Raw genomic sequence first — 121,896 nt, 5'->3', positions numbered from 1 at the left:
AAGAATGATCTTAAATTATCGAATTTTGAGCTTGAAGGACCATTCTTAGAATGTTCATATGTATGTTCTAAGAATTTGTTTATTGAAATCATAGGTACATTTTTGTAGTTGACGGTATCCTTAAATCTTGGACGGTTTGGTATCTAGAATCGGAGAAAAAAGTACAAAAATCGAATATTTTCAAAAGTTTTTCGCTATTTTCACCATAAACGAGCGCTCATAGATAGTTCGTGTGTTCCAAAAAGTTGTTCACTGATATTATTGCTACATTAATGTGATTAATTCTTTTCTTGAGTATCTATGGAGCAGAAACCGAGAAAAGAGGATAAAAATCGCAATTGTATTGCTATTTTTACCTTTAAGAACCGTTTCTACAGAGTTCGTATGTTCTAGAAAGTTGTTTACTGAGATCTAAGGTAAATTTTTGTAGATGGTTGTTTGCTTCAATTGATGATATGAGCCCCACAAAATGATCGCTTTTGACATCAATGACTCAGGTCTTTGAGGGCCCATAACCGCGAAAGTTGAAGTGATAGGAAAAATCGCAGGGACACGTATCTTTTTATTTTTGGTCTTCTATTTTCAGTTATATATCTGTTTATAGTGACTTGTCAAAAAAGCTAATATAGAAAAATGTTCAAATGACTTTGTGTGTAAGCTTTTTTATCGAATCACCTTATAATTAAGATTTTATCTAATATTAGGTAAAAACTCATCAAAATATGATACAGCGATACGAGGTTGTAAAACAGTTATAACCCTAATGTACATATTTACGTAATATGTGAGACACATGCACCATATCAAACAATATCAAATAAATTCTGATCGATAAATTAGGAAAAATCATTAAGTTTTTCTGTGTACATTTTATATGCTAGTTATATACATAGATAAATAGTTAATAATTTCGTAACAAAGAATTATGTACTTTCTCCCTATTATATTTAAATGTTAAATTAATGTGTTATTAGACTGATTTGTAAGTAGTTACGACTGTTAATCATGGGTTAGAAACCCATTTATTAGCCCTTTTTTGCAAAGTTTATTGCGTTCTCTGCAGATTACTTACAAGTAACATAATATCTAACATTAACATGCAATTAAATTGGATTTTCAATCCCAGAGGTCTCTTTGTATATTGCCTATTGTAATAGTTTTTTTTAACTACAGATATTATTTTATTAAATTTAATTTACGATCAACGCTAGAAAGCTACCCAAACCACAAGACATTCAATCCATAATGTCTAATTTAGTTTTGTCTTAGTCTTTTATTGAGTCAGGAAATTGAGTTGGGAAAACCGAAAAGTGAGTGTGATTCTCATTTATTTGAGAATACTAGGCACACAAAGAGTTCAGTTTTTCGTAAAAAAGGCGTCATTTCAAAAAGCTGAAAAGCCAATTGATAATTCCCTTCGCCGGTTTGAAATCATGATATTGGTAGCGATCAGTAAAATTTTGCAACACTGTCAGTTCGTTTTGAAAAACATTACTCTCTGTAACAGAAAGTAATGATGGAGTTTAAGCCATTGGGGTAATACTCCAGACTTAAAAACAATCAGATTCGTAATTAATTTGTATTTTATTTTGTTATAACTTTTAACTATAACTGAAATTCATAGTATTTAATGATAATAATATTCATACCAATGAAAATTATGGAGATAAACAGTACAAAATCTTAAATTCATTTTGTTCTGGCGTTCTTGTGAGCTTTTGCAATATAAGAAGAATTTCCGATCCCAAAATATCTTTTATTTAAAGTCATTTAATGACTTTATGATCAAGGCAATCAATACATGGGAAAATAAATGCAATTTTTATATTTATAAGTTTTATTAATTCGTTTCACAAATATACATTTTACATGGAAATAATATTTTACAAATATACAATTCCTTTTTTTCTAAAACTATTCTAAGTCTAATAAATACTTTATATAATAGTTAGCAACTTTTTAGACTTAATTAATGACGCCAGGGGTTTAACTAAATTTTATCAGATCTTTGATTAACCAACGTGTGTTTGTTCAGGGAAGGAAAGGTGACATACTCAATACAATTAAACAATTTACATATATTTTTCTTATTTCACAGCCTTCTCAACAACAAACAAATGTTTCAATTAAATGTTGGAAATTATATACTAATTTTGAACACAGTTGTGTAATTGTATGCTATTTTGTAAATTAGTTATTTAATTACTTCCGATCTCGTAATTATTACTTTCGATGTAACACCTTTGACGGTAGGTGGTATACATAACTAATATTGCCCGATTTAGGCTGAGGAAAATATAAAAATGTAGATTTTTAACAGTGATCATACGTGTGTTAATTGTGATTATTATCCTCAAATATAAAATGCAAACTGAAGTCCAGGCCGCAATCTCAATCAGTAAATTGATTTTTTTTTTCGATTGACCATAAAATTTTTTATTAATTCAATTTGTTCTATCTAATCTACATATACAGTGTATATTCAAAATTGAATGTATCTTAAGTAGCTGACTTTATCTTAATTACTGACACTTATATGTAAGTGGGATTGAAGTTAAAACATATGACAAATTAGCTTAAAGCATTTTGAAGCGGCATTTTTTTTTTTTTGTCATGACAAAATGATGTTATTATTTAATGCATTACATGGATATTATTATAGCTCTGTACATCCACAGTTTCAATTTTCTTGAAAAGTGTTCATAAATTTGTTGTCAATGTAATGTATATTATGAACGCTGTTCCCAAAGGGAAAAATATCGGTTTCTACTGAGACGGATAGAAAAAAAAAACAATTTCGTTTAGTTTTTTCTTTATTATAGGGGGATTTTGTCTCCGACACAAAAGCGTATTCTTTTTTTTATTTCTCTATTTAATTTTCAGTATATTGCCAAATATAACTTCCAGACTGAGTAATGAGGAACTTATATATAATACATAATTATAAGTACATACTCGTATTCTTAAACCATTAATGAAGGAATCTTTGAATATTTTCTTTCAATGCATATTACATCTATTCAGTAAATTGAAATTCACAAGAGCAGTATTAATAGGGCAATTATTAACGTAGTTATTTCAATGACAATTGATATGGTAATGATTAGCCGTCTGCAAATTACGAGTTGATACATTAAAAGATATATTACACAAAAGATAATGGCGATATTTATTATTTATTACATTATTTATAAACAACATAGCAATGTCCCGCCCGTGTTCGATTTCTAGACCAGACAACATGTTGGCGACATTTCCTCTGTATTTCGGCCATGTTAAATTTCTCTACAAGTGGCGTGTTCAGACTCGGCAATAAACAGTAGGACCCGTATCATTGAGCTGAAATAAATAAGGGTACACTCATTGATATGGGAGAAGTCTCCAATGTCCCGTCTAGGATGTTTGTGAAAAAATTATATATTATTAACACTTCAGCAAAAGATACAGTGGCGCAGAGCGCCAAATCTGGCAGACTATTTATTGTTATACCCTACACCATAATGTGGGAACGGTATTATAAGTTGCTGTTGGCCAAAAAGTTTGTAACACAAGGAAATAATGGTCGTAGACCAGCGATAGACACCATGCTTTTTCAATTAGTTGAATTGTGTGTGTGTGGAGAGAGGAGCGTTTATTAAGAGCACGTATGCGCTCTCTTGCCTAACGCAGTCGTAAACCAATACTTATATATATATCAAAACAAGTGAACAAGGGCTAGTCGGGACGGGGCCGACAATGTAATACCCTAAACCACCACCCTGTGCATAAGCTATTCACTGGTAACCATTTTTACGGCGATACTAAAGTTATCAGCCACCCCGAATTTTATACCAAATGACTTAGGGCTAACTAAACCAAAACAAATTAAAATGTATCAGTCGGCTTTGCCGACAGAGAATCTACTACCGGCTACGCAGATTTTGTGGCCCTGTTTGGAAGTATGAACTTGCCGACAAAAAATATATTTGATTTGAAGCTCAAAAGTGCTGGGAAGGATGTATTTAAAGAAATGGACCGATATAGTCCATTATGAAAGTGGATCTTATGTAGGGAGTCATTCCTTTCGATATATATTGTTCCCAGCAGTCATTTTAGCTGGTCGCCTATTTTGGACCACTATGTCAGGAAGGAAGCCACAAAAAGTTGCATTGGTATAATTTTCCAAAGGATCTTCGAACAGATCCTAAATTGCACTTAAACAAAAATGTTGAACTTTTTGTGGGGAAGGTACGTCAAGGAGTGGACCGATATGGCCCACCTTTGAATTTAAACTAAAATATTACGAATGCCAAATTTTGGACCCATACGGTTGCTTCGTTTGAGAGTTATCGTGCGCACCAGCCAGCCAGACGACGGACATGGCTAAATCGACTCCAAACTGAGTTGATTTAGCAATGTCCGTCTGTCTATCTGGCTGTGGCGCACGATATCTCTCGAACGGATCAACCGATTCCGCCCAAAATTTGGCCTTCGTAATATTTTGCCCAAACTTAGTTTAAGTTTGAAGATTGTCAATATCAGTCCACTCCTGCCGTTACTTCCCCCACAAAAGTTCAAACATTTTCGTTACAATGGTGCGCATGATAACTATCTAAGGGAATAACCGAATTGGTCATAATTTTGCATACAGTAATTTTACTTCCAGGCATACATCAGATTTGAATATGGACAGTATCGGTATACTCCTTCGTGTTCCTCCCACACAAAATTTGGGAAAAGTTATTTAAGGATTCGTCTCGGTACATTTTTTCGGGGGACAAGTCCATACTTTCAGAAAAATAGGCCCAAAAACTGTAAAAGAACCCTATAGACGTCAGAAGGGTTTACGTCTTTTCTTTACGTCCGAGACTGAGGGTATATATCTTTCGGCACAGTTGACTGATACATTCTTACTTGTTTACAGTGCTAAAGAATGGTGCTGGTGGATGGTTCATCGATGCACTCTCTGTCGAAAGTTGTGAAAAATTATCGCACGAAAATGTTCACGAATTAATTCCATTCTTTTGACGAAGTGTTTTTTTAAGTCACTGTAATCTCCACAACACATGGTCGTATGTCGAACCATACTGAGAGTACGTCACACAATGTCGCGAGTTCATATTAACTGTGGCCAAAAATAGAAGGAGTTGTCGTAGGTGCATCAATTTTGGTACACGTACCTATTATTGACTTACAATCTTCAGGACAAAAAATTGGGTTGGTCGGTACACGTTTTGATATAGCCCCCATAGAACCGTACCTCCCGATTTTCTGTATTTTGAATGTTTTAGACACTATGACTAACCGAAAGTATTCAAATTTTGTGGTTAGTCTTCGGCAGAGGTATCAAACATTTCAACAGAGAATTATGGGCTTAGGTCCACGTTTTGATATAGCCCCCATACAACGGTACCTCCCGATTATCGGTATTTTGAAGATTTTAGCCTCATTATTACACCGAAATTGATGAAATTTGGTATTTAGTCTTCGTAGGGGGCATTATACCTTCACCTTGAAATTTGTCTGCATAGGTCCACGCCTTCATATAGCCCCCTAAGGACGGTACCTCCCGAGGTTTTAGAGGAGGTTTTAGCCTGATTATCAGACCGAAATGGCTGAAAATTGGTATTAAGTCTCCGTTGGGGAACTTATAACCTTCCACCAGAAATATGTCGGTATAGGTCCTCGTCTTCCTATAGCCCCCATAGAACCGTGCCTCCTCATTTTCAGTATTTTGAGTGTTGTAGCTTCAATATCCACCCGATATGACTGAAATTTGGTGTTTAATCTTCATATTGTTTGTGAGCATATTGAATATATCAAACTCTTGTCTTCATATATGAGAAATTTCCTTTAAAAAAAATTTTTGACCGATTAGTGGTCAAAAAACGGTCAATTTTTTGTAAAAAATCGAATTTCGATTTTCGCTGTTCACAATTTTTTTAAAAATAGATATTTTTAAAATTCTCTCGTTTTAAAGCAAGATTATTAGGTACTTAATAAGCTCACACGAAAATATATGATGATCGGTTCATTCGTTTTCGAGCTATAGCCAACACCGCAAAACGATTTGTTAAAAAAGGGGGTATCCTCTCAGTGAGGTGATCGCTGAAAAAGAGAAATGACACATTCGTCTGCAAACCTCTGCAGCTGGGACCTTTATATATTTGAAGTACTCACTTTTTACTACTCATACAGCAAAAAATATCGATATACACTTTTATACCATTTTTCCCACTCCACTCAATTTAAAATTTGCTTCAGAAAATTAATAAACTTAGTAATACATGTTTGGGTAAATGTAAACACCATATGATTAATATTTACATGCAAACAAAAGTGTAGCCAAGTTTATTACATCCCAAGAGAACTTAGGAACCATTTTTGCAGCGACAGTTACTTTTAAATTTTAAATATTAAAGCATAATATAATTTATTAATTTTAGAAAAAAAAAAAAACACAGAAATACGTATTAACGGATTTAAATTACGTCGGATTTAAATCCTCATATACCAAAAACTACTTCACGTATCAGTACCAAAATTCAGATTCTTCTTAATTAATTTCTATAACTCCCCATCAATAAATTTGTTCAACGAAGTATTTAGTTTTTACCATTTTTGGCCACGGTCGTGACACTGTGCGTCATAATGTCAAACTATCCAATGGAATTTATTACTATTACCAACAGATATGGAACTTTTTTGAAAGATTTTTATTTATTTTTAGAACAGTGTTTTCAGTGTTCTCAACAATGAACGCAAACAAACAAAACGATTCTCGTACCAATCACACAAAGTCACAAACTTTTCACTTTCTCTGAATCGTTTCGTTCTCAAAACAAAACCACAAACTTTTCAATGTAAAAAGATGAAAACAGTACGATTGCTGAAGTGTATCTCGGCTATTGTTGCTGGAAGTCGTCTGTTTACACAAAAAGCCAGCTAAAGGGAGCGAATCGACAGAGAAATTTTGACAGTTCTTTTACTGAGAGTTTGCAAATTCTTGCTGGACAAATTTCTTCTAGCCAGCACTTGCAACTCTTCTTCTTCCTTAAAACAATTAGCTGTTTTTAATTATTCGGTGATTTATGTTTGTGAAAATTAAAAATAGTAAAGTTAAAAGTGGAAAAATTTCTTTTTTGGGTAATTTTCTTTGTTATTTTAAATAAAATACAACATTTTTGCTTACTTTGGTTCCTTTATTGGCGGACAAATTGTTCTGTTTTGGCAAGTCAGCTGATTGCTTGCTGGTTTTTGCTGGGATGGTGTCTGTTTACTTTTTTTAATTTTCTTGCAAAAGAGAATCAAAACCCCTTACTCTCTGTCTGAAAGTTCTTGCTTGACAATTCTTGCTGAGAAATAATCAGACAGACCTATTTTCTAACAGTTGTCATGGAATTGAGAACTTTTCGCTGTTCTTTTTGTTCGCACTCACGAATGTAAAGAAAACGAAACTAAACAGCGAGTTCGGTCAACGTATGTTATGTTTCGTTTTGCATTGTTCCTATGGAAAATACGAAACGAAACCATTGGAAATATTTCATAAAGTATTTTTACGTACGCTGGTTGCCAATGATTTACTTTGTTTCTTTTATTTATTTGAGAACAAAAACACTGAGATTAAGATCAATTACTTAACAAAAATAAAAATAGTCAACGATTTTTGGATTTTTGTTTTCATTTTGAAATTTTACAAATATGCAGCACTTTATTGTAGTAAAACTTGTAGAGAGATAAAAAGAGTATTGTAAATTACCAAAAGAAAATAAATATACAGTTAAAATATAATTTCCAAAAAATAAAGAAAGAATAATACAAAAGGGATAAAATGAATTTTTGTACATTTGCTATTAAATTATCGCTCAGCCGATCAATCAGACAGAGGTCTGTCTGTATTGCACATTTTAATATTTTTTTTCCATAACAAATATATCTAATACTAATTATAAAATGTTTTTAATTTTTTTTTTAGTTTATGTATAGATCCAATTATAATACAAAAACGTGTAAGGAGATAAACAATAAGGGATACAACACAGCAACGAATAGGAGAAACCGAAAAATGTAGGAATTCTTGTTGGTGTATAATCTCATGTAGAATTAAAGAAATATACGGGTTTCAATCAAATCTAGTTTACTGTATTGTATTCTCATTGCAAATTTCCTCTTTTTCGATTAGACTACTTAAGTAATTATCAGGAAAACCCATAAGCCACTAGATTCAAAATCAATGACTGGTGAATATTTATTTAAAAAAAAATCGTATGTATATACGCTTTAGCAACAATTCCTTTCAATATACAATTTTAATTTAATATTGTATTTTATATTTCGTTTCCATGACCCCCACCGAATCAACAGGATTTGTATGTTAGTTCAATGGCATGGAACCTCAGTTTTATATAATCATCCTCCTAGTGGCATAAGGGTTAACTTTTACTCCTCTTATTCATTCCTATGTCTATATGAGAGAGCTTTTGATGTTTGTGTGTGTGTTTAACTTTGGTGTAAATATGAAAATGTCTTTTTTTTCCTCATCTAAATCTATACAACGATGATAAAGGTAAAAAAATTACATCTTTCTATTTTTGATTGGAATCCTTTTGTTTTCAATACCAATTTCAGTTGGTGTTAGCTAAGAACACTGTTGCTGCTATTTTTATCATCTCCATGGCTGGAATGTGGAAGTGGATGAACTTCAAAATCACATGTGTATTGAGTTTGAGTGAACATTTGAAAATCTTCATCGTTTGAATCGCCACTGCGTCGGCTGCTGCTATCTTCCGTTTCGACACCACACAGTAATGGCTACGCATCCTCTTCATTGTTGATATCAACTTCTGTATCGGGATTTGTAGATATTCTGCAAAATGAAAAGAGGTTAATTTTTTTGTAACATGCAATATAATAAAAAAAAATTATGTTTGGATATTGGCTGAGCACTATGTGAGCTTTATTATAGGCTAAATAGGTTTTAAACTTGAATTAAAAAAAGTTGGTTCTTAATTCAAAAAAGCTTTTGTATTAGTCACTATATACAATTTTATCTAAGTATATCTAAAGCTTTAGTTAGTATGAGTGATTAAGTATAAGCCAAAGCTTTTCTTTATAACAGTAGAGTTGCCGTTTTATATTGATATCGAACATTTGTTGGAATCTCAAACAAAAACCATGTTGTCCATTATCCTAAAAGATAAGCAAAAAACAAAAACAATTAAAAAAGTGTCAGTCGGCTTTGCCAACAGAGAGTTACCCTCATCCTACATGAATTGAGACACCTATGGACAGATCGAATACCGGCTACACAACCGATATCCCTTTCCCCAAGAATTATGTATTTAAATGGGTTCTCAGAATTTTGTGGCCTTGTCTCGATGTGAAAATATTGATACTCTTTAGGCACTTATCTTAACATTTGTGGACGTTTCGAATAAATTACCTTTTGTAATTAATGGGCCGATTCCGTACAGCGAGGCGAGTCGTGTCGCGTTGCCTATTGCAATTTTTCCATTACGTATGGCAAAAGTCGCACGACGACTTCAAATTTTGTCGCCGTAATGTTCATTTTCCGGCGACAACAAATTAGCTGTCGCCGTTCATTTTTACTAACGAATAAAAATAAAATAAAAAAGAAATAAAAATAACTTGTTATCGACGATTATTTTCTATCGCTGTACGTAGTGCATTTTTTAAATTTTGTCGCAGAGACGATAGACGTCGCGACATGACTCGCCTCGCTGTACAGAATCGGCCCATAAATTTGAATTGGATTAAGTTCGTGAGGGAGATATCCGAAGATGTTGTCCGTTATAGACCCTCTGGGGGTTGACGTACATATGGAAAGTTTCTCTCTAAAGTGATACTCATTTCGTAAGTTATCATTTAAATTGGCGGTGACCGGGTTTTTTTACAGCTTTTGGTCCATCATCTCAAGAAGTATGGACTTATTGTGTGGAAGGTACTGATGGAGTGGGCCGATATAGTTCATATTCCATCCTCCAAGTATGTCTCCAACTTCGTCGTCGGAATACGAGACACTCCCGCAGTCTCCCCAACAAAAACAAACGCAGAATCTTGTTGTTGTTTTTCAACTCCCCGGAAATGCATCGTTCCTGCTAGGGATAGGTAATTCGACTTTCGATTAATCGATTAGTCGACTTTTTGCAGTTAAAAGTCTAAAAATCGTAGTCGACTTTTGGCTGGAGGGAAAAATAGCATAATCGATTATATTGTGATCGATTTTCGAGTTTGCCCATTGATTACTGACTTGGCGGTTTTACAGTTTTGGCGGTTTTATATTTTCAAAAGAAAATTCGAAAATCGACGAATAATCGATCATAATCGATTTTCTGCGGTTATGAAAAAGTCGAAAGTCCAGTTTTATGACAAGTGAAATAATCGCCAGACCGAAAAATCGCATTTTTAGTTTTAGATCAAAATCGAAAAGTCGAAAATCGATTATTGCTTTCCATTACCTATCCCTAGTTCCTGCAATTCAATTCCTTTATGAGTCGGAGGAACATCATAGTAAACGAAGTACACTATCGCCTGTAGCAGCCCTGCGTTGGTTACAACGTTTTGCGAAAGGAACATTTCAGAAAGGAGGGCATAAGTCTTCTCCTACAAGATAGTGTCAGGGATATTATGCGAACGACTAAAGCCCATGGTCAATGAAGTAATTGGAGCTTACCAATGCGGTTTTAGACCTGGCAAGTCCACAATCGACCAGATATTTACCCTGCGGCAAATCATGGAGAAGACCCAAGAGATGCAGATCGACACCTACCACCTTTTTGTCGATTATAAAGCAGCCTTCGACAGCCCGCTACGTTCAAAGGTATTCCAAGCAATGTCTGAATTTGGTATCCCCGCATAGCTCATTCGGCTTTGTAAAATGACTCTAACTGACACAAGATCTTCAGTTAAAATAGGAAAGAACCTCTCCGAAGAGTTTTGTACCAAAAGAGGTTTCAGGCAAGGAGACAGCCTTTCGTGTGATCTTTTCAGCATACTGCTAGAAAAAGTTATACGAGAGGCAAATAACAGAAGAAGTGGCACAATCTACACCAATAGTCACATGTTACTTGCTTATGCTGATGATATAGACATCATGGGACGATCAGTAAAAGAAGTAACCGACACCTTTATGAAGGTCGAAGGAGAATCTGCTAAAGTGGGTCTGGCGGTAAACGGCGAGAAGACCAAGCTGATGACGTCGACGCGCAATGCGTCCATTGAGATCGGGCCAACTGTTGAAATTGGTTTCTATAACTTTGAGGTAGTAAAAGACTTCATATACCTCGGCACCGCCGTAAACACAACAACACAAAAAAAAGAATTGTATTGACCAACAGATGCTACTTTGGCTTAAGTAAGCACTTCAAAAACAAAGCCACAACTCGTCAAACAAAAATAACGCTTAACAAAACACTGTACTACCCGTGCTGATGTAAGGTTCCGAAGCCTGTGTACTTGCGCAAGCAGATAAGACAGTGCTTGGCGTGTTTGAGAGAAAAATTCTGCAAAAGATCTACGGACCAATCTGCGTTGACGGTGAATATCGACGTCGTATGAACCACGAGCTGTATCTGCTATACAACGACATCAATATAGTTAAACGTATTGAGATGCAGGGATTGCGTTGGCTAGGTCATATAATAAGAATGAGCCACATGGCGGTGCACGCAGAATTGGCAGGCCAAAGAATAGATGGCGCAAACAAGTGGTTGAAGAGATGACAAGGTGTGGTATTCCAAAAAGCGAATCACTAAACAGAGAGAATTGGAGATCTTTTCTTAATTCTGTCTATGGAACAAATGTTCTGTAATGGCCCAGCTAAGTAAGTAAAATTTAAGAAGCGGAGGAAGAGGACTTGCCTTTCTTATACCCCAGTCTATCCAGTAGGTATATAATGGTAGTGGAGTAAAGTGTAGGATTGCCGTAGTAGAGTTTCTTAATGTGTACATTAAGGTTATGACTTATTGACTTTTTTTCTCAAAAATGATTTCCTGTAGCGAGAATGAATGAACTTTTGCCTATTAATGCAAAAAAGCCAAGCTCATTAAGTATTCTCTCTAGTGTTCTTATATGAATGGCACGCGCAGGGGAATTTTAAACAAAATTCCAACAACAATCATTCACTGTGTTGATGCTCTTTTCAACTCACAGAATTCGATGAATTCTTAGTTGATATATGCTAGCCTGTTGCAAAATATTTTGTTTTGGCGTTTTTTTTTTTTGGGAAAGCCGAATAGTGTGATTCTCATTCATATGAGAATACTAGACACTTAAAGAGTTCGGTTTTTCGCTAAAAACTGAAAAGCCAAAGTGGTCCCGCTACATGCCGATCTCCGCTTGTTACCAGTAGCAAAGATACTAGAGGCACTAATCCTCCCAACGATAAAACAGTTTTCCAGTTGCCCAACGTTAGCATGGATTCTGGAAAATGCACAATACAACAACAACAACAGTACACGCCATATTCGCACATAGTAGTCGAGGACTAAACAGGCCGTGCGACCGAAGTCATGGTGGCTAGTTATTGACGTATCGAAAGCTTTCGATACCGTCAACCATGTCAAGCTGTTTAAAATGTAAAATTTGTTGTTTGTTGTCGGTTTATAGAAGAACAAGTAAAAAAGTATCAGTCGGCTTTGCCGACAGAGATATACCCTCAGCGTATGTAAATTAATGGGCCGATTCCGTACAGCGAGGCGAGTCATGTCGCGTCGTCTATCGTCTCTGTGACAAAATTTAAAAAATGCACTACGTACAGCGATAGAAAATAATCGTCGATAACAAGTTATTTTTATTTTTTTTTATTCGTTAGTAAAAATGAACGGCGACAGCTAATTTGTTGTCGCCGGAAAATGAACATTACGGCGACAAAATTTGACGGCGTCAGGCGAATATTGCCGTACGGAATCTAAAAATTGCATTTGGCAACGCGACACGACTCGCCTCGCTGTACGGAATCGGCCCATAAAACTTTCATCTACGGACAGAAGTTAAACTAAATTTGGACAAAATATTAGGAGATCCAACGTTTGGATAAATTTGGTTGCCCCGTTCAAGGGATATCGGATATCGGATTAGTGAAATTTTTTAAATATTGGAGGGATGTACAGGAAGTTGTAGCCAATCTTCGAACATAAACTAATACTTCGATTCCGTATTGCGACGCGAGTCATGTCGCGTCGTCAATCGTCTCTGCGACAAAATTCAAAAATTGTTCTACGTAAAGCGATAGAAAATAATCGTCCATAACAAGTTATCGGTGATGTAGCGGAGCGTTTTTTTGTTTTGATTTGAATAAAATATCAGAGCAAGTTGTACACAAAAGTAATAGTTTTCTAAAATGATACTCGTAAGCTCAGTGGAACTATTTTTTGATGATAGTGAAGAAAATATGGTTAACGTAGCATCTATCAGCCGACACTTAAGAGATAAATCGAATCCTTAAGAATTGCCATCAGTATTGTGAGTATGTTTGGTTTCCAACATTCATCAAAATAATTGTTAATTTTTTAGGTTTAAAGAATTGCTCTGTTTACTACGATAACATTTGTTCCTTTATGTTATCGGTCGGCTTTGCCGACCGAGATATACCCTCAGCCTGTATATATTGAGACAATTTTTCCCAAAAAAACATATGTATTTAGGCGTTTTTAAAAATGTTGGGCATTTGAGCCGACAAAAATGTTCATTAGGATTAGAGATCAAAAGTTTTACGGAGGAGATACTAAAAGGAATGGATCTACATTGACCATTATGGAAGTGGATATCCAGCCACTACATATGGTGCCACAGGGGGTTTTTACTCCCTTCGGGATGTTTGCTCAAGAAGTATGAACTTGCCCCTGAAAAAACGTTTACCATCGTAATTGAGGCAGCGAATGCAAGTTGCTTCAACAAAAATCGAAGTGATTCGATAGCCGGTCTTAAAGTGAACTTATCCGAAATATTGTGTGGGAGGTACCGGATGGAGTGGACAAATATAGACCATATTTGAACCTGATCTATATCTAGCAGATATATTAGGATGTGTACAGTATGGACCAATTCGGCCACTCCCTTCAAGAGTTACCGTATGAACAACTTTTTCGAACATTTTTGAACTTTTGTGGGGGAGGTACCTGAAGAAGTGGACCGATATGGCTTATCTTCAAACTTAAACTATGTTTGGACAAAATATTACGAAGGCCAAATTTTGGACCGAATCGGCAGATCCGATCGAGAGTTATCTTGCGCTCCAACCACCTCACACGGTGTCATAGGGGGTTTTCAACTTTCAGGCTATTTTCTCAGGAAGTATGGACTTGCCCCTAATGAAACTTGTACCGTCGTATGGAGGGCAGTGAATACAAGTTGCTAAAATAAAAATCAGAGCGATTCGAGAGCAGGTCCTAAACTGAACTTATCCCAAATTTTGTGTGGGAGATATCCGAAGAAGTGAATCGATTAAGTCGATATTGAAACATTATCTAAGTATGGTACACATTTTACGATAGGCAAAGTATGGACCAAATCGGTTACTCTCTTCAAGAGTTATCGTGCACACAAATTTTCCGAACATTTTCGAACTTTTGTGGGGGAGGTACCGGAAGGAGTGGACCGATATAGACCATCTTCGAACTTAAACTAAGTTTGGGCAAAATATTACGAAAGCCAAAATTTGAACCGAATCGGTTCATCCGTTCGAGAGTTATCGTGCGCTCCAGCCAGCCAGACAGGCAGACAGACGGACATTCCTCATTCGACTCCAAATTGTCTGAAACACATTTCGTCCAAACATACTTGGGGTCTAAAACCATTATTTCGATGAGACACATTTTGCCCGTATGAAAGTGTATATACCCTCGTTAGCATAAATGCTGAGGGTATAATTAGTAGATTCTTGTATTTCTGTAACAGACCACTATTGTCGGCTTTCAAAATACGCTTTTATTTGTATAGTAGAGGCATTAAAAATGACTTTAAAAAAACCCACGATCAACAGCAATATAGCCAATACTTACCTTGATTTAGCCATGTCCGTCCGTCTGTCTGGCTGGAGCGCACGATAACTCTCGAATGGATCAACCGATTAGGTCCAAAATTTAGCTTTCGTAATATTTTGTCAAAGCTTAGTTTAAGTTCGAAGATGGGTTATATCGGTCCACTACTTCCGGTACCTCCCCCACAAAAGTTCGGAAATGTTCGGACAATTTGTGCGCACGATAACTCTTAAAGGAAGTAACCGATTTAGTCTATACTTTGCACATAGTGAAATTTCTACCAGACTTAGATGACTTTCCAATATGGACTCAATCGGTCCACTCCTTCGGGTACCTACCACACAAAATTTCGGGAAATTTCAGTTTAGGGCCTGCTCTCGAATCGCTTTGATTTTTGTTGTAGCAACTTGTATTCACTGCCCCCATACGGCGCTATAAGTTTCATCAGGGGTAAGTCCATACTTCCTGAGAAAATAGCCTAAAAGGTACAAAAAACCCCTATGACACCGTGTGTAGTGGTTGGAGCGCAAGATAACTCTCCAACGGATCTGCCGATTCGGTGCAAAATGTGGCCTTCGTAATCTTTTGTGCAAACTTAGTTTAATTTCGAAGATAAGCCATATCGGTCCACTCCTTCAGGTTCAAAAATGTTCTGAAAAATTGTGCGCACGATAACTCTTGAAGGGAGTGACCGATTTGGTCCATACTTTACACATCGTAATATATCTACCATATGTATGTATATCAGGTTTGAATATGGACTATATTTGTCCACCCCTTCGGGTACCTCCCACACAACATTTCTGATAAGTTCCCTTTAAGACCTGCTCTCGAATCACTTTGCCTTTAGGCTATGAAGGGTATATACACTTTCATACGGGCAAAATGTGCCTCATCGAAATAATGGTTTTAGACCCCAAGTATGTTTGGACGAAATGTGTTTCAGGCAATTTGGAGTCGATTGAGCAATGTCCGTCCGTCTGTCTGTCTGTCTGGCTGGCTGGAGCGCACGATAACTCTCGAAGGGATGAACCGATTCGGTTCAAATTTTGGCTTTCGTAATATTTTGTCCAAACTTAGTTTAAGTTCGAAGATGAGCTATATCGGTACACTCCTTCCGGTACCTCCCTCACAAAAGTTCGAAAATGTTCGGAAATAACTCTTGAAGGATGTAACCGATTTGGTCCATACTTTGCCCATCGTGGAGCGTGTACCAGACTTAGATCAGGTTTTAATATGGACTCAATCGGTCCACTCCGTCGGGTACCTCTTACACAAAATTTTGGAAAAGTTCAGTTTAGGAACATCTCTCGAATCGCTTTGATTTTTGCTTTAGCAACTTGTATTCACTGCCCTCCATACGACGGTATAAGTTTCATCAGGGGCAAGTCCATACTTCCTGAGAAAATAGCCTGAAAGTTGCAAAAAACCCCTATGACACCGTGTGAGGAGGTTGGAGGGCAAAATAACTCTCGAACAGGTCTGCCGATTCGGTCCAAAGTTTGGCCTTAGTAATATTTTGTCCAAACATAGTTTAAGTTCGAAGATAAGCCATATCGGTCCACTCCTTCAGGTACCTCCCCCACAAAAGTTCAAAAATGTTCGGAAAAATTGTGCGTACGATAACTCTTGAAGAGAGTGGCCGAATTGGTCCATACTTTACGCATCCTAATATATCTACCAGATATAGATCAGGTTCAAATATGGACTATATTTGTCCACTCCATCCGGTACCTCCCACTCAAAATTTCGGATACATGTTCATTTTAAGACCTGCTTTCGAATCACTTTGATTTTTGTTGCAGCAACTTGCATTGCTGCCTCAATTGCGATGGTAAAAGTTGTTTCAGGGGCAAGTTCATACTTCTTGAGCAAACATCCCTGAAGGTCTAAAAAACACCTATGGTACCATATGTAGTGGATGGAGATCCATTCTAGTATCTCCTCCGCAAAACTTTTGATATTAAATCCTAATCAACATTTTTTGTCAGTTCAAACGCCCAAAATTTTTAAAACTCCCTAAATACATGCGTTTTTTGGAAAAAAAACTGTTTCAATATACACAGGCTGAGGGTATATCTCTGTCGGCAAAGCCGACTCATACTTTTTTACTTGTTGTTGAAGCAACTTGCATTCGCTGCCTCAATTACGACGCTAAATGCTTTTTCAGGCGCAAGTCCATTCTTCTTGAGAAAACAGCCCAAAAGGTGTCCAAACATAGTTTCAGTTCAAAGATTGTACTTCCCCCAATATTTAATAAATTTCACTAAATTGCACTAAAATGGTATGGACGTAGGGTTTTGGGTAGGGAAATACCGCACCGGGAATTCTCGTTTTTTTTTGGCTACGGGATTTTCCCGGGAAACAAAATCATATTTCCCGGGAAAACGGGAAACACCCATTTGCATTTAGCACTACTGATATTGAATGAATAAACTATGTAATAAGTTAAGAACCTGTGATGAGGAATTATATGCTCGTCTCTTTTATACAATAGAATCAGAATTCGATTAGATTTTACAGAATCAGGAAATAACAAAAGATTTGGAAATAACTCTAATCCACAAAAAGTTCCATTTCCAATTCCATGTTTGTAGTAACCTTAAGCATATGATCATATTTTGCAAAACATAAGATTTTCGAGGTCCATAAAAAAAGAATTTCTGATCAATAAATTCATTGTATGAGCCAAATCTCTTTCCAACGAGCTATTTCCTTAGCTTTGAATAATGGAAATAGTCAGTGTGGGCAGAATCAGGACAACATAGCGGCTAACAGCAAATTCGTAATACAATCCAATCAATGAATTTTTCCATATTGTTTTCATTTTTACTCGATATAGCGAAATCTTGTTAGGTATTTTTCGGAACGGAACTTTCTGAAAAACTTGCTCTGGGTCTCTAACATGTGCATTTCATATATGTATTTATGGGAAGATGGAAAAATCACGGAAACATTGATCCACCCCTCGTAGTTTAAAATTTCCCGGGAATACGGATTTTGTGATTCCCGTTTCCCGGGTATGATAAATACCGGGAAAACCCAAAACCCTATATGCACGATATCCCTTGAACGGGGCAACCAAATTGGTCCAAACGTTGGATCTCCTAATATTTTGTTCAAATTTAGTTCAACTTCTAAAATGGCGGATATCGATCTTCTCCTTATGGTACCTCCCCAACAAAAGTTCAACAATTGTGCCGATCTATCCGTAGATGAAAGTTCCAATTCACATAGGCTGAGGGTATATATCTGTCGGCAAAGCCGACATATACTTTTTTACTTGTTCTTTTTGCTTTTCAATTTACTTTTACTTGAGGACTTATTTATGTGAAATTCTCAATTCTTGGTGGTGATTTACTCGGTGTTTTATACTTACTTTTAACAGATTTAAAATAAGGTTATAAAATATAAGCGGAATGTACGAAATAGTGAAGATGTTAAAGGATATCGAAATTATATAGTTTTTACTCAAGCCTAAGTAATAAAACAACACTACAATACAACAATACTAAAAAATATGTATTTATTTTTATTTCAAAAATTTGTTATGATATTTTACAAAAATTATTCGAACAATTCATAAGCAGGGCTAAAAAGGAACAAAAACAATTACATAAAAAATGTTGCAAAAAAATAATAGCTTAGTAAAATTAATGAATGTCAAATTTCTAAAAGCAAGAGAGCACAGATAAGAGGACAATGTGTAATCTGAATATGTAGAGAAATGGGTTTAGCAGAAAAATTGAGAAAAAAAAGCGTTTTTACTATTTATAACAAATATTAATGGTCTACATGAATTCAACAATAATTCTACATTTTATATTTTAATTGGTTATTTTATGAGAAGAAGAAAAAAAGAAAATCTTTTTAGCCAACATATTTTTACATTACGATTTAAAGCAGCACATACATTTATATTTAAGAAAAACATTTGCAATTGTTAAGCGAAATAGTCATGAACGGCAATTCCCCGTGAATTTGTTCACTTTCTCCCTTAAGTTGCAACGGCGGAAAAACAAAACTCACGGGGGAAATTCCATTCATGATAACCCCCAATGATGTTTATCACACCGGATGATATAATGAGAATCGAGCTTGTCTGTCTCCAAATAAGTACCTATGGTCGCAGACACCACCCCATTGTTTCCCAAAATGAATGCTCAAACCGATATGATAAGTTTTGCATACATAGCCTTTCAAAATAAAGGACGTGGGGTAGGTACCCCACCTCCCCGAAATTCAAAACAATATACATTACCACGGCAAACCTCGAACATCTTCTGCAATTGTCACGATGCAACCATGATTTTTTCGCAAATTAAGTTTCAATCCGATACGTCCATATATATTTTTTTTAATAAAACATTTTACAAAATAGGACACAGGGGAGTTGCCCATCACCTCCGAATTTCATCAAAATATATTTTTTATTTTCACCATGGGACAACTTTAAACATCATCCTCAAATTTCTTGAAAATCCCGTCAGAAATTATGTAGATATAACATACACGGTGCACCTTAACCAAATTTAATTGGAAGGAACTTACACCTGGGAAGTTTTAGCGAATTCTGAAACTGCAATGTTCATAGATGAGAAAAATCAAAAAACTAAAAAAATTGCCGGAGGGCTTCTTAAATAAATCGCGGTCAAAGTTCACACTTTCAGGGGATTTTTAAGTTTTAACGCTTTTGCTTGAAAACCGCAAGTTCTATGGAAATGTTGTAGCAGTGAAAATTCTGTACAAGATTGACCTTCATGATATTTTCGTAGGTTTTACCGTTTTTGAGATATAGAAGTTCAAACTGGGACAATGCACGCCTCCTTACAAAACAATGCCATGACTACAAATTCCGAACTTAAACTTATATCTTAAAATTGGTACAACCTAGGAAAAAATTGGGTGACGTAGGGGATGGAAGATACCTAGGAACGGTTCTGACCGGTTTTAACATGGCAAAGCCCAGGATTTATCTTGTTCCCTCTTTCATCTCAAGTGGACACTGACCTCCCCGTGGTGTCACCTGGGGAACTGCCTTTAACACCCGTTAAAGGTAGTGAGCTAACATGTGCCGCGCGTTCACCCATAAGAACGTTAAAAACTTGGGTTTGGGCGTCGGGTTAGTAACCATCCCCTAGAAAAAACAGCAAAACGAAAGAAAAGAAAAACAAACCCCTCTAAATTTGACGAACCCCGCAAACTTTTTAAGGACCATGATCTGCGAATCTGCACCTGAATGTTCGCACTCTTTATAGAGAAGGTGCCGTCTTCGCATTGGCAGACGTACTTGAAAAGTACAAGGCCGATATTACTGCCATACAGGAAATACGATGGATTGTGAAAGGCGTCACAACAACACCTAAAGGTGACGCACTGTTTTATAGCTGCCATGACGTATAGCATGAGTTTGGTTGCGGATTCGTAGTTAGTCGGAGGCTAAAACATCTGGTATCAAGCTTCACCCCAGTGAATGATAGACTTGCTGCAATTCGAATAAAAGCTAAATTCTTCAACATCAGCTTTATTTGCGCTCATGCTCCCACTGAAGAAAAGGACGAACAAACCAAAGATATATTTTACGAGCGCTTAGAAGAAACATATGACCGTTGCCCTGCCCATGACATTAAAATCATTCAAGGCGATTTTAATGCCAAAATCGGAAAGGAGAATATCTTTGGCCCAACAGTCGGGAAATTCAGTCTCCACAGTGAAACATCTGACAATGGTATGAGGCTGATAGACTTTGCAGCTGCCAGAAACATGGTAGTTAGCAGTACCAGATTTAAGCATCTCGATATTCATAAGGGCACCTGGCTGTCTCCAGATCGGAAAACAAGAAATCAAATTGATCACGTTGTGATAGATGGAAGACATGCATCAAGCGTGTTGGATGTACGATCGTTCCGAGGTGCAAACATAGACTCGGACCACTACCTTGTTGTGGCAAAGGTACGTACCAGATTAAACTTAGCAAACAAAGTGCGAACAGACACAACACGAAAGTTGGACATCGCTAAGCTGCAAACACAACAGATAGCCAAAGCATATTCCACTCAACTGACCCAATTGCTCAATGAAAGCGCTTCTCGTCCCGATAACATATCAGCACAATGGCAAAATATTGCCCACTCCATGCAAACAGCCGCAAAATCAGTACTTGGATACCAGGGACCTCCACCAAGGAATCCATGGTATGACGAGGAGTGTCGTGCTGCTACCGAAGAGAAAAATGCGGCATATAGGACTACTTTACAATCAGTAGCAACGCATAGCGCACGAGAGAGATACAGGGAGAAAAGGAGAGAGGAGAAACGTCTTTTTCGCAGAAAAAAGAGAGAGATGGAAAAGCTGGAGTGGGAAAAAATCGAGATGTACAGGAGCCAGAGTGAAGTCCGAAAATTCTACCAAAGAGTGAAACATCAAACAGATGGCTTTGGTACAGGCACATCCTCTTGTAGAGACCAGCAAGGTAATTTGGTAACTGATACAGATATTGTACTCAGGATATGGAAAGAACATTTTTCAAAACTGTTGGTATCCAATAGCAGCGCGAAGACGACGAAGATACCACAATCCCAATCCCAGAAGATGGTATTGAATGTATACCGCCCAGCCAAGATGAGGTAAGGGCAGCAATAAATCGGCTGAAGAATAATAAGGCAGCAGGAGCCGATGGCTTACCAGCCGAGCTGTTCAAAACCGGAGGCGACACGCTGATAAGGTGTATTCATCAGCTAGTTAGCACCATCTGGCAGGCAGAACGAGTACCCGACGATTGGAACCTGAGTATCCTGTGCCCCGTCCACAAGAAGGGAGATAAGACTGTATGCTCTAACTATAGGGGCATAAGTCTACTCCCTATTGCCTACAAGATCGTGTCAGGGATATTGTGCGAACGACTAAAGCCTATGGTCAACGAGATAATTGGACCATACCAATGCGGCTTTAGACCTGGCAAGTCCACCATTGACCAGATATTTACCCTGCGACAAATCCTGGAGAAGACCCAAGAGATGCAGATCGACACCTACCACCTTTTTGTCGATTATAAAGCAGCCTTCGACAACCCGCTACGTTCAAAGGTATTGCAAGCCATGTCTGAATTTGGTATCCCCGCAAAGCTCATCCGGCTTTGTAAAATGACTTTAACTGACACGAGGTCCTCAGTTAAAATAGGAAAGAACCTCTCCGCAGAGTTTGATACCAAAAGAGGTTTCAGACAAGGAGACAGCCTTTCGTGTGATCTCTTCAACATCCTGCTGGAAAAGGTTATACGAGAGGCAAACGTCAAAAGAAGTGGCACAATCTACACCAATAGTCACATGTTACTTGCTTATGCTGATGATATAGACATCATGGGACGATCAGTAAAAGAAGTAACCGATACCTTTATGATGGTCGAAGGAGAATCTGCTAAAATGGGTCGGCACCTCCGTAAACACAACAAACGACATCAGTTGTGAAATAACAAGTAAGAAAAGCGTTAAGTTCGGTCGGGCCGAACTTTTTATACCCTCCACCACAAATTTCAGCCATTTCGGTGGATTAATGTGGCCATAACCTTCAAAATACCGAAATTCGGAAGGTACCGTTCTATAGGGGGCTATATGATGGCGTGGACCTATACCTACAAATTTCTGGGGGAAAGTTTAATACGCCTAAAGAAGACTAAGTACCAAATTTCAGCCATCTCGGCGTGATAATGAGGCTAAAACGTTCAAAATATCGAAAATCGGGAGATATTGTATTTTATGGTAGAAACGTTTCTTAGCCTCTGGAAATACAAAATACAAAGTTACAGCCGATTGTTTGGTCAAATGGGTCTAATACATTCAAAATATATTAAAATGACGCGTACTTTATAAGGGGCCTTATGTGGGGGCTATACCAAAACGTGGACCTATATCACCCAACTTTGGTAGGAATGTTTTCTGGCCTCTGAAGACACAAAATACCAAATTACAACCAATTCTGTGGTCAAATGGGTCTAATACATTCAAAATATATTAAAATGACGCGTACTTTATATGGGACCTTATATGGGGGCTATACCAAAACGTGGACCTATATAACCCAACTTTGGAAGGAAAATTTTTGGCCTCTGGAGACACAAAGTACTAAAGTACAACCAATTCGGTGGTAAAATGGGCCAAATATCTTAAAAAATCTTTAAAACGACGACGCGTCACGCGTCATTTTGTATGGGGGCTATACGAAAGCGTGGACCTACATACACGCAGAGAAAAAAATATGTTTGATCCAACAATATTCCAAGAGCAAAATATGTATTGTTAACATATTGTTGGATTCCTCATGTAGTATTGTAAATCCAAAAATAGTTTGTGTCAACTGAACAATATTTCTCTCTTTTCTTCGAAAATTTGTTTCTCTTCTCTCGCTATTCGATGCCGTGTTGAAAAAACAATTTTGGTGAGTTGTGGTGTGTTTGTATGACATGCTGCCTTTACCTTTGTTTTTGTGTGTATGTACTTGTGAGACTCTTGTTTTTATTTGTTTCATTCTTCTTTCCTTTTCGTGTTTGTTATGGTGTTTAATTATTCCTTATGTTGTGGTGGGTTCTTGTGGCTTTTTGTTTGTCTTTGTTGTCAGCCAATGCAGCAAACCATGTATTGTGTTCATCAATGATTGCAATATTATACGCGACATTTATATCCAAGTTATGCGAAAAGTGTATATGAGAAGTATATGCACTCAAATCAAAAATTTCTGGGCTGGTTTTCTGTATTGACAATACTTTTTGTAAACAAAATTAGATTATGATAGTTCCTACAATCGGTATTGTTAACGATTTTAACAATATTGCGGAAATTCGAAAGTTGTTTTTGTTTTCTATGTTTGGAACAAAATATGGTATTTTTGGATTTGGATTACAATGTTTGAACAAAACAAATACATTTTTGGAACCAAAACAAATATTTTTGTTCCAACAAAAGCGAAAAATATTTTTTCTCTGCGTGTAGCCCGCTTTCAATACCAAATGTCCTACGTAAATAGAACATATTCTCCCAAAATTTCATCAACCTACGTCAATCCGTTCGGACGCTAGAGTGATTTCCACAGACGGACAGACGGACGGACATGGCTATATCGATGTAGAATTGCACGCTGATCAAGAATATATATACTTTGTGGGGTCTACAATGATTATTTCGAGTAGTTACAAACGTAGTGACATCCTATGGTGGAGGGTATAAAAAGAAGAATTGTATTGGCCAACAGATGCTACTTTGGTTTAAGTAAGCAATTTAAAAACAAAGCCACATCTCGTCAAACAAAAATAACGCTCTACAAAACACTGATACTACCCGTGCTGATGTATGGCTCCGAAGCCTGGGTACTTGCGCAAGCAGACATGGCAGTGCTTGGTGTGTTTGAGAGAAAAACTCTTCGAAAGATCTACGGACCAATCTGCGTTGACGGTGAATATCGACGTCGCATGAACCACGAGCTGTATCTCCTATACAACGACATCAATATTGTTAAACGCATCGAGATGCAGCGATTGCGTTGGCTAGGCCATATCATAAGAATGAGCGATGATGAACCCGCTAAATAGGCGTATAAATACGGACCGCTTGGCGGTGCACGCAGAATTGGCAGGCCAAGGAATAGATGGCGCAAACAAGTGGATGATGAGATCAAAAGGCGCGGTATTCCAGAAAGCGAAGCAACAAATAGAGGGAATTGGAGATCTTTTCTTAGTTCGGTCTATGGAACAAATGTTCTGTAATGGGCCAGCTAAGTAAGTAATTAAGTATTTCGTCAAATTGACTTTATTGAGCTTTCAGTAGATAGTAAACCTCCTTTCCACAATTTTGTTAACATAGACCCATCTTTCATCTACTGATGGAGGTCACACAAAAGGGATCGACATATTTTTTCGATTACAACAGAATCGCACCAATAAACCTAAATATGTTAGTCAAGTACAGCCTATTACCCCTACTGTGGATATGTATAGCTGAATGAGATGACCGAGGGGAAATTAAAACCACATAAAACAAAATATTAAACTATTTATTAACAAAACATTGATAATAATTAAAAAAAATATTTGTTTAAATAAACTTACAACTAAAATTAAGTACCCCAAAATGTTACAACTATGTAATAGGCATGAACTACTAAAAATAATGTAGGTATGTATGTATATTTATAATATGCAAAAAGACAAGGAACGAAGGCGAAAGTGCGAGTAATATAAGTTTGTATTTTACAAAAAGAAGAAAATTGCAATAAATTATTAAATAAATAATCACAAGAGAGAGAAACGAAAAAAGAAAATAAATTAATAATTTCGATATGATAACGAAAATACAGGTATACCACTGTCATGTAATGACAATTCACTGCTCAGCACATTAAGGCCATGATTATTCAGGACCGATGTCGAGATGAGTATAGTGGGGTTTTGGTGAAATTTGATGAGGAATATTTTGCCAGATGAATGATTAATTAATTGTATTGGTCGTTGTTATTAACAAACATTTTTTAATGCCAGCCATGATTCCAAATCCACATTGATGATTTAATAACCATTGAGAGTTTTTCCATTTAAAATGATTGTCCAATTATTGCATTTAAATTAGATGGGTTTTTCCAAAACGCCATCATCATCATCAGCAAGATCCGTTTGTTAATATGGCACATGGTATTTTGATTTTGCATTGGCCGCCGCATTAAATCCAAATGATTATTTTCAATGATGGTGGTGGTTTGGTTATATCGACGATATTGGAAATATAGAAAAATCAATTTAATTCCATATAAATTTCGTTTTTATACATTCAATATTGCTTGATATGATGATCCCAATAACAAACATAGATTAGAGACACTTGTGCTTTATTAGATACGTCTGGCTAATTACTCGTTTTTTTTTATAAAATATCTTTTGTTTGGTTAGATGGATTAGGTGGTGGTCGGGTATTGAGACGCCAGGATTAGCTTTTTTGAAAACTTTGCAAATTATAGGAAATACTTTTTGTGTTTTGTTTTATTGTTATTAATTTCCACCAAAATGCCACAGCACAAACACAAATAACAAGTATATTATTATTGTTATTATTGTATTGTTAATCAAAACAAACATTGGGGAGAAATTGTGGGAAAGCGTGTACGTCGTTGTTGTTGTTGTTTAATTTTGTAATATAAACAAAGTCCCCAGGAAATTTTTTACCATTTGGGTTTGTTGTTTTTGTGTATTTCCAAAAATGTTAAACGGTCATCGTCATTAGAAAAATTTTGAATTTCGATTTTTAGCAGTCATTTGGCCAAATTATAAATTCAATCAGGTTCGTTGTCATCATCGTTTGGGGGCAACACACCAAGTTACAGACACACACACACACAGGTTTACAAATTAGAACAGAACAGCAGTACACAAAAACAAAAATGTTTAAGAACAATTTAAGATGACATGAAACAGAAAACAAAGATACATATATTTTTAATTAATTTGGTTTGAAATTATTAAAAAAACAATATACACACAAATATAACTTAATATACAAAGGATACCGAAACCATAAATAATTTACTTAAATAGACTCTAGACATAACGCGTATACATGCAGATAATGACATTTAGAATGCATTATTCTTGTATTGCAGTCGTAAACACAAGTCTGTATAATCATATGGTCTGTTCCTTTACTTTTGTAAATGGTAAAACCGCTTTTCGAGTAAAAAGTGGTAAAACTTGAAGACTATTGCACGTAAAGGAACAGAGCTATAGCTGATTCTTCCATTATGACTACACATTTTCAATATTTTTTGTACATAATTTCTAGGTAGGGTCATCGTTTGCCCACCAGAATATTATAATCATGCATAGAAAAATAAAACCACTTGGAAGACCTATTTTACTGTTAAACTTCGAAAATGAAGTTCATCGCAATCTCCTCTCATTTTTTTAAGAACAACAACAAACTATGCAAACATCATGGTAGAACAAAGAAGCTAGAGTAAATACTACAACAAAAACAACTCAACAACAACCACATAGGAATATGTTTTTGTTTGTAAAGTTAATGTCACCGGTACATGTAAACATAACAAGGAAATGTCTATAAATAATTGGAATTTATAAAACTAATATGTTTTCACATTTGATTGAATATTTTGAAAAACATGAAACATGAAAATTCGTTACATTTTCAATTTGAATGTTTCCAAATCATTCCACTAAATGTATAATTTCTCGCAAAAGGTAGAATACCGGCCAACATTTTTGGGGATCGCTGGAAATTCATTAAAAAAGGTGAAGTTGTTTCAGTCTTTTATTTTTGTAACACTATGCAACACTGAAAATGCAAACAACTTCTAGAATGCATTTTTTGAAAGTACATATTTAGACTAGGGTTTTGTCCTGTCAGATCCAGTTCGGATTTTATGCCCTCATCTAAACCGGGCTAAATCTACACTTTTTTGCATTTATCAGGCCTTTATCCAAGAAACGATTAGCAATTTGGCCTTGCTGTCTTTAGCAATATTGTAGCCCTTAACTAGTAGAACTTATCCTTTGAAAAAAACCATATAAGAAAAACTCCATCTAGGGCATCAAAATCTATAAAATGTAGAAAATTGTACATAATTCCTGAAATTCTGGTCAGTATCGGCTAAACTATTGGGATTTGAACCAAGTAACCTTTTGCAAAAATCTTTCAAAAAAAGTTCTCAGCAATTCTTCAAAACATTCTGAAACTCTAGAAAGCTTATTTCTTGTTGTTTCAGCGGTATTTTGCATCATGTCTTTTACAACACGTATTTCAAACACAGTTCACACCAACAGTTTATTCTCGCATTTTGGATTTCACTACATTATTGATATTTTTATTAAATCGTTGTTGAAAAATGTACTGAAAACAACGGCATAGAGACATTTTACAACAATGACATGTTCTGAATAGTTGTGTATTACATTCCAGGGAATATTTTTCCAAAAGAAAATATTCAGAAAAAATTAACGGTTTTGGAGATATTTTGAAATTTGAGGCAATAAATGTAGTTTTTCGAGTTCATTAGTTTTCCAAATATTTTATTCTTGTCCTTAACTACAAATTTGCTTCAGAGGTCAGAAGAAGATTCGCATTGATTTCAGAGATATAGCCCCGAATTTCTTTAAAAACTCAATATTTAACAATGTTTAGATGTGGCCATAAAATCCGAGCTGGATCTGACACAACAAAACCCAACTAGGGTTTCTTGTCGTTTGGGTCAGTACTTTCAAAAAATCCTCAGTTCGAATTGTTTGCACAAGATCACCTTAAAAATGTTGCACAGTGTAATCAAAAGTCACATGTTTATTATGGCTTTAATTTTTTTACATTTAACAAAATACCACACATATTGACAAAATCTTGTACCGCTTCTATAAGTGGTGTTATGGTGTGCGGCACGTTGTTCGGACTTGGCAGAGGTTACATATCATTGATATGAAGAAGTCTCTACGGGAGATAGTTTTTTTTTTTTTTTTTTTGAATGATATATTTTATCCTCAACAAATATATATCCCTAATATACATCGGAAATAGGAATAAAAATATGGAATATGTCGTATGGAATTTGACACTAACATTACAGCCCAGTACAGTCTGCTAGGTATTGCTCTTACCTTATATTGTTCTACCATGATGGCAACATTATCCGGCACCTTTTTATACCCTCAGCATTTATGCTAACGAGGGTATATAAATAAAATAATGGTTTTAGACCCCAAGTATGTTTGGACAAAATGTATTTTAGACAATTTCGAGTCGATTGAGCAATGTCCGTCCGTCTGTCTGTCTGGCTGGAGCGCACGATAACTCTCGAACGGATCAATCGGTTCGATCCAAAATTTGGCTTTCGTAATATTTTGACCAAACTTAGTTTAAGTTCGCAGATGGGTTATATCGGTCCACTCCTTCCGGTACCTCCCCCACAAAAGTTCGAAAATGTTCGGAAAATTTGTACGTACGATAACTCTTGAAGGGTGTAACCGAGTTGGTCCATACTTTGCAAATCGTGAAATGTCTACCAGACTTAGATGAGTTTCCAATATGGACTCAATCGGTTCACTCCTTCGGGTACCTCCCACACCAAATTTAGGATAAGTTCAATTTAGGACCTTCTCTCGAATCGCTTTGATTTTTGTTTTATCAACTTGTATTTACTGCCCCCCATACGACGGTACAAGTTTCATCAGGGGCAAGTCCACACTTCCTGAGTAAATAGCCTGAAAGTTGCAAAAAACCATATGACACAGTGTGAGGTGGTTGGAGCGCAAGATAAAAAAAAATTTGGCCTTAGTAGTATTTTGTCCACACATAGTTTAAGTGCGAATATAAGCCATATCGGTCCACTCCTTCAGGTACCTCCCCCACAGAAGTTCAAAAATGTTCGGAAAAATTGTTCGTACGTTAACTCTTGAAGGGAGTGGCCGAATTGGTCCATACTTTGCACATCCTAATATATCTACCAGATATAGATCAGGTTCAATTATGGGCTATATTTGTGCACTCCATCCGGTACCTCCAACACAAAATTTCGGATAAGTTCACTTTAAGACCTACTCTCCAATCACTTTGATTTTTGTTGAAGCAACTTGCACTCGCTGCCTCACTTACGATGGCAAAATTTTTTTCAGGGGCAAGTCCATACTTCTTGAGCAAACAGCCCGAAGGGTGTAAAAACCACCTATGGTAACATATGTAATGGCTGGAGATCCACTTCCAATGGTCAATGTCGATCCATTCCTTTAAGTATCTCCCACGGAAAACTTTTGATCTTTAATCCTAATCAACATTTTTGTCGGTTCATACATCAAAAAATGTTAAAACCCCCTAAATACATACGTTTTTGGGAAAAATTTGTTTCAATATACACAGGCTGAGGGTATATCTCTGTCAGCAAAGCTGACTGATACTTTTTTACTTTTTTATTAAAACTTTTTATTGTGAAAGTTTCAACCGTCATGCGTTACATTAAATAAAAATATGCATTATATATTAACACTTTAGGGATGAGATAAGAGCCCAATGTGCTAAATATTGAACAAGAAAAAAGGAACAGCCGGCTTTGCCGACAGAGATATACCCTCAGCCTGTGTATCAGAGCTCCGAATACTCGCTCGAATTCGCTCGAATTCCACTCGCGAGTGTAACTCTTCTCGAATTCGAGCAAATTGAAGGGGAAACTTCCGCCCTCCCCAACACCAAACAAAAATTTACCCCACCCCCAAATAAACTTGCCCAACAACGACCAAAAATATTGCACCCAAAAAAATTACCACCTCCCCCCAAATTTTCACTCGCGAGTGATTCGGAGCTCTGCTGTGTATGTTGAAACAATTTTTCCCAAAAAACGAATGTATTTAGTGGGTTTTAAAAACGTTGGGCGTTTGAACCGACAAAAATATTGATTACGATTAAAGATCAAAAGTTTTGCGGAGGAGATACTAAAAACATGGATCTCCAGCCACTACATATGGTACCATAGCACAGTGGTCGCTGCCATTGGCCAAAATTAAAAAAATGAAAGTTTATTTTTGATACCAAATGTGTTCATATCTACTCCTAACATGTTAAATTTCTCTAAACTAAATTTGTTATGGATTACTTCTTACTGTACTCTTTGAGAATAGCATCAAAAAAGAGAAATTTTAAAAGGTTGGATTTCGAGCTGAATTCTGTGCAAAAGTTAGGTGAAAGTAAAATATTAATATCAAACTAAATTAACTCTATAGTGACCAAACTTAATTCGAATATTGAAAAACAGTGTATTAACTTATTTTTTATGCAGTTTTGTATTTGTTAATTTTTGGGATTAGTTATTGAATACATGTGTTGACTGAAGGACTTTTGTAATGCCATTTCTTCAGTATAATTAAATTTCATGCAAAGTTTTAGTTATTTTCCCCCTTCTTTTAGAAGATAAGTAGTAGTCTATAGATTCAATTTTCAAAATATCAGCTGCATCTTTCCGCAACTTTCCCACCATAGGATGGGGGTATATTAAGTTTGTCACTACGTTTGTAACTATTCGAAATAATCACTTTATACCCCACAAAGTATATATATTCTTGATCAGCATGCAATTCTACATCGATATAGCCATGTCCGTCCGTCTGTCCGTCTGTGGAAATCACTCTAGCGTCCGAACGGATTGACGTAGGTTGATGAAATTTTGAGAAAATATGTTATATTTACGTAGGACTTGAATTGAAAGCGGGCTATGTAGGTCCACGCTTTCGTATAGCCCCCATACAAAATGACGCGTCGTCGTTTTAAGGAATTTTAAAGATATTTGGCCCATTTTACCACCGAATTGGTTGTAATTTGGTACTTTGTGTCTCCAGAGGCCAAAAAATATTCCTACCAAAGCACTATAGGTAATTTGCCCTGTTTTTGAGGCAAAAAGTCGATTTTGCAACTTTTAATAATAATAATTTTTTAGTTGGCATTGTAAAAAGAACATGTCAGAATTTATTAATATTTCAATGTACTTAAAACCGCGGAAAAATAAACCAAATATAAATATATGTAAAATGGAATAGCTTGGCAATTGGGAGAGAAATTTATTTCATATATAATATAGCTTAAACATTTTGGGTAGCGACCAAAAAACACAAAAAGTTAGAAATAAATATTTTATTTTTCTTAAAATCACTTCATATAGACTTATACTAAATTGGCCGTGTTTGGCCGTGATTTTGCCACCTAGAACACATTACTGAAAGTCTTCTGCATTGGTATTACTAGGTTTCAAAACCCGATTTTGCCCGTTTTTTGATATTTATGAGATTTTATTAGGTTACTTCTCAATAAAAAGTCTTAAAATTGTGGAAGTTTGGTTTGAGGAAATAAACAATAAATGGAAAAAATAGGGTTGTTTACAATTTCATTGCAAGTAGAATAAGTAATGGCGACAAATTGTTCGGTATATCCGTGGTTTTCTATAAACGGTGCGGCAGTAGTAAGCTTTATTTTATCTCTCTATTACATATTAATCATTGATACGGTTTAAAGGAGTACTAAACTCGTCTTTATTAACGTATATTCAAAAAATATACAAAACTGTAGTAACAATTCGTTGGAAAATCTACTCGCGGGGACAAAATTTGTGTTACTTACTACCGTGATCGTTTTCATCAGTTTGTTGTGTATAAGAAAACTAATGAAAATGGCATTGGAAAAAATAACTTTGTTCGTTATATACGTAGTTGCTTATAACCGTTGTTCCTTATATCCGAATTTATCTGTAAAAATCTTTGTTTTATCTCACTTTTACACATAAATAATTTAAAAAGTTAAAAAATCCTTTAATTCCGCTGTTATTAATTTTTGTCTCAAAAACAGGGCAAATTACCTATAGTGCAAAGTTGGGTTATATAAGTCCACGTTTTGGTATAGCCCCCATATAAGGCCCTATATAAAGTACGCGTCATTTTAATATATTTTGAATGTATTAGACCCATTTGACCAAAGAATCGGTTGTAACTTTGTATTTTGTGTTTCCAGAGGCTAAGAAACATTTCTACCATAAAATGTTTATATAGGACCACGTGTTGATATAGCCTCCATAATACAATATCTCCCGATTTTCGATATTTTTGAACGTTTTAGCCTCATTATCACACCGAGATGGCTGAAATTTGGTATTTAGTCTTCTTTAGGCGTATAAAACTTTCCCCCAGAAATTTGTAGGTATAGGTCCACGCCATCATATAGCCCCCATAGAACGGTACCTTCCGAATTTCGGTATTTTGAAGGTTGTGGCCACATTAATCCACCGAAATGGCTAAAATTTGTGGTTGTTTTAAAATGTGCAGGTGATACATTTCAGCTTTTTAAATATATAGAAGAGACACTTTTCGGTTCATTTATACGAAGGGTACGTCAAAATGTGGTTCTCAATGTAAAATTTGGAAAATTCAGCCATTTTTATTGGGCGGTACCGATTTATGGCGACAACATAAAATCTTCGACCTACTTTAATCGGCAATATTCTGGGGGTAGACTACCTGCAGGAAAGATTTTGTGGCATTTAGGCCATTTCGAATCAATAATTTATATAAAACCCTCAAAGTTCCAAAAATCGGGCGGTACCATTATATGGAGACACCATCAAAGCGTGGACACAACCCAAAAAGTTTGCAAAAGGTCTTCTAACACTGGGAAATACCGTTAGCCAAATTTCAGCCAATTTCATTGAAAGATGTGGTCAAGACCCCCCAAAATGCCAGAAATCTGGGGGTACCGTTCTATGGGGGCTATACTTGAAGTTAGACCTATGCTGAATTTGGTTGTCTCCTTTTTATTTGTGTTGCTAAACTAGCCTTTACTGAAAATTTCGTATTGATATCTGCACAGGAAGTATTTTTGGCCGCTCATCCCATACAAGTTCGACCACAGTGCATAGGGGGATTTTACACCCTTCGGGCTGTTTGCTCAAGAAGTATGGACTTGCCCCTGAAAAAACTTTTACCATGACAATTGAGGCAGCGAATGTAAGTTGCTTCAACAAAAATCAAAGTGATTCCATATCAGGTACCGGATGGAGTGGACAAATATAGTCCATATTTGAACCTGATCTATATCTCGTAGATATATTAGGATGTGCAAAGTATGGACCAATTCGGCCGCTCCCTACAAGAGTTACCGTACGAACAATTTACCGAACATTTTTGAACTTTTGTGGTGAAGGCACCTGAAGAAGTGGGCCGATATGGCTTATCTTCGATCTTAAACTAAGTTTGCACAAAATATTACGAAGGCCAAATTTTGAACCGAATCGGCAGATCCGTTCGACAGTTATCTTGCGCTCCAACCACCTCACACGCTGTCATGGGGGTTTTTTGCAACTTTCAGACTATTTACTCAGGAAGTGTGGACTTGCCCCTGATGAAACTTGTACCGTCGTATGGGGGACAGTAAATACAAGTTGATTAAACAAAAATCAAAGCGATTCGAGAGCTGGTCCTAAACTGAACTTATCCCAAATTTTGTGTGGGAGGTACCCGAACGAGTGGACCGATTGAGTCCATATTGGAACCTCATCTAAGTCTGGCAGACATTTCACGATTTGCAAAGTATGGACCAAGTCGGTTACTTCCTTCAAGAGTTATCGTACGTACAAATTTTCCGAACATTTCGAACTTTTGTGGGGGAGGTACCGGAAGGAGTGGACCGATATAACCCATCTTCGAACTTAAACTAAGTTTGGAAAAAAATATTACGAAAGCCAAATTTTGGATCGAAACGTTCGAGATTTATCGTGCGCTCCAGCCACCCAGTCAGACGGGCGGACATTGCTCAGTCGACTCCAAGTTGTCGGAAACACATTTCGTCCAAACATACTTGGGGTCTAAAACCATTATTTCGATGAGGCACATTTTGTCCGTATGAAAGTGTATATACCCTCGTTAGCATAAATGCTGAGGGTATAAAACTAGCATATATCTGTAAACAGGACCAGAACGAGTACTCTCGGTAAATATTTCAAAACGATCCTCGAACAGATTTAAAACTTCACACAAGCGAAAATGTTGAACTTTTGCGAGGGAAATACCCGAAAATGTTGTCCGATATAGAACGTAATGAACGTTTGGACGTATCTTTACGATGTGCAAAGTTTCGGCCAAGTCGTATTCTCTATTCGTAAGTTATCGTGTTCATCCATTCCCTACATTTTAACCGCAATCGGATACGATCCAACGAATAACATCCTTTTCTCACATTTTAACAGCATCTGGATGCTGTTCAATCGGAGTCGTGAAAAAGACACTTCAATTCTTTACATTATAACCGCATTTGTATGCGATCCGGATGCAGTGCAAGGGAGTCGTGCAAAAGGCACTCCGTTCGACGATACATTTTACAAGCTGTTGCTTAGAGATGCCTACAAGCAAGCCAATTTGTAGATACCTCTACAAGCAGCGCATCATTTTTGCAAAGATAAGAAAGAGTGCATGAATTTCTAACATTTTGATATGAAATAAAGAAATACATTATGTCAGAAAATATGGAAAATTGTTGCTTTGTAATATGGTCTAAGCGATCCGAAAAATGTCCTTCAACTGCACTAGCGTGAATATTATAATTTTTAAAGTGCAGTTTTTGTTTATGTTGGATACCTGTGATTTTTGTTTTCTTATAGAAACCACATTTATTAAGGTCATTATTTAAAGCCCTATGGCGCAAAAAACGTTGAACTTACCGCATATAACTGATCAACCAAGGTAAAATGCGAATGGATGTACAAAGAGGAAAACCCTCTACAAACTGCTAATTGCGATCAAACCCCGCATTGGGGTAACCACTCACCCATTCAAGCAAAATAGGACAATGTCCACACTTACCAGCTCAGCGATACCTTATTTTTTTAGAAGTATCACGGATTCATGTGAGAGCAGTACAGGTGTCCTTGGGAGAATGACAATGCGGCATCAAAGAGCAAAAGGAATCATAACCCAACAGGCATTGCAAGACGCTTTGTTATAAACTCAAAGCTGTGGTTTCACAAAGCAACAACGGTGTGCCATCAGCTTTTCGCAGAGGACATTGAAATCACATCCCTATGACAGTCAACGAGCGTGAATACTAGGTAAATGGCAATCCCACGGCAGCGGGTTCTTTCGTACCGGATTGACCCGGAACCATAGTGTTTCGACCAGCGGCTGCCAACCCAGGGTCGACGGTAACAGAATTCCGACCACAAACTGCCCCAAAATTCTAGGGGTCACATTCGACACTACTTTCACGCCGTGCGCGCCCGCCACAGCTATCTGCGACAAACTGAAAGGCAGGAACAAGGTCCTCAAGTCCCTAGCCGGCAGCACTTGGAGTGCAGATAAAGAAACCTTGTTGACCACATATAACGCGATAGGTCGATCTGTGATAAGCTATGCGGCGCCAGTCTGGTCCCCGAGATTATGTGATACGAATTGGAAAATGATTCAAACCTGCCAGAATGCCGCCCTGAGAACAGCGACAGGGTGCCTCCTCAAATCTTCAGTGGACCATCTACATGAGGAGGCAAAGTTTCTTCCAGTAAAACAACACAATGAGATGCTTTCGTTGCAGTACCTGCTTGGATGTTACCGTGTGAGCCATCCCAATCACCATCTTGTGGGCAGGCCCGACACATTCAGGCAGATCAAGAAGGATATCCATGCTCTAGAGGGAGAGGTCCAACGATACAGGAGAGAACCCCTAGATCAACACGCATATCAAGCAGGCTTAAATAGTATTCACACGGATGCAGTTGCCAAGGTCTTAAGCAATTATAGTGTGAATAAAGTACTCGGAGTACATCCCCCATCTATCGTCAGCTGCCACGACAAGCCAGAGTAGTTTTGGCTCAACTACGCTCGGGATATTGCAGTCGACTAAATTCTTATTGGGCGGAAATCGACCGCGCCGTGCAAGACATCTGCCCAGTATGTGGCATTGGCCCGCATGGGCCCAAACCTACTCATCTAACTCCAGTGGATCTGTGGTTACATCTCATCGAAGCAGCCACTTTCCTGGAACTGGAGATAGACCCAGAGCCAGATTGAACAGAAGAACAAACATACAAACATAATAGCAAACACTGTTACAACGACAACAACTAGATAAATGGCGGGCGTTGTAGTTCCACTGCAGCAAATGTTCGAAGAGAAAGCTCATCCCAGAGCTAAGAGCTAAGCTAACGTTATCATGCAACTGATTCTTTGTACCGGATTGAACCAATAACGTTTCGGCCTGCATCTACCAACCCAACATCAAACCTATGCTGCTACAACAACAACAATGGATAAACTAAGATTAAGGAAACAGGCGGCTTCACTGATAACATAAAGTTTCTCCTCCATCAATCACTTCAATGAGAGAAGAGAGATCCATTATCGAAATCTATCAAAATACATACATAATACAAATATAAATTCAGAGGTACCATTGTATGGAAACTACAGTAAAACTTGGACTGATATGTCCGAAGGTCTAAAGGGTCCTATTTTAATGCGTTTGGATACAAGGATGATTACAACAGACGCATTCTTTAACGAACTTTGTTAGATAGACTCGGAACTTGATCCTGACCAAGAATATCCACACTTTATAGTTACAACGGGGTGAGGGTGAAACATTTTTCTGTTGATTTCACTGCCGATATTAATGCATTTAAAGTTTTTACATGCAATACACCGGAAATACAACTGGAAATGTAACATAATATATTATATCGCATGGAATTGATATACCTCACTCTAATAAATCATTACATAAAAAGGAGGTTTCCATTTTCATTAAAGATTGATATCACACATGTATTTTAAATAAAAAATTTCATACCGAAAAAAGTTGTTTAAATTAGATCCCCCCATAAAAAATATAGAATTCCACTACCCAAAGAACCAAAAATAAAAAAAAAACAACATAAAAAAATTAATAACATAATTGATTAAAAATGACGATATAATATTGTGTACACATAATAATTGATTAAAAATAAGGTTATAATATTTTGTACTTTAAATTCATATATTCACAAAGCACATTTATACAAAGCAGTAATATATACAATTATCACAATATAATATTTTGGATGGTATTTATTTACATTGCTATAAGCAGTACTTTTTTGTATATGATTTTTATTCTTAACAATAATGTATATTAGTAAAATTTTCGTAAATATTAACAAAAAAATAAACATAAAATATAATTGTTATTTACAACATTTACTTAATTATTTTTATTTATAAATATTTATTATTGTCCTTTACTTTTTTATATTTTTTTAGCTTAATAGGCGAGAGAGTATTTTTAAAATTATTAGTTAAATGAAGTTATTGAACTTTTTCCGATACGGTGGTAATGGGAGGAGGTGGTAGACTGTTTGGAATATTTGCATTAACAATTTCTATCGAAACACCACTGTTAGAAGAAATGAGCAAAAATTTTGTGGAAAATAAAAAATTTTCCAAGATTGTGTAAAATTAGTTAGGTGTTTAAAATTGTGTAAGGAAAAGGGGATAGGAGGAATAGCAAGAAAGAGGAAAGACATACCAAAAAGAATTATAGTTAGATGAAAAAAAGATCTTCGTTTCTTGAGTTAAATAGTTGAGATTCTTGAAATAAGTCTTTGAAATTGGTGCAAATAAAAGGAAGTGCAATTGTTAGAGTTTAAACAGGGTGCATCGTGCTCAGCCAGATTTTTGTGGTGCTTTTTTTGTGTTAAAATAGTTCTTTATAAACAAAACAATTGAACTTACCTTGCATATGTGGAGTTGGCATTCTTTATTGAGAAACTATTTTGACTTGGAAGTACCCATTTTTGGACCCACTGCAAAATGGAGAGAATGTTTGTTTTAATAAAATTTGAATGTTAAAATAATAAAATTAAAATAAATGTGAATAAATAAAATTAAATAGATAATTATTGAAAAATTAAAAAAGTATTGTCTCCCAAGATCGCATAAGGAATTAGGAAATAATTAAATTACAAGATTAATTTAAAATGTTATTTCAGAAATAAATCTCATCTCATTATTAGGAGGCATTTTTATACCCTACACCACACAGTGGTAAGGGGTATTATGTGTTAGTGCATTTGTATGTAACATGCATAAGGAAAAGAGATAGACCCATAGTTCCTTCTAGGGATATGCATAAAAACACTTTCGGAGTCGATTTATGCAACGTACAGGTCGCATTTGTTGTCCGTTTTGGCTGAAAATTGGGCAAGATCAATTTTTTAGCCGCCGGAAGAACGCTATTGCTTTTGGTGAAAATCGGTTCAGATTTGGATATAGCTCCCATATATATTTTCGTCCGATTTGAGGTATTTGATGCACCAAACACGCTGTATCTGTCCAATTTTGATGAAATTTAGAATTTATGATGAAATTAGGTTTATAAATAAATGTACCAAATTATATCGAAATCGGTTCAGATTTGGATATAGCTCCCATATATATTTTCGTCCGGTTTGAGGTATTTGATGCACCAACGCTATATACGACCGAATTTGATGAAATTTGGATTGTGGGACTGAATTCGGTCTAAAAATAAATGTGCTAAATTACAACGAAATCGGTTCAGATTTGGATATAGCTCCCATATATATTTTCGGCCGATTTGACGTATTTGCTGCACCAAACACGCTATATACGACCGAATTTGATGAAATTTGGTTTGTGTGACTGAATTCGGTCTAAAAATAAATGTGCCAAATTATATCGTAATCGGTTCAGATTTGGATATAGTTCCCATATATATATTCGCCCGATTTCACGTATTTGCTGCACCAAACACCCTATATCTGCCAATTTTGATGAACTTTGGAATGTGTGACAGCATTTTTCTAGTAATTGATATACATATGTATATCTCCTATATTTTACATATTCACAGTGGTGTAGGGTATCATGTAGTCGGCCCCGCCCGACTATGATCCTTTCCTTACTGGTTATTATTTGTCGTTTGAGTTTATATTTACGCACTAAGAAGTTTGCAGGGAAAACTTGTATCTAGGAATTGAATAAAATATTCCTTACATACCACACATGAAGGAATACATTTGTCTCATTGATAAGAAAATGTGGAACGTGGTCCACGTGAATAGGTTTAAAGTATACATATATCACATTCTGAGCCTTTCTCACTTATTATCAACACATTGTTTTTTAACTTATCACATTATCATTGTGATTTTCAAATATTATTTGCAACATGTGTTACTTCATGTCAATGCTAAGTCCAAATGTTACCTGTATTGAAGTAGACATTCCTCCTTACGAGAATTTAAGAATTTTGTCTATCAATTTATATGCTCCTGTCAATTCAAATGACAAATATCAAATCAGATAGATACATTGTAATGTTTTGATATACAACCCGGGGGGAGCAAGATAAAGGTAAGTTATGGGGATTTCTTATCGGTGTACGTGATTGCCGGCAAATGTGTAATTCATACAAACATTTTGAACGATATCTATTAGCACATTCTACTGGTTTCAAAAGTAGACATCTTCTGATTAACAAAAAGAGGAAAAGCCCCTCGTTCATATGAAAAGTTGCAGTTGATAAAAAAAGTGTTATAAAAAATAATGATGGCATAGAAACAGTCATCACTTTAAAGTTCATTAAACTGGTAAAGCAAAATTTTGAAGAAGTAATCCCCTTTGATTGGCATACATAAGAACATTGCCGTCTGAAGGCCGATAATGAGGGAAACCTCAATGTAGGAATGACCACGTTCTGCATAATAAAACGATATGAACATTAAATATCTTTCTGCCTCGAATCTAAAATACTAATGGATCTATTCATAGCAATAAGTATATTTTCGAAATACAACTTACCCGATTATTCATGAAGCATTTATTGCCCATACATGCTATCATATGTATCACAAGATATAGATTAAATAATAAATATAAAATGGCAAATATACCTGTAAGAAGGGAAAAATACATTAGTACTTTATACAGAGATTTTTAGGAGATAATCAATGTTGATGCCGAACAGAAATAATCACGAAAGACTGACTGTACACTAGAGTTGTGCCAAAGGAACTATATGGAACTATCTCGTTCACTTCGCAGTTCCAATGGCCCAGATTTTTTCTTTGAACAAACTGCGTATACTTAATATCATACGTTATATTTCATGATGTTACTCATACGTTTTGGAACTAGTACAAGGAACTAGGAACTAGATTACCCAACTCTACTGTACACTCCTACAGAACAGTTAGACTTTCAAAAGGAATTCTTGAAAATGGATCTAAGCCCGATATTTAGAGTTATAACAAAATGTTCGCCAAAAAGAAAATCACAATGTTGCTTTCACAAATATTGATTATTTTTGTTGGCATTATCTCACTGAATTTAAATATTAATACTTACAAATTACAGCTAAGACACCTCCTTCAATACTTAAAGCTTCAACTTGATTTATAACAAAATATAAATTAACAGTAATAACAACTACAGTTAGTAAAATCGAAACAACTTTATTGCCTCTGTAAAAAGAAGAGGAAGAAAAAAATAAAATTAATATTTAAATCACATGAGAAGAGACAAAAAAATAAATTTTCCAATTAAATAACGATGTTTAAAACCACTCTGGACAGTTATTACTTGTCTAGAAAATTAAACTTATCATTCATACTTTGTTTGGTGTACAATTTTTTTTAATATTTGTGTACAAACAACAAATACTTACACTCCATTAACAAATTCTCCCATAATCGCCGAACACGATGTAAATGCAATTGTTGGTATGGCAGCAAATGGCAATTGTAATGACATGACAGCATTCAAAATATCATTCATACTTGTTAGATCTTCCATGCGGCTAAAGAATGCCAAAAAGAAGGTGGGGATAATGGCAATTAGACGCGTGAATAGAACACGGCGCCATCTTGGCCATTGTAGATTGAGAAAACCTTCCATTGAAAATTGACCAGCATATGTACCAGTCATTGTTGAACTTTGACCGGCCGCCAGGATACCCACACCCCAGATATACATTGCCGCAGCTCCGAATGTACAACCCAAAAACAAACCGCCTTTATACAAATCAGCATCAATGATTTCAGTGTTATTGCCAAATGAATGGACAGCATCTTCGTACATGGGTTGATTTTCACAAACTTGTAACTGTGAGCGAAACAATAAAGAACAATGAATTTAAACTATTCATGAAATTCATCTTCGGATATACCTACCACATCAGCATTTGTTTTTCCAAACATGCCATGGGCAAAAACAGCAACCACAAACAAATTAATAATGAAGGAAACAAACAAAGCAACCGAGGCTTCAATGAAAAAATAAAAATTCGCTTCTCGCACTTTAGTTGGTTGGCGACGATCAACATCACGAGACTGTTAAAGAAAGGAAAATAAGGTTTTAATATTAATATTTGTCAATTCATCTTTCCTTCCTTCTTATTTTCTTACCTTAACTAAAGCGGAATGCAAATAAAGATTATGTGGCATAATGACAGCACCCACTACGCCTACTGCCTGCAGCAAAACTTGTGAGTCACAATCTTTACACCAGGGTAGAAACATACCCTCCAAGACTTCACCTTGATTAGGAGCGGAAACAACATACTGGAAAAGAAAATCGTAGGTAATAAGTGATAATAGATAAAACAGTAAGTAGTAATAAAAATAAATAAAACAAACCATATTCAAATAAGACGAAATGCTATTTCAAAAAATACTTATTTATGTGAGATATATCTACGAAATGCCTATTAGTTAGTTGTTGTTGTTGTTGTAGAATGTAACCTACGTAGAAGGATAGGTTTGATGCTGTGTTGGCAGCCGCTGGCCGAAACACTATGGTTTCGGGTCAATCCGGTACGTAAGAACCCGCTGCCGTGGGATTGCTATTATTTAGTAGGTTGCTTCGAAACCAACTCTCATCAAGTTGTTGATTCATATTAGCTCGATGATATATTATCTACTTTTTATAGCGGAGTCCAAAATTAGTATCTTAAGACATCAGAAGTTTTACATGACTGAATTACTTAGGAACTATCGCCAACATTAGGCTGATAAGGCATATGTGTCGATCATATCCCAAAACTTCTCAAAGACTACATTATATCCATGTTTATCTTTTTTTTCAAAATCAAATGTTTACTTTGATTTGAGGAAGTTCCATAAAACTATAGGTATTTTTTATTATTTAAAATTCTGTGAAAATATAATTTTTTTAATTGGTCATTAAACCAAAAGTAAACAATATTAATATATGTGTACAACTATAAATGCCAGTAAAATGTGAGACAAGAAGTGTCATAGATATCAAGAAAAACAGAAATCACACAAACCATACAAAACTACTACTGGAAAATTATATCAAGTGTTCTTCTTTGGCACGAGAAGAGGAAACGCTGCTGTACACATTCACACCCAATGTAAATATTTGAGCAGTAAATTAAGATGATTGTGGCATACACGGCTACATGATAGTGTAAATATTTACAAAAAATGCAGATAACTAATGTGATGAATTTTAATTTTTTTTTTGTATAGAAGACGAAATAACTGTAAATGAAGGTCAACCTGACGCCAAGATACATGTTAATATTATTCAGCGGTTGTTTATGTTTATTGCAATAATTTAAGTAAAATATATGTAAAACGGCTTTGCGTTCGAACTGTTTATACCCTCCACCATACATTATATTGAAACTAGATTATTTCAGCCATTTCGTTTGGACAATGTAGCTAAAGCTAGGGTCACATTAGGCAAATATTTGCTCTAGCGACCGGCAGTGTGCGCTTACTGAGAGCAAATGAGCGTAAATAATGCATTGAAGTTTATGCTCAATTGCTCTCAGTAAACACAGGGAGTGTCGCTGGAGCAAATATTTGCCTAGTGTGACCCTAGCTTAAAACTTAAACATGCCGAAAATTGGGCGCTACCGTTTTATATCAATACGTAGACTTAGGGCCATTATTACATGTGTTCTTTTTCTATCTGATGAATTTGAAAATTCAAAACTAATTTGGAGGCATTAAAAATATAATTTTCACATTGAAAGTTAATGATAAGAAGCTCCTCCTTGAAATTCAATCATCACTTTTAACTTTAAGTTAACCGGAACGCTATAAATCTGTTCGGTAAATCGAAACTATAACAAAAGAAAACTTATAATAATGGGGGTTGTACCGAATATTTTATATCTTCAACCAAAAACTAAATCCAAATGTTAGCCATTTCGGTTGAATAATGTGCCTAAAATCTTCAAAATATAAAAAATAGGTAGGTACAGTGGGCCTGAAAAAACCATTCTCTGCGGAAATATTTTAATCCCCCAAAGAAGACTAAGTACCGAATTTCACCTAATTCGTTTGGTTAATGTCGCTAAAGCCTTAAAAACTCAAAAAATCGGGATGCACCGTTGTAAGGGGGCTATAACAAAACGTCGACCTGCACCGCCAAATTTCTGGGCGAAAGTTTTACAGCCCCAACGAAGACTAAGTATCAAACTGCAGACATTTCGACCAGATAATAAGGCTAAAACCTTTAAAATATCGAAAATCAGAAGGGACCTGCACCAACCATTCTTTGCGGGAAAGTTTTAATACTCCAATGAAGACTTAATGAAAAATTTCAGCTACTTCGTTTTAATAAAAATTCCCAAAATCGAGATGTACCGTTCTATATCAAAACGTGGGTCTATACCTACAATTCGTTGCAGAAATCGGTTTTTACCCACAACGAAGACTAAATACCAAATGTCAGCTATTTCGGGTGGATAATTGGTGTAACTCTTTAATAATACTGAAAATCCCACGGTACCATGCTATGGAGGCTATATCAAAACGTGGACCTATACCGAAAAATTTCCGGGGGAAAACCCTGTAGCCCCCAGCAAGTCCAAATACCAAATATAAACTATTTCGGTGGGTTAATAAGGCTATCAGTTTTATCAGAGCAGAGTAGCTGCCATCATTAGAGTATTTAGGACCATGCCAAAACCATGGATGTTAGGACTCGTATGTCAGATATATATATTCACTGGACAATAGCCATGGACTATCCCCGCATTTTCACCTACAATATAAGGAACCTGTGACTTATCCTGATGACGTTATTTTAGTTTATAGTACTAAAATACGTAATTTTTCAAAGTCCGATCTGGGTTATCAATATTTATTTATATATTCACCATAGATATTTCAAAAACTGTTTGGATCGAGCACACATAATCTTCTGAAAGTATTTATAATCAAAATACTTCAATAAAATATATTTAGTGGCCTCAGATAACGAAAATGTGAATAATATGGTCCTAAATCATATATAAAAAGCGAAAGCTTCTGGAGATGTTAAATATTATAGCTACAAATTTCTTTTGTTCAGAGACTCATAATGAAATTTGATTTGGAACATTTCTTCTTTTGACACAACCTCCAAAAAGTGAGGTATTTTAGGAGATTTTGACTCAGTATGGAATAAATTTTAATTATGAGTCTAAAAGTTTAATAAATAATTTCTACCTATAATATCTAATTTTGTAACGTCATTTTCTTAACAAAGTATTTTACTTAGATATCTATTTTGTTCTGGGACTTACAATGAAAATTTGTGTAGAATATTTCTTCTTTTAACACCTTTCGTCTAGAACTAAATTTCATGTTACTTTCATGCATCAACTCGAAAAAAGAACAAAACAAATTTATTCAAAAAATATTTGCGTGTTTTGTTGGCAAACGTGATGTATATATTTTCTTGATATATATTGCAAATACTTATTTCGTTTATTCGGCGATTTATACTGAAATTTGATGGAGATTATTTTTGTCTTTGACATCTTCTATCTAGAATGAATTTTTGTGGGACAAAACTTAATAAACTCAGTACTACATTAACCCTAAAACGGGATTTTACTTTCGGTACATTCCTGGCGTTTAGGTACGATTTAGAGTTTTGGTGTATTCAGGGACCTATAGTAAAATTTTATGACAAATAATTTTGTAGAATATTTTGATCTGAAACGATCACATTTTAAAGGAGTTTTTAAAAGTTTTTGAAAAAAGGGATCAAAAAGACCCCTTTAGTGACTCGCATGAGGGTTAATTTTTTTTTTTTTTCATAAAAAGATACTCCGCATTGTGGTCAGTAATTTTGCCAAAGACACTTTATACCTAAAATGCAAGGATTCCAAGGAATCTGATGTCGAATATTTCAGAACCTGTAGAAATGGGCGGAACTTGCCACGCCTATTTAGGTTACTTCCCGACGTAAACTTTCAAAACGCCGATACACGTTTCTTCTTTTTTTTCGGCCCTCTTTCATAATCTGTGCGGGGTTTCTTGTAATTTTAAAAAAAGTTCGATTTTGTTGTGCAGTGTTATTTAGAGAATTCAATTGCTTCAGTTACTCTCGCATAGTTTCTGGCGAATTATTTTAAAAGGAGGAATTCTTTCTTCTTTATGTGAAGAAAACATTTGGATACACTCAACAGAATTGGTATCCAAAAGTTGTCATGATGAAGAATTAGATTTTCGACCAATATTTAAATGTCTTCACACTCATTCTGTAGGGTATAAAAAAACAAAAGATAGATAAATATGTATGTTTACGTGTGATGAATATAAATTTAAAATGTGGAGAATGTGCTATTCTCTTACTAAATAAGCAAAGAAAAACGACAACTATGAAAGGTTCTGCAATGAGTAAATAATGTCTTTTCCTAGAAATTGTCAAAGTGTAATATCATCATCTTAAACAATTTCGTTGTAAACCCCCTCAAAGAAAAAATACAAATGAGATAAGAAAGAAAATATTTTTATAACAAGATATGGCGTAACAGTAGTAATGTATATATAAACTAAATTGTTTGTATCACGACTTTAGAAGTCACCTTCCATAATACTTTAAAAAGAACTAAGTAAAAATTAAGCAAGATTGATTGATAGCTTGTCGTTCTATCAGCATTCAAATACTTTCATTGACATGAATCTTCTTACATAACTTATTTACAAGGACCACAATTGATCTGACTCGCAAAAGACTCAAATCCTGATAAGAGTATCAAAACGTTTTCAAAATTTATTTTGAGGTTTCTCGGCAAAATATGTATGAGGAGATCTACATATAATCTTATCATTGTAGATGACTGAGTGATTGGCCATCCCCAAATCGCAATCCTAAAAAATTAAAAATACCTATTTTCTAGCAACATCCTCTAAGGACAAGGCTATACTTCACTAAAATCAGTGACTGCAGTCCTACTATATTTTTGCTCAATCATGTTGGACTTCCTTTTGGAACGAACGTGTCTGCGTAGTACGATCCCACATGGCTAAAATTACTCCCCCAATGTAAAAATCATTAGGCTGATGTGTTTTAACATCGCTGAAAAATGTATTGTTGTCTTGCCAAAGTATTGTTGTCTTGAACCCAGATATCAAAGTCATAAAGTCACTGTAAACATACATATTCAGGGTTATCATGAATAAAAATTCCATGCGGAATTTTTCCCTTTTCCCAATTTTATAATTTTTTATTTCCATATTTATGTCCAGAAAGGGAATATTTTTGTCGACTCGGCAAGAATATTCCATAAGTAAGTGATTCTATTAGTTTTCAACTTTTTAAAGTATTGATTTTAAAATTATTTCACTTTTTAAAATTATTTTCCGTGCGGAAAATTCCGAGGGAAATATTCATGATAACCCTGATTATTTTTTGTTGTAAAAGATTCAATACATTTTTACCGCTACTAATATCTTGACTAACACAATTTAAGGCCATGTTTTTTTTTGGTTATTAGCCACACTTGTTATCTTTGTTTGTATCTAATCATAATTTTAAATGCATCAAATTACAAAATGATTTACAACACTCATTAAAACAATTCTCAAGTAATTCTGTCTAAGTGCGATTGTTTCCTCTGATTGTTTATGGAATATTAAACTTAATATAAATGTTACCGTGAAAGCTACAACAATAACAACACTAACTAATAACATCTTCTCGACAAACAAACATAAAATACAGTATAACCTCGTTAAAGTGTATAGAAACCATGGGTAGGTATTCAATGATTATTTCTTTAAAAAAAACTTTCACTTTTCTATTTATTTCAACATATTTTCCCCAAATTTTCTCAAGGTTTTACTGTATCTTAGGCCTCGTCACTGAATCAATGAAAAAGTCATAAATAAACAAATATTTAAACTTTAGTCTAAAAAAATTAAAACAATTGTGTCCGCCGCACACATAGAGTGAACGAACAGCGAACACCTGTATCAAAACTAAACAAAAGACAAGAAAATTCACACAGAATTAAATGCAATTCATTTGTTTGATAAGCCCCAAACAACAAGTCGGACACAATACATACCTCATAGCCAAATGTCACAGCCATAATCGTGATAAGAAGACCGAATAAAAATTCAAGTTTTCGTAGACCATATTTATCTAGGAATAAAAATGTGAATGTGTCCACTATGGTTATCAATACACCGCCCCATAAGGGAATGCTGTAGGGGAGGGCAAATAAAAAAGAAAACAAAGATGAGTAACGGGAAACAATTTTGATTTGACATTAACTTACACTTTATTTGATAGTAAATAAATGGCAATTGCTGTACCAATAACTTCTTGCATATCCGATCCAATAATGGCTATTTCAATCATTACCCATAATATGAAGCGTGGAACTTTTTTATATTGACGATAACACATTTCAGCTAAATGAAGACCAGTTACAACACCCAATCTAGTTAATAAAATGGAGAGGGAAGGGAAATAAAGTTATTTTTACAAATGTTTTTCAATCAATGATTACGGTGCCGTGCCTACCTTGCAGCCAAGCGTTGCATCAACAAACCCAACACGGTCGCCCACAATAGAACCCATAGAATTTTATATTTTGCCACAGCACCACTCTGTAGATCAGATTCAATGTTACCCGGATCGAGATAAGCAATTGACATTAGAAACCCTGGACCAGTGAACGCCCATAATTTGCGCCAACTGAAACCAATCTGTATAAATAAATAAAAAAATGAAAATTAATTACAATACACACATACATATGCAATATTTTAAAGCAAATAAAATAACACTTGGCGCCACTTACTGTGTCTGTTTCGGGTATAAGAACTTTTTCATCACTAAAGTATGCCTGTTTAGAATCACCCTTTAGGTGTGTAGCTTCATTTGGTATTATCTGTGGATGCAGCCGTGTTGATGTTGAAGGCACTCTGTTGTTGACAACATCATCTGATGATGATAATGATGTGACATTATTTGGATCCTCATTTCGATTATATCCGTCATTTGATGACATTCTTTTGGTGGGATAATCTACAACAACAAAAATATTAGAAATATTAATAAAAATAATTAAAAAAAACACTGTAAAAACAAAAAATATTTATACATGGTTTTATCGCTTGAATGGATGTCACTTTCCGGAGAAGGAAATATAAGTGAGATAAGCTCTGTTTTGCTTAAGCTATTATTTATATTGAATGTAAATTGTATAGTAAACCAAGTGGTTTGAAAGATAAGCAACATGAAAAAGAAAAGAAAAACTCGTGGTTCTTGGAACATAAACGTGTGCACATGTTAGTATTGGATGTATAGATTTTAGGTTAGAATTTGTTATCCATCTTAAATTTCGATAACAAGAGTTCTTTGGGAGTTTTTTAAATATTAAAAATATGAGTGTGAAAATTTTGATATAGGCCCTATAGAAAGATACCAAGCAGGAAGATACCAAGCAACGGTCCTGACCGGTTTTAACATGGCAAAGGATTTATCTTGGTCCTCTTTCATCCCAAGTGGACACTGACCTCCCCGTGGTGTCACCTGGGGAACTGCCTTTAACACCCGTTAAAGGCAGTGAGCTAACATGTGCCGCGCGTTCACCCATAAGAACGTTAAAAACTTGGGTTTGGGCGTCGGGTTAGTAACCCTCCCCTAGAAAAAATAGCCTACTATGAAAAAACGAAAGAAAAGAAAAACAAACCCCTCTAAAGTTGACGAACCCCGCAAACGTTTTAAGGACCATGATCTGCGAATCTGCAGCTGGAATGTTCGCACTCTTTATAGAGAAGGTGCAGTCTTCGCATTGGCAGAGGTACTTGAAAAGTACAAGACCGATATTACTGCCATACCGGAAATACGATGGATTGGGAAAGTCGTCACAACAACACCTAAAGGTGACGCACTGTATTATAGCTGCCATGACGTAAAGCATGAGTTTGGTTGTGGATTCGTAGTTTGTCGGAGACTAAAACATCTGGTATCCAGCTTCACCCCAGTGAATGAAAGACTTGTTGCAATTCGAATAAAAGCTAAATTCTTCAACATCAGCTTTATTTGCGCTCATGCTCCCCCTGAAGAAAAGGACGAACAGACCAAAGATATATTTTACGAGCGCTTTGAAGAAACATATGACCGTTGCCCTGCCCATGACATTAAAATTATACTAGGCGATTTTAATGCCAAAATTGGAAAGGAGAATATCTTTGGCCCAACAGTCGGGAAATTCAGTCTCCACAGTGAAACATCTGACAATGGTATGAGGCTGATAGACTTTGCAGCTGCAAAAAACATGGTAGTTAGCAGTACCAGATTTAATCATCTCGATATTCATAAGGGCACCTGGATGTCTCCAGATCAAAGAGCAAGTAATCAAATTGATCATGTTGTGATAGATGGAAGACATTCATCGAACGTGTTGGATGTACGATCGTTCCGAGGCGCAAACATTGATTCGGACCACTACCTTGTTGCAGCTAAGGTACGCACCCGCTTAAACGTAGCAAATAAAGCACGAACAGACACAACGCGGAAGTTGGACATCGGTAAGCTGCAATCACAACAGATAGCTACAGCATATTCCACTCAACTAGCCCAATTGCTTAATCAAAGCACTCCTCATCCCGATAACATATCAGCGCAATGGCAAAGCATTGCCCACTCCATGCAAACAGCCGCAAAATCCATACTTGGATACCAGAGACCTCCACCAAGGAATCCATGGTATGATCAGGAGTGTCGTGCTGCCACCGAAGAGAAAAATGCGGCATATAGGGCTACTTTACAATCCGTAGCAACGCGTAGCGCACGAGAGAGATACAGGTAGAAAAGGAGAGAGGAGAAACGTCTTTTCCGCAGGAAAAAGAGAGAGATGGAAAAGCGGGAGTGTGAAAAAATCGAGATGTACAGGAGCCAGAATGAAGTCCGAAAATTCTACCAAAGAGTCAAGCATCAAACTGATGGCTTTGGTACAGGCACATCCTCCTGTAGAGACCAACAAGGTAATTTGGTATCTGATACAGATAGTGTACTCAGGATATGGAAAGAACATTTTTCAAATCTGTTGGTATCCAATAGCAGCGAAGACGACGAAGATACCACAGTCCCAATCCCAGAAGATGGTATTGAATGTATACCGCCCAGCCAAGATGAGGTAAATACAGCAATAAATCGGCTGAAGAATAATAAGGCAGCAGGGGCCGATGGCTTACCAGCCGAGCTGTTCAAAACCGGAGGCTAGACGCTGATAAGGTGTATTCATCAGCTAGTTAGCACCATCTGGCAGGAAGAACGAGTACCCGACGATTGGAACCTGAGTATCCTGTGCCCCGTCCACAAGAAGGGAGATAAGACTGTATGCTCTAACTATAGGGGCATACGTATACTCCCTATTGCCTACAAGATCGTGTAAGGGATATTGTGCGAACTACTAAAGCCTATGGTCAACGAGATAATTGGACCATACCAATGCGGTTTTAGACTTGGCAAGTCCACCATTGACCAGATATTTACCATGCGACAAATCCTGGAGAAGACCCAAGAGATGCAGATCGACACCTACCACCTTTTTGTCGATTATAAAGCAGCCTTCGACAGCCCGCTGCGTTCAAAGGTATTCCAAGCCATGTCTGAATTTGGTATCCCCGCAAAGCTCATCCGGCTTTGTAAAATGACTTTAACTGACACGAGGTCCTCAGTTAAAATAGGAAAGAACCTCTCCGAAGAGTTTGGTACCAAAAGAGGTTTCAGACAAGGAGACAGCCTTTCGTTTGATCTCTTCAACATCCTGCTGGAAAAGGTTATACGAGAGGCAAAGGTCAAAAGAAGTGGCACAATCTACACCAATAGTCACATGCTACTTGCTTATGCTGATGATATAGACATCAGGGGACGATCAGTAAAAGAAGTAACTGATAGCTTTAGGAAGCTCGAAGCAGAATCTGCGAAAGTGGGCCTGGCCTGGGTAAACGGCGAAAAGACCAAATTGATGGTGTCGACGCGCAAAGCGTCCATAGAACTCGGACTGTGGAAGTTGGTTCCTATAATATTGAGGTAGTAAAAGACTTCGTCTACCTCGGCACCTCCGTAAACACAACAAACGACATCAGTTGTGAAATAAAAAGAAGAATTGTATAGGCCAACAGATGCTACTTTGTATTAAGTAAGCAGTTTAGAAACAAAGCCACATCTCGTCAAACAAAAATAACGCTCTACAAAACACTGATACTACCCGTGCTGATGTATGGCTCCGAAGCCTGGGTACTGTGTGTTTGAGAGAAAAATTCTTCGAAAGATCTACGGACCAATCTGCGTTGACGGTGAATATCGACGTCGTATGAACCAAGAGCTATATCTGTTATACAAAGACATGAATATAGTTAAACGTATCGAGATGCAGCGATTGCGTTGGCTAGGCCATATCATAGGAATGAGCGATGATGAACCCGCTAAAAAGGCGTATAATTACGGACCGCTTGGCGGTGCACGCAGAATTGGCAGGCCAAAGAATAGATGGCGCAAACAAGTGGATGAAGAGATGACAAGGTGCGGTATTCCAGAGTGCGAAGCAACAAATAGAGAGGAATGGAGATCTCTTCTTAGTTCGGCCTATAGAACAAACGTTCTGTAATGGGCCAGCTAAGTAAGTAAAGCCCTATAGAAACTTTCGAAATTTTAAAGGTTTTAGACACGTTATTTGGTATTTAGTCTTCGTTGGTGCCATAAAACTTTCTCCCAGAAATTTGCCGGTGCAGGTTAACATTTTGGTATAGACCCCATTGAACTGTACAACGCGATTTTAGGAACTTTTAAGGTTTTAGCCACATTATCCAACCGAATTAGCTGGAATTTGGTATTTAGTCTTCTTTGGGATATTAAAATATTCCCGCGGAGAATAATTGGTGCAGGTCCACGTTTTAAAAAGGCCACATAGAATGGTACCGCCGGATTTTCAGTAGTTTAAAGGCTTTAGCCTCATTATCTCACCGACATGGCTAAAATTTGGTTTTAGTCTCCGTTGGAACTATAAAATATTTCCGCACAGAATTGTCAGTATGGGCCAATGTTTTGATATAGTCCCTTTAGAACGATATCGCCCAATTTTCGGTATTTTTTAAGTTTTATCCGAAATTTTTTAGACTTGGTTTCCATATAATTTATGGCGGAGGATATAAAAAATTCGGTCGGGCCGTTTTCATATGTTCGCCAGTGAGTAATAAAAATCATGAGTTCATAAATGCAGTGTGCCAGAAAAGAACTGCTCGACAATAAACAGTGTAGACCACTCTTTGTTCCGCGCAATGCCTTCTTCCCATGTGTTTGTTATGATGATAATAGTAATAATTATTATTACTATAAAGATAATTATCTTGTTTGTAAACAAAAAAAATGCTCTCAAAGTGTCAACAAAGGCAGAGATTTCTATCTGCGGTTAATGACTAACAATCACAGACCAATCATAAAACAATTCACCTTTGTGTTTGATTTATTTTTTTATTTATTGTAGATTAGCAATTAAAATGCATCCAGCGATAACCCTAGGTGAATAAAATACACAACAAATACATATAATGTCCTGAAGAAAATTCTCTGCGGCATATTAGCTTTTTTATGAGGGGTTTTTAGACAACAATTCATTCAAATTTTTCTTCGGTTGAGTTATATTGGCTTAAGATCAGTTGAAAGAATTAGTTTATTTTATTCTTCTTTTTAATGTTGACTGTATGGGTATATCTTTTTGATATTGTAATTTCCCAATTTGCAGTTATCACACTTTAAATTGATTTCAACATTATTACCCCAGCCATATCTGTGATTGTCTGTGCGCATATGAACTAGTTTTTTCGCTGTCTTCTAAGCAAGACATCATTTTCATTCCAGATATCAGTTACACGCTTACATCAAACATCATTTTCATTGTCAATGGCGTGGCTTTCATTATAAAGTCTATTCGCTGTGTAAAAAGACACCTTTATAAACAAATGGAGAGAAAAAATATGTGTGTTTCGTCATTTCCCGCTATTTATCTATTATTTGATTTAAGACAATTGTTTTCAAAGTGTGTACAGATGTATGTATGTACAACGTTTTACATTTATATCTTGCGAAATTATGAAAAACAATAGGCAATAATGATAGAAAAAGCAATGAAAGTATTACAACTTCTGTTCCAGACAGAACCTGCAAGAATCTACTATTTTCGAATTGTATACTCTTTTTGAAATTTGAAAAATTTACCAAAATCAACAAAGTTGGGAAAGCTTGACTTATAAATCTATCCTCGTTTTACGCCGGCTTTAAAAACCATGTTGTTAATTCGTTTTTCAAAGCTTTGGTTTTTATTGTTTGTACACCCATTGTGTGTGTTTAATTGGCATGTCAAACTTGAAGAAAACACTTGTCAAAATATTTTGATTTTATTTTTATTTGAAAAAAATAATATTGAGCTACTTATTTCAGCTGAATGGAAGTTCTTTTACAATGTTTACATCCACTTGTATGGGTAATTAGAAATCACACATTTAAATCATTGATAGGCCAAAAACCCTCTGCCCATATCATGATTCGTAATTGATTTCGCAAACTCTATCAATGGCTACAGGCTGGTCACTTCAACAGCACTTCTCTTAAGTGTTTAACAGACATTCTTTGGCCAATAATGATGGTACCATATATGAAATGTAACTTGAAGGCAAACGTGATTTTTCGTACAGAAATGGACATAATGTTAGGTATCTGGTATGAATGGAGTTTTACGTCATGAATTCAATATTATACGATATATGTAAGATACGATTTTTTGGCCACTGTTTGCTAAAATTGTTCATAATTATAATTGGCGGTTGAGAATGGTGGTTAGAATATTAGTCGGTGAGAATGACTCGGTAAGGCCATGTTTATATTATAGCCTTTTGCAGGGTTAAACTTCTTAATGAGGATTTATTTGACGTATACGCAAAGGAATTGACATTTGAAACCCAGTGGGTTTGTTAAATCAGGTTATATATAAATGCACTATAAGTATACTCAGAGATCTGAGAGATCTGATCTGAGAGATCTGAATAATCAGGATTGTAGCCCACTGTTGCGCTACAATCTCTAACTCATTGAGTTACCCACAAAATTCTGTAAACTTATAACGCATACAAGTTCAAATAAAAGTCGACAACACTCTTACTATGGGTAGAACTTTATGATTCCTTTTTTTGGTCGCTAACTTACGGAAAAATATCGTTAATTTCGGAAATTATAAGCATTTTTATTTTACCGATTTTTGTCGGTTACTCAAAAACTGAGTTAGAGAATCGCACTACAGTAGGCCAATTCTGTAACTTTTTAACAACTTACTCATTGTTTATTTTACAACAATTTCTTTTGTTTCTTATGTAGTTGTTACAAAAACAAAAGAAATTTTAACAACTTTTCAATCGATAAAAGTTACAGAATAGGTCTAAATGACTACAAATACGTATTACCGACTAAGATTTAACTGTCCGTAACTTCTTTAATTACCAGACATTGTTGGTAGCTTTGTGACCAAAATAAAAATTTCGCTAACTTATATTTAAATTTCTAATTCAAAAAATTCATCACTGGATTTGGGCATCATTAAAATCGATGAATCGGAATCTTGTGATTTGTTGTTCCCAACCTTGTTAAAAATGGCTTCTGATATAAACAGCTCTAAAGCATGATGATTACAGTAGCCCAAAAAATCTCATTACCGAATAATGTTTATACCCTCAGCATTTATGCTAACGAGGGTATATACACTTTCATACGTGCAAAATGTGCCTCATCGAAATAATGGTTTTAGACCCCAAGTATGTTTGGACGAAATGTGTTTCAGACAATTTGGAGTCGATTGAGCAATGTCCGTCCGTCTGTATGTCTGGCTGGCTGGAGCGCACGATAACTCTCGAACGGATCAACCGATTCGGTCCAAAATTTGCCTTTCGTAATATTTTGTTCAAATTTAGTTCAAGTTCGAAGATGGGTTATATCGGTTCACTCCTTCCGGTACCTCCCCCACAAAAGTTCGAAAATCTTCGGAAAATTTGTATGTACGATAACTCTTGAAGGAAGTAACCGATTTGGTCCATAATTTGCAACTCGTGATATGTCTACCAGACTTAGATGAGGTACCAATATGGAATCAATCGGTCCACTCCTTCGGGTACCTCCCACACAAAATTTCTGATAAGTTCAGATTAGGACCTGCCTTCGAATCGCTTTGATTTTTGTTGCAACAGCTTGTATTCACTGCCTCCCATACGACGGTACAAGTTTCATCAGGGGCAAGTCCATACTTCCTGAGAAAATAGCATGAAAGATGCAAAAAGCCCCTATGACACCGCGTGTAGTGGTTGAAGCGTAAGATAACTCTCGAACGGATTTTCCGATTCGGTCCAAAATTTGGCCTTCGTAATATTTTGTCGAAACATAGTTCAAATTCGAAAATAAGCCATATCGGTCCACTCCTTCAGTTACCTCCACCACAAAAGTTCACAAATATTCGGAAAAATTGTGCGCGCGATAACTCTTGAAGGCAGTGACCAATGTAATTCATACTTTGCACATCCTAATATACCTACCAGATATAGATCAGGTTCGAATATGGACTATATTTGTCTACTCCTTCTTGTACCTCTCACACAAAATTTCGGATAAGTTCTCTTTAAGACCTGCTCTCAAATCACTTTGATTTTTGTTGAAGCGATTTGCATTCGCTACCTCCATTACGACGGTAAATTTTTTTTCAGGGGCAAGTCCATATTTCTTTGGAAAACAGCCCAAAAGATGTAAAAAACCCCTATCTCAGCATATGTGGCGGTCGGGGAGCACGACAACTCTCGAACTGTTTAACCGATTTGGTCCAACATTTGGTCTTCGTCATATTTTATACAAACTTAGTTTCATGGGGCAATAACGGTCCACAATTTCCGCTACTTCTCCCCAATATTTAAAAAATTTCACTAAAATGCTAGGACGATATCACTTGAATGGGGCAACCAATTTGGTCCAAACTTTGGATCTCCTAATATGTTGTCAAAATTTAGTTTAACTTCTAAAATAGCCCATCTCGGTCCTCCCTAAGGGTACCTCCCCCACAAAAGTTGAACATTTGTGTCTTAGTGCAGTTAATTTCTAATCTACATTTTTGTCGACAAGTTCAAATGTTCAAAAAGGGCCACAAAATTCTGAAGAGACCTTAAATACATTCGATCTGTCTGTAGGTGAAAGTTTCACTTCACATTGGCTGAGGGTATATATCTGTCGGCAAAGCCGACTGACACTTTTTTACTTGTTGACTTTTGCAGTCACTATAAGCAGATATATAACTCAATATAAGTTATGGAGCCACACGACATAACCAAAATGGCTTAACCTGGTGTATCTCACTAAATTTATCATCATAAAATTACTTATATATCATATATAATTTTATTTCATATATCATATAAGTTACAAGTGTTTGTGCGGGACCTTTTTCAACGTTTAAATAAAAAAATGTTATAGCCAATAATAAGTAAAAGATCATTCATTCGTGCAACAGGAAATATTTTTTGGATTTTTTTTTTCATTTCATAGTTAAAAAAATTTAAAGTGGTTTGCGCGTGACCTTTTTAATACTCAAATGCAATTAAAGTTATTTTAGGCTATTAAAGGCAAAAGTTCATTCATTCTCGCTGCAGGAAATCATTTTTGAGAAAAATGTCAAAAAGTCATAACCCTAATATATATATATATATATATATATATATATATATATATATATATATATATTCGAACCTTATATACCCATGGATGAAATATTTCGAAAAGTTAAACAAAAAATTTAAACAAACAAGTAAGAAAAGCGTTAAGTTCGGTCGGGCCGAACTTTTTATACCCTCCACCACAAATTTCAGCCATTTCGGTGGATTAATGTGGCCACAACTTTTAAAATACCGAAATTCGGAAGGTACCGTTCTATTGGGGCTATACATATGATGGCGTGGACCTATACCTACAAATTTCTGGGGGAAAGTTTTTTTTTAAATACCAAATTTTAGCCATCTCGGTGTGATAATGAGGCTAAAACGTTCAAAATATCGAAAATCGAGAGATATTGTATTATGGGGGCTATATCAACACGTGGACTTATATAAACATTTTATGGTAGAAATGTTTCTTAGCCACTGGAAACACAAAATACAAAGTTACAACCGATTCTTTGGTCAAATGGGTCTAATACATTCAAAATATATTAAAATGACGCGTACTTTATAAGGGGCCTTATATGGGGGCTATACCAAAACGTGGACCTATGTATATAACCCAACTTTGGTAGGAATATTTTTTGGCCTCTGGAGACACAAAGTACCAAATTACAACCAATTCGGTGGTAAAATGGGCCAAATATCTTAAAAATTCCTTAAAACGGCGACGCGTCACGCGTCATTTTGTATGGGGACTATACGAAAGCGTGGACCTACATAGCCCGCTTTCAATACCAAAAGTCCTACGTATAATATAACATATTTTACCAAAATTTCATCAACCTACGTCAATCCGTGGGGTCTACAATGATTATTTCGAGTAGTTACAAACGTAGTGACAAACTTAATATACCCCCATCCTATGGTGGAGGGTATAAAAATACTTCCATAAAATTTTGCTGGGATATTGCCATTATTATGTCTCCAAATTGTGGAGATGAACAAGATGAGCACTCGCCTTTACGTTTATGTACCATTTATCATACATCATTGCTTTAAAGTCTTATTCAAAACAATAAAAATAATCACAAAATTTGTTATAGATTTTGAAACTAGCTTCCAATACCTAACAATTGCCCATAACAAATTGCACCTTTTCTTCCTGTTTAAAAACCAAACTCAAATAGGTATATGTAGTTGACTTTGCTTTGTTGTTGTAACTCACTTCATAACAAAAAAGTGCAATGTTCTGCGAAAAATGTAATTTCCCTTACCCAGACATTTCATAACACGTTGCTATTACAGACTTTTTGTCGGAATCTTTACAAAATTATAATTTGCAAAAAAAAAAAAATATGGAAGACCCAATACAATGTGACAAAAAAAAACAAGGCATACACTGAAAGAAAAAAATATAGTCCGTATTCGAACATAATATAACCCTGCGTTTACAAATGACAGGACAGTTGACTTCATGTATTGATTGTCAAAATCCCACAACTTGCCTGTGTGACGTAGGCGTCCCGACAACTGCAAAAACGTTTGTAAAATTTTTAATGAAAATCATCGATTTCTTTTTGTTTTCCGTTCACATGTTAGTAAATCAGAGTTGTATTTGAAGACAAACTGTCTAGTGTAAACGCCTAGTAAGCAATAGCAAAAGTGATGTATAATCGTACGTGAATAATAAAACCAGAGTCAGTACCTATAATATGACAACAAATTCAAATTTGAAATTTGCATCCAGTTACTCCATTCACTGCCAAACAAAATGGTTGAAATGATCATATCGACGCCTCCAAACAATAGTATGCTAAGTCGACTTAGCCTGTTTTCAAGTTCTTTACATTTTTACATTTTACGTCCTTTAACTTAAATTCTGTCAAATTTTGGTAATGATCGGTCAATCCGAACAGAAGTTATAAACAAATGTTTACTTAGCATTGCAAAGAAGGTCAAAGAAAACTGTAAACTTTGAGAGCTTCTCCTGCAAAACTCACTTTTCAGACTTAGCATACTATTATTTGGAGGTGTCGATATATAGTGTATAATGCCTAGATGATCTCTGTGAGAGAATTTCTATGCAGATTCGTGTTTTAAATTAAATGAATAAATATGTTTTCCGTGTTCATTTCTGGTCATACAGAAGTGTAAATATAAGAAATGCTCGAGCTGCAATAAGTTTTTGTTCCATATTTTCTTTTATCACATATTGATTTTTCTCAGTGTAACATCAAAACTTGATGATTCGTGTAAAATAACATCTACAACAAAACATTGCAAATTGTAGGTGTCCGTCCATTGACTTATTGATAAGACAATCAAACGAGAAACAATGCTTCCAAAACACACACAGCACAAAATTCTTCTTCTCCTCATAACGGGGGGTAGGGTAGGTATAATCATTTTGTATTTCCCCCCTCCTTACATGTTAGCGTTCCTTTATTTTTCTCTCTCGCGTCCATTTCAGACCTTTTGTTATTTTATTTATAGTCATCAAATCAATTAAAAATTGTTGATTCCAAATCGTTTGTAATTGTCAAATGGATTTTTTGCGTTTTGTTTTTCGACGACTGTGGAGATTGGAGTGCATAGCCAGCCAGCCAGTTTTGAAATATTTGTCTAAAATATTTGGTGAAAAACTTCCCTTTTAGTTTTGCTGTTTATAAAAAAACTACATTATACAATTCAAGCGTAAAAACTTGTTATTTGCAAAATAAAACAAAAAGTTCAATTATTTTCTAAAGACCAAGGTTAGTATTATGAAAATAACCAAATAATGACATGGACGTTTCAGCACGTACGTTTTTTCTTCTTTTGTGAATGGGCCTAGAATAAAGACTAATAAATGAAGAGGGCACTAATATTTTTATATGTACATAGGTATGTAGCCTAATGAAATGTTTAAATATTAAAAATTTTATTTTGTAAATAAATGGGAATACCCTAATACACCTTTAGTATAGCCTGTCTTGTGTGCATTTATATCAATTCCATCAAATAATTATATTGCAGTCAACTGTTTCGCCAGCATTTTTGTTTTATCTATAGTATATTCGATACAAAATTGAATTGTTTAGAAAATTATCGGTCGAATTTATTGTTTAACAAAGTCCCGATTTACCTTATTCGCAGTTTGTAGGAGAAGGAGATGATGCAAATGGAATACCCTTCAAACAATTTGACAATTTTTGGAAGAACTTAGGATAAAATGGAAGGATTGGTAATTTTTCATCAAAGCCATATTAGTTCTTCTTGACGGTCCGAAATTTACCTAAAATAAATTAATTTGGATAATTTATAAAGGAATCTGTGATATAGCTATATATAGGGACTATAAGAGAAGCAAAAAAAGTATCAATCAGTCGGCTTTGCCAACAGAGATATGTCCTCAGCCTGTGTGAATTGAGACTTGACAAAAAAATAATTTGTATGAACTTGCCGGCAAAAATAAACTGTTGTACTTGAGAAGGTACCTGAAGGAATGGATCAACATAGTTGTTATCTGATCCTTGAGCTTCATTTAAGTTTAAGATAAATATTACGATGTGCAAAGATTGGTTTAATGTAATGCAATTCTTATCGCGTGCCCACTAACCATTTTTGTTTGTCACCGTACCACCAGGTAGCATGAACTTGCCCACAAAAAATATTTTATATGTAGTTATAAACATGACCGCAAACAGTAAGTTCAGCCTTTAATAACGTTAGTCTCGAATCCATACACAGCTCTCTAATAAACCTAGGTGTCTCGTCCACACTGGTCAAATGGATTGACGGCATGCTTAGCAGTCGAATAATCAATTCAAGTATCGGTGGAAGTTCCATTCGGAAGCACGTCACTGGAGGTACACCCCAATTTGCGTTATATCACCGCTACTGTGGCTGCTAGTGATAAATGAAATACTCAAGGTTTTTGATAGACTGCGTATAAAGACAATCGCAAATGCGGACGACGTCGTCATCATGTTCAGCGGGAAGTTTCCGCAGACACTATCAGAACTTATGCAAGGAGCTCTAGTCAAATTATCAAGTGGGCACACAACAATGGACTAGGTGCGAACCCATGGAAAACTGAGCTAGTTCTGTTTACAAACAAAAGGAAGGTCAGACCATTCGCCCTACCAGTGCTGGACGGAGTTACTCTTGAACTCACTTCAGAAGCCAAATACCTCGGCATTATCCTGGACGACCAACTCACGTGGAAAAGGAATGTCGAGGAGCGCACCAAGAGAGGTCTAATAGCTCTATACTCCTGCAAAGAGTTGGGGTCTGTGACCAACGGTCATCCACTGGATATATACGACCATTGTACGCCCAATTCTTGCATATGGCTCTCTGGTATGGTGGAATGCTCTGAACAAAACGACATATTTAAACAAACAAAACAGCGTCCAAAGAACAGCATCATTACTAATCACTGGTGCCATGAGGAGCACTCCACAAGCAGCCCTAAATGTGTTACTAGATCTACATCCGCTGGATCTAGTAGTGCAGGAACTGGCAGCAATGAGTGCACTTCGTCTTAAGGAGCTAGGTTCATGGCGCAGTTCCGAACACGGACGAACTGCAATTCTACGTCGATTCGGACTATCAACGGCCTCGGGGAACATTAGTGATTATATATCACCACAAATGTGTTTCGAGGCAACGAAAGTGCACACACCCCACAGGGATGATTGCACACACAGTAGCCCACCTCTAGTCGGTATAGATGAAAACAGGCACAGGAGCAGGTGTCTATAGCAATCCCCCTTGGTGTACGACTTTCATACAAGTTAAGCGATTACTGTAGTGTCTTCCAAGCTGAAGTTTTTGCCATCAGAAAGGCCGCGGAAGTGATAAACAACATGAGACGGGACATGGCGGCCCTAAAATCACTCAGGTCCCATTATATCAAGTCCGCGGCTGTTCTGGACTGCAAACAAGCATTGGAGCCACTAAAATCAATAGTCACCTTGTGTTGGGTCCCAGGGCACTGCAACATCGAGGGAAACGAGGCAGCCGACGAACTGGCAAGCTGCGGATCGGAGTCACAAAACATTGAAATCGAAAACTCCAACAAGCCACCACTGTGCCACTTCAGAAGAAAAATAGAAGAGAAATGTCGGTATAAATTCTGCCAACAATGGCAAAATACGTCAAGCTGCAGAAAATCAAGGGCGATTTGACCAATCCCGCCCAAGTCAAGAACCGCCTCACTGCTCACCATGAAGAAATCCGATCTGCAACTAGCAGTGGGGATCATCACGAGTCATTGCAGAATAAGATCAATGAGATCTGCCAAACAGAGCCGTCAGATCAGCTACACCTTACCAAGAACCTGAGATAGCTTCAACGAACAGAGAACACAACAAGCACCACCTCTACACAAAACAACGTTCCTCAATCTTAAACCGGAAACCGTACTCCTCACATCAATAATCATCTCTACAACAACTAACGAACACTAACACAGTCTTGAAACACCAATATCCATCATCACGCTAACAATAATCATCAACACACCAGTCATCAAGTTATTACCGCCCTGTCTACATCAACTCTACAACTGTAACACAACCATCAAAACTATATCACACCAATAATTATTTCATCAACAGCAATCTTCAATAATCATCTCCCCCAATCAACACAAACCCGAACAATCAGGATGATCACAATGGACCATAAGGTCTCCGAGTGGAGTGGCTGCCAGCATAGCAGCCGTGCATCCTAAAACCTAACCTAACCTAAGTTCAGCAACAATTTCAAAACGATCCTTGAACAGCTCCTAAACTACACCAATGAAAAAGCAAAAGTGTTGTCCCATATAGGTCTTCTTGAAAATTTGATGTACTTTTAGAAAGCGTTTCATGATGTTCCAAGTTTCATCCCAACTTTGGGGAAAAATTATAATTTATAAGAAAATTTAGTTGACCTAGCCGACTTTTGCACCTGTCTATAAAAAATGTCTTTAAACCACGGCTGAAGACCGAATATTCGGAAAATACTACTATTTATAACGGTTCAAGTTAAGTTGCGACCCTGCGATTGCTTTGAAATTTGTGCCACAGATAGGGGTTGGTTATTGTCCTGAACACAAAAATAGGTATATTTGTTGTCTGGGTGAAGTCCATACTTCCCCAGATATGGGCATTGAAAAAAAAATCGCGTGTAAATCTGATTTGTTACGATAGTGAACTGGTGTCACGAGGAGGTACCCGGTTGCAGTTCTCGCAGATCGGCCTTTTGTTTTACTAGAGGTCCACAAGGTTTCTTTGTCACCAAACCAAGTGCTGTGACAGATGTGGTTGGCGCGCACGACTTAAACATGCTGTCGAACGTTACACCCAATATCTTGCAGATATCTTCATATTCCTCAGATGGAATTATTAACAGTAGCAACTATTTACTCGAAAAGGTGTCGTTTAAGGTCAAGTCTCGGATCGGTCTGAAATATGTCCATTAGACTGGTTTTAACTCAAAGGGAAAAAGAATCGATGTCGGATTTTTTTATGCGCACCATCCTAAAATGTTTAGTTTCGTTAAAAATTAAGATTGCCAAATTTTGAGCTCAATCGGAATATATTAACACGTGCCTCTGACCCGATTTTAAAATTTTTTGTAGGATTACTTTTTTAGCCACTACAACTGGTACACTGTTTTCAACGATTGTGATTTTGTAAAAATTCGCTTTGGTCCCATACAATTATTGTACCCTGAGGTAGTCCTTGGGATGAAATTTTAGGTAGTTTTTTTTTCCTCGTCGCAACGATATATACTTTTCCGGAGGACTTAAATTCCAGTAAAAATATCGCCTACTTTTGGCAAAATTATTTTTCCCTTTTTCGTTGTAACCACTCAGACTGATTATTAAAAAAAATGCGCCACATTTCGAATAAATACATAGTTACTACCCAGCAAACCAATCGTACCGACATCGTAACGAAATCGGAACAAAATTCGGACGATACGTCCGATATCTGATCCGAAATCGTAACGATATCTTAACGAAAGTTGTATGAAGTGGTTGACATAATTTCGGAACAAAATGTCGGAGCGACATCGGATCGATTTCGATCCGATTTCGTAACGAAATCTGAAAAAAATCCTTGGGAAATTCGGAAAGGAAATTTCTTTCCGACATTCGTTCCGAAATCGGAACGAAATCGGTACAAAATCTGAACTATTTCCTCTCCGAAAAATCGTTTAGAAATCGGAACGAAATCTTAACGACTTTGCTTCCGAAATTGTTCAGACATGTCGGACATCAGACATTTGGTTTGCTGGGTATGTATTGAAACCAGTTTGGGAATGTTGAAATCTACCAAAAGAAAAAAACGTGCATGCACGATAATCTTAACCTTCATCACCTTCCTCTTTAAGATGGTTTCACTTTCATTTGTTACATTTTCCTCAAAATTCGAATATAAAAACTAAAAACTAAACAAAAACATATTTGCCCCAAATAATTTAATGTTTAAATTTAAAATGTCTTTATTTATAAACAAACTTCTAAAGATTGAACTTGACTAAATTATTATTTCAAAAGCAAAGAGAATTTTTAATTGATTATTAAATATATTTGCCACTTTCAATAATTGACAACAAATAAACGGGAATGTGGTGTATGAATCGACAGCATATCATTTCGAAGAATTTAAAGAAAACAAAAACATTGCGAATACAATTCTTATCAGAAAGAAATAAAAACAAAACTGACAAGTTCATATTTTGCCCCAACTAGTGAGAGTGGGGGGAGAAAGAGAAAACGAAAAAAAGAGACATTTTATGAAGTGTTAAAAAGAGAATAACGCAACGACGTGGATATCTTTAAATAGCCAAAACATAAAAACGTAACAACATTGTAACCATTGTTGTACATAGTAACGACAATGTAGTTCTATATAATTTTAAATGGCTTATTTGCCTACTCGCTTTACGAATTTATCGTGATCAATGCAGTTACATAAAATGTATTAGAGTATATTCGGTATATATATGTATTTATAAGTTGTTGATTATTTCAGCAAAAAGTTGTCGATTTCTGCACTCGATGAGTAGAGTTGCAACATCATTTATACCGGTCCATTCCTGACTTCTCTTTTCTTCCCCTGGACTGTCTTCCCTCTATTTTGCATCGGATAATGTTTTAGAGTAGTTTGTATTTGTTGTTTCGCATGATGTGTCCAAGATATGCTGTTTTTCGTTTCTTTATTGTACCTATAAGCTCATTTTCTTGATGAATTCTTTGCAGCACATCATTGATCGTTACAAACTTGGTCCATCGTATTTTTAGAATTCGTCTGTAGGTCCACATCTCGAAAGCTTCAAGGTTCTTTATGTCGGCTGCCTTCAGGGTCCACATTTCGACTCCATATAGCAAAACTGGCCATACATATGTTTTCAGATATCTTAATTTTGACTTTATATTGATATCATGACTCACAAAAATTTTCTTGTATTTTATGAAAGCTTCTCTCGCCATTTCAATTCTGCTTCTTATTTCGTTTGAAATGCTCCACTTGTCATTTATTGTGGCACCAAGGTATTTAAAACTATGTACTCTTTCCACGTCGATATTTTTTATATTTAAAGGCGTTTGATTACCCATACTCTCTTTTAAACCGTAGCTTTAACTGTGTGCTGCCAGTCTATGTAGTAGGTATTGGAGTCCTGCAAAGCTATCAGCTAGTATGGTTGTGTCGTCTGCATATCTAATATTGTTGAGAAAAGTACCATTTATAAGAATTCCTTTTTTGAACTCCTTCGTTGATTGATTCTTGGAATATTCTTTCGTAGTAGACATTGAACAATAGGGGGGATAATATGCATCCTTGTCTCACACCTTTAGATATTACTATGTCTTCTGTACATTCTCCATTTACATCCACATGTGCAGTCTGGTGCCAATACAAGCTTTTTTATGCATCGAATTTCATTCTGTCCAGTACCAACGGACGTTAGAATCTCTATCAATTTATCATGTTGTACTTTGTCAAAAGCCTTCTCGTAATCGATAAAGCATATGTATACATCTTTTGGAACAGTTTTGCATTTTTGGACTAGGATTTGTAGGGATGAAAGAGCTTCGCGTGTTCCCATGCCTTCTTTAAAACCAAATTGGGATGCACCCATAACTTTCTCACACTTCTCATATACTCGCCCATGAATTATTTTTAGAAAAATCTTCAAAGCATGGCTCATTAAGCTGATAAGTCTATAGTCACTGCAGTGTTTCGCTTGGTTTTTCTTTGGAATCGTTATAAACGTTGATCTCAGCCAATCATTTGGCTATTCTCCGGTCTCATATATGTAGTTGAATAGCTTGATGAGGATATTAATGTTATCTCCCTCTATTAACTTTTGTATTTCCGATGGAATCTCGTCAGGACCACATGCTTTTTTTAACTTTTATGGATTTTATCGCAGACTCAATTTCTTGCTTGGTTATAGATGTTCCTTCTGGCGGTTCATTTCTCATCATCTCATAGGTAGATCGGTTCTGTTGCTCAATTCTGTTTCTATGAAAATGTGAAATGAAAACTTTCATAAAGGAAAAAACTGTCAAATGAAAAAATTATAAAGGAAATATTTTTCATTTCAAATTTTCACAGAACAAGAATCCAGGCCCTGTTCGGTAAACAGGAGCTTTATGTAATCTTTCCATATTGCCATCTTTTCCGATATATCAAAAATAGGTTCATTTTCATTATTGTATAAAATTTTTGGTATTGATTTGTGGTATACGCCTGCCATTTCTGTGATTTTCTTGTGAAGATTGAAATCGTCATTTAACTGTTTCAATCTTTCAATCTCCTGGCATTGTCTGTTTATGAGATTATTTTTCGGATTTCTGATTGCAGATTGTATTTCTCAATTTAATTCGTAGTATATTTCGTAGTTTCGATTTTTATCCTCCTTTGTCATCAATTCGTTCTTTTGTGGTTTTTTTATGATTCCTAGATTATTGTCCGCTATGGATTTTAGCGTATTTTTAACAGAATTCCACATCTGTTCATTATCTGTAGCTTCAATTCTTCTAAATTCTTGATCAATGATCTCTTTCATTCTGGTCTTAACTCTTGGTTCCTCCAGTTTTCCAGTATTGAGTTTTCCACGTATTGTTCTCTTTGGGATTCTCTTAAATTTTGCTCGTATTTTTGTCATTAACAGGATATGGTCCGATGGAACATCTGCCCCTGGATATGTGGATGTCTTCATTACAAACAAAGAAAAGCGTTTATTGATCAATATATAATCTATTTGGTTTCTTATTATATTTGTTGGTTTGTCTAGAGGGGATTTCCAGGTACACAATCTTTTTTTTTGCAGGCAGAATTTTAATTTTAAACCCATATTCCTGACATGCGATAAATAAGAACAGATTGTACTTAATTTAAAAACAAAAAAATGTATGATCGCTGATATCCGAATACGGATTTGCAAATAAAGAAGAAGATTCCTGACAGAATTGAATAAGTCTGTCACCTCTATCATTTTTCTCGCCTAGTCCAAATTTGCCTGTTATGCCTGGTACAATATCTTGTCCAACTATGGCATTAAAGTCTCCTTGGATGATATTTATATCATGGTGTTTTGTCATATTTATTAAGTATTTTACATCTTCTTAAAAATCTTCGACTTCTGCTTTACCCTTGTCTGCAGTGGGAGCATATACCTATTTGTAAATATTTAGTTTTAAGGATTTTGTTTCTAACTTTATAAGCATTGCTCTATCAGATTTTGGTATGAATCCTGTTACGCATTGCTCTATGTGGCTTTTCAAAATGACACCTACTCCGTTTCTATGAGTTCTATTTAGGTTTCATGAGTGAAATACTTTGACATTTTGAGATACAAATTCTCCATTATCAGGCCACCATGTTTCGCAAACTCCAAGTATGGCGTTAGCTAATTTTCCAGATTCATATAGACTTCGCACATTCCAAGCACCAATATTCAGGTTATTTTTTGTTTTACCTCCGGGGATTCTTTGCACCCTCGTTTGGCCGGAGACTGAGGGCCGTTCATTATTTATGTTCATAAATTGCATGATTATCATGGGATAAAAAACCTGGGGTTTCCCGTTGCCATCTGAAGTGTTTACTACAAGCATAAACACTTTTGACGAATAGTCCTTTATTTTTTATTTATGTATTTATTTCATTACTTTGCAATCGAAGCCATATGGTTAATTCAATGGCCAATTCAGATATAATTACAAAGATTCCACCTTACTTATTACCTTATTTTTGGTTAAATATTTTTTATCTTTATTTAAAAATGTGTACTAAATGGCTACGTTTACTTCCGTTTTACTAATCGAAAGCTAGAACACACTCTTCCTCTCACTAAGGAAAGTTGAAAGAGAAAAGAACAGTAGAATCTCATAAATTGTTGACACATAAACACACATACACATTCACGGAGATTTGCACCATTTCAACTCACTTCATATTGAAAACATAATGAAAGAAAAATTGTTTTAAATGACACATTTTTTAGAAAATAAATTAATTTCCAGGTGAAGATATGGATGCTAACACTGTAAACAAACTCACTTTTACAAATATTTTTAGGAAATAGTTAAGACAAAGACGCGTAATTGCTGCTGGAACTGGCTTTTGAACTCGTGGTAAATGAAGAATTGAATTTTTCTCCAACAGAATTATTACTGAAGTTCTACGTTACGGACGTGTTTTATTTCACAAAAGAAAAAACACGTTGACGGCCCGCTTCGGTCTTTGTTTCATGTAACAAAAAAGAAATATGGTCTATTATTTCCTCCTACAAAAGGTGAGGGAATTTTTCTTTTACAACACACACACCGCACGCACTCATACACCACATCAATAAATTAATGTCAAAGGTATAAAAACACTTGTTCCAATATTTTCATTCCAAAAAAGTGATGCTTTCTTTTTAAATTTAATATTTTGTTTTTAATTTATATATTAAATACAACAATTTGTCATACTTTTTGTGTAGTTTTTAGGGCGATTTTATAGAAATTTTATTTTTATTAATATATAATTTATCGCGCAACAAGCAAAATAAAAATCGCACTTCCACCAACGATAAATGTCAACAACTGAGAAGTTTTGTTCACTTGTCAGACTTATATATGTTTTCTCTTGAAAATTTGACAACGTACATATGTCATTTTGCGCACTCTGGTATTAAGAGTATTTGTTGTGTGGTGCTGTGGAGTAAATAGAGTTGCCATTGCTTTTGATAAGCCACCGTAAAATGGGCAAGGTACAACAATTAAATTTAACGAAATGATACAAATTTTCAAATTGTATAAATGTTATGGAGGAATTTTATAAATCCTTGAACATGCATTTATTACAAAATCTATCTTCAAGTAGAGTTTATTGGAAGGACGTATAGACTTCTCCAATATTAAAATGTTACTGTTGCAATGGAGACCACAAGTACTATATGAGGTAACATTATGAAACTTTCCATTGTAAACTATTTTTTGGTTTACCGGCAAAAATAAATAAAATTTAAAATCAAAATTATAAAAATAATAATTGTATAATAGTATTTATCGCCAAGTCCGAACGGCGTGTCCAAAGACACCACTTATGGAAAAGTTTTACATGGCTGAAATACTTAGTAAATGTCGCCAAAATTACATTCAGGGGTATTTGGCTGTCGTTGAAAATTTGATGTTGTCTGTAGTGGGATTCTGTAACTCATTTTTGCTGTTACCGACAAAAATCGGTAAAATTAAATCGCAAAATTATGACTGAAAACATAAAGAAAAGTTGGCATCACTGTTTGTGTCGGTAAAGGCTAGCGACTACTTTTTATTCATCTTTAACTTACCGAAAATTTTCGTTAATTATCAAAATTATAAGCATTTTAATTTTACCGACAATTATCGATAACAGCAAAAATGAGTTACAGAATCCCACTACTGGCCTGGGAATCGTGCCCGGTACTCAGCGTAGCGTGCCATTGCGCTACGGTGGTTCCCCAAAAATCCAAAATTATAATTTAAAAAAGTGTGTCAGGAGTACTGTCGCTACAGTTAGTTTTTTGGAAAGAAGAAAGGTCGTGGCTAAATCACAAACACATTGGTATTATTATGTTGCCTCTCAGTTATTTCACACAGCTAATCCACAATTAGACCTGTAGTGGGATTCTCTAACGCATTTTTTGGTTATCGACAAGAATAGTTAATATTAAAATATTTATAATTTTGGTAGTTAACAATACTATTCGGTAAGTTTGCGACCATTAAGAAGTAGTCGCAAAGTTCTACCGATAGCAACAGTGATGTTAACTTTTATTTGAACTTTTCATTCATCATTTTGCGTTTTAATTTGACCGAGTTTTGTCGGTAACCAAAAAATTTCTTAGAGAATTCCCCTACTGGAGATTTCCTCGCTTATAATAGAATGGATTTGAAATCGTAAAATATACCAATTTGTAGGGTCTTTAAGAAGCAATTTTTAAATTAAAAGATAAAACTTACGGGGAGTTTACATTCATTACATGAATTTTAACAAAGTCTTCCTTACAATTTCCGATCTCGAATTTCTATTCCCAGTGAGTTTTCTCACTCTCTCCTTTAAGTTGAAAGGGCAGAGATAAAACTCACGGGAAGTTTCCCTTTATCATCAGGGTTTTAAGTTAAATGAAACGATATAAATCTGTTCGAAAAATCCAATTATTAAGAAAAGAAGACTTCTAATAATGGCGGTTAGAATATTTATACCCTCAGCATTCATGCTAACGAGGGTATATACACTTTCATACGGGCAAAATGTGACTCATCGAAATAATGGTTTTAGACCCCAAGTATGTTTGGACGAAATGTGTTTCAGACAATTTGGAGTCGATTGAGCAATGTCCGTCTGTCTGTCTGGCTGGCTGGAGTGCACGATAACTCTCGAACGGATGAACCGATTCGGTTCAAATTTTGGCTTTCGTAATATTTTGTCCAAACTTATTTTAAGTTCGAAGATGGGCTATATCGGTCCACTCCTTCCGGTACCTCCCACACAAAAGTTCTAAAATGTTCGGAAAATTTGTGCGCACGATAACTCTTGAGAGGAGTAACCGATTTGGTCCATACTTTGCACATCCTAAAATGTGTACCAGACTTAGATAAGGTTTCAATATGGACTCAATTGAACCACCTCTTTCGGGTACCTCCCACCAAAAATTTTGGAAAAGTTCTGTTTAGGGCCATCTCTCGAATCGCTTTGATTTTTGTTTTAGCAACTTGTATTCACTGCCCCCATACGACGGTACAAGTTTCATTAGGGGCAAGTCCCTACTTCCAGAGAAAATAGCATGAAAGTTGCAACAAACCCCTATGACACCGTGTGAGGTGGTTGTAATATTTTGTCCAAACATAGTTTAAGTTCGAAGATTAGCCATATCGGTCCACTCCTTCAGGTACCTCCACCATAAAAGTTCAAAATGTTCGGAAAAATTGTTCGTACGGTAACTCTTGAAGGAAGTGGCCGAATTGGTCCATACTTTACACATCCTAATATATCTACCAGACATAGATCAGATTCAAATATGGACTATATTTGTCCACTCCATCCGGTACCTCCCACACAAAATTTCGGATAAGTTCAGTTTAAGTTCTGCAATCACTTTGATTTTTGTTGAAGCAACATGCATTCGCTGCCTCAATTACGATGGTAAAAGTTTTTTTCAGGGGCAAGTCCATACTTCTTGAGCAAACAGTTCGACGGGTGTAATAGGCACCATATGTAGTGGCTGGAGATCCACTTCCATAATGGTCAATTTCGATCCATTCTTTATATCTTTAATCCTAATCAACATTTTTGTCGGTTCAAACGCCCAAATATTTTAAAACCCCCTAAATACATACGTTTTTTGGGAAAAAATTGTTTCAATATACACAGGCTGAGGGTATAACTCTGTCGGCAAAGCCGACTGATACTTTTTTACTTGTTTTCATTAAATATTGACTAAATCGGTATGCTCCTTCGTGTGTCCTCCAAACAAAATTAAAAAAAAAATACAGTATCGTTTTGAAATTTGTTGTAACAAGTTTTTTGTGAGGGCCCGCATTTTTTTACGACGTCGCAATTTTTTTTTCGGGTACAAGTCCATACTTCCTGAGATAATGGCTCAAAAGCTCCAAAAGAGACTGCCGGTACCAACTAAACTGGGTAGTACGTAAGATAACCCTCCAGCCCCGAATTATGTCCGAAAATTGACTACATTGGAACACTCTTTCGGGTACCTCACACACTACGTTTGGAAAGAGTGCAGTTTAAGGACTAGTTTTTAAATTTTTTGGCAACATTTTGTGTATGCGGCCCTAGTTATGACGGTACGAGTTTTTTCGGGGGCATGTCCATACTTCCTGAGAAATTTGTCCAGTAACTCACAAAACCCCTATAAACGTCAGAAGTATTCAACCCGATCATGAATATCAACTCGCCGTGAGTTTTCTTACTCTTTCCTTTTTCCTTTGGCAAAGAAATGAAACTCACCGCGAATTTACGTTTATGATTGGGCTGATTGTATTTACATCTTTTCTTTAATATCGTGTATATCTCTGTCCGCATAGCTGAATGATACTTTCATACTTGTTTATAATATTATTAAACCGGTATTTTTTATTGTAATAACCCACATCAAAATCAAAATCCCATTAAGTACCTGTTTTTCAAGTAGAGTAAAATAAAACCTAACGATTGTCAAACAACCAATCAAAAATAAAAATTGGAATACACACCGTATTATTACGTCTTTTTCCTTATTTTAAATATGTTTTGCTTTAATTTTAATTTTACATATTTTATTTTTTTACAAATACGAAAAAATATTTAAAATCATTCTAATATGTCGGGATTTTTTATTTGAATTTTTGAATAATATGAGAATTGTTTTAACGTGATATACCATGGTTAAGAATATCACGCCATTGAACAAAATACTCATATCTACTTATCCCTCATCTCAATTCAATCTGGATATTTGGGCTATATTTTCTAAGCAAATTATATTTTTTGCATTCCTTTAGACAAAGAAGAACAATTTACATTTGCAAATGTATGTTTTGAAGGTTATATTGACGTTAATATATAAATATTTATCGAAATACATGTGCAGTCACAAATCATAACTTTTACACATCTCTTAGAAATGGTTTTTGACAACATAATACATTAGGGATTAATTTTGATTTGACAACACTTTGAGTTGGATGTTATTCACCGACCGGCGTGTCGTCTAGTAGCACGCATTTCTTATCATCAATACTGTCACTCAAACTTGCTTTTGGAGACTCATCAAAAGTGGCTATTTGCAAAAGAATATAGATAGTATTTCTTTTCTTTTGTCTACCCATTCCCTGCAAATTGATTTATTTTCTAAATAAAAACAACAACAAGTAAAATAAAACGCTCACACAATTTTTTTTTTTTAATTTTCAAAGAGGAAACAATGTATATTATTTATTTGATTTAAGTTTTGTGTAAGTCCCAATTTACATTAGGCGAGTTTACTTGCGGCAATTGTCAGTTTAATGGGAAAGAGGTGAGGTATATGGTAACCCTTTGCCTCTCAACACCCACTCTCACCCACAAACTGACAATTGCCGCAAGTAAACTCGACTAATGTAAATTGGGACTAATTTCATACAGTCTGTAAGTTGTTATTTTTTATTGATGCATTTGCTTCAGGATTTTAAACAATTCTTCGAAAAAAAGAATAATAATATAATTAATTGTAATTACAGTAATTATTAAAATATAATCTTATTTGTTGTTGATACTTAATGCCATTTTGTAATGAAATCTTGCAATGTAGAAAAATAATAAAAAAACGTGTAAAATAATAATTAGTATATGTTTGAAACATAAAACAAATACGAATGTTGTTTGTTTACGCTTATAATAAACACAATGAAATGCATATACGTTTTTTCAGAAAAATACATACATAAATACATAATAAAATGTAATCGTTGTTTTGATAAAATACTCTTTTTGTTTTGTTGCTCCAAAAATTGGCAATTGTTATTAATTTAGATATTAGTCAAATGTCTTCTATTTCTTGTTCGTTTTTTTTTTTTTCTAAAATTAGGAAACTTCTTTGTTGTTAACAACTTGCACATAGTTGGCTGGGAAGAGACCATAACGATTTTTACACAGACCACGCCACCAACCTTCATCAATCTGAAAAACAAAAAATAATATTTTCAAAATTCTTTACTAGACTAAACAAACTTCGCATACCATTTCAATGTGGGTAATAACATCATCTGGATCAAATGAAATTTCATCATCATCATTTGCTTGATAATCGTACAAGGCAATTGCATGGATATTTGTGTCTTCAATGTAATCGGCTAAATTATCTGAAGTTGCAGCAATTACTTCGGTGGTTCCTTCAACTTCATTCGGTTGTTGTGCTGCAGCTGCAGCTGCGACTGCTTCGTTGATAGAACTCTGTACTTCTGCTTGATTTTGATAAAGGGGTTCTTCAACAACAGCTGGCGCTGGAGCAGCAACAGGTTCCTCTACCGGTTCTGGAGAGTGTATCTGGGGTGGTGTTGCAACCGTGTCTATTTCAATGGAAGGTATAAGGTCAGGTGGTGGTGCTACAGCTTTTGCAACCTTCTGTTCCACAGGAGCTACAACATCAGCTATTTTCTGTTCAACGGGCTGCAGTGCGACAGGTTCTTGTTCCTTCACTTTCTCTTCGCTTTCTTTTGTCACACTCTTTACTTGTTCCCGAGGAATGTGTATGGGTTCTTTGCGAACGACTGGAGCATCTTCCTTGGTAGGTGATTGCATTTGATTAAACGCACTTATTGCATTGCCAATACCACCTTCACGACCTGTGACAATAGTTGAGCGTGCACCTTTTGGTGGTGGCTGTTTTGCTTCATCAGCTTGAGGTAAGGGTTGATTTTCCACAACAACCTTTTTAGCTGCTTCTTCACGATCGCGCTTATCTTTAGCTTCACGTAGACGTTTCTGCTCTTCGGCCCTTTTACGATTTTCTTCTTCTGTCGTTTTGGCTAAATTTTCAAACTTAGCACGTAAATTGGAGGGCTTGACGCCTTCAATTACGGGTTTAGTCTTGGTATAATTTGTGCCCACTTTTTGTTTTTCGCCATCATCATATGCAACAGCAGATGCATCCATACGATCTTTTTGTACACCAAATTTACCACCGAAACCCTACAATAAAGAAAACAGTTCAATGTAGATTATTTTTTAAATGGCATCCCGAAAAATGGGCTTATTGCAATTAGAGTTATCCCTAATACCCTCCACGAAAATACTTGTAGGGAAAGTCCTCAGCACTATAAAAATTCAAATGAATCATAAGAGCTTCCATTGCCGATACTTTGAAATACCTTAGATCAGGAGGTCTATACATCCTCAATAAAATCTGGCTACATTTCGTGGATATTTCTACAGTGAATGGAACAAATTGAATACTCTACAAGCTGACGGAAAAAATCTGATTTTTTTTAAATTGTAAGGTTTTTCTAAGTAGCCGGCCTTCGGCCGGGGATTTAAAACTTTCTCCTATTGAGAGGAGCCAATATAGGGCACGAAACAACATTTTTTAGTTTTTTTTCTTACTTTAACAAGGGAATTTTCGGAACATAAGAGGCCCATATCTCGTGAAACTTTATACTTTTGTAATGAGGACGTAAAGATTCACCTGTGGTAAACATTTCAGATTTTTCCGCCAGCTGGTAGAGTATTCAATTTATGACAACTGCTCCTATCATTAAAACAGAAGTCCCGCCTTCTCAAAATACTTAGCAAAAAAGACTCTAAGTTTAAGATTCACAAAGTTTGCATTATGTGCGGGAGCAAGCTTAATTTAGCAATTGTTATGATAATTAATAATTAAAATATTACTATTCGATTCGACTCGTCTTGCCATAAATCGAAATAGTATATCTCTAATTTTGGCGAATATTTTAATGAAATTGAAAATGAATTTTAAAAATATTCGAGTGGGTACATCGCTTTTATAAAACCCCAGAAATAAACAGTATCCCATATAATAGGAGTGTATATGCTTACAATTTTATGATCTACTTGACTTTCATGCTTCTGCGGTGCTTCCCGATAGTCCCAGCCAACAGCCGAAACATCTTTACGATCTTCCTGCACTCCAAATTTGCCACCAAATCCTTTGGCGTAATCCTTTTGCGATGCATGTTTTTCCACCTTTTCAATGTGATCCCATCCAGCAGCAGATTTATCAACACGATCCTGTTGCACACCAAATTTACCACCAAAACCTTTGGCGTAATCTTTTTGGGATGCATGTTTTTCCACCTTTTCAATGTGATCCCAACCAGCAGCAGATTTATCAACACGATCTGTTTGTACACCATATTTTCCACCATAACCGTAGCCCGGATTAATTTCATCTCTTTCTTTTTTCTTTTTATCTTGATCGGCTTTTTCTGTTTCTGATCGAAGTTTTTCCATGCTGAAAAAGAAAATCAAAATCGTTACATATTGAACAACACTGTAACCTTGTAATTTAAAATATGGATTTTGATAAGACGGCAAAATACAGTGAAAATAAGTTGCGAGTTTTGCATTTGGGCAATAACAAATAAATCATAAGTTGTTATCTTACACTTATGATTCATTGAACATTTGGAATAAGCATATCAAACTTTCAGACATATTTTTAATGGACATTCACTGCAATTTCCAAGAATTCAGACGGACGCCACTGATCAAAAACATATATATCAAAGCATTATTTCTTACTCGATTGCACCTGCTGTACGACCACTGCCTTCTACTGTCTTCGATCCCCATCTTTGTTCCTGCTCACTGACATCGTTTATAAAATCTGGATCTGTTTCCCAGTCATCATCTTCGGCAGGCATGTCATTTTGTATTTGCAATCCCGTTTGTGCCTTCCACATCTTCTGTTAACTGTTCTGCAAAGATAAACCACAGACAAGTTCAATAGCCAATATAATAAAATATTACAAGATTACTCATCAAATAAATCATTTGGGTCACAAAAAGATAACAAAGGCAACAAGACAACAAGACTGGTAAATACATTGATATGGGAGTGGTCTAAAGGAATATAGTGCGCGTTTCCTTCCCAACATTAACACAAACTTACTGTTTTGTATTAATAATAGAATAAATATATGAAAGCAACGTCTTTAAAGACAAAGAATGTTATGTATTTCGAAAATATTTATAATAATTTCTCTTAAAAACTATATTCCGGTGTTTTTTTTCAGCTGGTTGTTTGATAAACTGACGTTAATCAGGGTTGTATTGTTTTATACTTTTGTAAACGTCAACTCAGTACATGGCACAATAATCAAGGTAGATGAATCAGTGAATTGCTACAAAAAAAAAAAAAACTGTTGTAATGTCAAGTTTATGCTATGTTTACATTTACGAAATCCACTCGATTTCAACTGTCAACTCCATAGCTCAAACGTCAAATGAAATCTCAGCTGGATTTCATTTGACGTTTAACCTATGGATTTGACAGTTGAAATCGAGTGGATTTCGTAAATGTAAACCAAGCATTACACTTGCGCTCCAAAATCCAGTGGATTTCACGAAATCCTGAAATACACCCCGGTGTTTACACTCATTTTTTGTTGATTTCAAGCATATCACAATGATCAAGGTAGATGCATATGCGCAGCTGATATAACATGAATTTTCAAAACAAGTTGTTGTAAAATGAATTAATCATTAAAAATATACGACAATATAGAACTTTACAAATTTTTTTGGAAAATTATTGTAAAATTTTGACATTTATGCTGGAGTTTTTGCAATTTCCGTCATTTTTCCGTTCCCGTATTTTTTAGAAATTTGTATTGAGAAGTAATTTTTGACAATTCTCTTTTTTTCTAACATTACCATTAAAAAAGTACAGGAACACAATGAAAAATAGCATTGTAACAAAGTATTTTAATATTTTTTTTCATATTGTTTACAAATTTTGATACTAAAATTTTTTGTTGCAAAAATTGACCATCTACCTTGTTTATTGTGATACGTGAAAATTGTTGCAACTTTAGGTACTTTTTTAGGCAAAAACAGGGTTGTATATCATGTGTACTGTGATTTCGATGTTGATTTCGCTGAAATTACGAAATGAGATGATTTCATTTTTGTATGCGAAATCATGATAAATTTTGCTTGATTCCGCGCGAAATCACGAAACGCCTTCGAAATCACGAAACGACGCCGAATGTAAACTAAGCATAAAGATATGTAATAGGCGTTTATACTTTTGAAGATTAACCCAGTGGGATTAAAAGATGCAGTGGGTTAATCTATACCATTTATATATACCTTTTGTGAGGACACAAATGAAGCAGACAGCTGATTTTGTGTATTCATGCAAAACAGCAAAACATAAAGAAATCAACATACATTTCATAAATTTAATGATATAAATAAATAATTAGGACGGGAATCCCATCTAAAAGAACGCGTAAAGGTAGAAACACATGGTCTGTTCCTTTACTTTTGAAAATGGTAAAACCGGCAAAAGTAGCAAAAGTTGTAATCTGCTTCTATATGAATTGTATGGTGTCTGAAGTAAAGGAACGCTTTTAGAGTAAAAAGTTGTAAAACTTGAAGATTCTTGAACGTAAAGGAACAGAGCTACAATGAATTACGCCGCTTTTTTTCACGTTCAGTTTCATGTAAAAGTCTAAAGGCCAAGTACTACCTACTTCAAATGAATTAGGCAGCATTTTTACATTTATCTCTTTTCCTATAAATAATAAAAAATGCAAAAATATAGTCTCATTGAACAAATATTTATTTATTTCACTAAATACGACCGTATTCCAAGGGCGTGTGTGGTGAAAAAGTAGAACACATGTATTCTTATGAGAACTACCCATGATGAAATAATAAGGTGACGTAAAACGTCCAGCTGATTGGTTCCAATCTGTCAAATTTATTGTTATTGTGAATAAATTGTATGAAAACGTAAACAAACATTTTTACATATTGAAGAATTTTCCTCCGAAAATGAGTTGTTGTTGTGCTACTTACGTGACCTGTTAAATAGATCTTGAGAACTACCGAAATACGTCGAGCGTATACATTTTGCAAGCTGAACATTTTCAACTTTGACATAACGTTCGATATGTTATTGTATGTATGTTTATGTGTGTTTTGTATTTTGAAAACAAAAGCCCAACAAAACATGATATACAATTTATTGCAAAGGAAAAATGTTTGTTCTAAGAATGAAAACATTTAATAAAGTTTCAGTCGCGGTTTTTGTGTTTTAAATGGGATTTCGGATTCAACGTATTTGGGTAATAAGGACGCTCATAGAGCGATGTTGTGGTATGTAGTTGAATATTTTTTGTACGTCACGACTTAAATTAGTTATATCTGTCAAATGTTAGTTGTAGATACAGACAGGCATGTCACAGATTCCGATCGGAAACGTTTCAATTCCGTAATTTCATTTCGATCGATTTTGTTTTAGCTTCTGCAGATTCCGATCGATTTGGTGAAGTCGGAAAACATCATTATTTACTTTAAATATAAAATTAAATGTAAATTAATAATAAATAAAACAAATAATCAATTAAATTAATTAATAATAAATAAAATTAATAAATTAATAAAACAACATTTTTATTATTTATTTCTAAGTGTTTAAAAGTCACAAATTAAAAAAATAAAAATACAATTCCGCTTGAAAAATCAAAAGAGGTTTCAATCCGAAAAATTCTTCGTTATTCGTTTTCTGAAGAAGCTAAATACGGAATCAATTCCACATTTGATCGGAATTAGTTTCCGTGACATGCCTGATATTCCGATTTTTCAGTCTCTAGAACCAGTTATCTGATTCTGTCCCTCTGTATCCAGGATCAAAAATTCTGCAACCTGAACAGGTTGCGTTCATAAAGAATCAGCTAAACAAATGAAGCGTGCCGTGTGGCCCCAACCCACATGCAGGGCATGTTTTAGGTATCGTGTCATCAATTCGTGTCCCATACGAATTGAGGCAGCTGCATCGCTAGCGTTCTTCTGCAGCGATGGATACGGGATGGTCCCGAAGTATAGCATTCACGCTGTATCTCTATACTGCCTGGGCGACTGCATCGATATGAATGCTCTCCAAGCATGCCTGATAGGCTCGTTGATATAGAAGTTCCCGTTTGCACCTTGGACCTCATGATTTAGAAGATCTTTCCTGACGTGACTGGGTGGAAGAAGCCTGTCCATTAAATCGGTACAGGGATGCTCAGCGTTATGCTGATGCTTTGTAAGAGGTCGACAATTTTTCTTTCTTGAGCACCTTGTTCCTACTTTTGATCCTATCGCAAGTAGCTGTAACTTGCGCGAAGGGCTTAAACATGATATCGAACGTTACAGCCAATATTTTGGGGTAGTTAGTGATCGTAATCAGGACACCATTGACCAATATGTTCAGTGGAATTTATTTCAGTCACCGAAATGGCGAACAGCAGATTTCGTGGCTGATATTTTCATACTCCTCAGATTTAAGAACTGCATAGCTATGTACAATTTTAACCTATCACATATGTCATCCACAATAGGACCCGAAGCCAAGATTGTACAATCATTCGCATACATTACGATTTCTATGCCTTGTAGAGGGTGTGGAATTTCAGAAAGGTAGAGGTTAAATAGTTCCGGAGATATTACCCAGCCTTTGGGATCTTCCTGTTTCACTCTACTGGGTTTGGGCTTCTTGTTTCTAAATTCTACAAACGACTTGCGTACACAGCGTAATTATACTATATCCTCAGCTTGATTATATACTCAACAGCCATCATGACGTCGCTCGGCCTGTTTTGGTTCAGTCCTGTAAGGCATGTAATGTTTTTGTAGAATTATGGAAAAATTGTTTGTCCTTATTATTTCTGTTGTAGTCGCTGTTTGTTGACAACTTTTAGCCAGTTCCCGTACTTTATAAAGTGGTAAAAGTCGTAAAAGTTGTAAAAGTCGTAAACGATTTTCATATAAATTTTGTGTACGGGAACGCAAAATGTGTAAAAGTGGTAAAAATTGTAAAAATTTTAGTTCTGGAACAGAGCTTTTCTTTTATGCTACGCGTGTAGACTTTCCCTGAAAAAAAATGGAATTGTTATTTTATGTTGTTATTCAAATAAATATTTACTTACCTTTTTGCGAATTTATCCAAATTTTTATTTTTAATCCAATATTCTAAAATTTCATTTTGTTTGACAAAGAAACAAAATAGGTGTGTTCGTTTACTTTTCCCGTAACATTTACTCAGCAAGAAGTGACTGAGAAAAAAAGAGCAATTTGACTCTCACAAGAGAAAAAAATACAAAAAGTAAACGAACAGCACATTACAAAACATTTGTAAGATAACAGCTGATCAATAAAAACAAAGAGATTGGCGCAAATAAATAAAATCGTAATTTCGAGCGCTTAAAAATAATAAAAAGAATTGAACAATAAAAAAATGAATAATAAAAGGAAACTGCTATATCCAAATTTTAACCGTTTTCTATATAATTCGGCACACTTATTTCTGGAGTAAATACAGTCGCACATTCCAAATTTAATTGAAATAGGACATATATAGCGTGTTTCGTGCACCAAATGCCTTAAATCGGGCGAAGATATATATGGGGGCCATGGTACAATAATACAGGTAGCATTATCATGCCAGCTGATGGTAACATAATGTGTCAATTGCATTGAATTAATGTCAAATTTTGACATCTTATGTTGCCAAAAATTGCCGATGCGGCTACCTGTGTATTTGTACCATGATGGGGGCTATATCCAAATCTGAACCAATTTCTACCAAAATAAATAGCGTTCGTCCTTTTGCCAAAAAACTATCTTCCCCAATTTTCATGCGAATCGGACAATAAATGCGACCTGTACTTTGTTTAGAAAAATACATGGACAGACGGACATGCGTAAATCGACTCAGAAAGTGATTCTATGTATATCCTTAAAAGGAACTATGGGTCTATCTCGTTTCCTTTTGCATGTTACAAACTAATGCACAAAGACATAATACCTCTTACCACAAGGTGGTGTAGGGTATAAAAATTTCAAGCTGATTTAAGTGTGAAACAAATATTACGGTGCGCGAAAGTTTGGATTAAGAAAGCATGGACTTGTCCACGAAACACATTACATCACTGTAAACAGGACAGATGTTTCCAATGAAAACACTCTTGGAACTCGATGTACGTTTGGAAGAAATTTTATTATTCCAAAGTTCCGGACTTGATTCAACTTGGTTTCAACTTGGTCTAAGTTTGAACAAAAAATTACATCAAATTTGGAACAAATCAAGAGTTATCCTGCGCTCCAGCCAGTCGGACAGACAGATTGGCGGGTATGGTTTAATCGACTCCAAAAAGTCCGAAAGGGATTTCATTTAAACATACTTGAGGTCAAACTATTATTTCAATGGGGTACATTTCCATAGTATCAATGCTCCAAGAATCGTACCAGGACATTCAGTGTGCAAGACGGATGTGCTACCTTCTATTCTAAACAAAGCCAAAAATGTTTGAAGACTCTTGGGTGCCTCGATTAAATCCAATCCCTCTTGCACCTTTCAATTTTTGTGTGGGAGATAACCCCAAGATGTTCCGAGAGTTATTTAATTGGACTTATAAGATTATGTGGAGGTACACATAAATGCTCCAAGAGCTGTTCTTTCAAAAATACTTGGGGTCCAAAGCCGTTATTTCGATGTAGCCTCAGGGGGCTGAGGGTAAATAAATACATACATTAAGCACAAATGTAAACAATACAAATCAATTAAAATTAAGGCTTAAGTTGAATGTTTTCATTAAGCTCGGATCGGGACCAAATTTATTTCACAGGTAGGTCTCGTTACCCTGATCACAAATATATATAACATTTTTTGCGGAAGTCCATACTTCTCGATATATGGACCTCCGAAGTTCCGAAAATTCCCTTGTTAAATGTCGGCTACTTAGAGAAAAATTTTAATTTAAAAGAAAATGTTGCTCCCGTTCCCTAGATTGGCTCCTGTCCATAGCAGAAAGTCTTAAATCCCCGGCCAAAGGCCGGCTATATAAAAAAATTATAATTTTTTCCGAGCTTAATGCTTAAACTCAACTTGCTCCAAAATTAATTTGCAACAAATACCTGTTCCTGCAGAATCTTCAAATGACAACGGGTTGGACATATTCAAAGATGTTCCAGTCACTCCACTTTGTTTTGCCACCTAAAATAAAAGTTCAGCGAAAGTCTTAAGTTATTTATTTTTACTTACTTTTTTCCGTCCATAAATTTTCCAATTGGCAAAAAAATCAAATGTAAATTTGTATTTTAACAACTCTTGTTTCTTTTTGTTTACAACAAAACAACTCAAATCAACTGATTATTCAACAGCTGATCGAACTTACGAATTCTTACTGGACAAATTTTCCCAGCAAGAATTTGTAAGTTCTCAGTCACACAACTGTCAAAAGTGCTCTCTCAATTCGCTCTCTTTTGCTGGATAATTGTGTAAACGAACAACATCTCGTAACAATTTGTGCAAATTTGTACAAATTATCACGTAAACGAACACACCTAATGTAAACAAATAACTTGGGATAACACTTGCAACTTTTCGTACAATGGGAAATGAGTTGAATTTTTTGTACAAAAACAGTGTTGCATGACATTTTTTGACGTTTTTTTCAATTTTTGCGTTTCCGAACTTTTTGAAAAAACTTTTGTGTGAAAACAATTTTTCTCTCTTTTACAAGTTTTACCATTAAAAAGTACAGGAGCAAAGCTTATATTAGTATACCCAAAGTGGCAACATGCATGTGAAAAAGCATAGCTGTGTTCCTTTACTTACCTGAGGTTACCATTTTTCCCATTTGTTACCATTTTTAACCTGCAAAGAGTTCCTTAAGCCCAAAAAGTGGCAAAACTGGAAGCAATTTTTAAGAGAGTGAGAGTGGAGAGAGAGCGAAAATGACTTTCTCTTCTACCACAGGCTACCAGCAAAATTTCTGCAGGTAAAAAATGGCAGAACTGATTTTTCGACTTTTGTTTGACGATTATTTCACAAATAGACGATAAACAGAAGAAAAAGTCGAAACCTAAACTAAAAACTGTGAAATAAAAGACGAAAATTGTTTTTTTTTATGTTTCTTTTTGACATTGCTGCCAGATATACCATTTTTCCGTTCCTTTACTTTTGTGATAAAAATGTTCATGAGAGAGCAATTTTGAGCAACTTTGACATTTTTCTCTTTTACCACCCTTACCATTAAAAAAGTAAAGGAACAAAGCTCATATGGTGTGATCATGGTACAATTAGAAAGGTAGATGCCTCAGCCCAGCTGATAGAATCTAAAACGTCAAAGAACTATGAATTCACCATGAAAAATCAAAACAAAAAACCATATGATTCGGTTAGTAAGAGATAGCATGTCTACACTTTATAGACAAACACAAGCGATAAAAAGATACAACAAAAGACCATTTGGCGAAAATTTTGACAGTTTACATTACAAAAAAAGTTGCTTTGTTGCAGCAATTCGCCGATGCATCTACCTTTCTTATTGTACCATGCATGGGTGTGATATAACCATTAGTCGAAGGTCACACTAGAGTGTTTTCACTGAAACTTTTAAGGCCCCGGCACATATGATCCGGTGTGTGACGCGTTGAGCGTTGAAAACAACAACCACATGAAAAATGTGGAAGTGATGCCAAGTTTGTTCTTGAAGTTTTCATGTGGTTGTTGCAACGCGACGCTCAACGGACCGTATGTGCCGGAGGCTTTAGGTATTTATAGATCGAGTTCCCCACTACAGCAACTTTATGATATCACTCTACTGTGAAACTCGACCTAGGAAACCTTGTTTTCGTGAAATTGTTTCAATGAAACACTCTAGTGTGACCTTCGACTTATCGAACTGTAGTGTATTTCAATATTTATTTAATACACATGCCAACACTGATTCTATGTTATACTTTTTCTATTCTATCAATGGATCTTTTGTACTAATAACTATTCGCTACATTTTTAGTAAAGTCCTGCGTACATAAGCTGCCTTGCCTGATTGCCTTGCTTTCCTGCTTCATTTCTGGCATAATAAAATTAAAAGAATAAAGAAAGCCGAGCTAATTTCGAATTGGGTTGCCCTTTTTTATTCTTTTATCAGAAGCAAGCAAGGTAAGCAGGCAAGGCAGCTTATGTACTCACCCCTTAAAGGCCGCGGCACATACGGTCCGTTGAGCGTCGCGTTACAACAACCACATGAAAACTTCAAGAACAAGTTTGGCATCACTTACACTTTTTTCATGTGGTTGTTGTTTTTAAAGCGTGACGCGACGCACAACGGACCGTATGTGCCGGGGCCATAAGTGTCATTTTGCTTACTAGTTATAATTAATGTATATATTACACTATCCCAGCAAAAAAGTTTGGAAGTAGTGCAATGCAGAGTTATGATTTCAATACATCTTTCGATGCAGTCTACACGGAATTATGAAAATGCACTGCGCTCGATACATTTTGGAAGCACTCATGGTTTAATAAGAAAGGTTAGCCAAAGCTTTATGTCAATTTAAATTTTTTTTCATTTGAGTATACCTAAAACTTCAAAACAATATAAACAAACGGTGTGTATGTGTGTGTGGTGTTTGAATAATATGCCAAACAATTTTAAAAACAATCGAATTCAATGATTTTTAAAATTGTTTTTAGACCATTTGTATGGAAGAAATTGGTGAGATTTGCATTGAAACAATCAGTTTATCATATTCACAACTCGATTATGTGGAGAAAACTTAACTCTTCATTCATTTTTCGCGTTTTTATAAAATGCTCAAAAAATGCATTGTAAACAAACCCAATTGTTGCTTTTATTTTGAAGTTTTAGGAATTCAAGAAAAACAAGGGTTCTATAGATTTTTTTCATTTAAATCTACCTCTTTACTTATACCATGGAAGCACTCGCTTAAAGATCCATAGCCAAGCAAGCCAATTTGTTGATCCCTAAATTCTAAGAATTTGTTTTATAAAAAATAAAGAAATGCAAACTAAAGTTATGAACATTGCTGTAATTCACGAGACGCAAATTATTTTTGAAGTGGAGTTGGAGTTTTTTCGAAATATGAACTGAAGTAGGAGGAAAAGTGAAAAACCATTTTCATGATGAAGCAATATCAATTTCGATGTCAAAAAGCAGAGTAGAGGAAGTAAACTTAGTTACGATCAAATTTAATGGAGAGTTTTTATAATTTGTGTTAATGTAATAAAGTTAATATTCTTGTTTTACACGAATAAGCAATGCATTTTACTTATTTTGGGATATTTGCAATGGCTTGCATTTTATAATACTTTAGACTGCATTTAAATTCAATCCAAAACACTACATCAAAGGCTGTGATTTGGATCGAAAATGGAGTACATCCTAGCTGCGCGCTCTCTTGTAAAATTCATAGGTGATTTCATAGGAAAAGATGTACTCCAGCGGCAATTGTTCTAGTATTTTAACTGCATCCGTGGATGCAAACTTTTTGCTGGGAACTTTCATATTGTTTCGAGTGCATGGTTGTATTTGGCAGCTCAAGGACGGTTTTTTCAAATGAGATTACCTTCTTATTCTGCCATGAGATATAGCGTTGCATCACAAGTTTTTTGTTGAACAACTCACCGATGCATCTACCTTTATAATTGCATAATTTCAACAACAGTAAAATTTTCAACCCTGCTTTTGACAGAATAGGCCATGACAAGAAAAAAATTGCAATCAGCTGTTAGCTGTGGCCAACCCATGGTACAATTACTTAGGTAGATACCTCAGCCCAGCTGATCGAATCTAAAACGTCAAAAAACTAGGAATTCGCTATGAAAAAAAACAAAACAAAAAACCATATGATTCGGTAAATAAGAGATAGCAGTGTTCACTTCACTGTACAAACACAAGCGATAAAAAGAGACAACAAGAAACCATTTGGCGAAAATTTTGACAGTTTACATTACAAAAAAAGTTGCTTTGTTGTAGCAATTCGCCGATGTTTCTACCTAAGTAATTGTACCATGGGCCAACCTTATACATTATAGCTGTGTTCCTTTACTTACCATTTTAACCATTTGTTACCATTTTTAACCTGCAAAGCGTTCCTTAACCCCGAAAAGTGGCAAAACTGGAAGCAATTTTTAAGAGAGTGAGAGGGGAGAGAGAGCGAAAATGGCTTTCTCTTCTACCACAGGCTACCAGCAAAATTTCTGCAGATAGAAAATGGCAGAACTGATTTTTCGACTTTTGTTTGACGATTATTTCACAAAATGGACGAAAAACCGAAGAAAAAGTCGAACACTGACAATACTAAATTAATAACTGTGAAATAAAAGACGAAAATTGATTTTTTATGTTTTTTTTCTCACATTGCTGCCGGATCTACCATTTTCCGTTCCTTTACTTTTCTGGTAAAAATGTTCATGAGAGAGCAATTTTGAACAATGTTGACACTTTTCTCTTTTACCACTCTTACCATTAAAAAAGTAAAGGAACAAAGCTTATTATACCAAGAGAATAGCACTACAAATGGGCTAATGCATCTACCTTAGCAATTGTGCTATAATCAAAAATCAGCTGACAGCCATTTAAATCATCCAAAGGTATAATGAGATTTGTACTGGATTTATTAAACCTAGTTGTGGATTTACACCTAAACTCCTGTTTTAAGTTCAAGTGTAATAGCTCATTTAGACTAACCACAAATCCTCGACTTTATTTAATAAATCCAGTACAAATCACATTGCATTTAGATATACATTTTGTAGGATTTAAACGGTAGTCAGCTGATTTTTGTTCATAGCACAATTACCAATGTAGATGCATCAGTCCATCTGTAGTGGGATTCTGTAACTCTATTTTGCTGTTATCGATAATTGTCGGTAAAATTAAAATGCTTATAATTTTGACAATTAACAAAATTTTTCGGTAAGTTAACGATGAATAAAAAGTTGTACCTAGGCTCTACCGACACAAACAGCGATGCCAAATTTTCTTTATGTTTTTAGTCATAATTTTGCGATTTCATTTTACCGATTTTTGTCGGTAAAAGCAAAAATGAGTTACAGAATCGAATTTAAAACGTCAAAAGAATTTTTTGTAAATTGAATTTAGCAGTTTACAACTTTTACTACTTTTGCCGGTTTTACCATTTTCAAAAGTAAAGGAACAGACCATTTATTTGCTAATAATTAATAAAAGCTCTGTTCCTTTACGTGCAAGAATCTTCAAGTTTTAAGTCCAATTTACATATGCACATTAAATGATTTCGTTTTACGAAATCCTGGAATCAAATGAAGTGTATTTACACCTGTTTTTTTGCGTCATTTGCTTACGCACACAATCGCACATACACACTTATACAATAACACAAACACACGCACACAATGTATTTATTCAGAGAAATAGGAATTTCACAACACAAATGTGTATCAAATAACTTAAATTAATTCTAAAAACAAAAAACATAATTTTTGCAAGATTTTAAACATTTATTTTCACTTTTGTCATCGTTTGAGTATTTTTGTTTTTCTACAACACACACAAACAAACAAAGACATCATAAAACAGTTGCATTTTTTGGTAGTTTATGTCAAAAAAAAAACTGGGCTGCTTATAATAGTATGGTGTTTTCGTGCGTTGTTTAGAATAAATGACGCAGCTATCGTCATTTATTTTTGTATGGTAAATGACGCAAAATGTTGCCTGTTTTAGCAAATAAATGACGAAAGAGCTCCAAATGACGAAAAAGTTGCTAATGTAAATTGGACATTACCAATGTTTATCGAAAAGCGTTCCTTCACTTTATAGCTCATTTAGACTAGCCATAAATCCTCGATTGGATTTAATAAATCCACTACAAATCTCATTGCATTTAGATATACATTTTGGAGGATTTAAATGGCAGTCAGCTGATTTTTGTTCATAGCACAATTACCAAGGTAGATGCATCAGCACATCTGATCGAATTTGAAACGTCAAAATAATTTTTTGTAAATTGCATTCGTCTCAAAAAATATTCGTCAAATTACAAATTTATGCTAACTAAAGAGCAAATAAAGAATTATTTTAATCGCAGTTTGCCCATCTAAAATAAATAAACGAATTATTTTATCGTTTAGACATGATAAATTTTAGTCTTGGTTGATTAAAATAAACTTTGTACATCAAAACAAATTTAATTTTTCCGCCTTGTTTACAAATTTGTACATTTTAAATTATTCTTAGTGTAGCAATTCACCGATGCATCTACCTTGTTTCTTGTGCCAGCTTGCAACTTTTTGTATTTTCTAGCAAAATGTTGCAAAAAACAGAGTTGTATACGAGGATTTATGTCAGATTTACAACAAATCCACTCAATAGGAGGATTTATTTTTGTATGGTAAATCTGGTAGCTTTTGGCTGGATTTAGCAAATAAAACCTGATAATGTGCTAAATCCGGCTAGTCATATCTAAATGGGATATTAGACACCATACATTTCATATCTCCCGGTCCACTAGAGTGATTTTATTGTAAAAATTGCATGAAATTATGCGTCTCTATATCGACTTCCATAGTAGATTAAAATCATAAAATTGCTGTAGTGTAAGAACGCCTAATTTCATGAAATTTTTTCAATTTTCTAAAGTAAAGGAACAGACCAAAAATAATGCTAAGTTTACATTTACGAAATCCACTCGATTTCATCTGTCAATTCCATAGCTCAAACGTCAAATGAAATCTCATCTGAAATCCATTGGATTTCATTTGACGTTTAACCTATGGATTTGACAGATGAAATTGAGTGGATTTCGTAAATGTAAACATAGCATAATACACCGCAAATAATTTTGTCTCAAATAAATCGTTCAATTTACTATAGCAACGACCCCTACATTTCAATTCTATACTGAAAGAAAATCAGGTTATGCGTTACGCTTCATGCGTCAACAAATGTCAAATTACTACTGTCAAATTTTCAAGATGGCCGTTTCCGTCCGATGAATTTCTTTCCGTGCGGTTCTTAAACATGACTGGTTTAACGAATAGGGTAAGTGGTGATAATTTTTATAAAAATCACCAATTTTCAACGTGGAATTGTAAACAATTACAACCAAACACTGCCCTCACTAACAGACAATGGAATAGAACGAGAAAAAAAGAAATTCAGCAAGAAAAACTCCCATAAAAGTGTAAATAATGAAGTGAGTGCCTTCACACGTGCCCGTTCGTTTCAGTGACGTCTAAAACATCTGTCAAAAGTGTGGTTTAGTGGACAAAACAATAAAAAAATCTGATGAAAAGTAAAAAATGCAATGCTCCAGAAAGTGTGGGGGGATATTTATTAAAAATGCATACATTGCTGGAAAAGTGTAGTTCCGTGGATATCTCAAAAAAAGTTGTTTGTGGCCTAATAAAATGTTAGTTGGTTTGTTTGTGGGGAGTGTGTTTGTATGTGATGTTTACGATTTAACATAACCTCACACGTTGTTAAATGAAATGTGCATTCATTTATTATGACGTTTTTGTAATGATATTCATTTTATTTTAGGCCGTTGTTATTGATGGTCGTGGCCACTTGGTTGGTCGCTTGGCTTCCGTCGTTGCCAAATACCTGTTGCAAGGTGGCAAAGTCGCTGTTGTCCGTTGCGAAGAATTGAACCTTTCTGGTCATTTCTACAGAAACAAGATCAAGTACTTGGCTTACTTGCGCAAACGCTGCAATGTCAACCCTGCCCGTGGTCCATTCCACTTCCGTGCCCCTTCCAGAATCTTCTATAAGGCTGTTAGAGGTAAGTTGCTCCAATATTATTATCAACAAAACATTCAATGCTGAAAGCCATTGTTTATGGTAACACTCCGAATGTTAATATGCCGCTAATTGGTGTGATTGTAATAAAATTACCTTGATTTCTAAACACCAAACTGTTCCAAAGGACAATTGAATTTCACCCTTATTCTTAAAGTAAACTTTCCATGAAGTTTGCCTCTCTGCCGTTTCAACTTGAAGGAGAGAGTGTGAAAACCCACCGGGAATTTACGTTCAGAATAAGGCTGGTTTGTTTCCTTTTAGAATGGACGGAGCATTATCGATAAACAATTGCTATTCGTGATGATCAATTTTATCTTACCTACATTATTTGAAGTAAAATATGTAACAAACATTATAACTGACAACAATTCACAACATTATTTATATCCTAACTCTTTTGAACAAAATATTTATACATGTTTTTAATTTTTTTCTTTACAGGTATGTCTTCATCTTCATTTTAATATAATGCAATTGGATATCTAAGTGATGAACATCAAATTTTCTTACCTACATTATTTGACTGAAACAATGAAAACACACTACTTAACTGATTCAACAAATGCAACAAGTTATCTCTATAGCCCGTTGAATATCGTATTTAATTTGGTTTTCTCTTGTATTTTTTTAGGTATGATCCCACACAAAACCAAGCGCGGTCAAGCTGCTTTGGCTCGTCTCCGTGTCTTTGATGGTATTCCTTCCCCCTATGACAAGCGTCGTCGTGTCTGCGTACCCCTCGCTATGCGCATTTTGACCTTGCGCTCTGACCGCAAATACTGTCAATTGGGTCGCTTGTCCAGCGAAGTCGGCTGGCATCACCAAGATGTCGTCAAGAGCTTGGAACGCAAACGCAAGGCCAAGTTGCAAGTCACTTTGAAGCACAACAGACTCATGAAGAAGTTGACAGTCAAGGCTCGCGAAAACATTGCCAAGCAAGCCGAACCCTTCAACAAAATCATCAAGTCCTATGGTTACGAATGTTAATTTTCGTATCTAACACATATAATAGCATAGTTGTGAGAAGCAGTTTTTTTATTTAAGAAAAAAACTTATGATGAAAAAAAGAATAGGACGGCCTGAAATGTTTTTAATAAAAAAATAAGTTAAAACAGTAATTTTGAGAGTGTGTTTCAATTTCAATTATTTAGTCAAATCTATACTGGATAGAAAAAGTACAAACTAAACATGGACTCATTTGTAAGCCATTATAAAAAAAATGGAATGTCATGTCTTACGTCTGTAGACAATGACTCGGAAAAATGTTTCACTTGGTTGGAATTGAAAGTCCTTTCAGGAATAAGAAGGAATGCAAAACAAGGGAACCTGCCACATTGTATTTTTAACCGAGGGGTCGATTATGGATAGCAACCCAACTCTAGTTGCGTTGCCCACAGCAAATTTAGTGATAGAATTTTCTATTTCCGCATTAAAATCTATACATCTTTACGATTAAATTAATAGCTGAAGGTTCAAAATATAGATATTGATTGAATTTGACAAAAATTTCCGTCTTTTTGCTCATTTTAATCGCATGTATTTCTCTTCTGGCAACGCAACTACAGTTGAGTTTCTATCCATAATCGACCCCCGAAACAGATAGTGTTTGACTTGAGGACATTCAGGCGTCATTTGCTTTGTGCTGTTTAAACTTCGTCAAAATATTTCAGTTGCACAAAGCAAATAAATGTATCAGAAATAAAAATGATACATGTTTGCTTTTTACATTCGTTGAAATTCCATATTTTTGGTGTTGTTAATTGCAATACTTGGCACATTTTTATGGGTCTATCTTGTATTGCCACTAAACTTGAGTTGCGTTGTCAGTTGTCTGCGCGACAGACGAAATGTTGTACCATAAATGTCAACTCAACTGGGTGGTCGATAAACATGTTATCGATCAGTGTTTTTTCAAACTTGTGACCTCTATTCGCCAAAAAAAAAAAATTTAAAAATAATTGCGCTTTGGATAACTCTTTTGTGTATTCTGGACAATATTTTAATATTTTGGCTGAGTTTTCGAGCAAATTTGGAAAACAACCCAAGATTGGAATATAACCTGCCCATTGAATCTTCGGATCGTCAAGTTTTATTTGCTGTCCCAAAAAATGATAAGTTCGGTGGAATTATTTTTGATGATGAAGAAAATGTACAGGACATTGCATCTATTAGAAGAAATTTGAGGGAGAAGTCGAATCCATTGGAATTGCCATCTGCACTGTAAACTGATGATCATGTGGAAAGATCTGTATAATCAGTAAATTATTTCAGGTTTAAGGCGTATTTTCGATTGCCAAAGGATGCCGTAGTTTACGTTGTGGAAACGTTAAAGGATGACTTCAAAGTAAGTTACAGATCAACAGCAATACCCCCACTTTTAAAAGTGTGCGCAGCGGATTCTTGGAGGACGGAAGTTGCCAAAAGTCCCATGGCAATGATTTCAACAATTGCATGGCTCAATCTACATTGTCGAGATTATTGAAGAAAGTTGTCCACTTGATAGAGGACAAATTGTGCCAAAATTGGATCGTTTCGAAGTTGACAGAGGAGGAAAAAAGGCAAAATAAAAGCCATTTTTATTCAAAAACGAAATTCCCTGGTGTCGTTGGCTATATAGATGGAGGATGTTCGTCATTTGTACTTAAACTGAACCTACTGTATTTGTCACCAAATTCATTTGCAAAAGATTTGCTGCTGTCCGCTCCAAAGGCGAAGTTTATTTTATTTTGAGGCATTTTCTTTTTCAACTTTGCTTTAAAGTGAATCCAGACTCTGCCACTCTTCAGGTGTTCGTGATGGAGGTTCATGGCTGTTTAAACTGTCCGAAATGGACCTCCACGCTTCATCCGCTGTGGCTTTGGTTTCACCAAAACTCCCGAACTCCTCGGGCTAAGTTTGGATTTTCACTCAGTTTATCAATTAATATTTCGAACTGCTGCTTTGTCGTTATTTTCACCGTATTGATAAACAAAATTAATTAATGATGCTAAGAATCAATAATTGTTAACAAAATGTTTATTTTTCCTTTTATTTTACTTTTTGTTTCTTCGAAAATGTTCACTGCAACTGAAAATTGGTGGTTGCTGAAAAACAGCCGCTTCTTTAACCGAGATTCGCAACTTCAGTTGAGAGTTGCCATACATGGATAAATTTTGACAACTGGCAACGCCACTCAACGATAATTATTATCGATGATCGACCCCTTAGTCATTTGTAAAGCAACTGACGTTACGGAAGACAGCCTCAATTTCTGAAATAGCAGTATAGTGTCGGTATGTCTTCGGAAACCGCATCAACAAAACGACAAAGTTGTTGGCGATCGGTTGCCATCTAAGGGAATTATTGGGCCGATTCCGTACAGCGAGGCGAGTCATGTCGCGTCGTCTATCGTCTCTGTGACAAAATTTAAAAAATGCACTACGTACAGCGATAGAAAATAATCGTCGATAACAAGTTATCGGTGATGTTGTGGAGCGTTTTTTGTTTTGATTTCATTAAATCAGAAAAAAATATCAAAGCAAGTTGTACACAAAAGTTATAGTTTTCTAAAATGATAAGCTCGGTGGAACTATTTTTTGATGATAGCGACGAAGATGTAGTTAACGTAGCATCCATCAGACGACACTTAAGAGATAAATCGAATCCTTTAGAACTGCCATCAGTATTGTGAGTATGTTTGGTTATCAACATTCTTATCCTTAAGAATGTGGATCTTTTGGTCTTGCGGTTTATTTCGTTTCCTGCGAGTGGAGAATACGTTGTCAATCTCTACTTCACTTTGAGGTCTTTCATTTTCCACTTCAGCAGATTGTCCAATTTCACTGTTATTATCATCCCATGTCTCTTCAATTCCGTACATTGCACCTGCAGGATTTGAAACCATATTAATTTGCAGTAAGTCTGCTACCGCTTGCTCCATTGACTACAAAGATATTTCTTGTGATGGTCCACCTCCTGTAGCTGTAATGTTCTTCTTATTTTGAGACATTTTTTTCTTTAGTTTGGATTTAAAATGAGTCCACACTCTGTGCCATTCATCTGGTGTACGGGTTGGTGGACCACAACTATTTAATTGCTCCGCAACATCCTTCCACACCTCATCAAAAGTGGCTTTAGTTTCCCCAAAAAGTCTGACTCCACGAGCTACGTTTGGGTGGGCTTCCATTTTTTGAACCAGCATTTCAAGTTGCTGTCTTGTAGTAATTTTCACCATTATAAGTACTGAAACACCAAAAACGTATATAATATTAAGTAAATTCACTTAAAATAAATAAAAATGTTACTTACGATTCAATTTTTCGTTTTTATTCGTTAGTAAAAATGAACGGCGACAGCTAATTTGTTGTCGCCGGAAAATGAACATTACGGCGACAAAATTTGACGGCGTCAGGCGAATATTGCTGTACGGAATCTAAAAATTGCATCTGGCAACGCGACACGACTCGCCTCGCTGTACGGAATCGGCCCATATACCTTCTCATGATAGCTATTAACTCTCGTCACTTGTACTTTAATTTCAAGGACCCTATCTCGGGAAGTATGTATTTCCCCCAGATAAAATATATATTGTGTTCAGGACAAAAACGATTGGACAAAAGCCAAAATTGTAAAAATATTGATATTAATTGTTCGTTTATGGCAACAAATTATGTAACAACTATACGGTTTTTTGTGCAAATCTCTTGCTGTAGGTCCTCACAACAATATTCCGTCAAAATATGCAAAGGTTATTTGCGATTTATGACAAATACGGTCAAAAATAAGAATTAACTACTATTTGGGGGTGACAATAAAAGTATTGCAAAAATTACCAAATCGATGGTTTCTTCGAGAACCAAAGGTGTGTTCCTCAATGAGCTGTCTATCCACTTTGGACATTCATGGGAGCATTAATGAGCTTAGTTAAACCAAAAATTAAGGCTCGGTATGTTCCACTCTAGGGATACTGGTTCCCCAATTTTTAGTAAATATTGATCCTTCGTTGGAGGATGTTTTTGGAGTTTTTTTGTTAAATTGGACTCAAACATTTTATGAGGGCTGATATCAGGATGTTGGCCCGATGTATTTAAGAGTTTTGTGTTGTTATATTACATCGGCAATTTACACAAATAAGATTAACATGTCATGACCTGGTCTTTGGAATGGTGGTAGTTGACTTTGTTTGAGCTTTCGGGATCGATTTTTCGGACTTTCAGACTAATGACTATTAAATATTTCTTAATGATGTCAGTGGGGATGTCTTTCTAATCATTATTATATCCGTGAACCCAATTTCGCATACTATTTTTCATGGTAAAGAATATTCGGTATTCCAGCTTCTCCAGTAGAGGTTTAATTTCCATATCTGATGGGTTTTATTGGATTTGGCGCAATTTTTGGATTTATTATGATAGCAGAGGATAATATCTATCCAATTAGTAAAAATTAAATCATATCAATACCATTGAGAGACGAAATAGTGCTCTGTCGTAGGTCGTTTCAAAATACTACACTGGCGTCAATTTTTTCCATATACTTTCCAGAGGTATTTCGATGTTCTCAAAGCCGAAATCGGACTGTTTTGCATTGTTCCTTTATCCTACAATACATATTGAGTCAAATATTCATACTTGGCATACTTGCCTGTGGCCGATTCGTCATTGTTTATTGTTAATATGGTCCCATACGTTTTTTACCTGTCTGAAGACCCTCCATGACCTCATTTTTTATCACTGAACTTTATTACATTCAATACTGTTAGTCTATTATTAGCCGCAAAAGTCATAAAAATGCATAATGACCGCAAAAATTTGCAAAAATTTTATAGTTTTAAGTGCTGATTTTCCTGTTGCAATACTTTTATTGTCACCCCCAAGTAGTAGTTAATCCTTATTTTTGACCGTATTTGTTATAAACCGCAAATAACCTTTGCATATTTTGACGGAATATTGTTGTAAGGACCTATAGCAAGAGATTTGCACAAAAAACCGTATAGTTTTTACATAATTTGTTGCCATAAACGAACAATTAATATGAAATTTTCTACAATTTTGGCTTTTGCAATACATTTCTTGCCTAACTGTATGTGGTCTGTAGATCGATTTCTTTAAAATGTGTATGAGGCCAAAGGCGATTTTGTATGGGACCAAAGCTGCATTTTCACAAAATCACTCTACAGACCACATTTATTGTCCAATCGATGAAAACAGTTTACCAGTTCTTTGTAGTGGCTAAACAAGTAATCCAACAAACAATTTTGATAATCGGTTCAGATTTTAATATTAACTATATAAAGGGCCCATGGAAACTTTGAGGCCCCAGTGACACGTGTTAACATATTCCGATGGAGTATACTCCCCTTAAAATGCTCATATAAAATTCATCGTTGAAGATGTTAAAAAGATGACATGCCAGATCACTTGCACCCATGATTTGGCATCGAACATTTTGCTGGGATTTCAAAGAAATCGTCTCTGCGACAAAATTTAAAAATTGTACTACGTAAAGCGATAGAAAATAATCGTCGATAACAAGTTAACGGTGATGTAGCGAAGCGTTTTTTTGTTTTTGATTTGAATAATTTAGAAAAAATATCAGAGCAAGTTGTACACAAAAGTTATAGGCTGACTTCATAAACGCAGTTTTTACATTGCAGATATTGATACTATGTTTACATTTACGAAATCCACTCGATTTCAACAGTCAATTCCTTTACGTATACGTCAAATGAAAACTCATCTGAAATCAATTGGATTTCATTTGACGTTTAAGCAATGGAATTGGCAGTTGAAATCGAGTGGATTTCGTAAAGTAAAGTAACAGATCAATATAAGCTTTGTTCCTTTACTTTTTAATGGTAACAGAGAAAACTGTCAAAATTGCAATCTCATGAACAGTTTTACCAGAAAAGTAAAGGAACGAAGAAATGGTAGATCTGGTAGCAATGTCAAAAAGAAACATAAAAAATCTTTTTTCTTTTATTTCAGTTTTGTCTTCATTTGCTTTTTTCTTCTGTTTTTGGTGATTTTTTTTTTCTTCATTGTCAAATAATCGTCAAAAAATGTCGAAAAATCAGTTCACCCATTTTTTATCCGAAGAAATTTGTCTGATAGCCTGTGGTAGAAGAGAAAGGCATTTCTGCTCTCTCTCTTAAAAATTGGTTCCAGTTTGCAGGTTAAAAATGGCAACAAATGGAAAAAATGGTAACCTCAGGTAAGTAAATGAACACAACTAATAGGCCGTTTACATATAACCGGGTTAACCCAGTGGGTCTGGGTTTCAAATGTCATTTCCATTGTGTATACTTCAAATAAATCCTCATAAAGAAGGTTAACCCTGCAAAAAACTATAATATAAACGCCGTATAATGGTCTGTTCCTTTACTTCTGAAAATGGCAAAAATAGTAAAAGTTGAAAACTCCTGCCATGTGAACTGTATGGTGTCTAAAGTAAAGGAACGCTTTTCGAGTAAAAAGTGGAAAAACTTGAAGATTCTTGAACGTAAAGGAACAGAGCTCAAATTTTGCACGACACCTTGTCTAAGTAACCCTTTATGGATTCGTTGTCGGGTAAACAGCTGACTTTGTTCGTTATTCCTGTTTGCTCAACAAGTGCTACATCGAATAAAAATCGTTCCATAATGAAAAAACAAACAGTGCTGAATTTAAAGTTGCGGAAAAGGAGAACAAACTTCTATTTCGTTTATAAAATTAAGAAATTTCAATAAACAATTGGATAATCAGTGGACGAAACGAAAATTGTTAAACTAATTAGTGCTTTTTGTTGAGAATTTCCTATATTTACATGGTGTGAATATGTTGTATGTATATGTTTTGTGCACAGCGTCCTTTATGTGGCGGACAAGTCGAAACAAGATCAATGAAGAAAAATGTGATGTGCGTGTAAACAGAACTGTAAAAGTAATCTATTTCTCAAGACCGCTCCATCAAGAAGATGTCTCCCTGTCGTTAATAAGGAAAAAATCATGGACACATCGTTGGTGAGTCTTTAAAGTACACACATACAAAAATATTTGGAACAAATCATGACACAATTACCGATATGCCTTGGAACAAATTGATTTTACAAACAGCTGGCGGAAAAATCTTAATTTTTTTTTTCAAATTATAAATTTTTTCTAAGTAGCCGGTGATTTAAGACTTTCTCCTATGGACAGGCACGGAAACAAAATTTTAGTTTAAATTGTTAATTTTTCCACGTAGGCAAAGCAATTTTCGGAATTTCAGAGGTCCATATCTCGGGAAGTATGGACTTCCTCCCGAAAAGCTTTATATTTTTGTAATCAGGACAAGAAGATATACCCATGGTAAAAATTTCAGATTTTTCTGCCAGGTGTTCGTAAAATTAATTCATGCCAAATATTTATTACAATTGGTACCTAATTGACAACAAATGTATTGCAAAGACCAAAAGGAACATTCCTAGTTTGTCTATAATTGTCGGAGCATTATGAAATTTTCACCATACATAGATCTCGGTGCCCTGATTACGAAAACATAAAATTTTGCCGGCGGTCATAAATAAAGTCTGGGTATAAAACCGGATATATAACCGGGTTTTCTGAACAGATAAGGGTATCAAAAGAAAGCTTAGCTGTATATAAACCGGTTACAGTTCTAGAGCAAATTTCGGCTACGCGGGCAAAAGTTTCTTTAAAATTGTACGTTTTGTGATATAGCCCGCCTTCGTCCGGGCATTTAAGACTTTCTGCTACAGTTGCAAATTTCGGCTACGCGGACAAAAGTTTCTTTAAAATTGTAAGTTTTCTTAAGTAGCCGGTTTTCGGCCGGGGATTTAAGACTTTCTACTATGAACGTGTTCAAATTTAAGCTACGCGGACAACAGTGTCTTTAAAATTTTAAGTTTTCTTCTTAAAATTTTAACAATTACCATAATTTTTAAGCAAGAAATATAGTAAAAATACACTTACACAAACCGGGTTCAGCATCTTAACGGAAAGGTGTGTTACTAAATGGATGGATATTATATTACCATCTGCTATCATAGTAAATCTCAAAATGTGCTCAAAATCCAATAAAACCCATCAAATATGGACAGCTTCTGGGAAAGCTGGAATACCGAATTTTTGGGTAATATATTCTTTACCAAGCAATAAGGTATGCGAAATTGGGTGTACTGATATAATAATGATTGAGATGACATCCCCTTCATTAGGAAACATTTAATAGTCATTATTCTGAAAGTCAGTAAAAGATATCCAGAAAGCGCAAACAAGTTCAACTACCACCATTCATATCATGACATATTAATCTTATTTGTGTAAATTGCTGATGTAATATAACAACACTAAACTAAGAAATACCTCGGGCCAAAGTCCTGATATCAACCCTTATGAAATTTTTGGGTCCATGTTAAGAAAAAAACTCGAAAAAAATCCTCTAACGAAGGATCAAGATTTATTAAAAATTGTGGAACCAGTACTCTTAGAGTGGAATATGCCGAGCCTTAATTTTGGGTTAACTGAGCTCATTAAAGCTCCAAATGAATGTCCAAATGGATAGACAACACATTAAGGAACACAGCTTTGGTAATTCTCCAAGAATCCATAGATTTGGTAATTTTTGCAATACATTTATTGTCACCTCGTAGTAGTAGGTAATTCTTATTTTAGTCTGTATTTTTGTTATAAATCGCAAATAAACTTTGCATATTTTGAAGGAATATTGTTTTGAGGACCAATAGCAAGAGATTTTCTCAAAAACCCGTGTAGTTTTTATCTAATTTGTTGTCACAAACGAAATTTTCTACAATTTTGGTTTTTGCAATACATTTGTCGTCTAACTGTAAGTATTGTTGTACCATGCAACTGAACTTTTTTTGTCTTGTAATGTTGGGTTTAAACCTGGTGATTGGCAATGTAATACCCCGTTTGCCCTTAAACGGATTTAATAAACCCACTGGGTTTCAAATGTCAATTCCATAGAGCAAACGTCAAATAAATACTCATAAAGAAGGTTAACACGGCAAAAAGCTCTAATGCAAATGCCGCGTAATGATCGTCACACCTCGGAAAAATACACATATGTACTACGAATTCATTAATTAGCAACTAACAACAAAGAAGACTCAACCTTTGGGCAACACTTGAAAATTCTAGAACAAACTCAAAGATGGACTTCATCGGTCCACAATCTTAGTTTATCTTCCCACAAATGATTCCAATTTTCAGTATAGTGCAATTAAAGGAATGTTTGACATTTTTACCTTAGTAGTCCCTTTGACCTGACCCCGATCAAAATGATGTATGTTTTTCCGTATTTTCAATTTAGATCATTTTTCTTCAGTTAAACTAAAAATTTTCGATTTTAACAAAATGTTGTTATACTTGTAATATCTAAATAGTTTCAGGACTATCTATATACATATATAAAAGAGCTTAGTGATAAGTGAGTGACTGACTGACAGATCATCGCCCAGACCAAACGGCAGAAGCTAGAAGCGTTGTTGTTGGTGTGTAGGGGTGAGTTAAGACTGTGTTTTTGGATATTCGAACTGGAAGGGTACGAAAAGTACTAAAAGTTACCAAATATGGTACCATTTGTATTAGGCAAATGGGAAGAGATAGAATTCTGAATTTTGGAATGAGGGTCACTGATGCCGATTTAGATAGATGTACCAAAGGATTTTTGGAAATTTGATCTCTAAGTTTACGAAAAGTAATAAAAGTTACAAAATTTAGTACCAATTGTATATTTTGAACGAATATAGGTAGAATCGTGGAATTTGGTATGGAAATCAAGGTTGGGACGTAGTGTATATAAAGGATATTGTTTGGGAAATTCGTACTCATGTGTACGAAAAGTACTAAATTTAGTACAATTTGGATTTGTGTGAACGAATAGAGCTGGAAACTTGAATTTTTGAATTAAAATTTATGTTGAAACATAGGATTGATATATGAGGGTGGTTTTGGAAATTTGTACTTATGTGTACGAAACGTACTAATTGGTACTAAATTAGGTACAATTTGGTTTTGGGTGTACGGATAGAGCTGGGAACCTGAAATTTGGAATTAAGATGTTGAAGTGTAAGATTGAGATATGGAGGTAGTTTTGTAAATTCGTACTTATGTGTACTAAATTTGTTAAAATTTGGATTTAAGTGAAGGTACAGAGATGCAAACCTGAAATTTGGAATTAGGATTACTGTTGAAGTGTAGGATTAAGATATTGAGGTAGCTTTTGAAATTCGTAATTATGTGTATGAAAAGTACTAATGTGTACTAAATTTGGTTCAATTGGAATGAATGGATAGAGGTGGAATCCTGAAATTTGAAATATTGATTATTGTTGGAGTATAGGATTGAGGTAGTTTTAGTAATTCCTACTTATGTGTACGAAAAATACTAAACCTTACTAAATTTGATAAATTTAGGCGAAGAGATTGAGCTTGAAACCTGAAATTTAGAATAAAGATTACATTTGAAGCCTAGATAGTTTTGGAAATTCGTACTTATGCATACGAAAAGTAAAAATACTAAATATCGTCACCTGAAATGCTCAAAGACGTAACCTCAAAGGGTTATCTGTTACTTCCCCTAAATTCAAAATACAGTTAAATTCAGTGGATGGAGAGCATATTTCTAGAGTTGGGTAATCTAGTTCCTTGTTCACTGTACTAGTTCCAAAACGTATGTATAACGTCATAAAATCTACAGTGTGAAATTATGTATACGTATGTTTGTTATACCCACAGCCTTTAGGCTAGAAAGGGTATATACACTTTCATACGGGCAAAATGTGCCTCATCGAAATAATAGTTTTAGACCCCAAGTATGTTTGGACGAAATGTGTTTCAGACAATTTGGAGTTGATTTAGCAATGTCCGTCCGTCTGTCTGTCTGTCTGGCTGGCTGGAGCGCACGATAACTCTCGAACGGATGAACCGATTCGGTTCAAATTTTGGCATTCGTAATACTTTCCCAAACTTAGTTTATGTTCGAAGATAAGCTATATCGGTCCACTCCTTCCGGTACCTCCCCCACAAAAGTTCCAAAATGTTCGGAAAATTTGTGGGCATGATAACTCTTAAAGGGAGTAACCGATTTGGTCCATACTTTGCACATCGTGAAATTTCTACCGGACTTAGATGCGGTTCCAATATGGACTCACTCCTTCGGGTACCTCCCACACAAAATTTTGGAAAAATTCTGTTTAAGACCTGCTCCGGAACCGCTTTGATTTTTGTTGCAACAACTTGTATTCACTTCCCCCCATATGACGGCACAAGTTTCATCAGGGACAAGTCCATACTTCCTGAGAAAATTGCCGGAAAGATTCAAAAAGTACCTATGACACCTTGTGCAGTGGTTGGAGCGCAAGATAACTCTCGAACGGATCTGTCAATTCGGTCCAAAATTTGGCCTTCGTAATATTTTATCAAAACCTAGTTTAAATTCGATGATGGACTATATCGGCCCACTCCTTGAGGTACTTCAAAAATGTTCGGAAAAAATTTGCGCACGATAACTCTTGAAGGGAGTGACCGATGTAATCTATACTTTGCACATCCTAATATATCTACCAGATATATATAACGTTCGAATATGGACTATATTTGTCTACTCCTTCTGGTACCTCTCACACAAAATTTCGGATAAGTTCACTTTAAGACCTGCTCTCGAATCAATTTGATTTCTGTTGAAGCTATTTGCATTCGCTACCTCCATTACGATGGTAAAAGTTTTTTCATGTGCAAGTCCATATTTCTTGGGAAAACAGCCCGAAAGGTGTAAAAAACCCGTAAGTCACCATATGTGGCGGTCGGAGAGCACGATAACTCTCGAAGCATTTAACACGGTTGATCACTCGATTCTGATGGGTGACATAATGGAGTCCACATTGCCCAATATTACCAAGCGCTGGCTTGGTAATTATCTCAATGGCAGACAGGCATATGTGGAATTCCGAGGCAAGAAGTCGAAGTATCGCAAACTGAAAATGGGCGTACCGAAAGGGGGAGTCTTGTCACCACTCCTTTTCAACTTATACCTTGCGAAGCTTCCTGCACCACCCGATGGCGTCAAAATGGTTTCTTACGCAGATGACTGCACCATAATGGCATCTGGCGTCAATATTGAAGATGTAAGTGCTAAAATAAATGACTATATAGCCACCATCGCCACATTTATGCAGGAAAGGAAACTTGTTATATCGCCGTCCAAATCAACAGCTACCCTTTTTACATCGGACACACGTGAACTAAGGAGAGAGCTGGACATCAATGTCGAAGAGAGAACAATACCGACCGTCCAACACCCGAAGATCCTAGGTGTTGTGTTTGATAACCTCCTGAAATTCACGAAACATGTCACTTACATTAAAGGAAAAGTTCAAGCCAAGAATAAAGTACTGAAGGCACTCACAGGTACTTCCTGGGGCAAGGACAAGGAAACACTCAAAGCGACATATAAGGCTATCAGTCGCTCAATCTTGAGTTATGCTGCCCCAGTGTGGACTTCCTTTCTCAGTGACAACCAGTGGCAAAACTTGCAAGTGGTTCAGAACAGTGCATTGCGAATTGCTACCGGATGTGTTCAGATGTCGAAGGTGGATCATTTACATGAGGAGACGAGGATTCTGTCAGTTAGACAACATAACGTGTTGTTGGCGAGACAGTTCCTCCTGGCCTGCCATCTGCCCAGTCATCCCAACCACCACATCTTGGTGCAGGATCCACCTCCACGACACATCCGGAAGGACATCAGGCGCTTTCGTCCGGACATCCAAGACGTCATTCCATCGGACGTCAACCGATTGTCAATTACGCAAGGCCTAATACAGCTGCATACCAGGGCGGTTAATGAAGCCGTCAACGGGTACAGCCCTAACGTTGTCCTAAATCAACATCCTCCAGCAATCTCAGACAGCGAGCAGCAGCTCCCCAGATCCGTCAGAACAACACTAGCCCAGCTCAGATCTGGTTGGAGTACATTCCTAAACTGCTATCGAGCGAGAATTATTCCAGGCACACTAGACCAGTGCCCTAATTGTCGCCAAAGCCCGCATAATACGTCGCACTTGTTTTCTTGCCCAGCGAGGCCCACAGATTTGCGCTCTGTGGACCTCTGGGTGAGACCGGTGGAAGTGGCACAGTTCCTCCAGATCAACAATAACAATATCCCATGACATGATCTTGTTCAACAATAGATATATTTTATAACACTTCCATCCAACATACACAATATCCATCACACAACCTACACAACCACATAAATCCACACACATCAATCCACACACTCATATCCCTCACCTACACAACCAATATCCCAATACACACCCACTCCACACATAACACACCAGCACACAATCAAATCTAATCGAGTTTTCACATTCCATCTACAGGGGAAAACATACGGTTGCAGCCTACCTGCTACAACAACAACTCTCGAACTGTTCAACCGATTTGGTCCAGCATTTGGTCTTCGTCATATTATATCCAAACTTAATTTCATGGGTAATACCGGTCCACAACTTTCGGTACATCTCCCCAATATTTAAAAAATGTCACTAAAATGCTAGGACAATATCACTTGAATGGGGCAACCAACTTGGTCCAAACTTTGGATCTCCCAATATTTTACCAAAATTTAGTTTAACTTCTAAAATTGTCCATATCGGTCCTCCCTAAGGGTACCTGCCCTACAAAAGTTCAACATTTGTGTCTTAGTGCAGTTAATTCCTAATCCCCATTTTTGTCGGCAAGTTCAAATGTCCATAAAGGGCCACACAATTCTGAAGAGACCTTAAATACATTCGATCTGTCCGGAGGTGAAAGTTTCGCTTTACATTGGCTGAGGGTATATATTTGTCGGTACATACGGCCAAAATTTTGAAAACCCCCTAAATACATACGTTTTTTTTGGGAAAAAACTATTTCAATTCACATAGGCTGAGGGTATATCTCTGTCGGCCGACTGACACTTTTTTACTTGTTTTATTTTTTATTTATGTTTATTTTACTTTATATAAAGCTCTGTATTTTTTGTTGGAGTAGTTTAAGTCCCAATTTACATTAGGCGAGTTTACTTGCGGCAATTGTCAGTTTGTAGGTGAGAGAGGGTGCTGAGAGGCAAAGGGTTACCATATGCCTCACCTCTCTCTCCTACAAAATGACAATTGCCGCAAGTAAACTCGTCCAATGTAAATTGGGACTTTCATCCCTTTCATTTTCTGGAGTATAATAAATAAAGAAATCAAAATATTGTTTTTATTTTATAATTACTACCCCAATTTTTATACTTGTTGTTTTAAATATTAAAACAACTTGTTGTTTTAAATATTAAAACAACAAAAGGTATTAAGCCAGACTATTTTGAAAAATCAAAATTGTAACAGCTATCCCAATTAAATAAACGCCACCAATGTTCTATTTGAGAAACACTGGCACGGTTTTGTGTGTTGTTGGTATATAAGCTACCAAACAGCATTTGGGTATGTGCATTTGTTGAAAAATCAACGACACATACGAGTGGAAGAAGGTTTGCTTTGTTTCGTAAACACTTTCGTCAGAGTTGTGTTAGGTTACCAAAGAAAAACTTCTCATTGAAGGGTTTTCTTTGTTTACGTTTATACTTCGAGCTGACGATTGATGTTTGGGTATAAAAAGTTCCTTGTTGAAGAAGTTATTGAAAAATAACTTCGGTGGAGAATATCCACAAACAAGAAACAAAGGGAACTGATGAGATCCAGTGGCGTGGATCGAAACTAGTCTTCCTTGCCTTACCCCTTGGCGAACAATGCCAAACCTTCTCCACTAATAAACTTGTTGTTTTAAATATTAAAACAACAAAAGGGATTAAGCCAGACTATTTTGAAAAATCAAAATAGTAATTGTGTTTTGGAGTAGTATAGTCATCCCTCCCTTATGTTACTTAATTTAAAATTTACTTGTTATCATGGCATTATATTGTAGTGTACAGCATTAAGGTCGAAAGACTGGGCATATGTAAATTGAAATAAATAAATAAACAAGTAAAAAAGTATCAGTCGGCTTTGCCGACAGAGATATACCCTCAGCCTATGTGAATTGAAATAGTTTTTTCCCAAAAAAAAAACCTATGTATTTAGGGGGGTTTTCAAAATTTTAGCCGTGTGTACCGACAAAAGTATGGATAGGTCAAAAATTTGGGGGGGATATCGATAGGGCTTTTTACCACACTAGTCTACGAAAAACATAATATCGCTGTAAACAGGGCCACTTAGAAAACCTTCGGTAAAAATGTCCAAAGAATCCTCGAACCACACAAAACTGTTAAAGGTTTCTGTGGGTGGTACCACAAGCATTGGACAGATAGGGCCCAAATTTGAACATAAACTATGTTTCGACAATATTTAGAGATTCAAAATTTGGACCAAATCGGCTGCTACTTCTATGAGAAATCGCGCGTATTATTTTAGCGAATATTTTCGAACTTTTGTGGGGGAGATACCGGAAGGAGTGGACCAATAAGCAACACCTTCGAATTTCATCTAATATTCGATATTCGAAGAAATATTACAATATTCAAAGTGTTGGTAAACGCAGTATTCGGTTCGAGCTCGAGTATTTGTCGACAAAGCTAGAACATTTTTAGGCATAAATAGAATACTTTACCAGCTGGCGGAAAAATCTGAAATGTTTACCACAGGTAGATCTTTACGTCCTGATTACAAAAATGTAATGTTTGTTGGGGGAAGTCCATACTTCCCGAGATATGGGCCCCTGAAGTTTCGAAAATTCCCTTGTTAGAGTAAGAACAAAAATTTAAATTAAAAAAAATGTTGTTTTCGTGCCCTAAATTGGCTCCTGTCCATAGGAGAAAGTCTTAAATCCCCGGCCGAAGGCCGGCTACTTAGAAAAAGCTTACAATTAAAAAAAAATCAGATTTTTTCCGTCAGCTGGTAGAGTATTCAATTTGTTCCCATTTCTACTTGTTACATTATAAAATTAACCAGAATTGATATGGACAATATTCATTATTTGAACTCAATAATGAATGAAATGAAGTAAATAAACTCTCATCCAAAAAATAAACCCACATAATAAGTTCTAACACTTTATTTATACATTGATACATACATATGTTATATATACATGAGTTTAACAACAAACGAACATATTCAAATGCAATAACAGCTTCTTATCTGGGACACATAGCATGACGTCCACCATCTACTGGCAAGCTGGCTCCAGTTATAAAACTAGCCTTATCACTGGCTAAAAATGCTATAACTCCCGACACTTCATTCACTTGGCCAGGACGACCCAATGCATGCGTCGTACGAGAGTGTTCCAAGAATTTGGCGTAAGCTTCTTCATTCATGCCACCTCTTTTGTGAATTTCTGTAATGATAACACCTGGGTTGACAGCATTACAACGAACGCCCTTCGCTGCTAATTCAAGGGCAACGCAACGTGTGAATTGATCAACGGCTGCTTTAGAGACATTGTAGGCTAGTACGCCGGGGAAAGAACGAATGCCATTAACACTTGAAACATTAACAATGTTGCCTTTGGTTTTTATCAATTCCGGAACAGCCAACATGGTCAATTGATACACAGCTCTTATGTTTGTATTCATAACACGGTCATATTGTTCCAAGCTGGTATTTTCAATCGTACCGGTTTCCAAAACACCCGCATTATTGACAAGGACATCGATTTTACCATACTTCGCAATGGTTTCGTTGACAATACGTTTTACGTCATCTTCATTGGTCATGTCGGCCTTTACCAGTAGAGGTTCTTGGCCTTTAATGGCCTTAATTTTATTGGAAGTATCCTGTAGCTTCTCAACATTTCGTCCAACTATGGTTAAGAGAGCTCCCAATTCGGCAAAATGCACCGCAGCGCCAGCTCCAATTCCTGAACTTGCTCCAGTTACAATAACTACCTTGCCAGAAAAATCCATGTCTATATTGATATGAAGTGATCTTTTAAGTGATTGCTATATACTGTATGTATGTATATACGAGTTGGTCCATATATATAAAACATATGGGTGTTTATATGTACATATACCGGCAATTACTGTGTAGTTAGTTGATTGGAATGTAATGTAGCGTAGTGCGTGTTTTGCAATATGCCTTGACTGTAAATAAATATAAAACGCCAAAAGGGTTACAGAATGTTATTTCATATTTAAAGTCCGTTATTTTACTATTTATCCTTGGCCAAATGTGTGACTATGATGTGTGGATATTTCCGAATTCCTGTGACATATCATGATTTATGATAAAAGTTTTGTTTACGTTACAACCGCAAATAATCGCATTTATTTGCTGGAACGAAACTCCAGCTGATTTGCGGCACAATTGCCAAGGTAGATACAACAGCCAAGCTGATCGGATTTGAAATGTCAAAATAATTTGTTGTAATTTGAATTCTCATACAAAAACATGACAAACTTTGACATTTTAAGTGTACAACAAGAGGGTTTTTGCTGTTATTGTTTCACCAGTACATTTGCCTTGGTAAGTTTGCCATGAGCTACTTGATTATATTCCCTTCCCCCATTCACAAACAGTCAGTTCAACAGTTCACTAAAACGCTGACAACATGGATTTTACCGGAAAGGTAGTTCTTATTACTGGAGCCAGTTCTGGAATTGGTGCTGCAACTGCCCAAGAATTTTCCAAACTTGGAGCTCAGATAGTTTTGGTTGGACGTAATGTTGAAAAACTCCAGGAAGTTGCATCGAAATGCCTTAACCCGGAAACTCATTTGCAAATCAAGGCTGAAATGACCAATGAGAGTGATGTACAACGCATAATCAAAGAGACATTGGAGAAATTTCACAAATTAGATGTCCTCGTAAATGCTGCTGGCATCATCGAGAATGGAACCATCGAAAATACTTCGTTGGAACAATTTGATCGTGTCATGAATACAAATATACGTTCACTCTATCATCTGACCATGTTGGCAGTTCCGGAATTGAAAAAGACCAAAGGAAATATTGTTAATATATCAAGTATATGTGGTATACGTTCTTTTCCCAATGTTTTGGCATATACTACTTCGAAAGCTGCAGTGGATCAATTTACTCGTTGCGTAGCCTTGGAATTAGCCTCGGCGGGAGTTCGATGCAATTCCGTGTGTCCTGGTGTGATTGTTACGGAGTTGCATAAACGTGGTGGCATGGATGAGGAGGCGTATCAAAAATTCCTGGAACATTGTAAGGCCACACATGCTTTGGGTCGTGCCGGAGAAGTCACTGAAGTCTCGGGTCTGATATGTTTCTTGGCCAGTGATATGGCTAGCTTCATAACAGGTGTCAACATGCCTGTAGATGGTGGACGCCATGCAATGTGTCCAAGATAAATGTCCGTTTTTTGTTTGTTTATTGTAAATATGTACCCTATGTGTTTTGTAAAATAAATGGAATATTTGTATTAAATTGAACACTCTAATGTGGAAATATGGGTATAGGAGGTACGGTGGAAAAATAAAATATATAACTTTGAAAGTTAATTGGAAAGAGATATTAACAAAGAATTGATCTTCGCAAAGTGCTTAATTTAAGTAGATACGGACGCTTGTGTAGGGTGGATGAAGACTGAACAAGGATAGTAAGACAACAATGACTCCCACAAAACATCTCTCGACATAAACAATTCAATGGTAGAGGACACAACAGGGTCCCCTACCCAGGTCATAACTTTTAGTTGCGTGCTGTCTGGTCATCAAAAGAGATAATAAAATGGACAGCACCGTTTAACATTTGCCGAATGGAAAATATTTACCATTATCCGAATGCGTTGCACGGAAAACCGGCTACCATACATAAGCAAGCAGCACCTCTCAACAACTGAGTAATCAAAACAAACATGAATAGGAGACAGATGATGAAGACAGTGATAAGAGACAAATTATAAAAATAATAAAAATATACACCAAAGAAAGAAACAAACAAAAAAAAAATCAGACGATCTCAAATAATTGTGGAGAAAAGTGCGGTACGTACATAGAAACAAACAGCAAAATTACGCAATTCTGGAAACAAAATCAATTTAGAATATTTTTTTGTTTTACAGATAACATGAACTTTGCCGGCAAAGTAGTTCTAATTAGTGGCGCATCATCGGGTATTGGTGCTGCTACAGCTTTAAAATTTGCCCAACTAGGTGCCACACTTGCCCTAAATGGTCGCAATGTTGAAAACTTGGAAAAGGTGGCCAAGCTGTGTGCCAACGAAGGAAAGAAACAAACTCCTCAATTGGTGGTGGGCGATATTTCCAAGGAAAAGGAAACCGAACGTATTTGGCAAGAAACGTTGAAAAAACAACAACGACTCGATGTTTTGGTCAATAATGCCGGCATTATTGAAACTGGTACAATTGAAAACACCAGTTTGGAGCAGTTTGATCGTGTTATGAATACAAATCTTAGATCCATATATCATTTGAGTATGCTGGCTGTTCCGGAATTGATAAAAACCAAAGGTAACATTGTCAATGTTTCCAGTGTTAATGGCATTCGTTCGTTCCCTGGTGTCTTGGCATATAATATTTCTAAAATGGGTGTAGATCAATTTACACGTTGTGCTGCTTTGGAATTGGCTGCAAAGGGAGTAAGAGTAAATTGTGTCAACCCTGGTGTTACCGTTACTAATCTTCATAAACGTGGTGGCATGGATCCTGAAACATATGCAAAATTTTTGGAACACTCCAAGACAACACATGCTCTAGGTCGCCCGGGTACTGCCGATGAAGTGGCTAATGCCATTTGTTTCCTCGCCAGTGAGCTGGCTTCGTTTAGCACCGGTGTTAGTTTAGCTGTTGATGGTGGTCGTCATGCCATGTGTCCCAGATAGATTAAAGAACGTTTTGTATTTCTTTTTCTTTTTTTTTGTTGGGTGAGCGTTATGATAAAAAACAGAAAAAAATTTGAAGTGGAATTTTGATGTCCTTATTTTGCATTTATTACATTGTATTTTTTTGAATATGTACCCATACGTATTACGAATCTATTAAGCAATAATTAATAAAGAATTTTGAAATAATTTTGTGTATGGGTTTGAGAAGCGACGACAAATTAACCATTAATTTCAATTTCATATTTTATATATACAACAACAAAAAAACTGTTCCACAACATCCCATACGAGACAAGGGCGATTTCTCTCATATATGTTATATATACCCTCCACCATAATATGGAGGGTATAATTAAAACTGTCGTTCCGTTTGTAACACATCGAAATGTTCATCGGAGACCCTATAAAGCATACATCTTCTTGATCAGGGTAATGGGCCGATTCCGTACAGCGAGGCGAGTCATGTCGCGTCGTCTATCGTCTCTGTGACAAAATTTAAAAAATGCACTACGTACAGCGATAGAAAATAATCGTCGATAACAAGTTATTTTTATTTATTTTATTTTTATTCGTTAGTAAAAATGAACGGCGACAGCTAATTTGTTGTCGCCGGAAAATTAACATTACGGCGACAAAATTTGACGTCGTCGTGCGACTTTTGCCATACGTAATGGAAAAATTGCAACTGGCAACGCGGCACGACTCGCCTCGCTCTACGGAATCGGCCCATAAAATTCTAAGTCGATATAACAATAACGAAATATTCATCGGAGACCCTATAAAGCTTTCATATTATTGATAAAGTCGATATAACAATGAAATCAAGATACAGCTCGCAATTTTTTATGATAGAGCTTTGTAATTTGGTAAGGAAGTTTCTATTACTCCTAGGATGTTTGGTATTCCAAATGGGCTATATATCGGTCCACGTTTTGATATAGCCCCCATAGAACGGTACCACCCCATTTTCGGTATTTTGAAGGTTTTAGCTTCATTATCACACGGGAATGGCTGAAATTTGGAACTTAGTCATCGTTAGGGGTATAAAACTTTTTCCCAGAATTTTGTCGGTATAGGCCCACGCCTTTATTTAGCGCCCATATAACGATACCTCCCGAGTTGCTGTATTTTGAAGGTTGTGTCCTCAATATATTCCACCGAAATGGCTGAAATTTGGTGTCTTCATTTGGGACATCAAACGTTCCATATGAATTTTGTCGGTATAGGTCCACGCCTTAATATAGCCCCCATAGAACGGTACCTCCCGATTTTAGGTATTTTGAAGCTTGGGGCCTCAATATTCCTCTGAAATGGCTGAAATTTGGTATCTAGTCTTCGTCTTTGGTGGTATAAGACTTTCCCCCAGAAATGTCTCGGTACATGTACACGCCTTAATATAGCCCCCATAGAACGGTACCTCCCGATTTTCGGTATTTTGAAGGTTGTGGCCTCAATATTCCACTGAAATGACTGAAATGTTGTATTTAGTCTTCGTTGGGGTGCTAAACTTTCCACCTGATTGTAGGTATGGTCCACCACGCCTTCATATTGTCCCCATAGAAGACCGGGAACAGCTTCTGGTAAAGGCCCATATGACCAATGAACATGATGTAAAACGTAAAAAATCGATGTCCTTGTCAATAATACCGGTATTTTGGAAAACGATGCCATTGAAAAGCATGGAACAATATAGCCGTGTGATGAACACAAACATAGGAGATGTTTATCAATTGTTCTGGAATTGATAAAATTCAAAGGCAAGATTGTTAATGTTTAAAGTGTTAACGGTATTCGTTCTTTGATAAGGCTAGTTTTATGACAGGAGCCACTAGCTTGCCAGTAGTTGGGTGGACGTCATGGTATGCGTCCCAGATAAGTAGCTTTTATTGCATTTGAATATGTTGGTTTGTGGTTAATCTCATGTGTATATATCGTCACCATAAATGCCCGAAGACGTAACCCACACGCAAATCGAGATTAGTTTTTTGATGGGATCCGATACATAAAGCTAAAATACATGCTCTGGCAAAATGTTAAGCTTCTACGTTCAAAAATAACGTTCCTATTTAAGAAAAGGCATTTCGGAAAGTGTGATATTATTGCAGATTTTGTTGTAATGACGGATCCCAAAACGAACTGTTTCCGTGGTTTTGGCTTCATTAATTACCCCCATTCGTATAGGATTGATAATATCCCAAATACTCGACCTCTTAGGATAATTATTCCATAAAACAGTTTTTCATTTCATAACGTTTTTTACTTCTCCTGTAATGTTTTGATTTTGTGGGTTACGTCTTCGGGCATTTATGGTGACGATATGTAAGTATCAATGTATGAATAAAATTGGTAGCGTTTAAAAATAGGCTGTGAGGAACATTTTTGAGTGAATGTTAACCTCATTTGATTCATTATTGAGTCGAAATAAATAAAAATTAGGTGTTGGATTTTAATGTGGTATACATAGGAAGAGAGTAATGTAATATTCGCCATTATGTTTTTATTTGTAAAATAAACAGCCCAATAATGAATATTCTTGCGGAATGCAACTCTCGCGGAATAGATTTTTCTCGAGAGAATATTCCTCCTATCATGAATAATGTGAGAAAAATAATCATTGAATTTGGCAGCACTGAAGGGTCTTTTTCATACCTTGCGTGCCCTAATTGTTGTGAAAACAAAGAGGAAAAATACCCAGCAAAAAGTTTGCATCCACGGAAGCAGTTAAATCACTGGTGCAAGTGTCACGAAGTGCTTCTTTTTCTATGAATTCCTCAGTGAATTTTACAAGGGAGCGCGCAGAAAGGAAGCACTCCATTTTGCTTCCGCAGCACGCAGTTAGGAAGCACTCCATTTTGCTTCCGCAGCACGCAGCTAGGAAGCACTCCATTTTTACAATTTTTACCACTTTTACGAGTTTTGCGTTCCCGTACACAAAATTTGTATGAAAATCGTTTACGACTTTTACCACTTTGTAAAGTACGGGAACGGGCCATTAATAAGACATTTTAATTTTATTCTTATAGGCCGTTTATATATAACAAGGTTAACCCAGTGGGTCTGGGTTTCAAATGTCATTTCCATTGTATATACTTCAAACAAATCCTCATAAAGAAGGTTAACCCTGCAAAAAACTATAATATAAACGCCGTATTACTTTAATTTCATTTGTTGAATGAAAATTGAATTTTTTATCGTTTATACATAAAAGTGCTTGTTGGATGTAATCCAAATGTGAGGAAAAGGATTGCCTTTTTCATTAGTCCACTGGAAGCGCATCCATGCATGTAATGAAATCCTCACTCCAACTTGCACCACTTCCATTTTTTTTTTGCTGGGTAATTATTATTATTAATGATTGTACCATGGCGCTATAGGTAATTTGCCCTGTTTTTGAGACAAAAATTAATAACAGCGGAATTAAAGGATTTTTTAACTTTTTAAATTATTTATGTGTAAAAGTGAAATAAAACAAATATTTTTACAGATAAATTCGGATATAAGAAACAACGGTTATAAGCAACTACGTATATAACGAACAAAGCTATTTCTTCCAATGCCATTTTCATTAGTTTTCTTATACACAACAAACTGATGAAAACGATCACGGTAGTAAGTAACACCAATTTTGTCCCCGCGAGTAGATTTTCCAACGAATTGTTACTACAGTTTTGTATATTTTTTGAATATGTGTTAATAAATATGAGTTTAGTACTCCTTTAAACCGTATCAATGGTTAATATGTAAAAGAGAGATAAAATAAAGCTTACTACTGCCGCACCGTTTATAGAAAACCACGGATATACCGAACAATTTGTCGCCATTACTTATTTTACTTGCAACGAAATTGTAAACAACAATATTTCTTCTATTTATTATTTATTTCCTCAAACCAAACTTCCACAATTTTAAGACCTTTTATTGAGAAGTAACCTAAAAAAATCTTATAAATATCAAAAAACGGGTAAAATCGGGTTTTGAAACCTATTAATACCAATGCAGAAGACTTTCAGTAATGTGTTCTAGCTTGCAAAATCACGGCCAAACACGGCCAATTTAGTATAAGTCTACATGAAGTGAGTTTAAGAAAAATAAAACATTTATTTCTGACTATTTGTGTTTCTTGGTCGCTACCCAAAATGTTTAAGCTATATTATATATTAAATAAATTCCTCTCGCAATTGCCAATCTATTCCATTTTACATATATTTATATTTGGTTTATTTTTCCGCGGTTTTAAATACATTGAAATATGCCTCACAATATATATTTTTTTTAGTTTTTCTTCGAAATTCTCAATTTGACTGCAATTTAAACCGCGATAATAACGCTATTTTGAAAAATATCATTCATATTAATAAATTTTGACATGTTATTTTTTTAATGCCAACTAAAAAATTATTATTATTGAATGTTGCAAAATCGACTTTTTGCCCCAAAAACTGGGCAAATTACCTATAGTGCATGGGGCTGACTATTTCATTGGGTGTATGTACACTTTTTCACTATTAATTTTTAATTTTTATAGAGTTTACCGTCATTCGTATTATGGAATATATTTTTGTTGTATGTAATATTGTTTATTAGGGATATGAGATAGAGCTATGTACTTGGATTTTAATAACAATGCTTCCTTACCCTTAAAACCCGAGATTTATAGGGTGTATGTTGACTTATTTGGTTGACTGTACGTTATCGTGACTACAACAACAACATACATATGTTCTCATTTTTTCTCATCTGCCGTGGTTTAGCAAAGCAATGGCTCGCCCAGAGAGACTAATGCTTGGTTTACATTTAGGAAATCCACTCGATTTCAACTGTCAATTCCTTTGCGTATACGACAAATGAAAACTCATCTGAAATCCATTGGGTTTCATTTGACGTTTAAGCAATGGAATTGACAATTGAAATCGAGTGGATTTCGTAAATGTAAACAAAGCATAAAGCACAAAATATTTTGAGCACCGCCGTTGTCTAGTCCCAATTTACATTAGGCGAGTTTACTTGCGGCAATTGTCAGTTTGATGGAGAGAGAGGTGAGGCATTTGGTAACCCTTTGCCTCTCAACACCCTCTCTCACCCAAAAACTGACAATTGCCGCAAGTAAACTCGCCTAATGTAAATTGGGACATAGGTAATGGATTCGATATATTGGGATATGTTACGTCAAAAATGTTCTTTATGTAGAAATTACTTTTATAATGAACCTAATAAAAGTTTTATTACAATGGGGGTTGACACTTCACATTGATCCAAAACATAAACTAATTTCATTACGAAGGCACCACTTAGATGTAGTTTACACTATCAATGTCATATGACACGAAATAAAAACATTCCATATCTACCCAGGCAGGCAATGTGGAGACGTAATTTTATTACATTTTTGCTGGTGTGGACGCACAAAGTAAATGGCGTAAGGAAAATCCCCAATATTGCACATATTAGCGACTATATGATGATGGAAAATTTCATGTCATATGACATTTACATATAGTGTAAACTACCCCTTAGCACAGAAGACGGCGTCACTTTATTCATAAGTGAATGACATGCTGAACTAGATTGTGAATCGTTCGTTCGTTGATCGTTCTTCGTGAATCTTTCGGTCGGCGCTCAGCGAGCTATTGAACTATATCGGCTGATCTAGTTCATACGATCTTTTGAATAAATCGTTTAATTGAACTAGTTCGTTCATGAACTATACAACTCTAACAAAAACGTAACACATTTTGACATTTAAAGCTCTGTTCCAGAACTAAACAGTTTTTACAATTTTTACCACTTTTATTTACACATTGTGCATTCCCGTACACAACATTTATATGAAAATCATTTACGACTTTTACCACTTTATAAAGTACGGGAACAGGCCATAAGTGTACAACAAGAGGGCATTTGTTGTTTTTGTGTCTCTTGCATCTACTTTACCTTCTAAATTTTCTTGCTTGAAACTGGTACAAATTGGAAATGAAAAAATCCATATTATTAAAATACAGACTGGTTTTTTTGCAAAAATTTCAGGAAGTTGTCTCAATTAGTTTTGAAGTTATTAATAAAGCGCCGCTAGATACGGTATTTCGACCACTGTTCGTCATTGTCATTTTGCATTTCAAATAAAATGGTAACACTGTTTTGCATTTTATTTGATTGATAACAAAATTTCACGTCTACAGTATTTTTGTTGTTGTCGGAGAAGTTCATGGAAATAAGGAAGGTGGTTCTAATATTCATTCAGAATGGCTCCTCCCAAGGCAAGGTATAATGCCAATAAACAGGAAAATGCAGTTTCGAGGAAACCACCAAAGAAGCTACCAAGTGTAGGAGTGCCAAAGAAAGAAAATAAAAAAACAAGGTAAGGTGGATGGAGTTACATATAGTAGATATACTAGAACCGGCTTTATGACACTTTTAATTTATTTATTACAAACAATTAGCACATTGAAGAAATCATCCGTTAGCGAAAACACATCGGTATCGGATAAATCAAATGTGGTGCCGTCTGTGGCGTTTAAGACTTTTGTCAGTGCGCGTTTATGCAGTGCCATCTGGGCTTACATCTCAGACTGTGATGAGACCTACAACTATTGGGAACCCCTAAATTATATTATAAATGGACACGGATTGCAGACGTGGGAATATAGCCCTCAATTTGCCTTACGTTCATATACCTATCTATTGCTACAAGGTGTCCCTGGCTGGATATACCAAAAGATTTTCCATCCTAGCCCCGTACTTATATTTTACATGATACGCTGTATGTTGGGTTTTGGCTGTGCAGTAATGGAAAGATTTATGTACAAGTAAGTACCTTCATATGATGTCCTTTACGATTACTCTGATAAATAAATATTCCCTTAGATCCATTTGTCAGGAATTTGGTATACACATTGGTCGGCTGTGGCTTATTTTCCAATTATTTAGCGTTGGCATGTTCATATCCAGTACCGCCCTATTGCCTTCTTCGTTTGCCATGTATTTTGGTTGCTCGGCATTGGCAGCTTGGTGGACAAAGAAATATCCTTTGGCAATTTTCTTTGTTGCCATTGCAGCTCTATTGGGTTGGCCTTTTTCAGCAATTATAGGTCTTCCAATTGCTTTGGATATGTTAGTACGTCAGCGTATGTTCCGTACCTTCTTCTTATGGGCCGGCATTTCTTTTGTGACAATTGCTATACCCATGATTGTGATTGACTCCTCGTATTTTGGTAAAATTACATTTGCTCCCTTAAATATTGTTCTGTACAATGTATTTACCAGTCATGGACCGAATATATTTGGTACAGAACCCCTAAGTTATTATTTGATTAATGGATTTTTAAATTTCAACATAGTATGGGTAAGTGAAGTGTCCTTCCTTCCACATTATCTATAATCTAATTTTTTTTACATCTTCCAGATCCTTGCTTTAATTACCCCCATAATGCTGATAATTGATTACTTTGTAGTCCCAGCCAAATCTAGTTCTACTCTGAATTTTCCACGCTACATAACATTGGCACCATTTTATCTATGGCTTGTAGTATTTTTTGCCCAGCCACATAAAGAGGAACGATTCTTGTTTCCCGTATATCCATTAATATCGTTGTGTGGTGCCATTACCGTCGATGTGTTCCAGCGTATATTTTTCCGTCTCAAAACACTGCTTGTTAAGATGAAAAATTCAAGCACAACAACTCATTATTTGGATCACACAATGTTCATAGCCATAATAATAATGATTATAAGCACCGTTGCAGGCCTATCGCGTGTATTTGCCTTGTATCGTAATTATCATGCTCCAATGGATCTTATGATGGAATTAAGTCAATTTAAAACGTCCAATGAATATAGAGAAAATCAGATATATAATGTATGTATTGGCAAGGATTGGTATCGCTATCCTGGAAGTTTCTTCTTCCCGGCATCGAATTTCCGTCTTCGTTTTCTGAAATCGGAATTTAAAGGCATGTTACCAGCATATTATGCTGAAGGTGATAATGCTACGCAGATAATCCATCCATATTTCAATGATATGAATCAAGAGGATGAACGCATGTATTTCCCCTATGAGGATTGTCATTTCTTAATCGATTTCGATGAGGGCAAATATACCGAACTCGAGCCTAGCTATTCGAAACGCACCAAAGACTGGACAATATTGAAAAGTTTACCATTTTTAATACAAGATAAATCACATCGAATTTATCGAGCATTTTACATACCATTCCTTACGGACAATTATACATCTTATGGTAGTTTTAATTTATTAAAAAGAAAGAAAATGAAATTAAGTTAAGATAAAAGTTCAAATAAATATCTTTCGTTCTGATTTCGATTTATATTTGGTCAAATATAACAAAAATAGTTTTTATTCATGATACCTTCTGCAAGTTTTTGTGTTCCAGATACATTGTATATGTAGATGCCTGTTCCAGCAAGAATCTACAAATTTTTACTACGATAACAATTTTTCCTTTATGTTGTCGGAAAGTAGTATAGTAAAAATTCTTGCAGTTCTGGAGCAGACCATAAATTTCACTGGTTTTTTTTTATTATAAATTTACTTTTCTGGTAAAACTGATCATGAGAGATCATTTTTGACAGTTTTCTCTTTTACCATTAAAAAAGTAAAGAAACAAAACTATAGGTCTGTACGATAACTCAAAAGTTTGTACAAACTTTTACAAAATGCTGTTCGACAACAAACTTGTTCAGTAAAAGAGAACTGAGAAGAACTTCCAAGTAGTTGCAAGAACTTCTTTATGGGGATTTATTTGACGTTTGCTCTATGGAATTGACATTTGAAACCCAAACCCCCACTGGGTTTATCCGGTTTTAACCGGGGTAATATATCGTAATTCATTAAACGATTTGGACGTTAGTCCCGGTCCACACTAGGGCGATTTCAAAGAAATAATTTCATCAAATTAGTCATTCTTAGATCGAATTCCATACTGAAGTAATTTTATGAAATTGCTGTAGTGCGGAACCCTATCTAAGAACGCCTATTTTTTTTAATTTCGTGAAATTATTTCGTTGAAATCACTCTAGTGTGGACTGGGACTTTCATTACATATTGTTCTGCGCCATGTTGTCTTAGGCCTTCCTCTCTTCCTTGTACCCCTTGGATTCCCTTCCAGAGCAACGTGTGTAACGTCGCCATTCGGCTTTCGTAAGGTGTGTCCGAGCCATTGGTATTTCCTTCTGCGTACGTCGATTGCTTTGTGGTGAGTAACCCGCCACAGGCGTCCGTTGCTTATCACTTTGTGACCTGGTAAATATGTCCATATTTACATTAGGCAATTTTCCTTGCGGCAATTGTCTGTTTGATGGAGAGAGAGGTGAGGCATGTGGTAACCTTTTGCCTCTCAACACCCTCTCTCGCCGATAAACTGATAATTGCCGCAAGGAAAATTGTCTAATGTAAATATGGACCACGATACAATAAGAAGGTAACATTATCAGCCCAGCTAGCCCAGCTGATGGTAACATAATGTGTCAATTGCATTGAATTTATGTCAAATTTTGACATCTTAAGTTAAGATTTTTTGTAAACTCCCTTCAGTTTTGCAAGGGAGATTTTTTTTGGAGGAAAACATATGTTTGAGAGCGTTCATGATACCTACTTTTTCTCCATCGGAATTTTTTTCAGTGTGGATTTTTTGTTTGTGATAGCAAATAAGGGAAAAGAGAGAAATTCCGCACGGAATTTTCAATCGTAATTGGGCTGAAAATAAAAAAAAACAGTTTCGAGAATCCACTATCATTCTGTCCTTAGCTTTGTTGTTCTGGTATGA

The 121,896-nt window shown here is 35.8% G+C and overlaps 7 protein-coding genes across 17 annotated transcripts; 4 read left to right on the top strand and 3 right to left on the bottom strand.

Moving 5' to 3' along the window:
- Positions 1-7,642: 7,642 nt before the first annotated feature.
- Mvl (solute carrier family member malvolio) lies at positions 7,643-69,572 on the bottom strand. Of its 11 annotated transcripts, none has more exons than XM_073966748.1 (13): positions 69,448-69,565; positions 69,032-69,212; positions 48,596-48,822; positions 48,316-48,500; positions 48,068-48,232; positions 47,855-47,993; positions 41,940-42,095; positions 41,706-41,864; positions 41,201-41,637; positions 40,882-40,997; positions 40,336-40,427; positions 38,245-38,315; positions 7,643-8,845 (listed from the first exon to the last, which is right to left on the bottom strand). In XM_073966748.1, exons 3-13 carry the CDS (start codon positions 48,803-48,805, stop codon positions 8,791-8,793), a joined length of 1,785 nt encoding a protein of 594 aa, XP_073822849.1. In that variant the 5' UTR covers positions 48,806-48,822; positions 69,032-69,212; positions 69,448-69,565; the 3' UTR covers positions 7,643-8,790. The 11 variants fall into 11 exon arrangements, with proteins under 11 accessions (XP_073822849.1, XP_073822857.1, XP_073822874.1 ...); XM_073966773.1 differs by lacking the exon at positions 7,643-8,845 and adding an exon at positions 18,480-18,570; XM_073966733.1 differs by lacking the exon at positions 7,643-8,845 and adding an exon at positions 25,004-25,351 and having other exon boundaries at positions 69,448-69,567.
- Positions 69,573-74,119: 4,547 nt separating this feature from the next.
- Cortactin (cortactin) lies at positions 74,120-77,815 on the bottom strand. Its single transcript, XM_073966441.1, has 5 exons — positions 77,607-77,815; positions 77,237-77,412; positions 76,532-76,946; positions 74,717-75,667; positions 74,120-74,656 (listed from the first exon to the last, which is right to left on the bottom strand). The coding sequence occupies exons 2-5, from the start codon at positions 77,395-77,397 to the stop codon at positions 74,561-74,563; spliced, it is 1,623 nt and encodes a 540-aa protein (XP_073822542.1). The 5' UTR covers positions 77,398-77,412; positions 77,607-77,815; the 3' UTR covers positions 74,120-74,560.
- Positions 77,816-90,455: 12,640 nt separating this feature from the next.
- RpL13A (ribosomal protein L13A) lies at positions 90,456-92,417 on the top strand. Its single transcript, XM_073966422.1, has 3 exons — positions 90,456-90,537; positions 91,039-91,279; positions 91,931-92,417. Exons 1-3 carry the CDS (start codon positions 90,517-90,519, stop codon positions 92,284-92,286), a joined length of 618 nt encoding a protein of 205 aa, XP_073822523.1. The 5' UTR covers positions 90,456-90,516; the 3' UTR covers positions 92,287-92,417.
- A 15,925-nt stretch (positions 92,418-108,342) lies between these two features.
- LOC141393408 (3-oxoacyl-[acyl-carrier-protein] reductase FabG-like) lies at positions 108,343-109,282 on the bottom strand. The gene has a single exon (XM_073966406.1). It carries the CDS (start codon positions 109,208-109,210, stop codon positions 108,440-108,442), a length of 771 nt encoding a protein of 256 aa, XP_073822507.1. The 5' UTR covers positions 109,211-109,282; the 3' UTR covers positions 108,343-108,439.
- Positions 109,283-109,857: 575 nt separating this feature from the next.
- Positions 109,858-110,703, top strand: LOC141393418 (meso-2,3-butanediol dehydrogenase-like). The gene has a single exon (XM_073966415.1). The coding sequence runs from the start codon at positions 109,858-109,860 to the stop codon at positions 110,620-110,622; it is 765 nt and encodes a 254-aa protein (XP_073822516.1). The 3' UTR covers positions 110,623-110,703.
- A 421-nt stretch (positions 110,704-111,124) lies between these two features.
- LOC141393399 (3-oxoacyl-[acyl-carrier-protein] reductase FabG-like) lies at positions 111,125-112,303 on the top strand. Its single transcript, XM_073966395.1, has 2 exons — positions 111,125-111,257; positions 111,336-112,303. The coding sequence occupies exon 2, from the start codon at positions 111,341-111,343 to the stop codon at positions 112,112-112,114; it is 774 nt and encodes a 257-aa protein (XP_073822496.1). The 5' UTR covers positions 111,125-111,257; positions 111,336-111,340; the 3' UTR covers positions 112,115-112,303.
- A 5,915-nt stretch (positions 112,304-118,218) lies between these two features.
- Alg9 (alpha-1,2-mannosyltransferase Alg9) lies at positions 118,219-120,461 on the top strand. The gene is made up of 4 exons (XM_073966386.1): positions 118,219-118,472; positions 118,555-118,920; positions 118,979-119,456; positions 119,517-120,461. Exons 1-4 carry the CDS (start codon positions 118,357-118,359, stop codon positions 120,393-120,395), a joined length of 1,839 nt encoding a protein of 612 aa, XP_073822487.1. The 5' UTR covers positions 118,219-118,356; the 3' UTR covers positions 120,396-120,461.
- Positions 120,462-121,896: the final 1,435 nt, after the last annotated feature.

Source organism: Musca autumnalis, unplaced genomic scaffold, assembly GCF_047663935.1.
Source record: "Musca autumnalis isolate F117 unplaced genomic scaffold, ASM4766393v1 scaffold_1, whole genome shotgun sequence".
Classification (NCBI taxonomy): domain Eukaryota; kingdom Metazoa; phylum Arthropoda; class Insecta; order Diptera; family Muscidae; genus Musca; species Musca autumnalis.
The sequence above is the reverse complement of the archived record's forward strand: the minus strand, read 5'-3'. Positions and strand labels throughout refer to the sequence as shown.

Excerpts from the sequence above, each read along its gene's own strand:
- RpL13A (XM_073966422.1), top strand. The coding sequence starts at position 90,517 with ATGACTGGTTTAACGAATAGG. Across the intron at positions 90,538-91,038 it reads TGACTGGTTTAACGAATAGG|GCCGTTGTTATTGATGGTCG; the intron begins GTAAGTGGTGAT and ends ATTTTATTTTAG. Across the intron at positions 91,280-91,930 it reads CTTCTATAAGGCTGTTAGAG|GTATGATCCCACACAAAACC; the intron begins GTAAGTTGCTCC and ends GTATTTTTTTAG.
- LOC141393399 (XM_073966395.1), top strand. The coding sequence starts at position 111,341 with ATGAACTTTGCCGGCAAAGTAGTTCTAATTAGTGGCGCATCATCGGGT.
- Alg9 (XM_073966386.1), top strand. The coding sequence starts at position 118,357 with ATGGCTCCTCCCAAGGCAAGGTATAATGCCAATAAACAGGAAAATGCA. Across the intron at positions 118,473-118,554 it reads AAAGAAAATAAAAAAACAAG|CACATTGAAGAAATCATCCG; the intron begins GTAAGGTGGATG and ends ACAAACAATTAG. Across the intron at positions 118,921-118,978 it reads ATGGAAAGATTTATGTACAA|ATCCATTTGTCAGGAATTTG; the intron begins GTAAGTACCTTC and ends ATATTCCCTTAG.
- LOC141393418 (XM_073966415.1), top strand. The coding sequence starts at position 109,858 with ATGGATTTTACCGGAAAGGTAGTTCTTATTACTGGAGCCAGTTCTGGA.
- Mvl (XM_073966711.1), bottom strand. The coding sequence starts at position 48,805 with ATGTCATCAAATGACGGATATAATCGAAATGAGGATCCAAATAATGTC. Across the intron at positions 48,501-48,595 it reads TTATACCCGAAACAGACACA|ATTGGTTTCAGTTGGCGCAA; the intron begins GTAAGTGGCGCC and ends TTATTTATACAG. Across the intron at positions 48,233-48,315 it reads ATGCAACGCTTGGCTGCAAG|ATTGGGTGTTGTAACTGGTC; the intron begins GTAGGCACGGCA and ends TTTATTAACTAG.
- LOC141393408 (XM_073966406.1), bottom strand. The coding sequence starts at position 109,210 with ATGGATTTTTCTGGCAAGGTAGTTATTGTAACTGGAGCAAGTTCAGGA.
- Cortactin (XM_073966441.1), bottom strand. The coding sequence starts at position 77,397 with ATGTGGAAGGCACAAACGGGATTGCAAATACAAAATGACATGCCTGCC. Across the intron at positions 75,668-76,531 it reads GTCAAGTAGATCATAAAATT|GGTTTCGGTGGTAAATTTGG; the intron begins GTAAGCATATAC and ends TCTTTATTGTAG. Across the intron at positions 74,657-74,716 it reads TTATTACCCACATTGAAATG|ATTGATGAAGGTTGGTGGCG; the intron begins GTATGCGAAGTT and ends TTTGTTTTTCAG.